General features: G+C 37.3%; 7 protein-coding genes across 11 annotated transcripts; 5 read left to right on the forward strand and 2 right to left on the reverse strand.

The window, feature by feature from the left end:
- The first annotated feature begins 701 nt into the window (after positions 1–701).
- On the forward strand, positions 702–7,343 carry oprk1 (opioid receptor, kappa 1). Its single transcript, XM_067362453.1, has 3 exons — positions 702–949; positions 1,638–1,990; positions 5,148–7,343. Exons 1-3 carry the CDS (start codon positions 705–707, stop codon positions 5,681–5,683), a joined length of 1,134 nt encoding a protein of 377 aa, XP_067218554.1. The 5' UTR covers positions 702–704; the 3' UTR covers positions 5,684–7,343.
- A 2,160-nt stretch (positions 7,344–9,503) lies between these two features.
- chmp5a (charged multivesicular body protein 5a) lies at positions 9,504–14,106 on the forward strand. Of its 2 annotated transcripts, XR_010891895.1 has the most exons (9): positions 9,504–9,636; positions 9,749–9,853; positions 11,124–11,170; positions 11,322–11,415; positions 11,693–11,764; positions 11,869–11,977; positions 12,051–12,166; positions 12,282–12,397; positions 13,882–14,106. XR_010891895.1 is itself a non-coding variant. In XM_067362405.1 (8 exons), the coding sequence occupies exons 1-8, from the start codon at positions 9,571–9,573 to the stop codon at positions 12,330–12,332; spliced, it is 660 nt and encodes a 219-aa protein (XP_067218506.1). In that variant the 5' UTR covers positions 9,504–9,570; the 3' UTR covers positions 12,333–14,106. The 2 variants fall into 2 exon arrangements, 1 of the variants encoding a protein (XP_067218506.1); XM_067362405.1 differs by having other exon boundaries at positions 12,282–14,106.
- Positions 14,107–14,386: 280 nt separating this feature from the next.
- bag1 (BCL2 associated athanogene 1) lies at positions 14,387–17,604 on the forward strand. Its single transcript, XM_067363213.1, has 7 exons — positions 14,387–14,493; positions 14,836–14,961; positions 15,165–15,247; positions 15,337–15,450; positions 15,779–15,886; positions 16,073–16,135; positions 16,949–17,604. Exons 1-7 carry the CDS (start codon positions 14,457–14,459, stop codon positions 17,036–17,038), a joined length of 621 nt encoding a protein of 206 aa, XP_067219314.1. The 5' UTR covers positions 14,387–14,456; the 3' UTR covers positions 17,039–17,604.
- Positions 17,605–18,340: 736 nt separating this feature from the next.
- myl12.2 (myosin, light chain 12, genome duplicate 2) lies at positions 18,341–22,596 on the reverse strand. Its single transcript, XM_067362043.1, has 4 exons — positions 22,524–22,596; positions 21,739–21,946; positions 19,353–19,514; positions 18,341–19,198 (listed from the first exon to the last, which is right to left on the reverse strand). The coding sequence occupies exons 2-4, from the start codon at positions 21,920–21,922 to the stop codon at positions 19,026–19,028; spliced, it is 519 nt and encodes a 172-aa protein (XP_067218144.1). The 5' UTR covers positions 21,923–21,946; positions 22,524–22,596; the 3' UTR covers positions 18,341–19,025.
- Positions 22,597–23,517: 921 nt separating this feature from the next.
- myom1a (myomesin 1a (skelemin)) lies at positions 23,518–53,341 on the forward strand. Its single transcript, XM_067362252.1, has 37 exons — positions 23,518–23,663; positions 24,936–25,123; positions 29,188–29,316; positions 29,720–29,897; positions 30,062–30,219; positions 30,335–30,427; positions 30,738–30,826; positions 31,388–31,420; positions 31,609–31,770; positions 31,937–32,098; positions 34,249–34,390; positions 34,463–34,662; positions 34,759–34,815; positions 35,815–35,939; positions 36,023–36,206; positions 36,628–36,802; positions 36,999–37,120; positions 40,438–40,634; positions 40,801–40,927; positions 42,351–42,526; positions 42,786–42,900; positions 43,008–43,164; positions 43,582–43,688; positions 43,991–44,035; positions 44,149–44,285; positions 44,401–44,545; positions 46,274–46,333; positions 46,419–46,486; positions 46,594–46,719; positions 48,069–48,156; positions 49,950–49,988; positions 50,126–50,231; positions 50,430–50,593; positions 50,855–50,891; positions 51,154–51,176; positions 52,632–52,687; positions 52,779–53,341. The coding sequence occupies exons 2-37, from the start codon at positions 24,990–24,992 to the stop codon at positions 53,034–53,036; spliced, it is 4,374 nt and encodes a 1,457-aa protein (XP_067218353.1). The 5' UTR covers positions 23,518–23,663; positions 24,936–24,989; the 3' UTR covers positions 53,037–53,341.
- A 2,032-nt stretch (positions 53,342–55,373) lies between these two features.
- lpin2 (lipin 2) lies at positions 55,374–78,486 on the forward strand. 3 transcript variants are annotated; one of them, XM_067364156.1, is made up of 20 exons: positions 55,374–55,652; positions 63,885–64,085; positions 66,919–67,014; positions 67,167–67,471; positions 67,556–67,663; positions 67,823–67,952; positions 68,305–68,650; positions 68,949–69,048; positions 69,174–69,361; positions 69,556–69,649; positions 69,742–69,811; positions 69,926–70,018; positions 70,580–70,665; positions 71,035–71,185; positions 71,845–71,993; positions 72,989–73,075; positions 73,212–73,364; positions 75,205–75,319; positions 75,677–75,780; positions 75,969–78,486. In XM_067364156.1, the coding sequence occupies exons 2-20, from the start codon at positions 63,894–63,896 to the stop codon at positions 76,114–76,116; spliced, it is 2,715 nt and encodes a 904-aa protein (XP_067220257.1). In that variant the 5' UTR covers positions 55,374–55,652; positions 63,885–63,893; the 3' UTR covers positions 76,117–78,486. The 3 variants fall into 3 exon arrangements, 2 of the variants coding, with proteins under 2 accessions (XP_067220257.1, XP_067220258.1); XM_067364157.1 differs by having other exon boundaries at positions 67,826–67,952; XR_010892039.1 differs by lacking the exons at positions 75,677–75,780; positions 75,969–78,486 and adding an exon at positions 74,037–74,207 and having other exon boundaries at positions 75,205–75,320.
- A 151-nt stretch (positions 78,487–78,637) lies between these two features.
- emilin2a (elastin microfibril interfacer 2a) lies at positions 78,638–97,070 on the reverse strand. Of its 2 annotated transcripts, none has more exons than XM_067364155.1 (9): positions 96,630–97,070; positions 96,064–96,189; positions 92,571–92,758; positions 89,519–91,420; positions 82,142–82,501; positions 81,998–82,051; positions 81,852–81,902; positions 80,606–80,743; positions 78,638–80,097 (listed from the first exon to the last, which is right to left on the reverse strand). In XM_067364155.1, the coding sequence occupies exons 1-9, from the start codon at positions 96,761–96,763 to the stop codon at positions 79,769–79,771; spliced, it is 3,282 nt and encodes a 1,093-aa protein (XP_067220256.1). In that variant the 5' UTR covers positions 96,764–97,070; the 3' UTR covers positions 78,638–79,768. The 2 variants fall into 2 exon arrangements, with proteins under 2 accessions (XP_067220256.1, XP_067220255.1); XM_067364154.1 differs by having other exon boundaries at positions 89,519–91,423.
- Positions 97,071–144,179: the final 47,109 nt, after the last annotated feature.

Here is a 144,179-nt window from a genome sequence, read left to right on the forward strand (position 1 = left end):
AGTGGCTTTACTGTTATCTATATTGAAACCGCAGTATTGCCTGTTGAGTTCTCACGCGACAGCGTGCGCGTGAAATGTCTCCAGACATGAAGTTTTGCGCGCGCCATCTCATGAAACACTAAAACTATTTCAAGCTTAAGCTTTCAGACTCGTAAGACATTTGGAAATTTTGAAGACAACTTTATTTCCGCCAGTATAGGCAAAGAGTTGCAGTCAGACACTAGGCTACAGCTGGTTAACGGACTGTAGATGGAGACCGTCACATGAGATCTGATGTCATACGGGACGCGCGGCAGAGGCAGCTGCTCTTGTAAGGTGGCAGTCAGTCATCAATTGAATAGGAGCGGGCCAAAGAAATCAACGTATTGCGCACAGACATCGTTTCTTTAAAACCTTGGGATTTTCAAATTAAATTAGCGGTTTGCAGTTTGTAACAAGGTAAGACTCTTATATTTGGTGTTTTGCCAACTGTGCAACAGACATTTTTAGGTGTAAAGTGCAATACAGTATCATTTATCAGCAGACTGTATACATTTTTTAACAAGGCTACTTAATAATTATGTTGTAAAAAGCTATCATTTATTAATCTCAGACGTTTATTTATTAATTACCCTTTTTTGTTGATATAATCTTTATTCTAAAGCAAATTAAGTTTTCCAACGACTCAATTAGACAGTTGATCTTATTTTGCAAATCAACAGACGATGGACAGCAACGTGGTGCAGATTTTCAAGGAGGACAAATGCCCCTTATCTCACCCCGAGAAGTGTTTACCCAACTTCACATGGCAGTCTGCCGTCTCGGACATTTATAACTATTCGCTGAATGAAAGCTGGACGAACGAACAGGAAACCATGTCCCCTATCATCCCGATAATCGCTGCCGTGTACTCTGTGGTGTTTGTTGTCGGACTAGTGGGAAACTGCCTTGTGATGTTTGTCATTATCAGGTAAGAAACAGCATTGTCCTAAGATGTAGCCTACTGCCCTGCATTGATTATCAAATGCGTGCCTTTAAATCTCATTTTGAGAATATACATCTTAATTTTTAATAGCTGTTGACGTACTTTATTTATAAACAGTCATTTGAAACGTTTCCAATGGGATGGTTTGGACGAAATATCTGTTTTATGGAAAACTATTAGTCAAGGGTTCAAGTCGAATTGGGCAGTTTGGCTCCCCCCGGTGGAGTAAAATATAAACGCCCAATGCAGTCAAAATTACCTTGACGTACAGTAAATATATGCTCCTGCTCCACATTCTGTATAAAGACGAATAAAAATAATGCTAAAACCGGGTAGTGATATATATGGCACTTCAGATGCAGCTTCTGTGCTGAGTAAAGACTCCTTGTGTCATTTTTAAATTAACATTTGAAATAAAGCACTACACAGTTCATGCTTGTTGAAAAATATATCACAGCACAAGCTGTTACACTGCAGATATAATCAAAAAAAAAAGACGGGCTTGACCTGTGAATGATATATAATGCCTTTACACAGCCGTCAAACCACTGAAAGACAAATGTTTAGTATCATTTGGGAATTTGCTGTCAGTTTGGCTAGTATACGACCTGTCAGCAATCTCATGCATGAATTTATCATACTGATGGGTTGCGTTTCATTTATGGCATGACAGATACACTAAAATGAAAACCGCCACCAACATCTACATCTTCAACCTGGCTGTTGCCGACGCTTTGGTAACCACCACCATGCCCTTCCAGAGCACAGATTACTTACTGAATTCCTGGCCGTTTGGTGAGGTTGTGTGTAAGGTTTTCATCTCCATCGACTACTACAACATGTTCACTAGCATCTTCACTTTGACCATGATGAGTGTGGACCGCTATGTGGCGGTCTGCCACCCCGTCAAGGCCCTGGACTTTCGGACACCGATGAAAGCTAAAATCATTAACATATTCATCTGGGTGTTGTCTTCGGCTGCTGGGATTCCTGCTATGGTCCTTGGGAGCACTCAGACAAACAATGGTAGGGATGAACAATATATATACACTATCTTTTAAAAGTTTTTTAAGACTCTTCAGTAAGTCTCTTATGCTCACCCAGGCTGCATTTATTTGATCATTGTTGTTGTTTTCTATTTTAAAATGTACTTTATTCCTGTGTTGGAAAAGCTGAATTTTCAGCATCATTACTCCAGTCTTCAGTGTCACATGATCCTTTAGAAATCATTCTAATATGCTTATTTGGAAACATTTCTTATTATTATCAATGTTAAAAACAGTTGTGCTGCTTAATGATTTTGTGTAAATCTTGATACATGTTTTTTTTTTCAGGATTCATTGATGAATAGAAAGTTCAGAAGAACAGCATTTATTTGAAATAGAATTTTTTATGTTTTACTGTCACTTTTGATCACTTTAATCCTTGCTGAATAAAATGATTAATTTCTTTCAAACAAAAAAATAAATACAAATCTTACAGACCCCAAACTTTTGAACAGTAGTGTAGGTACCATATCGGTTATTGGCCCACATTAGAAGTATTTTTTCATTAGAAATGGTCAGTATTGGATTTTTAGCGTTAGTTAGTCCCTCGTCATCTAACACTGACTTAAAGTTAATTTTTAAAAACACTGATATTTTAATAACATGTAATCTTTAGCAAATCTCAAAATTAATATTTCCATACTTTACATTGTATTGTTGTGATGCTTAAATTTACATATAATGTTTATTTAAATTTGTTTTAATTAATACAGTTTTTAAACATTCTAGTGTTTTATTTTGTATTTATTCAAACATATAACAAATATAATTTGAATATTGGCAATTATTGATTATTGGCCATAGCATGAAAACAATGATCAATTTCAATATCAGTGCATCCATAAAGAATGGCACAGTATACTTTTCCATTTTAAAGGGTTAGTTCACCCAAAAATGAAAATTCTGTCATTAATTACTCACCCTCATGTCGATACAGACCTTTGTTCATCTTTGGAACACAAATTAAGATATTTTTGATGAAATCCGAGAGGTGTATGACTCGTCCATAGACAGCAATATAATCAACACTTTCAAGGTCCAGAAAGATACTAAAGACATTGTTAAAACAGTCAACATGACTTCAACCTTAATTTTATGAAGTGACGAGAATACTTTTTACAATCTCTTCTCTTCTGTCATTATCCTTATGTGGGTGACGCATTAACAACATGTTCTCCAACCAATACGTCTATATAGGTCGTTTGTCACTTCCCTGAAATACGACCCATAAGAGCGTTTACTAATGTTATGCCCCTATCGACAACAGGACACTTTCATTTTAATCCATTGTTCCCTTTTATCTGTGTCATATTTCACATTCCGCGCAGCTCAGTTGGCAGAGCATTGAAATATACAACTATATGCAATCATGTGATCAAACGATCGTGGGTTCGATCCCAGGGAATGCATGTGCTGCTCATAAAGTGTATATGCACTATAAATCACTAAGGGTGCATATTAGGGGTGGGGTGGCTTTAGTCATTAATAAAAATGAATTTTGCTAAATGGAAATAGGACAAATGGTGTAAAAAGTCCACACATTGCATTTAAATGAACACATATTTTGATTGGTAACGACAGTCGTATGTCATTTCATGACGACAGACATAACACAACACTGTCATTATATTTACGCCAGCTAGAGGGCGCATGATTTAAAACGTAAATATAGGTCGTAATAAGGTGCTTGAGAACAACCTATATGCTCGTTTTTTTAAGGCCAATCTGCGCATTAAGCACTGTGAAGGATTCCGTGTTGATGTCCGAATGCCGGCTCAGTATTGGCCAAAGCTGCGTGTGATGCTGATGCAGGAGCCAGTTCTGACGTAGAACCTGGAAGCGCTGGACGTAAACAGCGTATGAGAATGACACAGAGGAGATTGTTGAATAAAGTTGTTATTTTTGTTTTGTTTTTGCACACAAAAAGTATTCTTATCGCTTCATAAAATTAAGTTAGAACAACTGCTGTCACATCGACTGTTTTAAAGGGATAGTTCACCCAAAAATGAAAATTTGATGTTTATCTGCTTACCCCCAGCGCATCCAAGATGTAGGTGACGTTTTTTCTTCAGTAGAACACAATGATTATTTTTAGCTGCAACCGCTGCCGTCTGTCAGTCAAATAATGGGAGTGGATGGGAACTTCTGCTATAAGAGTAAATTAAACTTGCTTAAACAAATCCAAATTAAACCCTGCGGCTCGTGACGACACATTAATGTCCTAAGAAACGAAACGATCGTTTTGTGCGAGAAACCGAACAGTATTTATATCATTTTTTTACCTCTAATACACCACTCTGTCCAACTCCGTTCAGCATCGGTCTGATCGCGCTCTGACAGCGGCAGTGATGTCTAGCACTCATTGAAGTATAAGCGCGAGACATCACTGCCGCTGTCAGAGCGCGATCAGACCTCACTAAACGAGTGCTGAACGCAATTGGACAGAGTGGTGTTTTAGAGGTAAAAAACGACAAATACTGTTCGGTTTCTCGCACAAACCGATCGTTTCGTGTCTTAGGACATCAATGTGTCGTCACGAGCCGCAGGGTTTAATTTGGATTTGTTTAAGCAAGTTTAATTTACTCTTATAGCAGAAGTTCCCATCCACTCCCATTATTTGACTGACAGACGGCAGCGGTTGCAGCTAAAAATCATAATTTGTGTTCTACTGAAGAAAAAAAGTCACCTACATCTTGGATGCGCTGGGAGTAAGCAGATAAACATCAAATTTTCATTTTTGGGTGAACTATCCCTTTAATGATTCTTTCTAGACCTTGAACGAATTGATTATATTGCTGTCTATGGACCAGTCATATACCTCTCAGATTTCATCAAAAATATCTTAATTTGTGTTTCAAAGATGAACAAAAGTTTTACAGGTTTGGAACGGCATGAGGATGAGTACTTAATGACAGAATTTTCATTTTTGGGTGAACTAACCCTTTAAGATGTCAGAAGTCAAGAATATAATATTTGTTGATGCGGGACCAAAAAATATCTTCTAGTAAATGATGGGACTATCAGTTCTCTTCTTTATCCTAATGTATTTGTTGTTCCTTCAGCATTATAGCACACATGATTAACCTGTCCTCACTTCTGGTTGATAATTAACTGCTGTTGTCATATCTCTTCTGCAGGCACTACAGAGTGTGCTCTGCAGTTTCCAGACCCATATATCTACTGGGACACATTGATGAAGATCTGCGTCTTCATCTTCGCCTTTGTGGCTCCTCTCCTCATCATCACCGTTTGCTACACACTCATGGTCCTGCGCCTTAAGAGCGTCCGCCTGCTGTCGGGCTCACGGGAAAAAGACCGCAACCTGAGACGCATCACCCGCCTGGTGCTGGTTGTGGTCGCTGTGTTTGTGGTGTGCTGGACGCCCATACACATCTTCATCTTGGTCAAAGCTCTCGCGCCCGGTGTGCCGGAGACCACGGCGGTCATGGCCGCCTACTTCTTCTGTGTGGCGCTTGGATACACCAACAGCAGTCTCAACCCCATCCTGTATGCCTTCCTTGATGAGAACTTCAAACGGTGCTTCAGGGACTTCTGCTGCCCAGGTCGGACCAAGGGGGACGGGCACGGCGTTAGTCGGGTCAGAAGCACTCTTCGCGAGCACACGTGCCCAGCAGAGGCCAAAGGGGACGGAGGCCACGGTCGACCTGTATGACTAGCCGTGGAACTGTCGTCCTTTCACGGTCGAGAAGACTCGAATGACCTGGGACTGACACAGATCACCACCTCCATCTGAGGAAGAGATTGTACCCTTTATGCTTCAACACAACTATTGCTAGAGCAAAAAGTGATCTTTTAGTGAAATAATGGTCTTGTTTAGTATGTCCATATTCAAATTTCTTCAGTATCATCCTGTTTAAATCGTTGTTTATCTTTTTTTTTTTTGAATGTCCATTGACCAAAGATGATGTATAATTAAAATCTGGTCGCTCACAATGAAATGTCATGCTTAAAGATCCTTTTGCGTAATGTTATAAGTCCTTTGGGATAGATAGTATATTACTAGCCACTAGTATATAGTATGCTTGGGTAGACATGATAAAACACAGTCTAGAAAAAAACAACAAACAAAATGTATGTTTGCATCCGTTTGTACTGTTAATTGTTTATTTGGGATTTTAAAACAGTCCTGTTTTATATTTAAAAAATATAAAAAAAATGTATAATAATAATCAGCAGTGTCACATAATTTTGACTCAGGAAACTATATATCTCAAATGATGGAAAAATAAAAAATAATGTAGTCTACAAGAGTTAGTGTAATCAGAACTGCTTACTGCTTTGTATTCTCTGGATTTGATTTAGATTGAAGGATTATGTATGAAAAGGATTATGAAGGATTATGTATCGTAAGTTGCCTTGGGAGTCTAAGGATTTTTGTGCTGGTTTTTTTTCTTCTTTTTGGGCATAGGGCTTTAAAACAACCAACTAAAGGACTGAATCTACTTAGTCAGGTTGTTCTTGCTTAATACAGAGTATTATAATTTCTATAAACCTAGAAAAACGATGTACATCTCTATTGCATGTTTGAAAATGAAAATGTGGAAATCTTTGAGTAACGTTTATGTAAATACAGCTTATGATTAAAAGAAAACAAAAAAGAATTTTTGTGATAATGTAGAATGGCAGTAAAATGTCTGAAGAAAACAGTTCAAAAGTACGTGTCAGGTACTTTACACAGTGTTTTGTATTGATATTGTTGATATAACAGTTGATTTTATGTAAGTATTTCTAATGCTGCCTTTAGGTGATGTCTATGGTTGTGTTTTATATATATATATATATATATATATATATATATATATATATATATATTATCACAGAGCAGAGAAATTGTGACATTCTGCCTAAGATGGCTTAAAAATGTAATATCTTAGCATATTTTTGACATATTACGACATCATCAGTGCTCTATTGCCATAACAGTATTAGGAATCAATTGCAAAATTCTTGTTATGAAAAATGTAATGCCCTTTGTGCCTTTGTTTTTTGTAAATCAATATATATTGCATTATTTTGTTCATCTTAGATGCTTTATGGTGTGATACTGTATATTGGACAATAAAGCACAGAGTGAGAGAAGCTTCTGTAAGTCACTGTGCTTTCAGTAATGTGTTTGTACTACTACTATATATCAGCAGATTTTGAATGTGTTAGCAAGTTTCCCTCTCGGCTCGTGTTTCTATATATGTGCAATTTTTAAAAGGAATTCATTTGAAATCATATGAAATGAGCTTTGCTTTGCCATCAGTTGTACTTTGCTTGTATAATATTACCTGTATTTGAAATTATATTGTCAATAAATTGAACTGTAAGACGAGTCATGTTTTGTTCAGATGTCAATGTTTGTATAAATACTTGAAATTATGGAGCTTTCATCCATCACAGTTGAATGATGCGTCAACAAAGCCAGATGAGAGAAGCGTAACCATGTAACAAAGGCAGTATCACCATGGCAACTTATTGTGCATCTTATAGCTTAATAACCAAACAGCAAGACACATTCTTTTTTCACTCCTTTGATGTTTGTCAGTAAATTGAGAACATCATAGATGAGGATGACATGATGATGAGGGTTTGAAATCAGTGGACACTGCATCTAACCTCAATAAAACTGAAAAATAAAACTGATTTGCTATCAGTAAGATGATCATTTTTGTTTTGAACTAATATAAACATCAATCGAAGATTATTTAAAGATATAATTCATTCAAAAAATAAAACAGATTTTAGTTTTCACACCGATTTCATTGACTTTCTTTCTTTCATGGAACACCAAATGAGATATTTAGCAAAATGTCCATATACAATATACAATGGGATTGACCATTCGGCTAAATTACTCTCTTTGGAATGAGAAATAATGGCAGAATTTACATTTTTAGTGAACTGTCCCTAAAAGAGTTAGTTCACCCAAAAATGAACTACATCTTCAGAACACAAATTAAGATATTTTTGTTGAAATCCGATGGCTCAGTGAACATAGGGAGCAATGACACTTCCTCTCTCAAGATCCATAAAGGTACTAAAAACTTATTTAAATCAGTTCATGTGAGTACAGTGGTTCAATATTAATATTATAAAGCGGCAAGAATATTTTGGTGCGCTAAAAAAAACAAAATAACGACTTATTTAGTGATGGCCGATTTCAAAAATGCTTCGGAGCATTATGAATCAGCGTGTCGAATCATGATTCGGATCACGTGTCAAATTGCCAACGGCTGAAATCACGTGACTCGACACTCTGATTCGTTATGCCCCGAATCTTCCTGAAGCAGTGTTTTGAAATCAGCCATCACTAAATAAGTCGTTATTTTATTTTTTTTAGCGCACCAAAATTATTCTCTACGCTTTATAATATTAATATTGAACCACTGTACTCATATAAACTTATTTAAATATGTTTTTAGTACCTTTATGGATCTTGAGAGAGGAAGTGTCATTGCTCCCTATGCTCACTGAGTCATCGGATTTCAACAAAAATATCTTAATTTGTGTTCTGAAGATTAACGAAGGTTTTACGGGTGTGGAACGGCATGATGGTGAGTAATAAATGACAGAATTTTCATTTTTGGGTGAACTAACCCTTTAAAGGTGCCTTAAATATTTTTCATACAGCTTTGTTCAAACCTTGAAATAATGGTAGGCTTTAGAGAATAGACCTTTTTTTTTTACAGACCTGTCAGTACCTTGTCAGATTATGTGCACATTAACACTTTTCAGAGACAGTTCGTTCAGTAGCTACTCTGTTAAATCTAGATCTTGGTCTGATGAAGTGTTGGCGTTGCCATGGTACACATTATAGGATAAACATAGCGCTTCAAGGCCACTCTGTGCAATTGTGAAACATCTGTTTTGTCAGAACAGCCCTAGAGAATGAACATGTAGGCTATTAATTTTCTTGGAACCTGTGAGATTACAAATATATTTTGAGAGTTTAGTGTGCTAATGAAAATGACCCTCCATCACTTTTTGAATTGAAGTACTGATCTTTCCTGACTGGAATGGGGTCATGTTTACATGATTAGATCATTCTGATTATATCAACATGTACTGTAAAACTATGCTGCTAAAAAAAAAAAAACAGGTTTTCGAATGAAACATTCTGAAATTATTTCACTCACATCCACCATGCAAGATGAATGAATTAATAAATAACTGAAAACACTTTCATATGTTTCTTTTAAAAGGTTAACTGTAATAGATACGATATAAACAAACGAAAATATTAAATAATTATTTAATTACTAAATAAATATGTCAATCATACTGATAATAGTAGCACTAATTAAAACATTTAGCATATTTAATTTACAATAATTGACCTATATTTCCTATATTGGTTCGTTAATAAAAAGGAGGAAGAGAAGTACACACAGCAATACATAGCATCGATTTTAGGGGAGTTACTAAAGCTTTCCCATCCTCCGCCGTGACTTTTATTATGGTGTTTGTTTTCTACTACTAACCGGAACAAGCCCTTTGTGATGGTCAGGATTTAAATACCTCTACTAAGCCAATAAGAGTAAATACCGTTCAAAAATGAACCGAATTTTCGGTCGGAGCAAACAGACGCCTTCTCCCAACCTTTCTGACTGCATAGGCAATGTAAGTAGGCATGGTTGTGTGGTCTCGCAGAACATCAGTGAAGCATCCTGATTGGTGTTTGCATGTCAGACATGGATGTACTGTTGGATGCTGTGTGGTGTTCCCGTTATAGGTGGATACGAGGATCGAGTCAATCGATAAGAAAATAGCGAGAATCGACGCAGAGCTAATGAAGTATAAGGACCAGATGAAAAAGATGAGGGATGGACCCTCAAAAGTGAGCATCAGAATCTCGAGTTGATATAATGTCATACAAACTATCATAACTATACAGGCTACTGCACAGTGGGATCCAAAAGTCTGAGACCACTCTGTTTTGCATTTTAATACATTTTTGCATTATACATAATATTAGAGGCATAACTTTTTATACATTGAAAAATTAATATTCCTTAGTATTTTCATCCTCCTTCTGACAGCAGCACCAGCATGTTAATACAGCATTATTAAGGTACTATTAAAGTTTTTAGTATTTTGAATTATATCTTTTTTATTTTAGTTAAGATTTTAGTCATTTTGTTGTTTTTAATATTTTTTCATGTTGACATTTTAGCACATCAATTTTATTTCAAGTGAATTTTTTAAAATTATTATTATTGTTTTAGATTTAGTTAACTAATAACCCTGATTCAAGCTTCATGAACTCAACAAGTTTGTGTAAAACCTAATGATCATGTTTTCCAGCATAATTTGAGAATGGTCCAAAGAGCATCTTGTACATGAAAACATCTGACCTTTAGGAGTTCACAAGATCGCAAATGTACACTGCCCTCCAAAAGTTTGGAAACACCCCTGGCAAAGTGTGTTTTTGGACGATATCAGCATAAATCCTTATTATTTTTTGGTGCAAATACATTAAAGTAACTTGACATTGTCATTGAAGACCAGCAATAATAATTTTCATTTTGATTACATAATAATGGCAATATATACATGTCAAAGTCAGACATGCCTCTTTGCCAGCCTGGTTACTGGTTTAAACTTGGCCCAGGTTTGTAAAAGATTTTTGGGTCAGCACACCTTAATAGCTTCAACAATTGATCACCAATTAAGTTTAGAATACAATGAACCAATCAGAACCCAGTTTAGGTCAGATAGCTGCTAATGGTGGATATTTTGAAGAATCGAAAATGTAAGTTTTTTCTATGAATAAACTGTTTATGTAATAAAATATGTTTTTGTAGTTTGTGTTGTCCCTTACCAGTGCAAAATTATCACAAATTATAAAGGATTAATGCCAATATTGTCCAAAACCCCACTTTTCTAGGGCGTTTTCAAACTTTTGTAGGGCAATGTACTTTATTTAAATTGATGACCTTTTTTTTTTTTTTTTTTAAACATAATATTTAAAAAATCTTAAAGTTGTGTTTATTTCCAAGTTTAACTTACACTTTGAATCCCAGATTTTCAGTGTGGTCGCAGATTTTTGGATCCCACTGTAAAACCAAAACATTTCTGTAAGCGTGAGATGAACAATCTCTTTACAGAATACAGTGAAACAGAAGGCGATGAGAGTGCTGAAACAAAAGAGAATGTGAGTTTTACCCTGACTAATAATCATTTACAATGTATGAAATGTATATATTTAAATATCTAGTATTCTGTTTTCATTTCACATTGATAAAGGATGTGATCAAATGTTTTTATTAATGATATTAAATACTTTTTTTCACTGTATTATGCAGGTATGAGGGTCAAAGAGATCAGCTTTCCCAGCAGTCCTTTAATATGGAACAAGCAAACTATACGATCCAGTCACTACGAGACACCAAAACAACAGTAAAGACTTATTAACTTATTTACTGCTGTCCATATTACCCCCAACTGAATACTGAATTTCATTTATTCATTTATAAAATCCAAGAAATTTGATTTGCACTTCTTCTTGCATATATTGTATTTTCCTTATAAAATAAATAATTTCATAATGAACACCCCCACCTTTTTTTTTTTTTTTACTTGTGTTAATTATTATGAGCACTTATGAATTTTTAATTTCAGTTATATTTATTTAGATTCCACAAACCTTTTATGATTTTTGTTAATACTCTTGTAGGTGGAGGCTATGAAGATTGGAGCAAAAGAAATGAAAAAAGCATATAAACAAGTGAAGATGGATCAGATTGAAGTATGCACACTTATTTGACTTTGCCTTTTTTTAAGTAATGTTTTTGATTCATGATCAGTGGTAAATAATATACACTTTTCATTACCAATGTTTATGACTGATAGGACCTGCAGGATCAACTGGAAGACATGATGGAAGAGGCCAACGAGGTGCAGGAAGCTCTCAGTCGCAGCTATGGCACACCAGAGATCGATGAGGATGAACTGGAAGCAGGTAGTTGTGTGTGTGTGTGTGTGTGTATATGTGTGTTTGGAGCTTAGAACTTCACTTTTTTTCTCTGTTACAGAGCTGGATGCTCTGGGAGATGAGTTACTGCTGGATGATGACAGCTCTTACTTAGATGAAGCCTCGTCTGCACCCTCTATTCCTGAAGGAATTCCCACTGACACTAAAACCAATAAGGTGCAGATTGCATTGATAAAATTGTCAATGACAAGATGTACATATTCATTATTTTTTGGTAATATTTGTCTGTGATTTGTTCAGTACATTCTTTTTGCATTTTTGTATCCCTCAGGATGGCGTTCTGGTTGATGAGTTTGGCCTGCCGCAGATCCCGGCCACATAAGAATCTGTTCTCTGATCAGTGTTTTATTTATATACGATGGAGGAAGTTGTTTGTGCTGGTAAATGGTATTGAACATGTTTTGTTGTACTCATTACCCAGTCTAGCACTTAGTATTGTAACTAACTGTCTTACATGTTTAACTTGATCACATGAAGCATATTTTTTACATTTTAATTAGAATTTGGTCATGTAAACATGTTAGCCTCATTGCCAATGGGCCACGTTCACACAGCAACAGAATACGGTTGTCAGTCCAGTCCTTAATATGGTTACGTTCACACACAGTACAGTTATTTATGGGAGTGACAACCGCATTCTATAACTGAACTCACACCGGTAAATTTTCAGGACTCAGAACCGCATTCTCAGAAAATTTGCGCTGTGTGAACGGAACCGGACTGGACAACTAGTCGCCTGTCACGTCATACAGTGCGTGAGAGCTGCTATGCTAAGGGCATTCACTTTCGGTAACTTACAGTGACAAAGATATGAGCTGTGTGGATGAACTTGCGGCTTAATTCACCCTTCGCAAAGACTCGCCCCCCCTTAGTTACTGTTGCTCTGTCCGACAAACAGTGGCGCTGTCACGCCACACAGAGTGAAAAATACATCGCGGAGCAAAGAGGACACTGACAACATGTCAACAGACAAAACAGAGCAGGTTACTTATGAAAATCCCAGCTTTCAAACTGTAATTTTTAAAGAAAGTCGAACAATAAAAATCGTTTTGTGGCTCTTTAATGTGTCGTGACAGATTGCTGTAGTTCCTCGGCTCATCTCTTCGTACTAGTTAATTTATAGCTTCAAATAAACATGAATGAACATGAGAAGGAATGTTGTTTCAAACACTGAAAGACGTCATTACACACCATTTTTCAAGTTCAAGTCCAACGAGGTTAATCTTCTAACTCCAGACTGCTTTGTCGGGCAAAACGGCGGATTCGGCGTTATGATTGGTTAGATCGCCTGTCAATCAAACTCCCGGTGAAAATCAATTGGACTCTGTCTTGTAAAAAGTGATAAGACTTTTCAGTTTTATGGACGTCACCTTCTTTGACATTACTTTGGTCACTGTTGCTATGGTTAGTAAGAGAATACGGGCTTGACTCTCGTTACACGTTCATACCATATTCGAGAAGTTGCAGTGTGAACAGGACACTTTGAGACTCGCACCAGTAAATAAATGTGGTTGTCAATCCCAGAAACTGACAGTGTGAACGTAGCCAATGAGATTCCAGTTTTTAGAAATTCAAATAAGATATCTTGCATATGCTTTAATCTGAATTTTAGGTCACCTACTATGAATTTCCATTGTTACCTGAACATACCTTTATATCAATGCATGTCCTAACAAAAGTAATTCTTCTGGATGATATGAGATCCTAACAGTTACAAAAGTCTACTCAAGCTAGCAAATTACAAAAATTAAAACATCCCACTCTTGTGTGTTGTTAATGACTATAAACCCATAATATTTCATAATATAGCAATTTCTAATTTTAATAATATTTTTACAGTTAATATTAATGTCAATGCCCTTGCTTCACAGTGCTCTGAAGCTTGCTGACATGTTGACAGAATTATCATTGACACTGATCAAGTATTTCAAGTCCATAGTTTTGGGTTGCATGAATGAAGTACCTGCCTGGAGAAGCAATGTAAAGAAAGCCATCAACTGCTCTGAATATTGCTTGCCTTAAATTATTGAAATGTTTTCTTGATAATAAAGTTCATTAACGGACATACATCTTGAGTCTCTAAGAGTTGCAATAAATGGTGGTATTTGAAAATTGTTGGGCTATTTATTTGGCAATAACACACATTTCAGAAGAAGGACAGGTTGTTTTCTATTAAATGCCACAAGAACAAGAAGTACATAATCTCATAAAAAAAATCAGTTACATAAATTTGATTCACAAATGCGTATGGTATTTTCCTAATAAAATAAATAATTGCATAATGTATTGTTTTTTTAACATTCCAAAATTTCATCCTGTAAATAAAAAACGAATGTCAAGCACACCCCTGATTTCCTAGGGGGCGTGACGCATACACACGCGTCACTTCCGGTTGCATAATGTACACACTCTAAAGTTGTGAAGCGTTAGCTAACAGTGTGCCGATATGGCGGAGAATACCTTGACAGTGACAGTTGCTTATGGTAAAGATAACTAACCACTTTCATATTTCAAAACATTAAGATATATCAAAAATAATTGTAGTCGCTATTTTTTTGAGGTTAGCTTTACACGGTTCGGCAGTGTTAAAGCTAGCTGCATGTAAATGATCTGAACATAACTCTAAACCTCAGACGTTTTTTCCACAATTAGTTACTTATCGAGACTATGCATTTATATTTGGAGTTTTCAAGTCAATTGTAATCTGTTAGTTGAGTGGTGAATGTCAATGCTTGATTTGAAAATACAGCACCAGTTAGCTCTGAATCATTTCGAGTGTTAAACCTGTCATCTTCTGCCTGCGATAATGACTGTTCTTGTCTCAGGCACGACCAAACACAACATCACTTTAACAGCACAAGATGGACATGAACCGCTGTTAAAGGATTTGTGTGATGCTCTGACAGAAGCCACAGGCGTACCTGCACCATCCCAGAAAGTCATATTTAAAGGTAAAACAGCATATAGCTACTCTGCTGTAGGCACGTGTGTTCCTCAGCTTCCTGTGTTATATTACTCAACTGTAAATGGTCTGTGTTTTGGGTATAAACTACAGTAATTGTAGATTAATGATAAAAGCATCATTAATCTGTGTCATTGCAACAGTAACAGTGTATTGCTGTTGCAAGAATACAATTGTAACCTCTGACTGCAGGGAAATCATTGAAGGAGATGGATGAGCCTCTGTCTGGCTTTGGAGTAAAGCAGGGTTGTAAAATGATGATGATTGGAAAGAGGGTAAGATGTGTAATGCCTTGTTCATTCATTCATAAAGATATATGTCTAATAATTATTTCTGAGTCTGACAAGCTGCTTTATTTTTACAGAACAGTCCTGAGGAGGAAGCTGAACTTAAAAAGCTCAAAGACATTGAAAAGTCAGTGGAACAAACTGCCAAGAAGCTTGAGAAGGTGGATGGTGAACTCACAGGACTGAAGAATGTATGTGTGACATGTTTTTTCTCTTCTTTTTTTATTTTATAAAATGTCTTTAGGTGCGTCCCAATTCACATACTTATGGCACTATTCTCTGCCGTTTTATAGTATAAATAGTACGAGTAGTAAATAGTATAGTACGCTTCACACTGAAAATTACAGATTCTGATGATGGATGACAAAATAACCTTATAAAATTCATACACTAGACAGTGCATAGTGTATAGTATGTCATTTGGGACACTTATTTTTCTTCTTGAACGCTGTACCTGTTATACGAGGCTAGGTAATATAGCCATTCTCATAATTTAATTCGTAATTTAATGATTTTCAGGGTTTTCTTGCAAAGGAGTTGCAAGCTGAGGCTCTTAATAAACTGGACCACAGAGTGAAAATTGCCTCTGAGCAGTTCATGAAGATCCTTGAGGAAATAGATGCACTGGTAATTGTTTTTTGTTTGTGGCATGAAAGGAAAATTCACCCTATGAATTTTGTAAATTCATGTTATTGATTTTATTGTTAACAATTCATGCATTTAATTTATTTTACTTCATAAATTTTAATCAAAATATCATAAGTCAATCTATTTGTGCAGTTTTGTATTGATAAACTCTAGCATTATTCACAGAGCTTGCCTGAGACTTTTAATGACTGCAGAATGAAAAAAAAGGGACTTGTGAAAACTGTTCAGGTAGGATTATGATTTATTTAAGGGTAGGTTCACCCAAAAATGAAATTTGTCATTAATTATTCACCCTCATGTCGTCCCAAACCCGTAAGACCTTAGTTCATCTTTGGAACACAAATTAAGATATTTTTGATGAAATCCGAGAGGCTTTTTATCCTCCAACGAAATTACCACATTCAATGTCCAGAAAAGTAATTGTTAATATAGTCAACGTGACCACAGTGGTTCAACCGTAATGTTATGAAGCGACGAGAAGGTTCTACGTCTGAACGGCGGCTCAGTATTGGCCTACGCCGTTCACGTGAGCAGCATGAGGCATGCGTGTGATGCTGGTGCAGGAGCCGGCCAATAATGAGCCAGCGTTCGGACCTAAACACTGAAAAACAGCACTGTGCCAACTGCTTAACAGACCGACAAACTGTTGAATAAAGTCGTTATTTTGTTTTGTTTTTGCACACAAAAAGTATTCTCATTGCTTCATAACATTAAGGTTGAACCACTGTAGTCACATGGACTATTGTAACGATGTCTTTACTACCTTTCTGGACCTTGAATGTATTGATTTCGTTGCTTTCAATGGAGGATAAAAATAAAAGATCTCTGAGTTCATCTAAATTTCTTAATTTGTGTTCTGAAGATGAATGAAGGTCTTACGGGTGTGGAACGTCATGAGGGTGAGTAATTAATGACAGAATTTTCATTTTTGGGTGAACTAACCTTTTAATATTGGGTTTTGATTAAGCACTTTAGACTTTAACAATCCCATGACCATTATTTGATTTCAGATCTTGTTCTCTTTATTTTCCTTGTGCTTAGGGGTTCCTAGCTCAGTGTGACAAAATTGAAGCTGGGATATCAGATCACTTGGCCAAGATTCAGACAAAAAACTTAGCCTTAGCAGAGTGATCGTGAATGAAGACTCCTGACATCAGTAGTTACTGGTGCTGCTCTGTGAGCAACTGAAGAACCTCACTGAGAGCTTTGGCACTGAAGGTGGTCCTGAAGTTCCTACACCCCATGACCTACACATGCACCTGTCATACGGAGAACGGGCGGCATTTGATTACTTATGAGTTTATATTTTTCATGATAAGTGTTGAATGGGACTGAAGAGTTTTGACCATCTGGACCGTTCCCTTTTAACTTTGTCACCTAGCCTAAGTTTGACAGATGTTGGATTCATAGTCTTTTTTTGGTCAAAGAGAAAAAAATAATGGTGCTGGAAAAATGTCCTTAGGACCCAATTAAATGATCTAATTCGTAAATTAAATCAACATTGTGCAGTAAAACGTTTGGATATAAAATGTGAAATTGTTCAAAGCAAAGGATTGTAGCTTGATAGTCCTCGTTGTGTTTTTTTTTTTTTCATAATTAAATCTCAGGGTGCTTCAAACCACTGGTGGTTGTCTCCATCGATTTATGTCTCCAATGTTGTTGTGAAGTTATTTAGAGAAATTAAACATTTGAAAACAGCCTTTGTCTTGTCCAAGTAACCTTCTTCGTTTGGCAGTTTGTTTTATTCTGAACAATCCTAAATTTACTAGATTTCAATAATATCCTCTGGAGAAACTGATTTTTTTTTTTTCAATGTCATTACATTTTTTTGGAGCATAAGAAACAAATGGAGATTTTAGATATTCCATGCTTTTTCCTCTGTAGAGGACACCAGGTCTTAATTATTAAGGAAATAAAATTGCTTAAGACATGTATAGGCAAAAACAATGTTTTTTTTTTCCTTTTCCATTTACTAATCAATTTTTAGTGTTCAGGCTATTTTTAGCCAAACGTTGCATAAAGATGATTCTCCACAATGCTATGAACGATATAACAGGATGATTTGATATACTATTATTAGTTATGCAAATATGTGGCCATAAATAAGTAGTCCCATTCTATACATTGTATCTAATTTGCATATTAATGTGTCCTTAGGGCAACATATAACGAAAAAAAAAGTGTAATGGAGTAATAACTTGGCAACATTTTCATAAGATCTCATACTTCATAGGAATATTGATATATCATTTATTTCCCTATTTACTTGTTGTGCCTCCCCAAAATGCCTGATAAACATGCTTTATGGTGTCCTCTACAGTGGACACGTATGAAATCGATGCCCTGTTTCATAACAGAAAGTCGTATTCTGATTTTAAACCCCATAAGGTTTTCATGAGATATTTACGACAAACAATTTGAAAATTAGTCAGATTTTAATGAGAATTACAAAATGTTATTTTCCATTTGAGTGCTAAATTTGATCATTCAGTCAATATCAGTCATTTTCAAAGACCAAACAGAGAGTCATGGTGAAACGTCCAAACATTTGGTATTTCTCTTTACAGGACATCCAGACTTTTTCAGAGAAATTTTATAAAATATGTCCTATGAAATAAAAATTTCTATGCCTGGCTTTCAAGGAGGATTATATAAATCCCAATACCTTGTTTTCAACAATTCAAAAACAGTTTTTGAATGTTGGGAGAAAATCCAAACTGACTTTGTTTATAAAACATTCCTCATTCTGTAATGAAAATTTTATGACTTACCTTACATCAAATTGTTTATTACAAAGTATAAATATCCAGCAACTCCAGGCGACATTGAATAATTCCAGAATTTATTTCTCAACATTTACATATCAGAACAGCGTTCATTCAGTTTGAGGTTCACCACAGATTACATGTCTTTATGTTTTTCATAGTTATATACAAGTCTACTTACTTAGACTGTTTACGAGAAGGTCCAGTACAGTCAAATGATCTCACCTCGCTGATGAATGTTTCCCTTTGCACTAGCCCATGTGGGGATGAATGTGGGGGAAAAGGAGACAATTAAACATGTGTGTAGTATTACAGTGTAGTTTTCATTAGTTTCAGTAGTGCTCGGCCTCATCTTAATCATCCTTGTCTTTAGCGCCGTGCTTCAGGATGCGTGTGAATTCCACATAATTGAAGTTTCCTTTCTTGTCGATAGGGGCCTCTCTAAACAGCTCGTCTACTTCTTCATCTGTGAACCTGTCTCCCATAGTGGTCAAGAGCTCCCTCAGATAGTCCTCCTGAATAAAACCTAGGACAAATGAGGCAAATAGGTTATCAATGCTATAAATAACTGAACAAATGTATATCAAATGCAGTATATATGTTCTACTTATTTTGGCGATTCTGACTAATTATACGGATGACCAATGTTAATTTTATTTAAGTGGTTTGATCATACTTACCCGTCCCTTCCTCATCAAAACAAGCAAAGGCGTTTTTGATGACATCCTCAGGGTCTGTTCCATTAAGTTTCTCTCCAAACATTGTGAGGAACATGGTGAAGTTAATGGGACCAGGGGCTTCATTCATCATCGCCTCGAGGTATTCATCTGTGGGGTTCTTACCTGCCAGTGAAATAACTTGTCAGTCAAAACCAGTTTGTATTCGATTAAATGTAGATTTTAAAGGGTTAGTTCACTCAAAAATGACATTTCTGTCATTCTCACCCTCATGTCGTTCCAAACCCGCAAGACCTTCGTTCATCTTCAGAACATAAATGAATATATTTTTTATGAAATCCAAGATGTTTTTATCTCCCATAGAAAGCAACGAAATTACCACATTCAAGGTCCAGAAAAGTCATTGTTAAAATAGTGTGACTACAGTTGTTCAACTTTAATGTTATAAAGCGACGAGAATAATTTTTGTGCACAAAAAAAAAAAAAAAAAAAAAAAGAATTTATTTAACAATATCTTGTTAGCTCTGCAATGTGTCTTCAATGCAAACTGCATAGTAGAATGACAGGGTAGAGAGGAAATCGTTGAATAATTATTTTTGTATAATTATTCAATTATTCTTGTTGCTTCATAACATTAAGGTTGAACCACTGTAGTCACATGGACTTTTTTAACAATGTCTTTACTACTTTTCTGGACCTTGAATGTGGTAATTTCATTGCTTTCTATGGGAGATAAAAAACATTGGATTTCATCAAAAATATCTTCATTTATGTTCTGAAGGTCTTTCGGGTTTGGAACGACAGGTTGAGTAATTAATGACAGAAATGTCATTTTTGGGTGAACTAACCCTTTAAGTTTTTTAGCATTTAAAAAGTATTTTAATTTTTTTTTATTTCAATCTTTTTTATGCAATTCTTATTATTTATGGAATATTGCAGTGTTTATTATTAATTATTTACCCATGAACCATGTGTTCACTGGCATGTTACATGACAACTTTAAGCAGCTGAAAAAAAAAAAAAAAGGAATGCCTTAAAACTCTCTAAATAACTTGCAATTATGTAATTGTTTTAATTGAAATTTTTAAAATATACATGTTTTTACCTCTTTCAATGCATTCTGCTTGGGTGTTTTGTTTAAAACTGACAATGTTGGTTTATTTAAAGGTGCCCAAGAACATGTTTTCAAAAGATGTAATATAAGTCTTAAGCGTCCCCTGAATGTGTCTGAGAAGTTTCAGCTCAAAATACCCCATAGTGTTTTTTTTTTTTTAATTAATTTTTTTAACTGCCTATTTTAGGGCATCATTATAAATGGGCCGATTCAGGCTGCGCGGCCCCTTTAAATCTCATGCTCCATGCCCCAAGAGCTTGCGCTTGCTTTAAACACCATAAACAAATTTCACACAGCTAATATTACCCTCAAAATGGATCTTTACAAAGTGTTCGTCATGCAGCATGTCTAATCGCGTAAGTATGGTATTTATTTGGATGTTTACATTTGATTCAGTTTGATGGTGCTCCGTGGCTAACGGGCTAATGCTACACTGTTGGAGAGATTTATAAAGAATGAAGTTGTGTTTAAAAAATGAAAATAACGACAGTCTTGTCTCCGTGAATACAGTAAGAAAAGATGGTAACTTCACTAAAATTATCATGATATCATGGATCATGTCAGTTATTATTGCTCCATCTGCCATTTTTCGCTGTTGTTCTTGCTTGCTTAGCTAGTCTGATGATTCAGCTGTGCACATCCAGACGTTTTGCCCTTGTGTAATGCATTGAACATGAGCTGGCATATGCAAATATTGGGGTCATACATATTAATGATCCCGACTGTTACGTAACAGTAGGTGTTATGTTGAGATTCGCCTGTTCTTCGGAGGTCTTTTAAACAAATGAGATTTATATAAGAAGGGAGTTTGACTCAATGTATGTCATTTCCATGTACTGAACTCTTGTTATTCAATTATGCCGAGGTAAATTCAATTTTTGAATCTAGGGCACTTTAAAGAGTTTTTTATTTTTTTTATTTTATTTTGACATTGTTGTTAACCCTTTCTGAACTCTATGAATACCATATGTAGAGATATATGACCAGAAAAATACAAAACTCGGTTTATGCTAATATTATTTTATAGTGTCTATTACAACAATAATTGATCTGGATAATAGCATCCAGAGAATTACAGATAATTATTACTGAAATCCCATATAGCAGTTCTGAAGCAGTATACAGTATATTTTTTTGTTGGCAAATTACATAAAAACATAAAAGTTAAAAGAGTGTGGGAAATTAATTTCCATGTTAGGAATGGAAACGGGGTCATTAAGAGTTAAGGGTAGAAGATTAAAACTTTTTCCTTTACGAACACTACTTTGTCCTTACCTAACGAGGCCAACATATCATGCAGATCCTCCTTATCAATGAAGCCATCACGGTTCTGATCGATCATGTTGAAAGCTTCCTTGAATTCCTGGATCTGTGACTGGTCGAACATGGCAAACACATTTGACGTGGCCCGCTGGGGGCGCTTTTTGGTGGTTTTTCCCTTTGCCCTTTTGCTAGACATTTTGACAGTTCTGTGATATTAAAACTGAAATATAAGACATTTTGCTGGTTAACGTTAGTCCTGCACGTTAGTCAAAAACACTTAAAAAAGTTCATAAGAGTAACGTTGAGCTATTCAAATGAACGATGTAAACCACAGCAATGACTTTTAACGTTACTTCATTTAAAACAACTTACTTTGAAGACGAATAGATTATTGTTTAGGCCTATAGAAGACTAGGTATGAGTTTGTTTAGCGAACTACGTTAATATTAGCTGACCATCCCACTGGCTAACTACTTGTCAACAACTTAGCACTTAAATTCTTTAAAGCTTACGTTATGTTTATTTTGATACATAATTTCAGTTCGTTCGTCCACATTTAAACATAGTAACTTTGTAAGAGCGTTAATAAGAAAGCTTGATATGTTGACGGGAAACAGCATAACACATAATTACTAATAAGCTAGCTAGCAACGGAGCTGGCTTTATTGTATCGTACTCAGTAGTCTGTGTCGAGTGTAATATAAGTTATAAAACTATAACGTCACATTTCACACATAAAAATATCTTCAACTAGTTTGGAGATACTGGTGCCGTAAATTTAGTCAAATTAGACGTACCTATTCCGGTAAAAAAGGCAGAACACCTAAACAACGGCTGCCACGCTGAAGCCTCACAACAGCACCCCTCTTTAGATAAGTGTAATGGGAGAGTCCCATCGACATATCATTACATCACCGACTGGAATAGCCCATGAGTTATTCTGCAGGGGTGGGTTCAAATTATCAAATAGGAAGAATGCCAAACTGACTTCCAAAATAATAGGTGAATTGTTACAGTAAGGTGTTTATGGTCTTTATGCTTTTTATATATTAGCTACATGTCATATTTAGTTTAATTAAATTAGTTTAGTTAAATTACAAAAAACAAAAAAAGAAGATTTAAGCTGGTAACTAAACGTTCTGATTATATATATATATATATATATATATATATATATATATATATATATATATATATATATATATATATATATATATAAATTTTTATACAAGCATTATGTTACATAGAGCTAATTTTAAAAACATTAAAATTATATATGAAAATAGCCTCTAGAAAAAAAAAAGCCTCTAAAATTGTTTTTATATTATATTTATTTTTATTTTATTTTAATATGACAGCAGTGTTCAGTACCTGAAAGGGACAGCATTCCAAATGGCGTATAAACGTATCTAAAATAATAATTACCACAATATCTTAGATATGATTTATACAACAGTTTAGATCCCCTAATGTGACTCATTTACGAGAAAACTAACCAAATGTGTTAAAAATGGTTCTTTAACGAAAATGAACCTATTGTTCATGTTTTTAAAAAGCAATATAACACTTAATCGCTTCTGTTCTACTGAATAGTGCTGATTATGTGCGGCGCGAGGCCTGCGGCATGAGTGTTTTTTTTATTAAAATATCGTTACGTTGCTTTTGTTGTGTTTATAAATTGAATTACGCGCGTTCTCAGAGTTCATGTTGAAACTGCCTGCCGCCTAGTCAGGGTCTAGGGTCTATATTTAAGACCCAGTGGCCATACAAGGTCGTGCCTGTACGCTGCAATCTGCAGAGTGGCAGCATTATTTTTGTTCAGTGGAGTCCCGTCCTGTCGGCTGCCCCATACCCGCCGCTGTGCCTGGATTTTCACTGGCTTCTCATTTTTTTTGGAGTTTGCCCCTTCTTCTTTTTGCAAAAGCAACTTTGACTTAGTAAGTGACTTTATATTTCTTATAGAGGCTAGCCAAGGGAAGTAATGTGTTACTTATACAGTTGTGTCTAATATGTCATTGTAAATATATGAATTAGGCTAGTTACCATCACAACATACAAACTAGTTGCTCATAATCTTTTGTGGTCTGATATTATACTTTAAATTCTAGGAGTTTTGTTGCACAATGTAGCCTATTTAAATTTTTTTGTCATGATATTAAATAATTGTTGATATTTTAATTATTTATGCCATTATAATTTGAACTGTAATGTTTCTGTTACTATTTTGAAATTGTAAACAAAGATACATTGTCAAAAGTATTGGATATGTGTGTTGGCCCATACAGTATTTCTGAAAAATAACTGAAAGCCAAATAGCCTAACTTAAAGGGTTAGTTCACCCAAAAATGAAAATTCTGTCATTTATTACTCACCCAAATTAAGACATTTTTGTTGAAATCCGATGACTCAGTGAGGCCTCCATAGCTAGCAATGACATTTCCTCTGTCAAGATCCATAAAGGTACTAAAAACATATTTAAATCAGTTCATGTGAGTACATGGTTCCATATTAATATTATAAAGCGTCGAGAATACTTTTGGTGTGCCAAAAAAAAACAAAATAACAACTTATTTAGTGATGGCCGATTTCAAAACACTGCTTCAGGAAGCTTCGGAGCATAATGAATCAGCGTGTCGAATCATGATTCGGATCGCGTGTCAAACCGCCAAACTGCTGAAATCACGTAATATTAATATTGAACCACTGTACTCACATGAACTGATTTAAATATGTTTTTAGTACTTGAGAGAAGAAATGTCATTGCTCCCTATGCAGGCCTCACGGAGCCATCAGATTTCAACAAAAATATCCTAATTTGTGTTCTGAAGATGAATGAAGGTCTTACAGGTGTGGAACGACATGAGTGTAAGTAATAAATGACATTATTTTCATTTTTTGGTAAACTAACCCTTTACACTCTCAGAAAAAAATGTGCAAAAAATTTACCTTTAGGGGTACAATAGCTTATCACTGTGGCAGTACCCTTAAAGGGACATCTTTGTACCTTATTTGCCACTAAAATGTTCATAGCAAGGGTACTGATCAGGTACAAAAAAGTCCTTTTAAGGTTACTGCCCCATTGACGAGTTGTTGTACGCATACATTTTTTTCTGACAGTGTACATTCATGATCAAATTTGTAAGTATTTGCAGTCAGGCGATGTTTTTTTTGTGCAATTGAATTAACATTCATTGGGAATTGTACTTGAGACTGCAAGCAGAGAGAGAAAGGGGTCCTTGGGACGATCTAAAAAGCACCTCAGGATGTCAGAATCCTTAAAACTACAAAAGGAACAGCAGCAACGGGACCTTGAGACGCGTTATGAGAGCAGCTATCACCAAAGCTCCCTGTCATCTGTTAGCCGCCAGTCTTACGCTGCTTATGTGAGCGGCCATGGGTAAGACGACATATAGGGGACAGTGTCCCTGTGCTCATGCTGCCCTGAAGAATGGCCCCTGTAGAGCAACCCCCTCACAAGCACTGCTTTTTAGATACCAGTGCTTTTATAACACATTCCACGCTGCTTATTTGAAAATCATATGAAGTAACAACACCATAACCCTTTCATTATAACCTTATGATTTTTGTTTGCTTTAAAACAGATCAGCAAAGTACCTGCAAAAAATTGTTTTGTTTTGTTTTTGTTGTTTTGTTTTGCTTTAAGGTTTTTATGATGTGAAAATTTTGATAATTTCATAATTCCTGTCACCGTTTTCAATATTATTTAAAAAAACTAATTCTAGCCTAAAAAAACTCTCAAGCTTACCGAAGACAAGTAAACCGTGATAAAGAAAGAGCAAAGAAAACAAATTACAGTAGTCAACATTTGAAGTGGATCAAAAAAGTTAATCAAAGTTGTCCTATGAAGAAGGTTTTAGGACAACTTTGATTAAAGGTTTTGATCCACTTCAAATGTTGGCTACTATACAATAGAGCAAAGACACATCTGAAATTGACCTTCCTGGAAAAATTCAGGCATTAAATACTACATCAAATGTATAAAGTAATTAAATGTCTAAAAAACAATGCATAGTCTTTACTGTGTAAATTAAATATACATTTATTCTTATTAGAGTTACAAAAGCAGTGAGAAATTTTCTCTTTTTGTTGTTGTTGTTGTTTGATTAGCATTAATAATGACAGCAGGTAAATTTGGATGCTGTCCCTTAAAGACCAACTGTACTGATCCATTATATTCATGCCTTGTCTTTCTCAATGGTACCTTCACTTCAGACATAAATTTACTTGCAAATACATGGTCACTTTGACTCACAATTATGTGTGTTTAACCGTTCAAGTACAATTAGTCGGCAAAAAGCACTCAGTTCAGTACTCACGAGCTCTATGAGCTGCAGTTTCATGTCGCGCGTCTCTCAGCGCTGAGAAACAGTCTCTCAAAGAGTGCGCACATACTGAAATGAGGCTAATTGTGCTTTAACAGTTTACAACCACTTGTTTTTAAACCGCAATGCTTACAAAGCGCATGCCGCGCAGCACATCGTAACCAAGATAGAGACGATAGCCCAAAATCTCTACCGGTATATCGTCTACTCCTAATCTGTTATCAGTTTCACTTTGTGATGACCACAAATTACATCAGTGCTTAGTGATTGCAATAACAAAACGATAACTATGACCAATCATGACATAGTCAGAAAGACTTTTTCTATGGCATTTGCAGAGATGTATGTTTTCATCTTTTTTAGTCGGTGAGTTAATGATCATTGGTGGTTTATATGGATGCTAACAGTTCCAGAAGCATAAAACTGTAATTTTCTCCATAGAGAAATAAATTTTTAATGATAAACATAGGCTACAAACCTTTCAAGCAATGTTAAGAGATGATATACATGCTTGTGTAGAAGCCTAAAGTCAGTGTCATTTCAGCTTTGTTTTGTGTTACCTGTTGAATAACTTCATCACTTCACCAATCAGTTGCAGTATGCCATGGAAAAGAATATTGCTAATAAAGTGCTCAGCAGCAACCGCACACTCCTGTGACACATTGCAGATTTTTCCTACACTCTCAAACTACTTGTATATTGTGTATATATCTGCAGTTAACCAGACAAACAGATGTGCTGCTTCAAGCTCACTTCATTGGTTGAGTCTGCTGACTGATTGTCACAGTGTTTACACTAATATTAGTTTGTAATGTGTTTCCTCTTTACTAGTTGTTCTGGTCAGCTTAAAACTCTTTATTGATGATAACTTTGAATAACCTATAAGAGCTTGGTGAATGTGCTGTCGCTGTTGTGCTCTATTACAGAATTGTTTTTTAAATCTATCTTAATGCCCATATTACTGATTCTCATTGGAACTACACTCAAAAAAATGATACGTTGGATTTACTTAATTTTTTATGTCAACAGGTTCCACATAATTTGGTTATGTTGAATTTAATTAACATTATTTATTTCAGTTAACTTAAATTTATTACATAAGGTTAACTCAATGCCATTTAGTTGAATCAGGTTAACATTCTTAATTTTGTCCAAAAAATATTAAGTTTAATTATTCTAAAATTAATATCATACAGAAATTTTAAAAAGTAATCCAGTTTAATGGATTAGTTTATTTAGTGGATGCATTCAAGAAAAATGTTCACAACTTTTACAAAATCTTTACTCTGTAAAGACTCTTATTGCTAAGTGTTAGCCAGAAGATGGGTTTAGTCCATCTATGGCATGCCTAAAATAGTTGTTTTTTTATTAAACAGCTATAATTATTGTTAGATAATTGTTAGATAACCCAAGCACATGTTCTACACTTCACCACAATGGTAACCCCAAAACTATTAACATAACAGAAACTTTTTAACAGTAAGTTAAGTCAAAAAGTAATCGTTTTAAGTCAGTTTAACATGAAGCAATTCAATTTGAATGGTTTTGAATCAAGTAAGTTGTTTAAATAAAGTGAACAGCATCAACAAATCATTTTTTTGAGTGTATGTTCATAAATATTTAGGTCAGAGGCTTTTGTTATAGAGGAACATATGTGCTTTTGAGGACTGCATGATGCCATGACTCTGTGGCAGGAAGAATTTGAGCCTCTGTGGGAATGAGCCAAAGTTATTAATGGTCTCTGAAGGATTATTTTTGGTCACTGGAAATTGAAATCACGGTAGTTTAGCTGGACTGTAACTGTACATAAACTGTACAACACTTTGCTGCTTTAAAGGGATAGTTTATCCAAATATTAAAATTTTCTCACACTCATGTCATTCTAAAACTTTCTTCTGAAGAACACAAAAAGATATTTTGAGAAAGTTTTTTGTCCATACAATGAAAGTCAGAAAGTCAAAATATCTTCTTTTTGTGTTTGGAACAATGTGAGAGTGAGTAAATGATTACAGAATTTCCATATTTAGGTGACCTTTAATGTCGAATACTGAGAAAATGATGCAGAGCACTATTGGTTGCTTTCAGAAATCTGATATTGTCATATTATTTACCAGTTATTACAATTTATTAGTGTTTCTGATTTGTACAGAAATGGCAACCTGAGCGTTTTGAGCATGACAAACACTCTTTACTCTGATATGCTTCAGTTCATTTTTTTATACTTTATACCAATTCTGAATTGTTGTGAATATATGTAAATATATTCATATTAACTCAACTTTTCCCACCATTACCATTGTATTGTTCAGCCTATAGCTGTTCAAGAGAACAATTTGCATAATATGTCAGCACTTTGCATTATTGTATTTCTTATGAAACAATATTCTGATGGACTGGAAGCTGCTATAATCCTAAAATATTTTATAATAGTGTTAGAGATAAAAGGATTAATCTCTCAGATCGTAGACAGAGCTCTATGGTTTATCTATGAATCAGTCCAAAGCCCATAATGCTGTGTGAGTGTCAGGATCATATGCGTGCGGTCTATCTCCTGCTGACAGGACATTTCAAGTATGTTGGTTTCCAACTGGTCATGATCTTTCTTTTACCAACAATCAACAAAAATGTGCATTTAAAAAGACAAATATATATAATATAATACTACTTTTTTGAGGACCATTGTAACATGGTTGATGTGCTGTACACAATAGCAATATTATGTATCACAAAATGTACTCTGCCACCATATTGCTTTTTCTAAAGTGCTGCTTATTTCTAATTTATGTTTTTAATGAATGCTTAATATAGTGGGTGTCTCTGCTAATATTTACTTTACACTAACACACTAAGATTGACTTTCAAGTGACTCTATTCCATTAACCCTGCTGAAATATTGAACATTTTGTTTTATTAGCGTTAGGAAACTTTGAGGAAAAATAAAAGTAACTGACATGTTTTGATGGAATAAAGTATTTTCAGCCATATGCAAAATCTTTCAGTAAAAAATCTCAATCAGCAGTGTCAGTAAACAAACAGTAGGATTATATGAAAAAATACATCAAAGCCATATAATCCTACTGTTTGTTTACTGACATTGCTGATGTTAACTGTTGTTTAGGCACAAGATCTCAGGGAAGAAGGAGAAGAAGAAACTGAGCGCACTCTCCAAAAAAGAAAAGCGCTCATACCTGGCGGTGGACAAAGAAGACGAGGTTATTGGATACGTCGTGCCAGTCTTCAGAAGCAGGTGATTGCATAGTTCAATTAGGAAGTCTGAAATAATTTGGTAATTACAGTTGATGTGGTATGTTTGCTTGCCAGGTCCCTTTTGCTGACTAATTAAAAACTGCACCTCTAGAACAGTTACATCTAACATGGAACTCATTTGAAAAAAGCGAAAGTGACATGTGAAGGCAAAGTATGATACACAGAGCAGTGGGAAGCCATTTTGCTGTGGAATCCGGAGAGTGATTGGGGGTTAGGTAACTTGCTCAAGGGCACCTCAGTCATTTCCTGCTAGTATCAAACCCACAACCTCCAGGTTACCAGTCTGACTCTCTAACCATTAGGCCATGACTTCCCCCAATGTCAAACAGTATTAGTGAAATTTTAGGCCAGACTGTGCTCATTAACCTAATCTTCTGGATTAGTCATTTGGCTACCCAGGATCTGATGGAGACTCAGGAGGAGGTGAAGGAAGAGGGTGTGGGGTATGTCGTCATGAGGAACCTGTTCTCCAGGGAGACCGACTTCAAGATGAGAACTGTGAAGAAGTCCAGAGAAACCAGTATGAGAGAGTCTGCTGAACGCCTGACTCTGAGCAAGAAGGTTTGACCTAAAATGCTTGTATAAAACATTGTGCCTTTAACTGTTCCAACTTTTTGTATGTCAGAACTGTATTTTGAGGATTAATGTAACAGAAGTTATTCACACTGATTTTTCTGATAGAACTATCCAAACAGTGTCAGTATTATTATTTTTTTTTTACTCAGATGCATGAGAAACAAGAATTCCAAAAGAAGATGAATCCAGATAGTTTGACTCACCCCCCAGAGTTCATTGTGAAACCACGTGGCCAGACCGTGTGGGAGGGGAAGAGTGTGACGCTGCACTGCACTGTGGCTGGATGGCCCAAACCTCGCGTGGCCTGGTCAGAAACACTCCTGGATAGATATAATCATTAGTCATTTAACACTGGTTTAATTAAGTTTTATTAATTGGTTTAATTAAGTTTGAATTTCCCTCCATCTAATTATGCTTTTCAGGTACAAAAACAATGTTTTAATCGATGCTAAGGCTCACCCTGAGAAGTACTTCACAGAGAGCCAATACAACATGCATTCTCTGGAAATTAAGAAGTAAAGAAAGTTTTTATTCATTTAATAAAGTTTGTTTGGGATTCTTTATTATATTATACTAAATGTGTGTGATGATAAACAATAATAGCACGGCTGTTGCAAACTGTATTATTTTTGATTTTGATAAAATGATATCATATATTATATAACCATTATTTTGTTTGGTTTTTATTTTTATTGTATTTATGCAACTTTTATATTTTTGTAACTCTGTTTTTGCTATGAAGATAGCCTCAGATGCTGACATGGTATTAAAAAGCTATACTACTACTGTCAAATACTATATTGAAATTATTCTCGTGGGTTGCAGCTGTAGTTTTAGTGACACTGCTGAATACCGCATCTCTGCACTCAACGTGAAGGGAGAAAGTTCTGCATTTGCCCCTGTCATTATTAAAAGTGAGTATTTTTTTAAATGCATTTCAAACCTCAAAACATTTATCACATTTTTAAATGCTGTTTTACATGTGCTTAAAGTCATACTGGTGTGAATTGACAACGAATATTGTCTTTAATTGACCTGAATTATTTAAGAAATACTGTAATGATGTATATTTTTAGTTAATAATCAAGGGGTCATTCTGCAGTGCAGTTGTTTTGTCTACATTATTATGCAGAATGAAGAAACTGTGCTATGTGTGTAAGTCACTCTGGTCTGGTTTACAGCTGCTGTCCTCTTGACATTCTATTTTAAGACCCTTACAGCACATCTCAGTATGCCTTGTGTTATTCTAGAGCGTCTTTTCAGTGCGTCTGCACAGGCTAATGCTATAAAATATCTTGACTGGATCTTTATTATTTAATACTGTTAGATGTAACATTCGTGTGCAAGGTCAATTTCAACATTTATAGGGAAAAATATGATACTGTTTGCAACACAACATGCAGTTATGTAGTTTAATTTTAAAAAATTAGTCATTCTGAAAGCACTAAAAATGTATTTGCATTTTAATTTTAAAGGATTCAAAGAAGGAGAAGTGGTTGAAAGGCCCCGTAAGTTTCCCAAACCATTTTATTCTCTTTTATGCTCGCATTTGGACTCATATAAAGCACAAAAGCCTATGTAATGTTATGGCCTTTACAATAAATTGTACAGTTAAATACAATTTATTATAATATCTTAATTTGAATATGTACAATAGAAATGACCTTTTAGCTGTTTCTGTTCATATTTTGCTCAGATGGTTACAGCCCTGAATATGGTGTGACCTTCAACACTACTATCATCGACAAGTTTGATGTTTCTTTTGGCCGTGAGGGAGAGACCATGAGTTTGGGCTGTACAGTCATTGTCTACCCCACTGTGAAGCGCTACCAGCCAGAGATAGTGTGGTACAGAAATGGTAAGTCTGTACATATTGCACTATGCATTTGAAAAAGCTACTTGCAAATTAACTGAAGCATAAATCACCACCTCCTTATCACTGTCGTCCTCTGTGTTTTTTTATATGCAGTACCCATTACTTAAAGTGCAATTTACAGTCTATAATGATCCCTTTTCTTTTTCAGGTGTCATCTTGTCACCTTCTAAGTGGGTGCACATGCACTGGAGTGGTGAGCGAGCCACTTTGACCCTTGTGCATCTGAATAAAGAGGATGAGGGTCTCTATACTCTGCGTGTCAACACCAAGTCAGGCTTTGACACTCACTCTGCCTATGTGTTTGTCAGAGGTGAGTCCAAGCTGCACTTTTGTGCTAAGAAATCTTAAGTTGTCTCATCTCACTATGAAAAGCAATGTTTTATTGTCGGTGCACTGTACCTTTAAGAAGCGAGCAGCCACAGTGTTAGGTTTCTCTCTGGGAATGTTGCTTCTATCTTTGGTTGACGGTACTAAGGGCAGCCAGTGTGAAGAACAAGTTACACTAGGGCTGCATGATATTAGGAAAAAACTGACATTGCAATATTTTGTTTTTCTGTGACATACACTATATTGCCAAAAGTATTGGGACACCCGTCCAAATCATATAATTCAGGTGTTCCAATCACTTCCATGGCCACAGGTGTATAAAATCAAGCACCTAGGCATGCAGACTGCCTCTACAAACATTTGTGAAAGAATGGGTCGCGCTCAGGAGCTCAGTGAATCAAGCGTGGTACCGTGATAGGTTGGCACCTGTGCAAATTTCATGAAATTTCCTCACTACTAAATATTTCACAGTCACCTGTGGTATCATAACACAGTGGAAGCAATTGGGAACAACAGCAACTCAGCCACGAAGTGGTAGGCCACGTAAAATCACAGAGCGAGGTCAGCGCATGCTGTGCACTGAAATCGGCAACTTTCTGCAGAGTCAATAGCTACAGACCTTCAAACTTTGTGTTGCCTTCAGATTAGCCCAAGAACAGTGCATAGAGAGCTTCATGGAATGGGTTTCCATGGCCGAGCAGCTGCATCCAAACCTTAAATCACCAAGTGCAATGCAAAGCGTCAGATGCAGTAGTGTAAAGCACGCCACCACTGGACTCTAGAGCAGTGGAAACATGTTCTCTGGAGTGACGAATCATGCTTCTCTGTCTGGCAATCTGATGGATGAGTCTGGGTTTGGTGGTTGTCAGGAGAACGGTATTTGCCTGATTGCATTGTGCCAAGTGTAAAGTTTGGTGGAGGAGGATTATGGTGTGGGGTTGTTATTCAGGGGTTGGGCTTGACCCTTAGTTCCAGTGAAAGGAACTCTTAATGCTTCAGCATACCAAGACATTTTGGACAATTTCATGCTCCTAACTTTGTGGGAACAGTTTTGGGATGGACCCTTTCTGTTCCAACATGACTGCGCACCAGTGCACAAAGCAAGGTCCATAAAGACATGGATGAGCGAGTTTGGTGTGGAGGAACTTAACTGGCCTGCAAAGAGTCCTGACCTCAACCCGATAGAACACCTTTGGGATGAATTAGAGCGGAGAGTGCGAGCCAGACCTTCTCGCCAACATCACTGCCTGACCTCACAAATGTGCTTCTAGAAGAATGGTCAAAAATTCCCATAAACACACTCCTAAACCTTGTGGAAAGCCTTCCCAGAAGAGTTTAAGCTGTTATAGCTGCAAAGGGTGGGCCATCTCCATACTAAACCCAATGGATTAAGAAAGGGATGTCATTACAGTTAATGTGCACTTAAAGGTAGGTGTCCCAAAACTTTTGGCAATATAGTGTATATTGTGATATGAGTTGAATAGTTTTATTATATTATTGATATATCAGCATATCAGAATGATTTCTGAAGGATCATGTAAAACTAAAGACTGGAGTAACAATGCTGAAAATTCAGTTTTCCCATCACAGGAATAAATTACATTTTAAATAAATTAAATTGGAAACCCATCATTTTAATTTGTAATAATATTTCACAATAACTTTGTTTTTACTGTATTTTTGATCAAATAAATGCCGCCTTTGTGAGCCTTAAGTCAAAGACTTATTTCAAAAACATCTTACTGAACCCAAAATTTGAACGGTAGTGTAAAATATCATAGTGTTTATCTGTTTTTTCTTTTAATTTTGTAAAATTAAATGCATTAAAACATAAATAAAATGTTAATACATCTAATTGTTTTATATATTTATTTATGAATATAAATCAAATATATCTACTTCAATTTTAGGCTTGTTGTTGGCTCAAAAATGGGATGTGTTTTTCCTGCAAGTAATGTTTTTAGGAAGTATCTTTTGGAGGCTTATATGATGAGGGTATTAAAATACTTACTAAGTTAAGAGAGCTGAAATTAGCTAGCTGTGTTCACAGAGCGGAGGCGCTGTCATGTATCTTACTTTGCCATAATTAGATATGACAGCAGGGCGCTAATCAAGCAGATTTGTGTGTATTAGATGCTGATGTGGAAGAGGAGGGGGTTCCTGTTGCTCCCCTTGATGTACGTTGTCATGACGCTAATAAAGACTATGTGGTTGTTACCTGGAAGCAGCCAGCAGTGGAGGGCAGCAGTTCCATCGTGGGCTACTTCATTGACAGGTGAGTTATATGCCACCAGCAGTGGGATCATAAAGCCTATGTCAGTGCTCCTTATTTAAATATTTTGCACAGGTTGGAGGTTGGCACTCATCATTGGACCCAGTGTAATGACACTCCAGTGAAATATGCCCGTTTTCCTGTCACTGGGCTTGTTGAGGGCCGCTCCTACACCTTTAGGGTGCGAGCACTCAACAGTGCTGGTGTGAGCCGTCCATCCCGGGCCTCTGACCCCGTAGTTGCCATGGACCCATCAGACCGGGCCCGTCTTAGAGGTGAAGGATATATTTGAAGAATAAAGACTGAAGAACAAAGCCAGTCAGTTCTGCTTATGATAATGTTTTTTTTTTTTTTTTTTTCTTTTTTTTCAGCTGGTCCCTCAGCTCCATGGACTGGAATGATCAAATTCACAGAGGAAGACCCCACAGGTGAAATATTACATTCAATTTTAATTTTGTCTAAGTATACTGCTGTTCAAAAGTTTGGGGTCACCAAGAAGTCTCTTATGCTTACCAAGGCTGCATTTATTTGATCAAAAATACTGTAAAAACAGTGATATTATTACAATTTAAAATAGCTGATTTTCTTTTTTTAAATATTTTCTAAAATGTAATTTATTCCTGTGATGGAAAAGCTGAAGTTTCAGCATCATTACTCCAGTCTTCAGTGTCACATGATCCTTTAGAAATCATTCTAATGTGCTGATTTGGGAATTAAGAACATTTCTCATTATTATCAATGTTGAAAACAGTTGGGCTGCTTAATATTTTTGTGGGAATCATGACACTTTTTTCAGGATTCTTTGATGAATAGAAAGTTCTAAAACACAATATTTTATTTTTTTTTTTTTTTACACATTTTTTTGTATTATAAATGTTCTGTCACTTTTGATCAATTTAATGTGTCCTTGCCGAATAAAAGTATTAACTTCTTTAAAAAAATCTAAACCCCAAGCTTTGAACGGTAGTGAAAAAAATGAAACGCTGAAAACTATTTTAAATGCTAGTAAATTTAAGCATCACAGAAAAATAATGTATTATATAAAAATGGATATGCAATTAGAGATTTCTTACATTACATTTAACAGTCATTAAATTATTAGTGTTTTTAAAGATTAACTTTAAGCGAGTGTTAGATGACACCAAAAAATTAATCTAAATATAAAATTAGAGGAACTGAGCATATACAATTTTAAACCAGTCTATATCCAGCATCTTCCAATACATATCTAATATCGCCCAATAACCAATATAGTGTGCATTCTTAATATTAAGTAATAAGTATGTTACAATATATTGTGCATCTCATTTACAATATTAAGAGAACACATTTGATTTAGTTTAAATTCATGTGTAAATGTACTAGAAAATGTGAAATAAGACACATGCTGTGATTGTGTGAAGCATTATTTGTCTTGTCTCTTTCAGTCGGTGTGGTTCCTGGTACACCTACCGACCTGGCTGTCACTGAGGCTACTAAGAGTTATGTGGTCCTGAGCTGGAAACCACCCGTCCAGAGAGGACACGAGGGTGTCATGTATTATGTGGAAAAGGTGAGACAGAATGTAAACAGTATAAAGAATTTGATTTTCCCTTCTGTGTTTAACACATTTGAGACTAACAAGTATTTTCCCAGTGTTTGGTGGGTACAGATACATGGCAGAGGGTAAACACTGGGATGCCAGTGAAGTCCCCCCGTTTTGCTCTGTTTGACCTTGCTGAGGGAAAGTCCTACAGCTTCCGTGTCCGCAGCTGCAACTCTGCTGGAGTTGGAGAGCCATCGGAGGAAACTGGGGCGACTACTGTGGGAGATAGATTGGGTGAGTATTAGCACTTGACACAAAAAAAGGAAATAGGTTAGTGACACATGTTCTAGTTGCATTATAGATAGCATGTTTCAGTACTTGTGTCTTAAAGGGGCTATATTGTATGCTTTCTAATCCTACATAAACAACCATTGGCAATGAATTGGGGATGGTACTATCAGTATCACAGGAATGCATTTTAATTTAAAATATATAAAATAGAAGTTATTTTGAATTATAATAATATTTCACAATATTGACTTAATGAGACTTCTTTCAAAAATAGAGATATTTCCGATCCCAAACTTTTGAATGGTAGACTGCGTTGGAATGTTTTATATCAAAAGAACAAAAAGGTTTTCCATGATAGACATGATCCTGTAAATATAAGTGTGAATATGACATGCCTTGTTTTTTTTGTTTGTTTGTATTTTAGACCTGCCCTCTGTCCCAGGGCCTGTTGTTCCCATCAGAAACAGTGACACTTCTGTGGTTGTGTGCTGGGGGGCATCTAAGGAGGTTAAGAATCTAGTGGGATATTACATTGAGGTCAGCGTCAATGGCAGCGGTGTGTGGGTTCCTTGCAACAACAAGCCTGTCAAAGGCACTAGGTATGCCAACCTGTGGCTGACTAGGTGCTCTGAGAATGAAAACTGCTATAAATGTGCATTGTTATTAAAACTAAAGATGTTTTATTGTAATTTAATTTAATTAGCAAAACCTCTAATGTAAATATTTATACCAAGCTACTGATCTGTAACTGGTCATAACTTGTCTTGAAATTTATCAATTGCTTCTGATGTGCAGGTTTGTGTGCCATGGGCTGAACACTGAGGACAAATGCGTGTTTAGGGTCAAGGCTGTGAACGCTGCAGGATACAGTGGAAGCACCGCGGAATCTGAGGCCTGTGTTGTGCAAGCGAGCATTTGTGAGTATTGCTGGTGCTGTTGTCAGGCCAGATAAACCTTGGTGGATATAGAGACTGAGCAGGGTATGAAGTTGTTCAGTATTGTTCCGAATATAAGATTTTCTTGGAAATACATCTGAAAAAATGGGGTTTGATTATATTCAGGTCTAGACTTTAACATGGCAATAATGCAATCGCAACAATATTATAAGCTTATAATCAGGGTTGTCTTTTATTCGGAACAATATGGTAATTTACAAATTTAATTTTTTTAGTTTCTTTGGTTTAAGTTAACCAAAAATACAATATTAATTGAATGCATTTTATTTAGTTATTGCTACTAAATAATAAGACATTTTTTCATGGATTAAAATGCATTCAGTATGTATTTCATGTAGTCTATTGTTGTAGCTCTGGGAAAGAGGCACTTAAAATAATTTCATTTCTGTGATTTGCATCAGTGCTTAGCACCATACTGTCCTTGACCCGTGCAAAAGCATCCTCCAGATTCACTCTACATATGCAATATCCTCTCAATGAGTCTTCAATGCCACCCTGAAGACAGCATTATATATAATGGCTGTGCTACTTAGACTTTGCATAGCACCAAGCTAAAAAACATAAAACAAAGCCTGCATGCTGCATGAAGATCTTATTAAAGCGAGTCCTGCCTCTGCATGCCCTGCCCTGCTATCAGTTCTCCTTTAATTCCCTCAGAAACACAGTCATTACCTGAGTGTATCCTGCGTGACACAAACATCCAGGTATTAAGATTAACAAAGCAGCCATGTGAAAGAGACAGCCAGACACACGTTGACTGAAAATCAGACAGTTTTCCTTGTGTGTTGTCATGCAGGTGTGTCTGTGCTGTGTCTGTTTCGTGAATAACTGCAGGGTGTGTGATGAAAACCCATGCATGAGCAAAGTGGGTGGTAGAACAAGTTGAGCAAAGGTCATCTTGCATCCTGAGCACAGTAAGTATAAAGCTGTTCAGACTCTGACAAATCTATGTGTATCACTATGTGTAATGGACAGGCAGGTAAATCTCACGAATATAACATAATTCTCCCCAAAATCAAAAAGAAAAAATGTGAAAACTGTATTTTTCAGTATTACAGTAATGATACACATTACAAAGTGGACACACAGTAATACAGTGGGTACTGAAAGTATTCAGACCCCCTTAAATTTTTCACTCTTTGTTATATTGCAGCCATTTGCTAAAATCATTTGTTCATTTTTTTTTCTCAATGTACACACAGCACCCCATATTGACAGAAAAACACAGAATTGTTGACATTTTTGCAGATTTATAAAAAAAAAAAAAAACTGAAATATCACATGGTCCTAAGTATTCAGACCCTTTGCTCAGTATTTAGTAGAAGCACCCTTTTGATCTAATACAGCCATGAGTCTTTTTGGGAAAGATGCAACAAGTTTTTCACACCTGGATTTGGGGATCCTCTGCCATTCCTCCTTGCAGATCCTCTCCGGTTCTGTCAGGTTGGATGGTAAACGTTAGTGGACAGCCATTTTTAGGTCTCTCCAGAGATGCTCAATTTGCTTTAAGTCAGGGCTCTGGCTGGGCCATTCAAGAACAGTCACAGAGTTGTTGTGAAGCCACTCCTTCATTATTTTAGCTGTGTGCTTAGGGTCATTGTCTTGTTGGAAGGTAAACCTTCGGCCCAGTCTGAGGTCCTGAGCACTCTGGAGAAGGTTTTCATCCAGGATATCCCTGTACTTGGCCGCATTCATCTTTCCCTCGTTTGCAACCAATCGTCCTGTCCCTGCAGCTGAAAAACACCCCCACAGCATGATGCTGCCCCCACCATGCTTCACTGTTGGGACTGTATTGGACAGGTGATGAGCAGTGCCTGGTTTTCTCCACACATACCGCTTAGAATTAAGGCCAAAAAGTTCTATCTTGGTCTCATCAGACCAGAGAATCTTATTTCTCACCATCTTGGCAAACTTCATGCAGGCTTTCATGTGTCTTGCACTGAGGAGAGGCTTATGTCGGGCCACTCTGCCATAAAGCCCGACTGGTGGAGGGCTGCAGTGATGGTTGACTTTCAACAACTTTTTCCCATCTCCCGACTGCATCTCTGGAGCTCAGCCACAGTGATCTTTGGGTTTTTCATTACCTCTCACCAAAGCTCTTCTCCCACGATAGCTCAGTTTGGCGGACGGCCAGCTCTAGGAAGGGTTCTGGTCGTCCCAAACGTCTTCCATTTAAGGATTATGGAGGCCACTGTGCTCTTAGAAACCTTAAGTGCAGCAGAAATTTCTTTGTAACCTTGGCCAGATCTGTGCCTTGTCACAATTCTGTCTCTGAGCTCTTCAGGCAGTTCCTTTGACCTCATGATTCTCATTTGCTCTGACATGCACTGTGAGCTGTAAGGTCTTATATAGACAGGTGTGTGGCTTTCCTAATCAAGTCCAATCAGAATAATCAAACATAGCTGGACTCAATTGAAGGTGTAAAACCATCTCAAGAATGATCAGAAGAAATGGACAGCACCTGAGTTAAATATATGAGTGTCACAGCAAAGGGTCTGAATACTTAGGATCATGTGATATTTCAGTTTTTCTTTTTTAATAAATCTGCAAAAATGTCAACAATTCTGTGTTTTTCTGTCAATATGGGGTGCTGTGTGTACATTAATGAGGAAAAAATTAACTTAAATGATTTTAGCAAATGGCTGCAATATGCAATATAATATAATATAAGAGTGAAAAATTTAAGGGGGTCTGAATACTTTCCGTACTCACTATATATCTATAAAATAAAATATTTTTGTATTACAGTTATGATAATAACATTTTGATTTCTGTAGGTTACTTTATTTATTAATTTTTACATTTCAATTAAGGATATGCATTTTTTTTAAATCACAGTTGATTAGCGAGAACTTGAAACAAGTCTTTTAAAACGTCTTAAAGAAATCTTATTAATAATAGGCTTCATTTTATTAATGCAATATGTAAACTCACATTTTTTTCATGCATGCTTGCGAACTAACTGATTTTGTGATGTTTGTCTGTAATAACTGAGTGTTGTGAATAAAAATGTTGTGAAGTCATTTTAACTGCATTGTTCAAGGAAAATAAAATGCAGAATGTGTGTATAAAGTAACATGATTTTGTATTAAGAGCACATAACAGCTAAACTTCAAAGGTCCTCAGACTTTGATATGCTGATGTCCTACAATGAAGATACACAACAGATCGTGTGCTCTTTCAAGAAGAGAATGTGCATTAATTCTTTGTTGGGTTAACAGATGTAAAACTGTCAATGACTGTGTTGTTGGGCTAAACTAAGTCTTATCCTTCTACAGCCGTCCCAAGCCCTCCCACCGGTGTGACCCTGCTGGAGAGGGTCCGTGACTACATGGTGCTGGGCTGGCAAGCTCCTGCTAATAATGGTGGAGCAGACATCAGAGGTTACTACCTGGACTACCGAACAGTGAAGGATGGAGTCACAAGCAAGTGGCATGAACTCAACCTCCAGGCAGTCACTAGCACATCTTATAAGGTAGGATTTATGGTGGGAAAAACACATTTGGCATTTTTCCTTGTAGAATTTGATTAAATAAACATTTAGGATGACAATGCTTATGATGCTGAAGATTGAAGACCAACACTAATGGTCTATGAATAACTGTTGTCCCCCTTTCTCTTCTACTGTCTCATTTACTTAGGTGACAGACCTGAAGGAAAACAAATTCTACCAGTTCCAGGTGCGTGCATTCAATCAGGCTGGTATTAGTGAAGCCTCCATACCCACTGCCCCCTTGGAGTGCAAGGAATGGACTGTTGCTGTTCCAGGTAAACCAGTCAGCATTTATATCATGCAATGACACTTTTATAGACAAAAATTCTCATTTAAATCAGAATATGGGAGAGATTATTATGGGGAGAAGACAGACCACTCTTAGAAAAAAGATTGGGAGAAGTGTAAATTGCCTTTTTGAGTTTGTTTACTCTAGTACAGTGGTTCTCCACCTTTTTGACTCCAAGGCACAACAATATTAAAGGCCCCATGACTTTTCCAGTTGTTCATAATTTACTGGATATCTATTATTCTTACTCTCAATTTCTACCCGATAAAATATTTTAGCTTTGCATAACTAGAAAAATGTGATTTTTACAGGTTTAGAAAATCACACTTTTTCCTCAAAGAAAAACAAATGGCGTTAATTAAAATAAGCCATATCTTGATTTTATTGTTTTGGCTTATTTTGGCTTATATTATTATATTTAATCCTTGTTTTTTCTTATTTTAAATCTTTTCAAGTCATCCTGAGGCCCTCATGGAAGTTTGCTTAGGTTGAGAACTACTGCTGTAGAATGCCTAAATGTAGACTGCAATATTTTTATTGATAATTTTAAATATATATATTTTAAATATATTATTTAAATGTAATCTTAAGAAATAACTGCAGATTTCATTCTTAGGATTGATACTTAAGATACTTAAGTATTTAAGATGGCAGACAAATGCACTTATGTACTTGCCATTGAAGAGACTTTGATTAAGGGTGTGTCTCAATCAGCTCCCTACTTCAGTAGACTGGGCACTGATCAGGGTGTCTGCATTATATTTAGGGCTGTCTCAATCACAAAATCCTTCCAGTCCACTGAAACGTTTGCTCCCTAAACAGTCCCACAATGCACTGTGATAACCAGGGAGCATCGATGCTCACTATATTCCCTTAACGGACGTTCTGAAGCGCGAAACATAAATCTTACATAAAACTTACTACACATAGTGACATGCGATGAATGTTTTTAAAATGCAAACCATTGTTTAATTGTATGTCAGCATAAACACATTGCTAGACAGTTAATTAACATAATCTAGCTAACATTTATATTTTATTTATGGCTAAAATATTGCATGTATATGTAACAAGGAAAGTATCATAATGTACTTAAAATAAAAATAAAAAGTAAGATAATAAAGATATTTTGCTGTTGTTCATAAATACCAGTAGTGATATTGTACAATGAGGACGTTGTCATGAAATAAGAGTCATCAGTGTCCCAATGTGTAGTGAGCCAGGGTCCTTACTGTCCAAATTCATGTACACAATATACTGGTCTGCGACTTAGGAAACTAGGAGTTGATTGAGACGCACACTAAATTTAGTAAACATTAATTACATAATCAGGTTTATTTGTCCATTTTACCTAAAGTTATGTATGACAGGTGTTTCTCTGTGTGCATTTTACTTTTCAACAAACCCAGGCCCTTCTCATGGCCTCCGTGTCCAAGAGGTGCGTAAAGACTCCATGGTGCTTCTGTGGGACCCACCCACATTCAATGGCCGCAGTCCTGTGACTGGATATTATGTGGACTATAAGGAAGAGAATGGCAAGTGGAGATGTGTCCAAGAGAGATCCACAAAACATACTTACATTAAGGTAATAAATTAGATTTGTCATACAACGACTGTGTTGGGTCTCTAGTTTTATGCAGCTCAAGCTTTTTTTTTTTTTTTTTGGAGACAAAGCTGTTCCCATGGCTTAATTGCTAACCAATTTCTTGGAACTGGCTTTTGTTTTTAATAATGTTTTTGTTATGTGTCTTTATTTTTTTGTGTTGACATTTAGTTATTCAAAAGAACAGAAAGACAAAATGTCAGGGCTTTTTACTAATATTAGTTTTCTCTGTTTGATCAAGGTATCTGGTCTCCAAGAGGGTGTTTCATACAGGCTGCGTGTCCATGCTAAGAATCTGGCAGGTGTTGGTGGACCATCAAAGGCAACTGATGCAATTTTGGCTGAGACCCGCCCTGGTGAGTTTTTATTCAAGGACATGGATACAGCTATGTCATAGAGGAAAACATCTGTCTCTCACCACCTGTACTTCTAATTACATTTATACATGTTTGGTTCTCCTCAGGAACCAATGAGATTGTGGTGGATGTGGATGACAATGGTGTGATCTCTCTGATCTTTGAGTGCTCCGATCTTAAAGAGGACTCTCAGTTTGTGTGGTCTAAAAACTACGAGGCCTTCACTGACACTTCTCGTCTTACCATTCAGACTTCTGGGGGCAAGTAAGTAAACTTTTGGACTGTCTAATATAGTCACGCAAAATTATTAAAACTCATGTTCTGTTGAGATTGACTGATTTTGGTTTTGGGTACCAAAATAATGTACAATTAAAAAAGAAAACTCATTCAAGTGTCTCTGACCTAATCAAAAGCCGACAGATAGATAATATTGAAGCTTTAACCTTATAATATAATATAATATAATATAATATAATATAATATAATATAATATAATATAATATAATATATAATATAATATAATATAATATAATATAATATAATATAATATAATATAATATAATATAATATAATATAATATAATATAATATAATATAATATAATATAATATAATAGGGTTAACTATATGTGCGTGCCATTTGTTATTGTTGTTGAAAGATCCATTAATCTTCCTTTATGTAGGTCCAGAGCCATCTTTAATGACCCATCGTTGGATGACTTGGGCATCTACTCCTGTGTGGTGACCAACACTGACGGTGTATCTGCCAGCTATGCGCTCACTGAGGAAGGTTAGTCACTTTCCTGTAATCCACGATTGCAGCTGCTGATATTCCATCCCATTACATTTCTTTGAGTGATGCTCATGCTTAAGAAGGGAACACGAGGAGATTACTGCTCCTTAGCAGCAACTGGAGTGTACAGCAGCTGCAGATTTCCTTTCCATAAACAATAAACAAATGATTCCACACAACAAATAATTCACTTTAGTGTTTTTCTCTTAGAGTCTAGTAAGAAAAGCACATGATATAAATCAAGAAAAGCACATGACATAAGGTTGTTGATTATATGAAATGTTGTTTACTTTTTGTAGGACTTAAGCGCTTGTTGGACATCAGCCGTGACCACCAGTTCCCCAGTAAGTGGTTGTAATAGACCAACTTCAGACTCGTATATTGTCAGTATGCATACTTAATATGCATTTACCACTCAGTAGGTTGTTATAGGTTAATTGTGATCAATTTTCTTCAGTAATTCCCTTCAAAAGTGAAATGGCCATTGAGCTGCAGGAGAAGGGCCGTGTGCGCTTCTGGGCCGAAGTTGGCAAGTTCACTTCTAACTGCCAAGTGGAATATGTCTTCAATGATAATATCATCCATGAAGGAAAGGTACGACATATGAGAACATTTGAGCTCAAATGGACTTTACAGACTTTATTTATTAAACAATCTTGTATAGCATACATGATCATGTTTTGTTTCTTTTGCTTGTCAAACTCTTCAGAAGTACACAATGAACTTTAACAAGACCACTGGCATCATTGAGATGTTCATGGACTCACTGGAGGTTACTGATGAAGGAACGTTCACATTCAACCTTGTTGATGGCAAAGGAACTGGTCGCACCAGCTTAGTGCTTATCGGAGAAGGTGAGGTCACGTTTTTTTAAATTGTTTTTTCTTTTTTTACCTACAGCATACAAAACAAAGTCAAACTAATATATAAATATATGTGTGTGTGTGTGTATATATATATATATATATATATATGTGTGTGTGTGTATATATATATATATATATATATATATATATATATATATATATATATATATATATATATATATATATATATATATATATAATATACAGGGGTTAAATTGGGATTTGTTATGTGGGGGGGCTCTGTGGTTTCAGGCTTACGAGGGTTGCATGTGTATGCAAAGACTACAAAATCATATCATTTGACAAACTGTAAAATATAACAAGTTGAGAGAGCCCTCTGCTATGAACAATAAAATGCTGATCAAAATCATTCTATAGATGCTGGTAGTGTGAAAGCTACATCTGATGACAATAAAACATATCTGTAGGCCTATGCTACCATTAAAGGACAGAATATAAATACAAAATACAGTGCTCGACATTAAGCCTGGTTTTGTGCTTGTCCTTTGGACAACTGAATTGGTCATTTACTTGTCAGAGTAAAAAAGTAGCTTGTCTGGAAAAAAAAAATTATTATTCAAATCTTTTATTTCATATTCTTACTCATTTTTTTACTCATATTCATTTGATAAATTAAAATAGTAAGACACTATAGGGCTGTTACCAAATTAAATAGCCTAATTTACACTGAAAAAGTACAACTGTGTTCAATAATGTTATGAGATTCTTTAAATATTTTTGAATAAATAAGAAATGCTGGTGGGAAATTTATATTTTTAAACATGAAATTAAACCGCCAGTAGATGGCGGCAATGACCGTCTTAATGAGTGAGCCACTGAGTCATTTATTCAAACGATTCACTCTGAATCAAGAATGAAGCAGTTGTTTATGAATGGGTGATTGAATCTTTACGCGTTTTGGTTGTTATTGACATTTTAATCAAGCTACTTATCTGGTCAGGCAAGTAAAATTCTCTCAGTTCAAAAAATCCACTTGTCCCGCAGTCCCGGACAAGCGTATGTCAAGCCCTCGTAAGCCTATGTGCCGGGGCTCAGCCCCGGACGGCCCCGGCCCAATTTAACGCCATTTAATATATATATATATATATATATATATATATATATATATATATATATATATATATATATATATATATATATATATATATATATAAAATCTGAGAGCACTAGTGGAAATGCTAAAATAAATATTTTATTATATTACAGTTTGAGTGAGAAATTTCTGACAATCATAAAACAGAATTTAACTATTTTTCATTCATTTCATATCATGACTTTTCTGTTTTTATTTTAAATTAAATTTGTAGATTTTTTTTTAGATTTTAGATTTTGAATCCCAAATTTTGGCCCCAACATATATTCTAGTCATTACCTGATTAAATATAATTTTCTGCAATCCTAGTAGCTTCAGTTAAACCCATTTTGCAAACCAATTCATCAATCTCACTAGTAGTACAACAACCTAATAGAGCTTTGAGTCATTGAGCTTTATTTATTTGTCCTTTAGAGGGCAGAAGAGTACCATTTATATCTCCAAATCCAAATTAACTGGACAGATGGGGTGACAGCAAATGTGTTGTTCTAGCTCTGGGAAATGCTTATTAATGACCTCTAAACAGTATTTAACACTCAAAATAAGCTGTATTCTGCATGCTATGATCATTTCTTTTTATAATGCTAAATGCTGTTTTACAGAGTTTGCTGAGCTTCAGAAGAAATCTGAGTTCGAGAGAGCAGAGTGGGTCAGAAGGCAAGGTATGCTGTCTTTACCCTGTCTTTTTTTGTGTTAAATCACATTTTAGTTGTTGAAGAGTTGTTGAAAATATTCTCCCACACACAGGTCCTCACTTCGTTGAGTACCTCAGTTTCGAGGTCACCCCAGAATGTGATGTGCATCTGAAATGCAAGGTAAGGCTCTGGGATTCAAAGGTAGGTACATGAAACTGCCTATCAGTGCCTCGGGTTGAAAAGATACTTGTTGAAATTCTCCTTTATCTATCTTTCTCATGCTACAGGTTGGAAACCTCAAACCTGCCACTGAGATTGCCTGGTTTAAGGATGGAATTGAGATTGAGGAGGATGATGAGGATGCTAAGAAGATCGGAAAATCTGATGAAGTGTTGACCTTTGACATTGGCAAGGTCAGACTTGGTTGGGCAATGATGGGGCTGTTTTTGAGCTGGGATTCCAGCATCCATACGATTTTTATAATGAATGCGTTTTTGCTAGATGCAGTATTATATGCTACAGGCTTTGCTACGCTAAAAACCATTCTCCTCTCTGACACACGGACTCATAAATGATGAGCTATTTGCATAGTACTGCAGAATATTTGTTCTTTTCCTAGATTTAAGGAGATTTGAGTTATTTTTATTAGATCTCGAAAGCCTTCATGAAAAGTAATAGCTAATGTTTAAAATCAGTGGTCCTGGTCTTATTGTGCATGATTCATCTATAGATGATTTTTCAATAAATTCGACACTGCAATCTTTTATCCAAATTTAATAACTTGGTTTGCCTGTAAAATGACTTTCATTTTCATCTGACCTAGGTCAGAAAAAATATCATAGCCAAGAGCTACTTAGGCATTGTTTTAGGCTACTTTTTTGCATATTATAACCATTCAAAAATCTTGATAACAGCAATGTAATGCTGGTTAATGTTAATGTATTAAAGGTTACAGCAATAATAGAAATAAATAAGATGGAAGTAAAATAGTCGTTCAAGTAAATATGAAATGGCATATGCACCTATGTTGGATTCTATATTCTTTTATAATGTTTATCCTGTACTTTGAACTGCAGGATGCATAACCTATTCAATTATTTATTATATTTATCATTTATGTCCATATATCATAAATATATGGTTCTTCCGTGTGTGAACCTTGGTTTAAAGGGAAGGCAGTTCCTGAAATCAATCAGATTCGGATGGCAGTTTTTAAAGTAATGCAAATTATCATATTATGTGCAAGTCTGACCTCCATTTTGCAATATTAATGTGTTATAAATATTGAAAGCCATCTTAGTTTGACTGAATTCAACAACCAATAAGGTGCCAGTCCAGACGGACTGAGAGAGGAGTGGATTAAGTGCATGCTGCAGAAGAGAGGCAACTCCCTTGCCACTCAAGTAGGGGACGCTGGCATTAACTGCAATGTCTGTTTAATTTGCAGCTTGTTATTAAGAGTGAAAAGGCACAACGGAAAAAGAAACCTGAAACCGAAGAAAGTCCAAGCAAGCCAAAAGTCTGGAGCTTTGATTTATAAGTTGCCATCAATGTCACTGTGTTGTTATTTGTGATGGTGCCGTCTTTTCCTCTCTTACTCTGTTGGCCTGCAGCATCTTCCGCAGGAGAAAAGCTTGGCTTTTCGGTCTTTTCCTGTTTTGTTTATTTAAATGTTGTTCAAAAAATGTTTAACCTTCTGATTCGTATTGATAAAACTAGTGTCCAGTATCTATGGCTGACTGTTTCCACAACTCCCTAACAGATTTCAAAGAAAGATGCAGGAGTATATGAGGTTAACCTGAGGGATGAAAGAGGAAAGGACAAAACTTTGCTGAACCTGACAGATGCAGGTAGGAGCTACTTTGTCACCAGGGTTGATCAAAATTCTGAATTTAAGGATTGGCTTCAGTCCATGAGATGGAATTTGCATTGAACTGGCTACATCATACAGGATGTTAAATTGGAATTTGAATTGGAATGACAGGAAGTGGAATTCACTCATTTGCAATTCAAAGAAATTCAGCACACACAACAGAATTTCATTAGTCTAGCTCAGCAACAAAATGGGCAAGAAAGAATCTGTTGTTTGCTTGATGTTTCACCTAATACGAAGATCTTATTATTATTATGACTTTTACTTATATATATATATATATATAAAATATAAAATATATATATGTATAAAATATATAATATATGTATGTATGAAGACTTCAGATGCAAAAGCCTCGAAGTGCCATCTGAAATTCCTCTAAAATGAGCATTTTTATCAAGTTTGTATGTTTATGTTCAGTTATTTCACTTTAATGGAAATGAAAATTACCTATTAATTGGCATCAAAGTGAAACTACTGAACCTAAACATATGAGCTTGATAAAAATGGTCATTTTAGAAGAGAATTTCAGACGGCACTTGGAGGCTTTTGCATATGAAGTCTTCATATATATATATATATATATATATAATATAATATATAAAAATTCTTTAATTTAGACTGACACATTTCCACAGTTATCAACATTGCAAATCTAGTAACGTTTTTCATATTTCTATTTTTTTTTTTTTAATGCACATTTTTAATGCTGTGTATTGTTATATTATTACCTTGTCAGTAAATGACAAAAAACAAATTAATGCTGCTGCGAGGGTGTTTCTAATACAACAGCTGAGGGAGTGACAGCAAATTTGACATTGTTCTCTCTTCTGACCAATGTATCAAATGGAAATATAAAAATTATTTGTTGTCATCTCCCGTTCACCACTATAGAAGTTTACCCAACTATGACAACTTCCAATTTATCATATTTCAATATCATATTTATAGGATTAGTTCACTTTCAAATAAAAATTACCCCAAGTTTTACTTACCCTCAAGCCATCCTAGGTGTATATGACTTTCTTCTTTCTGATGAACACAATAGGAGATATATTAATAAATATCCTGACGCATCTTTATAATGGCAGTGAACGAGGATCAAGTATGAGCTGAAGAAAGCGTCTCCATCCATCATAAACGTGTGCTCCACATGGCTCCGGGGGGTTAATAAAGGGAAGCAAAGCAATGCGTTTGTGTAAAAAAAATATCATATTTAACAAGTTATGAAGTAAAATATCGTGCTTCCGCCAGACCACCTTCCTTATTCAACTTACGGAAAAAGCTTAACTGACGCAATGCCAGTTTACACTTTCTTTGTAAGTTGAATATGGAAGACGGTCTAGTGGAAGCTAGATATTTTACTTCATAACTTGTTAAATATGGATATTTTTCTTACACAAGCATATCGCTTCACTTCAGAAGGCCTTTGTTAACCCCCCAGAGCCGTGTGGAGTACGTTTATGGTGGATGGATGCACTTTCTTCAGCTCATACTCGTGACCCCTGTTCACTGCCATTATAAAGCTTGGATGCATCAGGATATTTATTAAAATATCTCTGATTGTGTTCATCAGAAAGATGAAAGTCATATACAGCTAGTATGGCTTGAGGGTGAGTAAAACTTGGGCTAATTTTCATTTGAAAGTGAATTAATCCTTTAATATATCATTGTTTATTCTTTGGATCCTGTTTGTCAGTAAATGTATATTTAATTATTTTTTTTGGTCAATAGGCTATTTAATTGTGATTTGATTTTCTGTCTCAACAGGTTATCAAACAGTGCTGAACGAAGTGTTTAGAGTTATTGGTAAGTGTTCTGCCATCAATTCTTCACTACCAAGTGTTATTGAATGTACAGTAACATTACGAATGTGCTCTCAAGCACTTGAATTGGATCAATGAATGTCATGCAATTTTCATGCATTTGTTTCCCTGTTCTTGTAGCCAACTCTTCTACTGAGCTCAAGATTATGAGCACAGAACATGGAATCATTCTCTACTCATTTGTTGTGCACTATATTGAAGATCTCCGTGTTGGATGGCTTCACAAGTAGGCTTACTGCCCGCCTTCTCTATCTACTTGTGTGTGTGGGCTTTTTTAATTTGACTCCAGTGTAACATTAAACAAAAGAACACAATTTCTTCCAAAAACTAATCCATTGAAAAGTTGCTCACTGTACCATATCACCTCATGAAATCGTGGCCAATGACCTTGTTTGTTTTGCCCTTTGTTTCTAACTGGTACCAGAGAATCAAAGGTCTCCCACTCAGACAGAGTGCAGTGTGGAGTCACCGGAGAACAGCTGTGGCTCAAAATTAACGAGCCCACCGAGAAGGATAAGGGCAAATATGCCATTGATATCTTCGATGGCCAAGGCAACGTCAAGAGAGTTCTTGACCTATCAGGACAAGGTAAGAGCTCAGGTGTTCCAACACACAGGACCTTGCAGTCTTTCTGCATTCATTAGAGGATGTAGTGAACTTTTTAATATATATATATATATATATATATATATATATATATATATATATATATAATATTTATTTATTTATTTTCTTTATTTTTTATTTTTTTAATGGACATACCTGGTATTACATGTACACATTATATATATTTATATTATATTATTATAATTATTTTTCATTTTTTCCCCCTTTTATTCCACTGCATAGTATGGGAGGAAGCATTTGAAGAATTCAAGAGACTGAAGTAAGTTTAAACTAAAGAAAACCATCATATTCTATTAATGTTACAAGGATTTGTTAATTTTCTACTCTTCTATGATCAAGACCTTCTTGCATAAGCTGTCACGACAATACTAAAATAGACCACCCGTGAGTGCATTACAGTAGACTTGCAGTGAAGCATTTCCTGATATTGAAAAGTGTAAGATGCAAGAATTACCTTTGCAGTCACTGACACTGTTTAAAGACATAAATAACCACGTGTTTATCTGTCTTTCCTTCCTCAGGGCGGCGGCCATAGCAGAGAGAAGTAAGTGATTGTCTTTGCTGTTATTATTGTGCTCTGACACTGTGTAGAGATTCCAAAGCACGCTATACAAGCAATCCATTCTAGCATTTCACTTGCAGAATTATTATTCTGTGTTCAATAGGCATAATTAATATGCCTAAATAAATATTTCAGACAGCTTTCCTAGAATTGCAGTTAATTTCTTTAGAGAGAGCAGATATCAATTTACTTCATGAAAACAAAATGTATTAAATAGATGGTTCACCCAAAAATGAAAATTAACTCTTGATTTACTCACCCTCAAGTCATTCTAGGTGTATATGACTATCTTCTTTCAGACGAACACAATCGGAGATATATTTAAAAATATTGTGATGTGAATGGCAGCCCAAATTTTGAAGACAAAAAAAAAGAGAATCCATATGACTCCAGGAGGTTAAAAAAGGCCCTATGAAGCAAATCGATGTGTTTGTGTAAGACAGATATCCTTTTTTAAAACTTTATAAAGTAAAATAAGGAGCTTCTGGTACGACAACCATATGCATTCGACATGCGTCCAAAAAATGTTAACTTCCATGACGTAGTACACAATGACATGACATACTATGTGTTATAATGTAATACGTCATGTCATTGTGTAGAACGTCATGGCATTGTGTACTACGTCTTCAAAATTTGGGCTGCCATTCACAACCATTATAAACCTCGGAGGACTAAGGATATTTGTAAATATATCTCTGATTGTGTTTGTCTGAAAGAAGATATTCACCTAGGATGGCTTGAGGGTGAGTAAATCATTGCATAATTTAAAATTTTTGGGTGAACTATCCTTTTAAAGGGGGCATATCATGAAAATCGGACTTTATCCATGTTTAAGTGCTATAATTGGGTCCCTGGTGCATCTACCAACCCAAAAAATGTGAAAAAGGACAAACCAGTAACTTTGTTTTGGTAAGCCTTTGGCAAACAGATACGCTATGTATAGTGGGTTTTGCACAAAAGATTAACACGACGGTAAATGCTAGTCAATGAGTTAATTCAACTCCAGAGCAACTACATAAATTGATCCACTAACCATTCAGAAATGTCCAGATGCATTCTAAAAGTTGTAACTTCTTTCTGAGTCTCTCCATTAGTGTCTCTGGTTTGAACATTGTAAGGCTGAACACCATTACTGATAATCCTTATTTTGTCTGCGTGAGATTCTCCAGTTTTGTTGTTATTGAGCAACCGAAGTGCGAGCTGTTAAAGCTCCGCCCTCTTTTGGAAAAGCAGCAGCTCATTTGCATTTAAAGGGACACACACAAAAACAGTGTGTTTTTGCTCACAGCCAAATAGGGGCAAATTTGACAAGCTATAATAAATGATCTGTAGGGTATTTTTAGCTGAAAGTTCACACACACATTTTGGGGTATAATAGGTCCCCTTTAAAGCTTCTTAAATCTGCAGTGTATTAAATGGTTTGTCTATCTATAGACCGTGCCCGTGTGGTGGGAGGCCTGCCTGATGTTGTCACTATTCAAGAGGGCAAGGTAATACAATTAATCATATATGTGCATCACATATCTTAATGAATTTATTGATAATTTGGCCTAACATTTTATCCCTCCTCACCCTTTTCAGTCCCTCAACCTCACTGGCAACGTATGGGGTGATCCTGTTCCTGAAGTCAGCTGGGTGAAGAACGAAAAACCACTGGTGTGTGATGAGCACTACACACTGAAGTTTGAGCATGGCAAGTTTGCCAGCATCACCATCGCCGCTGTTTCCACGGCCGACTCTGGGAAATATGCCCTGCTGGTGAAGAATAAGTACGGCACAGAGGCAGCAGAGTTTACTGTCAGTGTCTACATCCCAGAGGAGGAAGCGGAGAAGAAGTAGTAAAGACGCACAGAGGGAGAGAGAGTTTTAACAAATGACCAGTATACCTTCCAAGGCATTTTAATTCAAAACATGCACACACACACAGTGCAATATTATATGGTTTTACCTTAAAGCAGGGGTGTCCAATCCTGCTCCTGGAGGGCCACTGTCTTGCAAAGTTTAGCTCCAACCCCAATTAAACACACCTGAACCAGCTAATCAAGGTCATAGGCATACTAGAATCTTCCAGACATGTGTGTTGAGCTAAGCTGGAGCTAAACTCTGCTGGACAGTGGCCCTTCAGGACCAAGTTTGGACACCCCTGGTTAAAAAGACTGAAGAAATTTGGCTAAATGATGTGGGCCAGTTATGCCTGGTTTTACTTCTGGGCTTCTATGCTTAACCCTGGGTTAACATTTTTTTTTTTTTAACCCAGAGTTAACTCTACTCTACTGGGTTAAGCAATGTTTCACATTTGCAATTTTGAAAGGAGGTTAGCAAGGATATGAAGCCCTGCTTCAGAAGTGTCAACCCCAAATTTGGTTCCAAAAGTGTACCATGTGAATTGCTAACCCAGGCTAATCTACGAACCATGTGAAAATTAACATATTGAGGTGTTAACATCAAATTGCAGTACCAAAGGTATGCAGTCTGAATTTCTAATGTATAAACCTTATAAAATTTGGTCATTTCTTAATCCTGGGTTAACGATTTTAAAGGGTTCACCAAAAAATGAAATTTCTGTCATATGTCCCTCTTGTCGTCGCAAACCTGTAAGACCTTCGTTTGTCTTCAGAACACAAATTAAGATATTTTTGATGAAATCTGAGGGTATCTGATCCACACATAGGCAGAAATGTCATTGTACCTTTTGAGGTCCAGAAAGGTAGTAAAGACATCGTTAAAACCGTCGACGTGACTACAGTGGTTCAACCTTAATGTTATGAAGCGTCGAGAATACTTTTTGTGTGCAAAAACAAAACACAAATAACGACTTTATTCAACAAATTCGTCTGTCCCCTGTCATACTGCTACGCTATTTTCGTTGCAGAGCTTCCATGTTTCCGTCTGAACCCGGACTCTGTATTGGCCGGCTCTGGTCTATGTGAGCAGCACGACGCATACAAGTGATCCTGATGCAGGCGTCGACCAATACTGAACCTGCGTTCAGACATAAACACTGAAGCCCTGCAACGAAAATAGCATAGCAATATGACGGGACAGATGAATTTGTTGAATAAAGTCGTTATTTTTGTTTTGTTAAAGTATTCTCAACGCTTCATAACATTAAGGTTGAACCACTGTAGTCACATCGACAGTTTTAACAATGTCTTTGCACCTTTTGAGGTCCAGAAAGGTAGTAATGTCGATGCTGCCTATATGTGGATCAGATACCCTCGGATTTCATCAAAAATATCTTAATTTGTGTTCTGAAGATGAACGAAGATCTTGGGACGACATGAGGGTGAATACTTAATGACAGAAATGTAATTTTTGGGTGAAGTAACCCTTTAAGTGAGCAAAGCCCATTTGACAACTGAAGATGCAATTGCAATGTACCTGCAGGTAATAAAGACATATTAACATCAACTAGACGTTTTGAATTAAAAAGCTTTGGGTGTTGCTTTATTTCGGAGCATAAACTGGAATGTAGTGCAAAATTAGTGTGTGTCTCAACTGTCATCTCATTTTAATTAAAATTGGTGTAGTTTTCAGTGTGAATCTACTCTTCTTGACACGGTGTATAATGTTTAAAAAATGACCTAAAATTCATATTCAAAAGTGGAGAGAATGTTGAAGTTGGCTAAATGTTGCTATACCAATAATGTGATTTTGGTAAATCCTTTCTCTCTTAAAAAAAAATCTGGAAAAATAATCTAATTTGTAGTTATGTGATTTATTGTTATGTCTGCTGAATCTTGCTTAATGGATATTGTGTCTTTATATGTAAACATAAACATAGTAAATTAAACTGACACTGTTGCAAGGTAGTTTAATCTGTGTAGGTCTTTCAGATAGCACAGGCACAGCTATTGTTAAGAAGCGCTTGTTGTTTTGTGCTCACTTGAGCTGACAGATCTTAATCATAAAACCAAGTCAGTGCTATGCAATAAAATTAACCAGTTGCAATGCAGAAAATGTGTTTGATTGCAAAGAACTGTCAGATGTGAATATGAGCACATCAGTCAGTATTAAAAAATTAAACCGGTTGTTTATTTAATAGTAACTGAACAAAATCACAAACAAACTTCTAAAGGAAGTGGTTGTGGTGGTTATCTCTGCGCTCGGGGGAATTCTGCTTGGCCAGGTCACGTGAGAGGCCTCTTTTTGAAGTGCCTGCGTCGTCGAGTCACGTCACGGCCACCCGCCGCCGCCGCTGCTGTGTGAGCCGCTGCCTGACCGGTTCGCGGTGGTCGTACTGTAGATGTGACCCTCTGAAAAACTGCCCACTGTTATGATACACGCGAAAAACAGTAGGGATCCGGTCGGCGCTGAGAGGTGTAAATATTCAGTCCAGTCAGCCCTGCGCGTTCAGAAATGAATGAATAACGTCGGCGAGAGAGAGAGAGAGAGCAGCGGACAAGCAGACAGCGACATAACGTCCAATTTCGAAACAACAACAGCAACTGAAAGGTAAACATTACACGAGACCCTTTCTGTGTTAGCCATTTTGGTCAAATATACCATATAAACGTATATAACATGTATTTTAATGACAGAAACATGTAATTTGACTGTATAGAAATGTAAATGTCAGTTTAGCCGGTTGGCTAACGTTAGTCGAGCTAACCAGAATGCTGATGCTGTCACTGCAACCGAATATAAAACCAAACAAGATATGTCTTTATTTTAATGTTATTTATTTAGAACTGGTTAATGCTACATTTTCACATAAAATGTCACTTATATGCTGAGTTGTATGCAAAAGACGGGAATTTCACTAAACAACAGCATCATATCATTGCATTGCACACTTTGCATTAGTGTGTAAATGAATGCGATTTTTAGACTTCTTAATGATTACAAAACTGGTCACATGTCTTGTGTCAAAAAAACTTTTGCTGTAATAACTGCTACAAACATTTAGGGCAGTTAAGTAATGACAGGCACATACTGAAGTATTAGTGAGCATTAGTGCTGCTGATAAAAACAGCTGTACTCAAACTTGTCTGAACTTGTTTACAACTGCGAGCAAAGCACTTTTGATTTTAAATAAGTATTAGTTGAGATATTAAATGCAAGTCATCATGTTAACTTTTCTCCGCATCCATATTAGGTTACCCTTAATGTAAAATAACAATATCTTAGTATGACATTGCTGTTATTATATATGCTTGATAAGCCTCTCCTGAATAACTAGTCATGTTGTTTACCAGTGAAATGTCAAAGAACTGAAAATGAAACCATAAACCTCGAGGGTGTGTAAAAATTTGAGGAACTGATTTGTGTTATAGTGCATATTTTGACATTTCAAATTTTATTGGCTTTATAACTATTTTACAGCAGAAATGAATGCTTAAGACAGTATATTTCCGCTCTCTTGATTGCCCTTTGTAACTGAACTTGAACCGAATCACCTTTTTATGTTATGTAAGTGAAACTTTTTTGTGTTATGCAATTAAACGACTCTAAGCTGGGCCCCACATCTCATGACACAGCAAAGTACTAAAAAAAAAAAAAAAAAAAAAAAAGTAAAGCAAGCAGGTGGTTGAACTTAAAAGTTAGGTGCCATTTAGTATTTGCTCCATCCAAAATTACTCCCATTACATAATTTGACCATCCCACTGGAGAAAAATGGGCTAAAGTGTGCTGGTCAAGGTCACAGGGGTGAAAGAAAATGATTGTGGTTTTGTTAAATTACTTTTTAACTGTATATACCTGGTCACGTCTAAACTTGCAACCTTTGTGTGAGCAGCAAAGCACATTATTAATCATTTTAATATCCCCACCCAATAGGCTTAAGTTCTTGGTTGTTTATTGTGGAGATCATTTTGCGTCATAATTACAGACAGTCTAGTTAAAGAATAACTGTTAGTTGTGTTTTTGTGTACAGCCAGATATGACAAGAGCACTGCATCCTTTAAGGTCAACAGCCTTTGCTATTTGGTCTGTCATGGCAAATATCAGACATTTCGTACTACACCTGATGTTTTCATTATGAACAGCAGGACTGATAACATGTACCTACAAATACACGTGCGCTCTGTAATTAGAGGCGTTCCTGGTGAGACGACAGGTAATACAGACCAATTTGCTTCCACTCTAGGTATTGTTTGTCAGTTAAACAGAGCAGGTGAACATACAAACCTTTGGATATCTTAGGTTAGAGTGCTTTGTTTTACTAAATTGTAAAGGGAAAGAGACTATTCAGGATGTAAGATATGCTTGAATCACATTGGCTATTGGTCGATATTGGATATTCAATTATGGAGTTTTGTTTTTGCTGTTTTTAGATTTTAATCACTTGCTTATACAGCTGAAATGATACTATAATATGTGTAATAAACTTTTTGTTATTAATTTTATTAGTAAAATGGCTCGTTTTCCATGTTTTTGCATTTCACACAAATGTGTAGAGTTCGCACCAAGAATGATAACGATAAAAATATAGTTCTAAAAATCGTTCTAAATATAAAAGAATACATTGTTCACAACAGAGCTATAACGATATAGAGAATATCATTAAGATCACTTTCAGAATGATTTTTTCCAGTTGTTGAATGAAAACACTGATAGCCAATCAGAATCCTTTCTAATTTAAGGGCTCACGCATTTAAAATTGCAGACGACATTGCGAAGAAGTTAATCGCCAAGGTCCAGAAAAAGCCACCGCTGTTTGACAAGTCAAACCCCCTTTTCAAGGATACTTTAAAGAAAATGGATATCTGGAAAACAATCAGTGATACCATCGGAATAAATAGTGAGAAATATTAACAATGAGATCATTATGCCAGGCTAGCAAACAGTGTAACATAAAATAACCTCAGGTATCCAGCGCTAGTTTCGACAACATTGTCTTGCTTCCTTTGAAGTTGCAGTGAAAAATATTAGGCGTTGTTTTTATTCCACTATATTAACTTTGTCAGCTAAATTCACTTTTAGATTAGATCGATTACACTAGCTATTCACTCGAAACATAGCATGCTGAGGACATCTGTTGGTTGAAGCCATGTAAATGCAAAAAAGAACAGCAAAAACATGTTTTATAAAACGGATAGTTGATTCTGATTGGTTGAGTCGCATTCGAAGCTGTTGTAAAATTGTTGTAAAAAAACATACAGCTGACTGCATTACATAACTATCGGTTTGCCACTGAATGTGTATGTTGCTAGAAACCACTCTTAGCAATGTAAATATGTTTGTTCTCTATTGATTTAGTTATCATGTAGAAGAGTATTGTGAGAGAGAGATCGAGTGACCAAGTGGATTACTTCTATTCAAATTTAGCATTTTTTATCAGGTCAGTCCTATGTTCATAATAAAAAATCAGTTTGAATGTCCGCTGCTACTTTTAACATTTAATGGGTTTCCCCATGCCCTGCTAACACTGACAGCGCTAGTCAAAGCATTTGTCATTTGTGTCTTGTTCCGTGTTCACAAATTTCAATATAAAAGTCTTTGCGCCTGAGTGACTCGCTCATAAATAAAGTATTTCCGCCATCTAATGGCGTAATTAATGTAAAATTAGACAATTGTTGGTATTTTAAGCATTATATGTGTAAATTCCATGTTTTGGGTTGATACATGACAACTTACTAGAGTAAAAAAATATAAGTCCACGCTCCTTTTCTCCGCTCCACTGCTGATGAGAGGCCGCCATCTTGTTTGAATTTTTTCTGAAATCTCAGAACCAGTCACGTGATCGGCTGCTAACACTCTGATTGGAGGATCTTAAAAAAATTGCCCACGACCAATCTAACGTATCCAGATATCCATTGCCCAGCAACATTGCTCAAAAAGTTCCCCCATGTTTGTCTGGCTATCAGCAGACCAAGTTCAATTTAAAATTAAACACTGGTCTGGGGGAACTGTATGTATTTTCTACTGCACAAGAGGCGTGATCAACGAGCATTATTCATGCAATTGGATAGTCCTTCAACCAATCAGATCAATGATCCGGGTGACGTACTTTGCAGAGCGACGCGAAAACTCCAGACAGGTTTAGTTTGTATTGGTTTGTAGCATTGATCAGCGGTTTGCAGAAGCAGCAATGCCATCGAGCAATTTTTGCAGGTTGTGCAAAAAAAAAACATGAAAGTGAGTGGTATTTACACCCACTCGAGCGATTTGTTTGCTAAACTAAAGAAGGCATTCAGCATCGTCGAGAGGTTTAAAGGAATTGGATTGACGGTCATGCTTGCTGTCGCTTCTCTATCGTCATCGTGTTATACCCTCCAATAGTGAGCAAGGTGGATAAGCCAGTCTGTGATTGGTTCCCGCAAAAGTGTAACAGAAGCAGTAGAAATGAATGTACGGGTTTCCAGACTGAGTTGCCGGGCGAAATCAAATGGCCGGCAGATCAGGCTGGGTTTACCCAGTCTAGCCCTGTGTATTATCACCTTAAGAACGTCCCTTAGCTGTTATAAATTCACTGTAAACCACGGCTTCACAGGGCTTATTGCTTTAGTACACACTTTAAAACCACAGCGTGTGAGCTTAGAATAAACAGATCGTTAGTTTTGTTTCACTTTTGTAAATGTTGTTTATTACACTCTGTGTTAATCTTAAGGCTACAAATAGTCCTATTATTTGCAACATAATCATTTATACCTAATACTGTTGTTTGTTTACCTAGCTCCATTTCAGACCACACTTGCAGAAACTTGCAGTTTGTTTTATACCTAACTATTCTCTAACTAGAGTTTTTTAATGACCAACTAGCACCCATATGTCTCTTCTCTTTTATGAGTTAATTTTTTTTTTTAGTAGATCTCAAAATTAAGTTTTTATAGTGTACATTGTAATGTTGTGACACATAAGTTTGCTTGCAGCAAATTAAACTAATGATTTTATTTTAATTTTGTTTTTGTTTTTTTTTGACAAATTTGATATTTATAATACTTTCCATTTAGTTAATTTTTTAGCCATAACATGAAAAAAGTATCAAGCTGAATTTTAATATCAGTGCAGTCCTAGTTTAGACTGAGAATTGGCATAAGAAATGTCACTGTTGTGTCTCTGTGAGCACCCATGGCGCTATAGAGTTGAATCATTAACTAAAATAAGCCGTATATTGGAGGACGTTCTCCTCATGTGATTGCACAGACGAGTGAAATACAACTACTGTTTTCCTCCAGCTCCCCTTTTCAAGGCCCTTATCAGTGGTCAACCCCACCGGCCCCCTCGCCGGAAGCAAGTCTTATCTGTCGCAGAACTGCTGACCCCCTACTCTTACCTCATTGGCTAGAGAGAGTAGGTTATTGTACCTAATTGGTTGATTTCTTATGCTTTCTTTAATATAACATGAATTGACGAAACTTAAATACAGCTTCTGTTTTTCAAGTGCATGCAGTGTTGGAAAGGTTACAGTAGTTTACATTTATGAGAAGATCCTAGAAGGTCAGTAAGTCAAACCTGGTAGGTGGGCCACCTGACATAGTATTTAGGATGACAGAGGTAAATGGATTATTTGTAAGGAAGGAAACTCTTGAGGTAAACAGGGATGAAAAGACTCCATCCTAGGGCAGAATCAGAACTCTCTGGCAGCTGCACTGAGGACAATAGTGAACAAGATGAGTCCTCATCCCTTAGGGCATCATGGTCCTTGGTGAGTGAGAAAAGCAAATGACAGATCATTGGTAACTGGGTGTGGAGTAAAGATTCCAGTTAAACTTAAATAATCTGATCTGCTATTATTAGCAATTAACACAAAAAATGACTGCACATTGAGCACATTTTCGTGCACAATCTTGCACTGATTATGGCTAATGACATGACGGTGTGTTAGGTCACGTAATTGCCTTAAAACCTGTTCTATTATCAGGTAAAGCTTGTAAACTTTTTATGCAAAGGATAAAAAGATAATTTCTAATCTTGGAGTTTTGAGTTACAGTACAACTAATTAATTCATCTAAGATTTATGTTTGTTTATAGTGTAATGCTATATGCCAGTGACTGAAGATGCCAGTGCATCCGAATGGATTTTACAAATAAGGACACTAGAATAGTTCTTGACAATAAAATGATTGAATGAATTGCTTGTGTAGGCTTTCAGCTTTTTATTTGCTTAATTGCTAAAAAATTCATAGCCTTAAACTTATGGGCATACATTAGGGGCTTATGTTAAGAATATGAAATTATTCAAAAAGATTGGTATTACATTCTGATCTTTTAAAAGTTGTTTAAACTATGTCCAGTTCAGTGCCACATTGGGTGCTGGAGCAATCACAAGTTTTAAGTGACAGAAGTTTTGCTAGTTAAAGGGTTAGTTCACCCAAAAATGAAAATCCTGTCATTTATTACTCACCCTCATGTTGTTCCACATCCGTAAGAGCTGGCATTGTTGCATGAACACGTTGTGGATAATATTATTTTGTAAATTATTATTCTTTTTTTGCACAAACAAAGCACTCACGTTGCTTCATAAAAAGGAGTTTAAGCCACTGGAGTACTTTAATGATGTCTTTTTCCTACCTTTCTGGATCTTGGAGTGGTCGTTGCATTGGATCTCATTAGAGAGACAGAAATCTCTCAGACTTCATCAAAAAGATCTTAATTTGTGTCATTTTTTTTCTTTCAATTTTTTTTTCCTGACCACTCAACCCCATCCCCCATCACCCTGTGATGAAACGGGCCGTCCAATTAAATTTCAGCTTTAGATCATGTGCTCTAAGTCGCTGCTGTTGCACAAAAGGGCGAGATTGTTGGTGCTGTTTTAAAAACCACTGTAAACACAAGTATTCAGGAAGAGAGAAGAGAATGATGTTGAGTTCTTGTTATCAGTTATATTCTCACAGGCAATCAATCATTTTGCTTTTGGTGTGAAAGTACTGTTTTACTACAGTTTTCTTTACTTTATCGTGTTGTGCTCAGTGTGAAAGGGCCTTAAGTCTTAAAAGCTCAACTTTGATTGTGGATGTCATATGTTTGTTGTTCTGCTCTGTTCAGCTGGTTAAGGCTGTTTTCTGAGAATCAAATATTTAGATATGTGGAGATTGCTGATATGAGTGTCACAGCGATGACCCATGCTCACAGTGTCCTCTATAAATTACCCTGCAAATATGTTGTTTTGCACAATCACCATTTTTTTACAACACCATTATTTATAATATAAATATTAAATTAGGCTATAACCAAAATTAAAATGTCCCTTTGCAACAGATATTTAGTCTTCACATACACTACCATTCAAAAGTTTTTGGTCAATAAGATTTTTAAATATATATATATATATTATTAAGCAGCACAACTGTTTTCATTAATAATAAGAAATATTTCTTGAGCAACAAATCAGCATTTTTCTGTGGCACTGAAGACTGGAGTAATGGCTACTAAAATTCAGCTTTTCTATCACAGAAATAAATTAAATTTGAAAATTAATTAAAATAGAATTTTAAATTGTAATAATATTTTACAATATTACTATTTTTATTGTATTTTTGATCAAATGTTATTATTATTTTTGGTCTAAATTATAGAAAGCATAAGAGACATAAAAACATAAACATGAACAGTAGTATATTTCATGAGGTTAAATTAATTAAATGTCTAGCACAACTTATTTTCTCCCCCGTATGGCCAATTTTACCTCTAGTCCCCTACACAACACACAAGGTACTGTTTTGAATATACTCCAAAATGTTAGAGTCTGCCATTTGAAAGTGTACCCTGTATACTGCCATTTTTTACAGTTACGTGCAACATGTTCTAAATTATATTTTAAGTGCACTTCCTGTTAGGCCAAGTGTTATTTATTCTTATGCTGTGCTCAGCTGTTTGCACATCCCTTTCTCTCCTTAAAGGCAACTGCATGTGTGCAGAAACCTGCTTTATATGGTTCATGTTCATGTCAGAGAAAAAGTAGGTTAGCCATGGGTGTAAAGTCTGTTAAGACTTTTCTGGCTGCCCCTATGGTTAGAGAGAATGCTCTACTTTAGTTATTTGCCCTTTCCCATCTCCCAGGCACTTATACAAGCTGTGATAGTATTTAATCTTGTGGTTTCCTTGATCTGATGTTAAAAAAAAGTGCCTATTTTCACATCGTTAGACCTCATAACAACTAAAATGAGCCATGTTGTTAAATCAGAATTACTCATTGTCATTAGCATAATAATACATTCCAGAAATAGCATTTCTGTGAACTTCACTAACACAATCTACTGGGGATTAATTTAGCGTGTCGCCTCATACCCTAGGAATTTACCTTAAATTAGACCTGATGTTTTTGAATAATTTGCTATCATAAATAAACATGCCAGTCAGTTTCTTTACAGTTGCGACCAGATCCTGCTGTGGTCTTTTATACTCGTTAAGCAAGTACTGGAAGAATGCCAGAAATTCATCAGAAATGTACATTGATCTTTACATTCAAAGTATGTCAGAAAAACACATTTTTGTTAGCTCATCCTATAATCTTATGACACAGTTGTTTGTTGCTCAACATTTTGACTGTGGTGTTAGAGCACATACAGACCACCACTCATGAAACAGCATTACGCCGTCTGCAGGTCTGCTGATAACACTTTTAAAAAGGCAGGTGGCCAAAGAACTTTCACTTTGAACATGAGTAAAGGAGTGATTATGCCACATTTGCATGTACAAATACAGTATTGGAAAAGACTTACAAAAAGAAAGAGTAGTTCTTGTTTGCAGCGTTTGTTTATGTCTTGTGGTTAAATTTATTTTGCTTTCTGTTCCTCAATTTAGACAAGCACCATGAATTACGTGGGACAGTTGGCAGGTCAGGTGCTGGTGACCATGAAGGAGCTGTATAAGGGCATTAACCAGGCCACGCTCTCAGGCTGCATCGATGTAGTTGTGGTCCGCCAGAAGGACGGCACCTACCAGTGCTCTCCTTTCCATGTGCGCTTCGGCAAACTGGGTGTGCTCCGCTCCAAAGAGAAAGTGGTGAGTGCTGCAGTGCAAAAAACATAAAAAAAAACCCCCAAAAAAACATCAGATTAAATTGTGGGGTCATCAAACCAAAGCATTTATTTATTTATTTTTTGTCTTCAGCAACTGAGTTTCTGAAAACTTTTCAAAACATAGAAAAAAGAAAAATCCACAGACAGGTCGCTGTCAATATAATTGATCTGAGCCTTGGACAATATTTGCTTTTCTGCTTTCCAGCCTGGAATTGATCTTAGTATTAATCTCCATTGTTTTGCACTAAAATGGCTGGATGATAGCGTAAACACAAGTACAATCAAAGAAGCTCAGCTTTAATCCACCAACGTCTTAATGATTCGGCTATCTTCAAAAATGCCTTCATCTGTGCATGTCTGTGATGGTTCATTTGAAAATATTTTGTCTTTGTACCAGCTCTATAAACATGTTTCTGCGCTATGGAAACTTGTTTCCGCCACTAAATAAAAAACAAAAAAGGTATTTGTGACTTTTTATCTCACAATTCTGACATTTTTTCTAACAAGTGCAAGTTTACATCTTGCAATTATAACTTCTTTTCTCAGAATTGCAAGATAGAAACTCCAAATTGCAGGTTATAGCGTCAAAATCTGGAGATATAAACTCTCATTTGCAAGAAATAAAGTCAGAATTGCAGGTTATGTCAGAATTGCAAGATATAAACAATTCTGTAATTCTGGATTTTTTTTCCTTGTAATTGCGAGATATAAACTTGCAATTGTGACGTGTTTTTCCAGAATTGTGAAAAATAAACTCGCAATGGCGAGTTATAAAGTCCAGTTCTAAAGAAAAAAGACTAACTTTTTTTCTCAGATTGCGAGTTTATATCTCGCAATTCTGACGTTATAACTCGCAATTGCAAGTTTATATCACACAATTCTGACTTTATAACTTGCAATTGCGAATTTATTTCACACAATTCTGACTTTATAACTTGAAATTTTGAGTTTAAATCTTGCAATTCTGACTTTGTAACTCACAATTGTGAGCTTTTATCACACAATTCTGACTTTTTAACTGGCAGTTGAGTTTGTCACGCAATTCTGTCTTTATAACTCGAAATTGCAAGTTTGTATCACACAATTCTGAGGAAAAAAAAGTCAGAATTGTGAGATAAAAATCAATTATATCTTTTTTATTTTTTATTCAGTGGTGGAAAAAAGCTTCTATACTGTGCTGGCATGTTCATAACAGAAGATTCCTGCAGAAGGTAGTGCATATAAACAGACATTAATTTTCCACGTGTTATAGGCTCTGTGAGCTAAATAAATGCTTGATTAGACAGGAAAATCGTGATTTATTTATTGTCTTGTGAGAGCGGAAGGAGTTTGTACAATTGTTCTTGTTTAAACAGTGAAATGTTGCAGTTGTTGAGGAAATGAGTTGTAGACTTAATCAGTGAGATCAGTTCTATTCTAAGTGTTTATCTCCACCAGTAAATAACAAGATTATAGGCAATAAATAACATATTTGAATGCATTCTGGTCATTCTGATGTTTTCAATCATCTATAGTACACAGACAGAATGTGTTAGAGTGTTTAGCATAAAACATTTACCAGTGTGCATGAGCAACAGCAGTAGATGGGGGATGGAACCGTTCTCACTATCTACAGGATGTGTGAAAAGGTTTAGAAAGAAGTGGTTGCTATGGCAACAGGTTTCTCTGACTAAAAAGAGATAAGAAATTGAAGCAGAGGAGTGAGAGTTTTGTCAAAGTTGCCTCTGTGATTGAAGACATTTGCTTTCTTTCAAAAGTATTTTAAGATCAGTTTTGCTTTTTTTTTTTTTTTTTTTTTTTTTTTTTTTTTTTTTAATCCCAGCTTCGCATTGGAGTTTCTGTCAGAGACTGTGGTGTAACGCGTTCGCCCACAGTGCAGATAAAAGATAGCTGACCTCACTCTCTTACCGCCATTATGAAATAGATCTGGGTTGTTCAACTAAATAAATTAGATTGCTGATACAAAACTGTCATTAAGAGTCACAACAGCATCCGGCCCTCTCTTCTCACTATGCCGTGAAATGAACTTGTTGTCCATAAGCACACAAGTAAGAGAGCTCTTTTTGAGATTTACTCAGGATCATGATTAACCCAACATTAGTATTATGCCCCTTTACTCTACACACATAAATCACCCAGCTACCCTAAAACTGAGGCTCAGGCAAAACAAGTTGGTATGAAAGTAGCCCGAAGAAACAATTTTGAGAAAACTGAAAAACACAGAACACAGGGGAATAAATCAGTATTTCCTTGGAGGTCTGTCTGAAGGATAATGTTTCTGTGGATGTCATCTGAGACTGAAACAGCTCGATGTCTGGCTGCCGTTGTGCCGGGTCATGGTATCAGGTGTGTGATGTGATCATCTTTGCAGGTCAGCTGGCTCAGAGCGGCACAAATCCACTAATTGTGTTTGGTGGCTAGATCCTCCACCACAGGTATTGTGTCTCCTGTGAGAAAACAATTAAAACTGTATGTGTGGACAGGAGAGTGTACCTGCTGTTTGTCCAAGTTTGGATGTGCACTGGTGGTAGAGTGAAAAGTCATGAGTTCAGAAGGGAATCACAGGGTAAATGTCAACTGATATTGGCTTTTTAAGGTCATCTAAAACACATGCCATACATAGATATTTTTTTTAATAAAAAATAGAGATGAACATTGCAAAGGTCAGACATTTGATTTAGAATCAAGGTGTCAGATAATTTCAAAAGCACAGGTCTGTCTTAAGTTATAAGTTGGAGTGTAATATTGAAAGTTTGAGGCTACATCTTCCATACTTTTTTTTTTTTTTTTTTTTAAATCCTCTGCACCTCCTTCAGATTGACATAGAGATCAACGGGGAGCCTGTGGATCTCCACATGAAGCTGGGAGATAATGGAGAAGCCTTCTTTGTGCAGGAAACTGAGGAGCAGAATGTAAGTGTCCTCTATTTCAGAGGTGCTGTCACCCATATTAATCACTGCACTGCACTACATCTTCATATTTCAGTATGAAAATGGCATTTTTGAAAAACATTCGCAAAGACTGTTGATCTGCCATGCTTTAATGGTGTCTTTCTTTTTTGTAGGAGATTGTACCAGCTCATCTGGCTACCTCCCCCATCCCCACTGAGAGTCACCTGTTTTGGATCGGAAGTGATCACAGGTCAAGTCAGAACCTGGATGACGATCCACTAGACCCCGAGGACCCTCCTGATCCCCCTGTTGCCAGCACAGGGGCAGCCAAGAAGAAGAAGAAACGGAGGAAGAAGCATAAAGGCGACCCACGGCGAGAGGAACTGACCCCTCCTGCCGTCATCAGCTCTACCCCTTCAACAGATGACATATTTGAAATGGACCTTAGTTCTGATGAGGACGCTGCTTCCAACACCAGGTAGCCAAACCAACAGATACATGCACAGTACTTGCATACTGATATCTGATGGAGTAGGTGATTAAAGGAAAACCTTTCTTTCAGATCATCTTCAATCAGTACAGTTCGAGAAATTGAACCCAGGTTACCAACAGTTCGCCATTCTTTAGACAACTACCCTTACTCTGACGGAGACTGGTCTCCATCAAATAGGTTTGTTATCTCGCACACACCTCAAAATATGTTTTTGATCCTTACAACACTGGAGGACTTCCAAAAATATCTGTTTTTAGACTTGAAGGCTCTTTGTACTTTCACTTTCACTTTTTTTTATCAGTTCATGTGAGTTGCTGTTTGTTATTATATTTTTAGCAGTCATGCCATGTCAGAGGCCTTTTCTCCCAAGAGTGACTCTGAACTGGTCGTTCGGCCCTCAGAGAGCCTGCTCAAAATGGAGTCACACATGCAGTGGACATGGGGAGAGTTTCCAGAATCTACTAGGGTAAATTACATGTCTCAAACGTTTTTCTTTGAAATTCATGTTATATAAATTTATATCATTCACATAAAAGAAGTACTGCAGATTTCCATAGAATCTGAATGTCCATTCTTCAGAATGTTCTAGATGCGTTTGTTTTAGAAATAACACATTTTATCACATTTAAATCCATTCTGCAGTTTCCCCCTCAAAATGAGCACAGAAAATCATTTTAAAAAATCTGTAGATTCTGTCTAGGCCAAGTAATAAGTGAATATAGAATGCAAAAATATTTCCTGTTTCATGCAATGATTTTGAGTTAACGGGTCATGATCAAATCTCGGCTCACTGCCACTCTCAAAAATGTAATTCCCAGGTTTCAAAGAAGGAGAAGATGGAGCTGCCGAAGACCGTGACCATAATGCCTTCAGAGAACACTCACTTCAGAGTCATCCTCAGCTCAGAGGCCATGGAGACGGATGAAAGAGAACGAGCCATAGGGACTCCCGGCTGTACCATAGTCAAGCCTGAACCCCGCACCCCTGTGACCCCCAAAACTCCCAGTGAGTCGGAGTTGGAGATGGTACCTAGTGGAGTGTTGACATCCACTCCTTCATCCAGCCTCCCTGCTGCTCACACTGCTCCAGCTGCCTCGGCTACTCATATAGGTGGAGACATGGGAGATGTTGGCCCCAAGACTGACTCGCCCTCCAAGAAGAAAGGTGGGCTTGTTAAGCACCACTCCCTTTCTTACCTTCCTGTCTTTCTACTCAATTCTGCCCATTGTTAGTTTGACTGATTGTCTTACCGGTGACTGTTCTTTATTTCTTTCTAATCTTTATTTGATAGTGGGAGTGTGGGAGTAGATAAAGTTGAAATAAAGTTGTAGCTTATGCATGTTTAGCAAGCCTAAATCAAAGTGTTCTAGAAATGAAAATTGTCTAATAATCTATCAATCTACTGATTTGACAAATCAGTTTACTGATTTAAACCTAAAATGCTGACTGCAAATCTGTTCAGGCGTCCCAAAAAGAAGTCAGCACCAGGGCCCAGAGGACATCTACCTGGATGACCTGAATGTTCTGGAGCCTGATGTTGCTGCTCGCTACTTTCCTAAGAGGTAGAAAAAGAACACTTCTGACCTACAGTATATTGCTTTTAAGATTAGATTGCGGTACTTTGAAAGGAGTTCATAACAAGTTTATCAGATGTCATATGACCTTGATGTGTTATGTGTATTCGCAGTGAATCAGACTCCAGCTCCAAGCACTGGATGGATTCTGGGATGCGCTCAGGCTCTCAGTCCCCACAGTCTGTGGGCAGTGCTGCGGCTGACAGTGGCACCGAGTGTCTGTCTGACTCTGCCAGTGATCTGCCTGACGTCACTCTGTCTCTGTGTGGAGGGCTCAGTGAGAATGGAGAGATTTCCAAAGGTATCTGAATCTTTCTGGTGTGTTCATTTATTATGGTGTGGTTGAATCACAGCTGTAGTTGTGAAAACAGTGGTTAGGATGTGGTTAATTCTGTTTATCATAATACATTAATGGATTTAGCACATGCTTTTTTCAGAGATTTGCAAATGGAAAAATACAAGTGATTTTAAATTTCTCTTTCTGCTTGTTTCCAGAAAAATTCATGGAGCATATCATCACGTATCATGAATTTGCAGAGAATCCAGCTATCATAGACAATCCGAATTTAGTTGTTAAAATAGGAAACAGGTGGGTTTGAATTTTAAATATAAGAAAAATATATTATAAATATGACTGTATAATGCTCACATTAGTAAGTAAATTGTTCTTTGTTATATTAGGTATTACAATTGGACATTGGCTGCCCCTTTGATCTTAAGTTTGCAAGCATTTCAGAAGAATTTACCCAAGGTATTTTGTTCCCCCAATAGTATATTTTTACTTTAGAAGTCCTATAAAGGTTTATTTTTCAGTGCTATGGCATACTGTGGTAGGTCAAATAGCTGTTGTCAATGATCTGTACAGGCTACAGAGGAAGCTTGGGTGAAAGAGAGGATGCCAAAGAAATCAGGCCGCTGGTGGTTCTGGAGAAAGAGAGCAGACAGCACTATTAAACAGGTAAGACCACATTGTGACCTTAAGATATGTATACCATTTAATCATAAAGGTCTTTATTGAGTAATCAGGGAGTAGGAACAAAACCTTTAAGTAGTTATTGGTCTTTTAATCCCACTGCATTCCAGCACTTGTCTTTAGACTTCTGTTGGCAGATCTGATTACACAAGCATCAACATTTCCGTAATTGCCTTAACAAAAGGACAAGGGCACGTATTTGTTATAAAGAAGGTGAAATGTGCTGCCTCTGAAATTCTTCTCTCTAGAGCTTCTGCCGTCATTCAGGCATCATACATCAGGCTGCCCTCATCTGGCGCTTCTGTAATTAGCACTACTTTGCGGTGTGGAATTTTACAGCCTAGAATTAGGCCAGGCAGGTCATTAATAACCTTTTTCAATAATAACCGGCTGGAGTCATGTGAGGAATGAGAGGGTCACTGACTAGTCACAACATGTTTGAGAGCAACAAAAGCAAATGATGACGTTTACACATTTCTTATTACAGTTTTTAAATATGTAGCAGTGTGATCTGATGTACTAATGCTTTTTTGTTTTGTTATATAGTCAGAAAGCACTGGAAAGCTGGAAGTAAAACAGTCCCAAATGGAGGATGGCAGCTCATCTTTGTCAATGGAAAGTCATGCCCGCAAGTGAGTCAGAACTGCTGATGGACAGGCAGAGACAGCATCATTTCCTGCATGTCACTTTTGGAGTTTACGTGGAATATATACCGATAATAATGAAACTGGTTGATATCCTTAGGTTATAGATTAGCTATTTTAACTGGCTTGGTTGTACACAAACAAGTAAAAGATAAAAGTATCAGTTTTATCCTTGACCCTTCCTCTGATTGATTGCTGACTACAGCAATCCCCCCCCCCCCCATAATGCAGAAGTAAATCAGGACGATCCAGCCTACTTTCTGTTTTGTCTCATTCTCTGTGGTGCTCTTGTAGTCTAAATTAGGAATGGATGTAGTTGCAAATTTAGTTCACTGATTCCCTGTTTGCTGAGTGCAGAGTGGACACCAGGGACTCGTCCAGCGATGAGGAGGGGAAGGAGGTGAGTGCTGCCGCATCGTCCATGGAACGCAAGGTCCAGTCTGAACCCCACGGCCACACATCCACTCACTCCTACCGCAAGTCCCTGCGCCTCTCCTCCGATCAAATTGTGAGTCTACGTTTTTGTTAGATGGAAATATTTAGTTCTGTAAAAATACTCTATGCTAAACCACACAGTAATTATTATTTACACTACATAAGCATTTCAACACTTGCTCAGTGGTTTTGACTGAAAGATGCAGAGTTCTGTTGCCTGTAGTGCAACTGCTCTGTAAGTCAGCCGATTAAAGCTGTCCCTTAAGCTTCCTCCAGGAATTTATGTAAAAGCTCTGTGACTCATTCTGAAAGGGCTGTGTCTTGGCGTTGATTTGCACTAGACCGCCCCCTGTCGGCAGCTTCGGGAGCAGTTATGCAATAGAAAATCTTCTTTGATTAAATAAAGCTTATGTCTTTTCATAAATTTATGAAGACCTTGTGGTGTAGATGATTGCATTGTAAAAATTAAGTCTCAGGACTTAATTAATTTTAATCTTCAATCTTATTTTTGTTATTCAATTATTAAAGCACAGGTTTATTTATTTTGCAGCATTCAGCAGTCAAGTGTGTGGTGCAGAGGACTACAAATCAATTAGTTTATTAATATAAGTTAACCACACAGATATTGTCTCAATTCAAAACCCATAATTCGTTGTAATTGTGGTAATACAGATAGCAAAGATGTTATGTGGTGGTAAAGAGATGCATTGATCAGGTGGTATTAACTTCCAGGCTAGTTTGAAACTGAAGGAAGGACCCAACGATGTGACGTTCAGCATCACAACACAGTACCAGGGCACATGCCGCTGTGAAGGCACCATCTACCTTTGGAACTGGGATGACAAAGTTATTATCTCAGATATTGATGGAACCATCACCAAGTATGTATTCCACAGACATGCATCACTTGTTTCCTTTAATGAAAAACATTTGCTGGGTTGTTTGTTCAGAATGCACTTTTGATCTTCCTTTTTATAGTTTACTGTAGGCATGAAGGGGGGGGAAAGGCTTAGGTGTGCAGAAACATTTCCGTTAGTTACTGCAGAAGGACTCATTCACTGTTTTTTTTTTTTTTTTTTTTTTTTTTTACTGTCAGAACCAAAAGAGGTTTATAGATCAAGGCAGAGCTTGCTTCATCAAAACAAGTACTCTGGATATGTGGCAAATGATGAACCGTTAATAGTGATCTTGCATCGCAACCCACTCAACTAACGCTTACAGTGACGAAGACAATGTGCCATTTAACGGACAATGTCTCCCTGAGTTTTACTGGCTGTTTGATGGAGTTCACAGCTCCAGCGTTAGTGCGATACCGGTCCGCCGTCTTTGGTTTTTAATTACTGCAAAGCCGTACTGCAAATCAACGCATCTATGCAAACGAATACTCTCCGCCTCCAGACTCGTGCCCTCAGTGGCTGGTGGGTGGCAAACATCAAACGGGCAGATTGACTGCCGCTTATTATTTCTCTGACCTGCTTGCCTGACACATCTCTCTGAGGCTGTGAAGCAGGGCGGCTGACTGTGGGGTGCGCCCAGACCAGGGCTGGACTAGGAGGAGGATGTCACCATAATGAGCCAATTTAAATCCTGCTCTCTCATAATGCCACTCAGAAAGACTCGGAGATAAAACGCTAAAGCGGGGAGAGGTTCCTCATTAGTAGACGACACAGAGTTTTGCCCAAGCTGAGAAAAAAATCTCGCTTCTTCACAAGTCTGTTAATTCTAAGAATAAAACGAATGTCAGAAGCTATATTTAGGAACCCAGTTGAATGAGACTTGGACTTCCTTCTAAGTAGAACAAATATGTGCTAGAGGATTTTGCTCCTTTCATTTGCCAGGACATGCCAAGTTCACCCGTATGTTTATGTGCTTTCAGATCAGATGTGTTTGGGCAGATTTTGCCTCAGTTTGGGAAGGATTGGACGCACCAGGGCATTGCTAAACTCTACCACTCCGTGGCTGAGTGAGTTTGCATTCTTAATGCTCAAACCCATAAAAATGTACTCCTCGAAGACGTTTTCTTCACTAAACGGACGCAAGCAAGCTCAGTTAAGAGTCTTGAAACACTGTTTTGATAAAAGGGTACTTGTGTTTTCCAGGAATGGATATAAATTCCTGTACTGCTCAGCAAGGGCAATTGGTATGGCAGACATGACGCGAGGGTATCTGCAGTGGGTAAACGACGGAGGCATTATCCTGCCCCGTGGACCCCTCATGCTCTCTCCTAGTAGCCTCTTCTCGGCATTTCACAGGTATTGTACAAACTTCATAGTTTTTTAGGAATAGGTCAACCACATGTCGTTCAAAACCTTTATGACTTTCTTCTGTGGAACAGAAAAGATATTTCTTAGAAATGCCTCAGTGTTTTTTGCCTATTCATTGGAAATCATTGGTTTGGTTACCAACATTCTTCAAAATATCCTTTAATAGATAACAAGTAGGGGTGGAACAGTTCGAACCGAAAGCGAACTATTCGGTTCTCCACTTCGGTTCTTCTGTCACAGCGTGCAAATACTCTCATGCAAATTCTCTTTCAAGTATTGCACCTAAACGGACAAATCCATACAAAAATGATGTCAACAAACATAGTAGGTTATATCTTAAGAGAAAAATGAGACAGACAACGCATGTTTATTAGTATCCGTGTACTGGATCTTTGAATTATGTCTTAAAGGGACAGTAGTCTAATATTCCTGCTCTCTGTGTTTTTAATGTTAATCAAACGACAAAAGAAGAAGAAATCACTCTTGACTGAATAATTTTTGTAACTTCAATAATTTTTCATCTATATTTAAAGGTGATTCAAAAATTGAATTAACCTCAGCATAGTTGAATAACAAGAGTTCAGTACATAGAAATGACATACAGTGAGTCTCAAACTCCATTGTTTCCTTCTTCTTATATAAATCTCATTTGTTTAAAAGACCTCCGAAGAACAGGCGAATCTCAACATAACACCGACTGTTACGTAACAGTCGGGGTGTACGCCCCCAATATTTGCATATGCCAGCCCATGTTCCCAACATTATGAAAGGCATTAGACAAGGGCAGCCAGTATAAACATCTGGATGTGCACAGCCGAATCATCAGACTAGGTAAGCAAGCACATCATTTACCATCGTTTATTACTGTATTCATGGAGACAAGACTGTCGTTATTTTCATTTTTTAAACACTTGCAGTCTGTATAATTCATAAACACAACTTCATTCTTTATAAATCTCTCCAACAGTGTAGCATTAGCCGTTAGCCACGGAGCACAATCAAACTCATGCAGAATCAAAAGTAAACATCCAAATAAATACCATACTTACAGGATTAGACATGCTGCATGACAAACACTTTCTAAAGATCCATTTTGAGGGTTATATTAGCTGTGTGAACTTTGTTTATAGCTGTTTAAGGCAAGCACGAGCTCCGTGGGTGGAGAGCACGAGATTTAAAGGGGCTACGCTGTATAAATCGTCGCGTTTATAATGATGCCCCAAAATAGGCAGCTAAAAAAAAATTTATAAAAAAAAAATCTATGGGGTATTTTGAGCTGCAACTTCACAGACACATTCAGGGGACACCTTAGACTTATATTACATCTTTTGAAAACATGTTGTTGGGCACCTTTAACTATTCAAAAAAGTTTAAATGCAGTGTTATTTTATATTTGATTACTTTATTCAATTTCTGTACCTGAAAACTACTGTCAGATACCTATAAAAACCTGTAAAGCATTGTTTATTTTATTTGTATCTTAGCTCTCATGTATGTATTTGTGCTGTTTCTAGTAGTTAGATTGTTTTTATTTTCTTTCTTTGACAATAGTCCTATTTTTTTTTTACTGAACATATCACATACCGAACTGTACCGAAACTGCGACCGTAAAACCAACTTAAAATCCGAACTGTGAGAAATCTGAATCGTTCCACCCCTAATAACATGATATCTATCTATTTGTGTTCCGGAGAAAAAGGATAATCATTTTTATGAGAATTACCCTTTTATTAGCAGAATTAATTCATAAACCCCCAAAAAAGCAGTATTCATATACAAGTACCAAGTAGTTGATTTAATTTATTCCAAATGCTTTTTTGTCTCAAAGGGAGGTGATTGAGAAGAAGCCAGAAATCTTCAAAATCGAATGCCTTACTGACATCAAGAACCTTTTCCTGCTCAACAAACATCCCTTTTATGCTGCATTTGGAAACCGAACGAACGTAGGTTGGACTGCAGTTAACTTTCTTTTCATTGCATGCTGACCTCAGCAGCAGAGTCAAAGGTCAGCATAAAGATTCATGTGAGGTTTAGAACGTAGAAGCTCTGTCCCCTCAGGCTACACGCTCATGACCAGCTGCTACAGACCGGCCTGCTGATCTTTTCCAGCTGAATAAATTCGAATGTTTGGGTGGAGTAAGACATTGGATGTTTATTCAGGCACAAATGCATCCGTTTCATCATAAAACCAACGTCAGGAACTAGCATAGAGGGATATTTTTTGTTTGTGGACTTGGTGGAAAGAACAGCAGAAATTGTCCTATGTTGATGCCTAGAGTCTGATCTTCTGTCTATTTTAGGACGTCTTTGCCTATAAGGAGGTTGGAGTGCCACTCTGCAGAATCTTTACTGTTAACCCCAAAGGAGAGCTCATACAGGAGCAAACCAAGGGCAACAAGTCCTCGTAAGTGCACATATTGATCTGTAGAGTTACATAAAAGTAACTCCGAAGTCCGCTTCAGCTGTCAGAGATTATGCTGATGTGAAGGTGGCGAGCTGATTCTTGAACTTTGTTCAAGGTCTTCTTGAGAGTTGAAGGGCGCCTTTGTTTCGATTAGCTGTCTTACACTCTTTCTCTTTCTGTTTGTGCAGGTACAGTAGATTGAGTGAGCTGGTGGATCACGTCTTTCCCTTGCTGAGTAAAGAACAAAGTTCGGCTTTCAATTTCCCAGAATTCAGCACCTTCTGTTTCTGGCGTCAGCCTATCCCTGAGATCCGTCCGGAGGACCTGAATTTATAGACCATGCCTGAAGGCCCATCTATTACATGGTCATGGTCATCCCTGCCATTGGAACCATTAAATGGTACCCTGCAACATTTCACATCTCTAGTTGAAGACAAATAAAGCGGGCACCCTATTCCACCCGGGAAACAGGAACTGCACAAAAAAAAACACCCCAGCGTCATATTAATGGGGATGTAGGTAGAACTTCCACAAACTAAAACACCTGGTGCTGCTCCGTAACGATACTTCTAATCTGTATGATTTTGATTAGCTGCTATGAGTTAGGCTGCTTCAGATCTGAAGGAATTTATCGCTAATGTTTACAGTATTAGTAAGACGATCAGTGGCCTCTTGGCCAGTGGAATGAGTGTGCAGCTGTTCGTTTGGGTATGTGTAAGGTTAAAGGTGGCATAAAAATATGCTTATAATCTAAAGTAATTAAAAAAGATATTCCTTACATTTTTAGAGCGTAGATTATTTATATACAAAGGCTTTAGTTAGAACTAACTAATTAACATGCACTGCCTCTAAGATGTGGTGACGGTATGACAGTTTGAATATGCATTGCCAGATGGTGCGAAATGAGCTCTGAATCTCATAGATACTGGAAAGTATGCACAGAATGAGCCGTGCCACGTGAGGACACAGCTCATCATTTACAGTTCAGCAGATTTAGCGCGTTCAGTCTCGAATGGATTCAGTTGAAAAGTACACAAAGGGGTTCAGTTGTAATTGGGCTTTCTTGTTATTTCCCAACTGTTGACATTTTCATCGTCTGGTTGCTGCAGAACGCCTTACCGATCGCACTTTTTCAGCTGCAACCAAGAGAGGAAAAATATCAGATCGTCTTGCACTTAACTCACGACGGAAATGCAATAACGTTCAAAGCTTTTCAGCAGCCTTTTGTGCACAAAGCGAGGATTTTGTGTGAACCTCAGCAAGTGATCTGTATTAAGTTATGAAGAGTGTAGTATATATTTGCTTTCAAAATGAAGGTATGTTATACCTTGAAATAGGCTGCTGCACGTCAGAGAGTAGTGGGATCAAATGGTCTTTAACATTTTTTTTTTTTCTTTTCAACTAACCAGGCCTTTGCATGCTTCATTTGGAATATAAATAGGACCGTTTGTTTTACAAATGCATTGCTTTCTGTTAGGGTAGGCGGTCCGAAGGGTCGTCACGTTTTCACTATTGGACGATTTTGAGCAGCAGAAACTAAGTTTTATTATTAGAAAATATTGAAGCTGATGTGCAAGTGAAGGATAAAAGTGCTCAGATCTTTCCACTTGATCACCGTTGATTAACGTTCCCTTTTTTCCACTAGCTGGTCACGAAGGTCTTGGCCCCTTACCTTTGGGCTTTGGTCAAGTTGCTTTAGAATCTCATAAGGGTAAGTTTTAGAGCACTGTGTGCTGGATGTTAAAATAGATGTACAGAATTAGAGCACAGTAAAATCGTTTCTTTATGTGTTTATTTAAGTCAAATCATTGTTTAGGGAAAAATCGGGGCATTTCATGGTTCAGTTGGATTGTGATTTAATATATGTGTGTATGTTGCGCTTCTTGTCTGCAGTTATGATGTTTGGAAGTGAAATCTGTTAATTGTTAACAAAGGAATCCCATTCTTTCTATGAAAGTAATACCTCTTGTGTGAGATGAACACACTCATCTTGTATGAAACTAACATTAATGGTAAAAAGAGAGGAGAAAAAAAATGTTAACAAAAAAGCCTCTATTCTTTTCTTGTTGAAAATGCTGTTATAAGTGCTGAATGTGTTTTGTCATTCCTCTTGATCTTTGATGCCTTTTGTTTTACTTGCTTTTATTTCTAGCTGTGAACTCGAGTGGGATGGTGAGATTCGTGGTTTAACTCTATAGGTTCACATTGCGTTTGACCAGCATAAATTCCTTTAAATGGATAATTGTACTATTAATTTACAAAAACTATGGTTTGGACAATGTTTATGAATCTATTAAAGATGTATTTAATACAGCTGTGTGGACTATTTATAGTGCTAAGAAATCATGATGATATAATTTGTCACAATGAATGGATATTTAATGTGAAAAAAATGTCTTCTGGGTGTTTTTTTAACCTTTTTAATGTTTTTTATTAGAATAGTGTAGATGAAAGAGAAAGCAAATAGAAAGGAGAGAGAGGGGAACAAAACGGGCAAATGACCTCGAGCCGGGACTCAAACTCGGGTCGCCTGAAGCACAGCTGTGCCATATGTCTGAGCACTGCCCACAAGGGCGTTTTTTGTGTAAATTTTATACATGGCACAATAGCCCAGTTTGTGGGGAAAATTAGTTTTACAAATTATTTAGCAAGAAGCCTATATTATTTTATATCTAAAGACGACAGACCAGTTTAATTTTCCACACCCAAATGTGTATTTTGCAGTATAATTTTTTAATTGGCTCACCCAAAGTGCATTTAAAATGTTGCATTGGATTGCAGCTATGCATATTTTTTGAGAAAAAAATAAATAATAAATTATCCCATACCCTGAAAATAACATGCACAAGCCCTTAAATCATGGTAGTTTATTTATTTTTTTAAATACATAAAAATATTGGCTGTAAAAGAAGTGATATTCAAACTGAATAAAGTATGCATTTGTTAATTTAATGTTGAAAAAAAAATATATAAACCTGCTTTTATATTTATAGATATTTTTTAAGATCACAATTTTAAAAGAAACTATATAGATTGTTGCAAATATAATGATTACTACTAAGAGCAAATGGTATGCCCTGTTTAATTTGGCAACAAATTTGGTGCATTGCTGATTGATATTTTAACACCTCAAAATGCATTCCACCTTTAAAATTCTAACACAACTCAATCTTGAGCATCTGATAAATAACCAAAGCCAAACTCTATTGCGTAGTCTTAAAGGGTTAGTTCACCCAAAAAATGAAATTCTGTCATTAATTACTCACCCTCATGTCGTTCCAAACCCGAAAGACCTTCACTCATCTTCAAAACATAAATTAAGATATTTTTGATGAAATTTGAGAGGTTTTTTTATCCTCCATTGAAAACAAAGTCATTCAAGGTCCAGAAAAGTAGTAAAAACATTGTTAGCCAATAATGAGCCAGTGTTTGGATGTGTTAACAGAAGCTCTGCAATGAAAATAGCGAATGTGAATGAAAGTTAAGAGACAAATTTGTTGAATAAAGTCATTATTTTTGTTTTTGCCGACAAAAAGTATTCTCTTCGCTTCATAATATTAAGGTTGAACCACTGTAGTCATGTTGGCTATTTTAACGATGTACTTTTCTGGAATTTGAATGAAGGTAATGTCATTGCTTTCAATGGAGGATAAAAAAAAACCTATTGGATTTCATCAAAAATATCTTAATTTGTGTTCTGAAGATGAACAAAGGTCTTACAGGTGTGGAACGACATGATGGTGAGTAATAAATGACAGAATTTGAATTTTTGGGTGAACTAACCCTTTAAGGCGCAGTCACATTTAACATTGTTCAGCAAATTTTCACAGGCAATCCAGTCATTTCAATAGGAATCCATGTGAATGGGAATTTTGCGTGATGGAAAATTTTGCAGAAATAATGTGAGCACACCTTTACACATGAGGCAGCATCGTGAATGGTTAAATTTGTGTTAATAGTCATATTAGTAACCCTCTCAGTGACGGGGTTATCTCTTGGCTTGAGGGGAGTAGAGGAATATAGCGCTGAAGGTGGAGAGGATCTCTCTAGATTCAGAAATCGCTAGCTTCCCGGCAGTGCGGACCAAGGCCACGGTGTCACTTTGCCGGAGAGGGAGGATAAGGCTGAAGGACGCAGACCCCCCACAAACGCACTGATCTCGGGGCAGCCGCGGGTGGCCACTCCAGTAACCTGCTGTGTCCAACTTCTGCACACTTCGATTGGACACCGAGAGCACGGCTTCTGCACGCTCGCCCCGCAGAGCTGTTAGAACCGCAGTCACCAAATAACGTCCGTCAGCGGGAACCGTGAAGATCCCTACAGAGGGGGAGGAGAAACATCAGCAGCCAAATAGGATATAGGTTGTGCACTGAAAGCCCATACGGGAAACCTTTAAAAATGATCAAATATGTAGAGCTGCACAATGATTAATAGTGATTAATCGTTTGCAAAATAAAAGTCTGTGTTACGTAATATATGTGTGTGTTCTGTGTATAATAATGTATATATAAATACATGCACATGTATAAATTTAAAAAAATATATACATGTATAAATAAATATACATATTTATATATATTTTAGATTACATGTATATATTTAAGAAAAAAAAATTATATTTATATATAAAATATTTATATGTATGTGCATGTATTTATATATATACATAATTATTATACACAGAACACACACATATATTACGTGACACAGACTTTTATTTTTGCGATTAATTGTTGTGGAGCCCTACAAATGTTTTCTTGACGTAAAACCAGTCGGGAACCACTCAGCCTTTATCTGAACATGTTTATCTCGGGTTTCTGTTTACCTGTCTGAGGGTTATAGTGTCCTCCATCATTGACTAGCACCCTGTCAAAGCGAATGATACCAAAGTCCCCTGAGAAAGTTTCCCGTGTAAGGCCCGCAGAGAAAGAAAATGGGTCCGTCAAGGAGTTCTGCTGTGACACTGTTTGGGAGGAAGAGACGTGCTTGAACATCACATGTTTGAGAGACATTCTGATCTTGACAAGTACGTTTTGATCATTACAAGCAGGGTCCAAAATTAACTTTGCCACACCTGCCAATCAATTGAGAATATTTTTCACTGGCCATGAAACTGTAATTTGCAGAATTTTATTAAAAGATAAAAAAACAAACAAGCAGTATTTGAATCTAATTTACTTTTATTTATATATTATTTATTAGTAAAATGTATTTGTTTACTTTTTTTTAAATAAAATTTAACATTTTATTTATTAATATTTTGAATTTGCTTTTATTTTTTATATTGTGAGTTTTCATTTTTTGTTTTATTATATTAATAAATAGCTATATTTTTATTTCAGTTTATTTTTTATTTTCAGTTTTAGTCAATTTAGTACTTCGGCTTAAACTTATGTTATTTCAGTTTGTTTTGTTTATATTTTATTTCAGCTATATTTTAACTAACTATTGTTTTTAGATTTAGTTAACAATAACAATGCCTTTGACAATTCTTAATTGATAAACTAAGCATAAATAAATGTATTAAGGTTTATGCTTAAAACTGTGAAAAACGATTTGCCAATGGATAAGAAAAATAAACATTTTTTTTTCTCAGAAAGCACAAATAGTCAAAAAATAAATAAAATCTTTTTTTTTTCACATGACGACAATGTGATTTTGTTTCTCATTCTGTCATTTTGGAGTCCCCACTCAGGCGCTCTGGGGGCAAAAACAGCATCCTTGAACTTAAAGTAAAGTCGCTAGAAGGCACCCATATTGAGACAGTTTTCTTGATGGTAAAGTATGTCTTTGATTTGAATCATGCACTTCCATCACTGAAAGTCAGACTATCATTTTTACATTTCCACTTTCCCATGTGTTATGTCGCAGTTCCTAATAAAGTTACCAGGCACTGACAAGGAACTTGCCAAAGCCAATTTTTGCCTGCAACTTGAACTTGGCAAGTGTTAATTTGGACCCTGTTCACAAGATACAAAACTGCAAATAACTGGAACATTTAAACAACCTTTTTTTACATTTTCTGGTAAAATTTAATCTATGAACTATTTTACTGCATAACAACTTGTTACCTGGAGTAGCAATGGGTCTTTGATGTGCAGGACTCCATGGGACATGAGCAACTGTAATGAGAATACTCATAATTCTGTAAATTATAGCAATTTTTTCACCAAAAATATGATATAACGCAAACACTGAAATGAAAGAAAAAATATACCCAATGAATGAGGTTGTTTGGAATCATATGAGACAGGTTTGACAGGAAGATAACCTATGAGAAGAGAGGAAAAATATGATCCAATACTTTTAATGCTTCAAGCATGAGCTTCTAAACATTTCTATTAATATTTCTACTTCTTACCTGGAGCACCTGCAAATCCTTGCACAGGTGTTCTTGAGTCCTCTGAGCTCTGATCCCGTCTGACCGTTACCCTGCGCACATACCCAGGTGGGCCGGCTTGCCCCGTGACCACCACTGGCTGGTGTACGGCAGGTTGATGGGGTTGTACGGGATGGATGGGATGCCTGGGGCTGCTGGGAGGCTGTGGCAAGTAGGGCTGGTGTGGGACGTATGGCTGGTGCACATGGGGACGGCCAGTGGGGACTGTTCTATGGGGTATGATTAAAGGTATGTGGATATGAGGAACATAAGGCCTCATGGGTTGTGTTGGAGCTCTAGTGTCAGGGAGTGGGACAGGTCTCGCTTGCTGAACAGGCAGTCCTGTGAGAAAAAATAAAATAGAGGTTTAGGACAATAGACCCAAATGGCCATTAAATAAACAGGTCAGTGATATACACTACCCATTTAGGGTCTGTAAAATTTTGGAATATTGTTACCATTTAAAATATCTTTTGTATTTAAATATCTTTTTAAAAAAAAAATAAAATAAAAAAAAAACCTTTCGAATGGTAGTGTACGTGTCAACAATAAAGGAAAAGAAACTTTAAAAAAATTTAAGATAAGTGCAAAAACATAAGAAATATGCTATTTGTATTCATGTTGGTTTCATATGGTTTTGAAAAATTTAATGACTCATTTGGTGTAATCAAGCAACAAATAACATTTTCATTACCCTTTGAATACACATCTTAATCATTATTTCCAAAAAAAAGTCTCAGTGTGTGTTTTTTAACTACTTTCATTATTTTAATGAGGCTTTTTTCTTCGTCATTATCGACACTGAACAGATGTATGACTCAGACATTTTCTACTTTATACCCCCTAAAATATCAAAACAATTTTTCACTGAGTAATTTAAAACATTCTCATCATTATGAAAGAAGTGTAAGTCATTGTACTTTACATGTGAATTGCATTATTAAAGGGTTAGTTCACCCAAAAGTGAAAATTCTGTCATTTATTACTCACCCTCATGTCATTCCACACACATGAGACGAAACACAAATGAAGATATTTTTTTATGAAATCTGAGAGGTATATGACTCGTCCATAGACAGCAATATTATCAAAACTTTCAAGGTCCAGAAAGGTACTAAAACATCATTCAAACAGTCGACATGACTACAGTAATTCAACATTAATTTTATGGAGCGACAAGAATACTTTTTGTGCGCAAATACAAAAAAAAAAAAAAAAGACTTTATTCAACAATCTCTTCTCTTCTGTCATTATCCATGCACAGGTGACGCAGTAAGCACAGTGAAGGCTTCCAAATGCCGGCTCAGTATTGGCCAAAGCTGATCACGTGAGCAGCACGACACATGCGTGTGATGCTGACGCAGGAGCCAGACAATAATGAGTCGGCGTTCTGACGTAGAACCTGGAGGTGCTGGATGCAAACAACATATGAGAATTACACAGAAGATAAAATATTGTTAAATAAAGTTGTTATTTTTGTTTTGTTTTTGTGCACAAAAAGTATTCTCGTCGCTTCATAACATTAAAGGATTAGTCCACTTTTAAATAAACTTTTCCTGATAATTTACTCACCCCCATGTCATCCAAGATGTACATGTCTTTCTTTCTTCAGTTGAAAAGAAATTAAAGTTTTTGATGAAAACATTTCAGGATTATTCTCTTTATAGTGGACTTCAATGAGCACCAAACTGTTGAAGGTCAAAATTAGTTTCACTGCAACTTCAAATTGTTCTACACGATCCCAGATGAGAAATAAGGGTCTTATCTAGTGAAACCATCACTCATTTTCTGAAAAAATTGAAAAGTTTTAACCAGAAATGCTCATCTTGAACTAGCTTTCTTCTTCTTCTCCTCTATTTGAATTCCAGCAGTGTAGAAACTGTAAAAGTTTAAAAGTAAAAAGTATATTACTGCCCTCCACAGGCCAAAGTTTGAACTAATTGTTATATACTTGCACTAGCATATTGCATATAAAAATTAGTTCAAAACTTTGGCCTGTGGAGAGCAGTAATACACTTAGCAGCATCTACACTGCTGGAATTCAAATAGAGAAGAAAAAGAGGAGAGCTAGTTCAAGATGAGCATTTCTGGTTAAAACTTTTCAATTTTTTCAGAAAATGAGTGATGGTTTCACTAGATAAGACCCTTATTTCTCATCTGGGATCGTGTAGAACAATTTGAAGCTGCAGTGAAACTAATTTTGACCTTCAACTGTTTGGTGCCCATTGAAGTCTACTATATGGAGAAAAATCCTGGAATATTTCCATCAAAAACTTTAATTTCTTTTCGACTGAAGAAAGAAAGACATGGACATCTTGGATGACATGGGGGTGAGTAAATTATCAGGAAAAGTTTATTTAAAAGTGGACTAATCCTTGCAGTGCAGTCACGTCGACTGTTTTAACGGTGTCTTTTCAAGGTACCTTTCTGGACCTTGAAAAGCAGACATAATATCATAAAATAAGAGTGGTGATTTTGTGCATGGATACGTGAGCACAAACACACAAAATTAAATAACTAGAGCTGCACCCTGCTGTAATGACCAAACCTCTTGGCCAGTCTGAGAACTTCCACATTGGTTCCTCTAGACCCAAAGGATCTTTAACCTTGATGCAAATGGGAACACCTTCATAAAAGTCTTTTGTGTTCCACAGAAGAAATTCATATAGTTTTGAATTGACATGAGGGTGAATAAATGATGACAATTTTCATTTCTGAGTGAACTACAGACCCAAACATAAAAATATAAGTTTATAGGAATATTAGCTTGCCGGCACTCTTTTCAAAAGCATTTTAATGGCGTTTAACATATTGTAAAACCAGACAAACTTTAAAAGTACTTCGGCCAAAGCTTGTAAATAAAACACCACAGAGAGCTTTAATGTTCAATTCAAGTGTTTCTGAACACCACAGTGCACCTTATATACAAAGGCTTTTGGCGTTTATGCAGTGCTGTCAGCTTGAAGTCTAATGAGAGAGAAAATCATTTGTTACCAGCTCACACTTCCAGCCCTAAAGATCTCTCACTCTTTTCTAAAACCTTGCATTTTCTTTTTAATCCCCTTTTGCTGTCAGTGTGTTATAAGCTTTTCTATAGCGATGCGAAAAAACAACTTTCCTGTCCTACCAGATGCTGCTGTCTAAATCGAGAAGTGTAATGCGTCATTCCTGACATTAGGGTCTATTTGGACTCCAGATTCTTTTGGCTATAGTAGGAAGTGATTGAAAAGAGGGGCGGAGCTTGAGTCCCATGGGTTTACTTCAGAGTTAATCAACTCGTATTGGCAAAATGGACACAGCTAAAATCCTGCGTCAGTGCTGTTTGTCTGCATTTAAGATGCTGCCCAAATATCGGATTTCACACAAACATATTCCCACCCACATACATTAAATTTCCCAAAGGATAAAAAGGCATCTATCTGTGTGTTTCCCAGAAGCCTGTTTGGCAGTCTGAGCAAATAACAGACTCATCACACACATAATGTCTCACGGCAGCAAGACAAACACATGTTTCAGAGTAAATCATGCTGATTTTAAATACTGGATGCAGGGCGACACAAAGCTGTGGGTTTAATGAGTCAAAAGCACTCAACTGGAATTAAGCATTCACCACACTGTGATGTGGAGAGCCATATTTAAAACATATTTAGTTGATGAATAGAAGATTTAATCTGAATGGTCTTTTTGTTGACAGTCTCGGGTTTGGAAGGCAAAAAACTCTGCGGGGTGTGGTGATTTTGTGCATGGATACATGAACACAAACACACATAATGAAATAACTAAAGCTGCACCCTACTGTAATGACCAGACCTCTTGGCCTGATCCAGTCTGAGAACTTCCACATTGGTTCCTCTAGACCCAGAGGATCTTTAACCTTGACGCAAATGGGAACACCTTCATAAAAGTCTGTTTATGTCTTCACACAATGTTACATGAAGTAAAACAAGAGTATAAACACATTCAGTGAGAGCAGGAAAGAGCTTCCCTGACATCCTCTTGACAGAGAGATATTAATCAGCAGGAAGAGAGAGAAAGGAACGAGGACACGGCTGATAAGAGCGTAGGGAGGAAGAGAACCCTATTCAAAGTTCATATCCATTTTTGGGGGTATCAGGAGAACGCAAAACAACATCATTGCCTTCCAAATGTTTCCACAGAATGTGGAAATGGTTCAAGATGTATTCAAGAACTGAAATTAAGTCATTGTCTCCAAAGCAAACAGTGAGGAGTTTTCTGAACACGCCTGATTCGCGGCCAGAAAAATGAATCAACATTAGTTGAGGGTGTTTTCTATGCAGGCCTCAAACGCTCCCAGGCTTAATTGATGCCCTGAACCATGAAGAAATAACTAATGAAAAATCAATGAAGAACCATTAGAGTAAATTACCAGAAACTGAGCTTGGTCACTTTGTCACAGAGATGCAGCTGGATGGGCCATTCCAGTATTGTGCAATGTGCCTCTGCCATGATCAGCGGCCAAAGAGTTTGAGTAATGCTGAAGCTATTCAGGGATAAGGGCTATTGTGTTTCTGACTTGAAAGTTTTAACTGTATCATGTCCCACAACTTGGGAAGAAAAATTAGATGGATTCCTTTTAAAAATTCCAGTTCCATTACAGATTCTTTTTACTTGTTTACTTGTACTTGTTGTAAGGAACAGATATTTGGAAATAATGAAATGTAATTTATTTGCCTCATTACGAGACTTTTAAAGGGTTAGTTCACCCAAAAATGAAAATTATATCATTAATGACTCACCCTCATGTCGTTCCAAACCCGTAAGACCTCCGTTCATCTTCGGAACACAGTTTAAGATATTTTAGATTTAGTCCGAGAGCTTTCTGTCCCTCCATTGAAAATGTTTGTACGGTAGACTGTCCATGTCCAGAAAGGTAATAAAAACATCATCAAAGTAGTCCATGTGACATCAGTGGGTTAGTTCGAAGTTTTTGAAGCATCGAAAATACATTTTGGTCCAAAAATAACAAACTACGACTTTATTCAGCATTGTCTTCTCTTCCGGAATCCTTTACATTGAATTGATTCCATTGAATTGTTTCCATTGAACTGATTCCATTGAATCCTTTCATCTGTCGGCATTGGTAATGCACTTTTACGTCGTTGTTTTTGGTGATTAGGACATCCGCGACATGCACACTTACACACCATATTAAAAAAATATAGCAATACCAAAATACAAACAATGTAGAATAGCTTGAATACAGCGTGCGTCTCCCTCAGACTGTAAACGAAGCTCGGGCGCACCGGATAACACGTCAGCAGCGTCACTACGGAGTCGTGAACGCGGATTGACAACAGACCCAGAAGAGAAGACAATGCTGAATAAACTTGTAGTTTTTGTTATTTTTGGAACAAAATGTATTTTCGATGCTTCAAAAACTTCTAACTAACCCACTGATGTCACATGGACTACTTTGATGATGTTTTTATTGCCTTTCTGGACATGGACAGTATACTGCACAAACACTTTCAATGGAGGGACAGAAAGCTCTCGGACTAAATCTAAAATATCTTAAACTGTGTTCCGAAGATGAACGGAGGTCTTACGGGTTTGGAACGACATGAGGGTCAGTCATTAATTACATAATTTTCCTTTTTGGGTGAACTAACCCTTTATTGACTTTTCAATTTCAGAGTAAGAGTCAGCATGAATGCACTGCAGCCCAATAATTAGCCTAAATATTATGCTATATATTAAACCATAGTACCAAACAAGGCTACATGTGATGTGAGGCTACATATTTCATAGATTTTTTTTCCCCCACTAACAAAATGTACTGACAAAACTAAAGTGCCTAGAGTAACTAGAGATTTATGACTTACAGTTCAGCCGTATGTGTCTGATTCATTAAAAAGAACCGGCTCATAAGAGTTTATGGGTTGCACTTTATTTTGACGGTCCCTTTAGACATTCTGACTATAAGTAACGTTGCACCTACATGTCAACAAACTCGCATTGAAGTATTAGTTGAGCATTAGTAGACTGTTAGGGGTAGAGGCAGTATTAGTAGAATAAGCGGTTAGGGTTAGTAGAATAAGTTGACATGTACTTGCAAAGTTACATATAGTTAGTAGAATGTCTGTTGGGGGACCATCACAATAAAGTGTTAGCAGATTTTAAGATGACAGTCTACTAATATTCTATTGACAGTTAGTTGGCATGTAGGTGCAACATTACTGATTGTCTAAAGTGGACCTTTGAAATAAAGTATTACCGTTATATGTTTGGGAATCGGGCCACACAGGTTGGTCTTTTTCACGCTAGATAGCAGTATCCCTGACCGCATCGGATTTAGCTTTTTAATTGGCTACAAGCCTGCAACACTTTTTTTTAGGTTAAAGAACAATTTTATTGTGTATTAACACTGCATAATTGTTAAAGTTCCCTCAGATCTTAGACAATGGGCCCATCAACACAGTTGGGAAAACGGCTTTAGTTTCTGTATGAGACGGACCTCCACCCTTATCAGGAATGATGACATCACCCTTTAAAGGGAGTTTAAGAGAATGTATTTTCTCTAGTGACATCACAGTCGTCTCATAGCTGAACATCTGCAGAGGGGTGTGGGAATTCATCACCTCTTGAGGCCCGTACGTTGACTTGAAACTTAATGAGTAACAGATCTGCCTGCAACTGAACTCGCTCGCCAGTTCTAAATGTTATAGGTGGAGAAAGCTGGGCAAGACAAAAAGATATTTAAAGACCACACAGCTTCTCCACTCATAAAGACCACTGAACACTAAAGACCAATGTTTCTGTGAGGCTAAATATAAACTTATACTGTGCTCTATGTATATTTACTGTGTTGTACATATTTTTTATATGCATAGGTTAAAGTGTACTGATCAGGACCAATCTAGAATCATTCATGCTTTCAAAAGGCATGTAATGTTGTTAAAAAAATGAAAACTATGATTGATGAAGTTACATATAGATCGCGTACTAAGGATTTTGTGAGAAAAAAAGCAAAAGGATCCATTCCAAAGGGCCTAACTGTTGTTTTGACACATTACAGGCACATACAAAGGGCACAGGAAACCTTTGCTGGCCCCCTGCCTCTGAACAGCTTGGGGGAAAACAGGCTATTGTATATGTATCCCCTTATTGGTTCAGTATGGAGAAAGGTTCCACTGCAAAACATTACATGCCATAGACTCCAAACTGTTAATGGAAATCTCAAATCCCAAAAGATGACACTACAAAAAATTGCTTGTTTCATGTTGGAAGGTAAATACAAAGACTGACTTTGTTTCCATTTTCCAACACTAACCAGTTAAAAACATAAAAACAGGTCTCTCTGGCTTCCTCATTTTGCCTTTAACATCTGAGAAAGCTTACCTTGTGATTTACTTGTATGGTCCTTAAGGATCTGCTTAGCCATTCCTGCTAGTTGGCTCTGAAAATTCAGAAGGGAGCTCTGAAGGGCTGTGATTTCTCCTGAATGAGTGCCCAGAGTGCGAATCATCTGTGCCACCTTCCTCTCCAATTCCCCTGAAAGGTCCTGCTTATTGTTTGTCCCACCATCAAGCCTTCCACAGATCTTCTCCAGAGCCTTCACCCTGTCATCCACCACCGACATACCCTCAGCTACTCCAGCTGCGTTGTACTTACACAAGCTCAACTCCGTGGTCACGTGAGCGTTCAGTGCATCCACTTTGTCTTTTAACTCCTCGATCTGGTTTTGAGTTGGTTTGACAGTTTCTTCCCGGAGAAAAGGACCGCTTACCTGTCCTGTCTGGCAACATGTAGAGTTCAAAGTGTGAAGATCTTGGCTAAATTTGCTAACTGTGTCTCCCAATCCTGTTATAGCTCCAGTCAATCCATTAACGTTGTCAGTCAACACATTTAGTCTTTTGCGGGTGTCCTGCATATGCGCATTGATGAATTGTTTCTCAGGTGACATCCTAATAGTATCCTCTAATGCATGAAGCTTTGCTACGTTGTTCACAAAATCAGAACGTAAAACATTCAGATCATTTCTCAAGACCTCTACAAGACTATTCAAACCTTCAGGCTTTTGGGAATCGGTTGGTAGGTTGGTTTTGCAGTCAGTTGAGCATATCTGCCCAATTGCATTAAACTTGTCCTCCAACCCCTGTATAAGGTGCCTGTTAGTGTTAACCTGAGTTTGCAGAGCATCAACAGAATCGCTAGGCATCCTCAGGAAAGAGTTGTTGCTCATCTCGATCAACATTGTAGTGAACTGATCCTGCATAGCATCAAGTTTCTGGTCCAGGAGTTGACGTAGAATAGCCACTTGATCCATAATTTCCTTGGTAAGTTTTTCATCCACATAGAAGCAATAAGTCTCCGCATTCCTCTCAGTGACGTTCATCCTGTCCTCCAGGTCTTCAATGCGTGAACCAAGCAGGTCTTCCATCTTCAAGGTGGACAGATGCTCTAGCTCATTGTCCACTCTGGCGTTCAGGACACGATGGGCATCTGCCACTCGAACAATTTCCTTCCTCAAGTCGTTGTAGTCACTATCATCTTTTTCACCGGCTGTTTGGCGGTTCGCACGCATTAGACCATCTGACATGGACAAATCCAATCTGAGCTCACGGATCTCCTTTCTAAGCTCAGCTTCCTTGTTGTGCACTAGATCGGTGAGGCTCAAATAGCTGCTTTCCTTTCCTTCTCCACATGCTTTTTGAAGAGACTGAATCTTTTCATCACACACATTTTTCATCTTAGCCACCTCGTCTTCAATGTTTACAACAAGCTCCTTCTTGAGCTTCTCAAATTTCCCATCAATATAAGTCTGAAGGATGTCTATATCTTGAGCAGCAGAACCTGTGACTGGTAGGCCTTGAGAGCTACTATCCATAAGCATTCGGATCTGCCCGTCATGCCCTGTCACTGTTCCCCTCAGTTCCTCAAGAGCTTCGTCTTTGCTTTTGAGAGCATCTGTCACATCGTTGAGCCTGGCCAACACCGTCTCGATTTCTCTTTCTCCATGGGTGTGGCCTCTCATGGCCTGGTGGCCATCCAGAAGCACCACACTCTCCTCTGTGCCTCCCGTTCTTGCGCTGTCGGGTGAAGTCCTGTCATTGAGGAGGGTAATGAGCATCTTGCTGGTGTCCTCCTGTAAATCTGTCCGCAGGTTCTCAGCCATACCTGTCATGGCTGCTTGAAGATCCAGCACAGTCTGTGAGAGACGCTGCACTTCTTCTTCCAACATGCGTGTTTTGTCAGCTCCTCGTCTGAAATCATATTGAACGGTTTCTCGACGTTCTGGCCCTGCTATAACAAATTAAAGGCATTAACAGCCAATAATCAATATATATATATATATATATATACACACACACACACGCACAGTCAAACCAAAATTTATTCAATTTATTATTATTTTTTCTTCACCTTGAACATTTTATTCATTAATACAGTTTATTCACTTTAGTTTAAAAAATGGTAATAAAATATGACAAGATCTCAGAGTTAAAAAATTTAATCTTAATTATGTCAGATAATACTTAAGCAAAACATGGTCAGGTCAAAGTGTCTGAATAATTTCTGGTCCCAAATTTTTATCAGTTTTACTGGTAGTCCACTGTATGAAGAATTTTTGGGTACAATATGTCACAGTTTACTTTTTTTTGCTATCCTCACTTACATAAATGAACTATAGTGTCCTGCACCCACTAGTAAAAATATATAAAAAATATAAAAAATGTCTGAATAATTTTTGGTTTGACTGCATATATATATATATATATATATATATATATATGAAAACACTGCTTGTAGGACTGGGTATTGACACAAATTTCATGATTCTATTTCGATTCACAAGCTTGCGATTCAATTCAATTCAATTTTCATTCAATTTAATTCAATTTGTATCAGGTACAGTACATGGTAAATTTTCTCAAGGAAAAAAAACTACTAGTAAACTAGTAGTAAAGCGAAAGAAATAATCTGTTCATGTGCACTCCATGCTGCCGCTTCGCTACAGTGATCTGTCACGGCACATTAAAAAGCACCAAAACTGTATTTGTTGTTTGAATTTCATGATGAAATGGAAAGAATTTGAAAGCTAAGACTTTGTTTTATATCAAAAGTAACAAAGCTTATTGCAATTTATTGGATGGGAGGCACACTACAAAGTTTTGTTTAATTATTAACTGAAAACAGCATAGACTAGAAGATTCTTGAGATTTAAGAACTGATATTGGTTCATAAAAATGAGAATAGATTAAAATCGAGAAATTTATACTTTTAACCTAGCCCTATCTACTTGTATGATACAATTATTTTTTAGAAATTCTTAATTTTATATATTAGAAAACTGAATGGGGCAATAGTCTGGAAACACAAATATTTTTCCATACTCTTATTTCTTGTTTCCATACTCTAATCAAATTCCATACTTTTACAAACTACGTACTTTGTGAAGGTCGAGTTTGTCCATGCTGTGGCCGTTGTGGGTATGATTGTGGATATACTGTCTGTCTGTTTAGAGAGTCTTTGACTTCTCTGCAGTCTTGTCCCTGGTATCCTGGGCAGCACCTCCATTCTAACTCAGTGACAGTCTTGTACGCTATCTTATAAGTCGGCCGAAACCGAGTACGGTATCTGAAAGAAAAAAACAAAACATGGTTAGGATGACATGAAAAAAACACACAAATAAAAAACTTTGATTTGATCAAACCATCTTTTACAAGCCCTAAGCCACTTATTGCTATTACTTTGAACCGTGAGTAATGGACCATAAAGCATTACCCCTATTACAGGATGAAAGCAAAGGTAAAGGCAAGCATTAACTTGTGCAGACGGAGGGATTAATAAGAAGAGTCTTCTGGCCTAGTCTGTTCAGCTTCACTTAATGATGTTGATCTTGTTACTTCTGATGGATAATGCTGCAATTAGAAGTGCAATCATTCTAGTTCTTATGCCACAGTAAGTTGAGCCAAACAATTAAAATCACAGTAGCTTCAGATGACAGCAGAAGAGCTCGGTGAAATGCTTCTAGTGCAAAAGTGAGTATTCAGAGTCAGAGAAAGCCACATATGACAGCCTTTAATTCCTTACATGACCTTAAATGTGAGTTTATAAATAAACAAGATTGAAATCAACATTCATCACTGAAGTATAATCTGTATTAATTGGCTATTCAAAAGCTGCCTTAAAATATAGCTTTGATTGTTTGTATATGTCAAAATTCCATTGTAATTATTTCGATTTCATGCATATACTCTAAGACCTCCCAGTCTCCACATACTCAATTCATCAAATACTTGTCTGACCCAAAGGGTTTTTAAAGCAAACAACAGCTTGCATAATTTCTTGTGGCTGTAGAGGTTCAGCAGGAGATAGTGAAGCATCACAACTCTGTCATAACAATTATTACTAGGGCTTTCAATTGAATAAGTGAATGTCTTCAATGTCCCCTAATCTAAATGTTTACTACACATTAAGCAAATCTGACAACTTGTCAGTGATATCTGAAACAAAAAGCCAGTGATCTGTGAACAGCTTGAGTGCATCTAGGACCTCACTCTTGGTATATACACAGAATCAATTTGCAAAATCTAAAACACTAAAAAAAGTTCATTTCAAAAGACACCAGTTTGATCCAAGAGTGCTGGTATTTTGTATTGAGCACTGATACATTTTACTGATTGTATCACTCATTTTGTTTACGTCTTTCCAGACGTGAGCAGTGTGGAAAAGCGTCTTCCCAAAATTGGAAAACAAGTTTTATGAAATCCTGTGTTCTGGAAAACCCAGAGTGATGATTACAGAACGCAAAGAGCGGAGCGGGAAATCTCTGTCACGCCATTCCACTCACATACACTGTTCCAGAACGCTTTTTAGTGTACGTGTTGCAAGTATTTTGCCAAACTGGCTAACTGTAAGTTACTGACTAACAGAGGTGTAAAGAGTACCTAAAAACCATACAAGTACAAGTACCTTACATTGAAAATGACTCCACTACAAGTTAGAAGTCACCAATTCCAATACGATTTGAGTAAAAGTCTTAAAGTATCTGATTTTTACAGTACTTAAAGGTGCCCTAGAACTTTTTTTAAAAAAAGATGTAATATAAGTCTAAGGTGTCCCCTGAATGTGTCTGTGAAGTTTCAGCTCAAAATACCCCATAGATTTTGTTTTATTCATTTTTTTAATTGCCTATTTTGGGGCATCATTAGAAATGAGCCGATTCAGGGTGTGTGGCCCTTTAAATCTGGTGCTCCACGCCCAAGAGCTCACGCTTGCCTTAAACAACATAAACAAAGTTCACACAGCTAATATAACCCTCAAAATGGATCTTTGCAAAGTGTTCGTCATGCAGCATGTCTAATCGCGTAAGTACAGTGTTTATTTTGATGTTTACATTTGATTCTGAATGAGTTTGAGGCTGTGCTCTGTGGCTAACGGCTAATGCTACACTGTTGGAGAGATTTATAAAGAATGAAGTTGTGTTCATGCATTATACAGACTGCAAGTGTTTAAAAAATGAAAATAGCGACGGCTCTTGTCTCTGTAAATACATTAAGAAATGATGGTAACTTTAACCACATTTAACAGTACATTAGCAACATGCTAACAAAACATTTAGAAAGACAATTTACAAATACCACTAAAAATATCATGATATCATGAATCATGTCAGTTATTATTTATCCATCTGCCATTTTTTGCTATTGTCCTTGCTTGCTTACCTAGTCTGATGATTCAGCTCTGCACAGATCCAGACGTTACTGCCTGTCCTTGTCTAATGCCTTTCATAATGTTGGAATCATGGGCTGGCATATGCAAATATTGGGGCGTACACCCCGACTGATACGTAACAGTCGGTGTTATGTTGAGATTCACCTGTTCTTTGGAGGTCTTTTAAACAAATGAGATTTATATAAGAAGCAATGGAGTTTGAGACTCACTGTATGTCATTTCCATGTACTGAACTCTTGTTATTCAACTACGCCAAGATAAATTCAATTTTTGAATCTAGGGCACCTTTAAGTATTTAACTCAAGCTGAATGTAGGCTCAGAGATGCACTAGTAAATAAAATAAGAAACAATTGATTTGTAAGATGAGAAATCAAGTTTATTTTCTAAAATCAAAATAAAACACCTCAATGTTGCAATAAATCAAGGTCAACAACCTTTTAAACGTCTACAAACTCTCAAGTCTCAGTTAAGCTCAAGTGCACAAAAAGGCCATAAGTAAACTAATATCCTTCAAAACAGTCTTGTCAATATAGAGAATAAATAAAACAATGTTAAGTAAAATTAAATAGTCAAAGTCTACTGTATGTGCTGGTTTGAGCCTCATCACCAGCTGCAGTCGTTTCCTCGTCTAACAAATCAAACACCTGCGATCAGAAACTACCTGCTAATGCACTCACATTCACGTAAAGTATTCTTGTTGACAAGTCTTGGGTGAGTAAAGGCAAAATGCACAAGATATAGTACATTCAATGCCCTTAGATGGCAATGTCACTTCTTTATATCAGAAACAAACTGCTGCAGAAAAAGTTAGCTGCCTTGAAAAATGTAATTTGTAATTGCATTACTCATCACAAATGTACTGGAGTAAAATTTGCTCAAAAATGTAGTCAAGTAGAGAGTAAAAGTTGCCAATATCTTTGATACTCAGTACATCTACAAAGTAGCAAAAAGATAGTTAAGTACAGTAACTAATTACATTTACTCAAGTGCTTTACACCTCTGCTGAATAATAACATCTTGTTTAGGCTATATTTCTTGTCGTAAAAGCAAAATTACACTCACAATTAGAAAATCCTGTGTATATGTAACTGGAGTTAGCATGAGTCATGGATTTGTAGTGTCTTTGAGTCCATAAGGAGCGTGAGATGAGAACTACCGAACATCAATACTTCCACATGCCCCTCCCGGTCTCTCGAGTACTTACATCATTTGTGGCTCACAGTCAGGCTGATGCTCGGGACAGCGCGCGCGTTCAGGTTCAACGTGACTTTCCACGCTGCCTTGAACTGCGCAGCTTACGTTCTTTTGGACAATAAAAGCGCACCAGTTTCTGTACAAATACAAAAATACAAAAAAAGACCAGAATAGGCAGAGTTTGAGTTGGTTATTTTTGTTGTCGCAGAGCAAAAACAAACTGTCGTGTATTTTTTTTTTTCAGGACCATATTTGAAAAATATGGTGTTAAAGTGAAAATTATATTAAAATGGTCTTCTTTCAAAATGAAAGCAAATGTTTTAAACACAATGAAAAGAACTATTGAACACTGAGGAAAAGAGGAATGTTCAATAAATCGATTGACCTCTTGTTACTTAGTCTAATTGTTGTCTTAGCGATTAAACACAATCCAAATAAATAGCAAGCATTCAAGCGTCCCTCAGGAGATTTATGAGTTAAATAATTTGTATATAATGAGATACAGAGAACATCATATAAACACATTCTCATTGACTATCCGCTGTAAACATCAGTATCATTTCTTGAGCAACTTACTTGTTTCTGTGCCTTTGAACGGTTCCTGAATATGCGTTGCCCTGGAACAGACTTGACGGATATCCATGAGTGAGAGAAAAGCTTATGATAAATAAAATGGATAACTGTACAGGGAAAGGCGGCTGGCAATTCATTGTCTAAAAACAGTCAAAAAGTGTCAGCGCGAGAAACGTTGAGCAGCGTTTCAGCCTCTGGAGAGCAGAGAATCAAGAGAGCGCCTTCAACTTACTGCTAAAGTTTGACAAAGTTCGAGGAAGTCCGAAACACTGAAGCTGGACTCTAGTCTGCAGGGGTTCAGTCTGCCGCCTATCTGAAAGAAGGGGGTAGATGGGGGTAGGGGAAGTCATCCAAAAAACAATAGCGCCCCAGCACACCCCACCAAGCGTGTATTATATGAACTCGGGTTGAGAGCTCAATTGAAAACATCTGCCTTTATCTCTGTTACAGGAAACTATCACTTGGTGATCATGTAAACGTAGTGCTCGCCAAAAACAGTGAGTAAAATAAGAGAAATGCTTCGATTTGTTTACACAGAGTTGCAAAAACATTTGACACTTTTAACCCCATTACTATTTGCGCTTATCAGATCATATTCTTTGCCTGTATTGGGTAATAGGTGTGAAGAAATAACGTCTTGGCTTCAAAACGCTGATCATTTTAAAAGCCATTTTAAAGCAATATAGATGAATGAGAAGATGGATGGACTGATGCACGGACAGACAGACTTATTGATTTATTGATTGATAAAAAAAGTGATGGACAAAGTTCTGAGCAGTAAAACTAAGTAGAGAAAACACATACCCATAGAAACACAGATTATGGCTTTGGATGGAGGATGAGGTTATGCCTATTTTAATTTCTTTATGATATAAAATAACACTAAATAAATGGAACTTTTGGTGACCTCATTGAGCAGTGTGAGGGTGTGTACTTTTACCATTTCGAAGTACATGGTGTGAGACATGATTAAACATGATGTAACTTCAAAGGTATTAGGGTTAGGGGCGTTTCTACAGTTTGATCATCACTGGGGCACAGTTCCCCCAAAATTGTTACCATAGTAGGCCTGCTTAATTTCTATGGGGGTCCGGGCTGGGCCTGAAAAATCCAGGTGGGTTTTATTTTTTCAGGCTTTGAAAAAATAAAAATAAAAAAAATCTTCAAAAAGCACTAAAGATGACTAAATTAAGCCACAAATGATGCCAAATTAGAAGAGAAAAGCAAGCATTATTTTAGCAGTTATCAAGTTAAAGGATTAGTCCATTTTTAATTAAAATTTTCCTTGATAATTTACTCACCCCCATGTCATCCAAGATGTTCATGTCTTTCTTTCTTCAGTCGAAAAGAAATTAAGGTTTTTGATGAAAACATTCCAGGATTATTCTTTATATAGTGGACTTCAATGGCCTCCAGACGGCTGAAGGTCAAAATTACAGTTTCAGTGCAGCTTCAAAGGGCTTTAAACGATACCAGGCGAGGAATAAGGGTCTTATCTAGTGAAACGATCGGCCATTTTCTAAAAAAATACAACTGTATATGTCACGGTTGCAAACACGGAGACAAGAGACAGATCCAAGTGCAGGTCAATTTAATGGGTAATCCAAAATCATGAGTCCAAAAACAAGCAAGCACATTACCCCCCCTCAAAGGAGCGGCTACCAGACGCTCCACCAGTCAAAAAAAAACAAAAACACAAAAACTCAGGAGGGAGGTGGACAGGAGGAGGATCAGGGGGAGGGATGGCGGGCCAGATCCAGGGTCCCCAACTGATAGCCAGGGTGTTGCTGGAGGAACTGACCAGGCTGGTTCCAGCGGTTCTAGAGTCCTGGCTGGGTGCCAGGGTGGTGCTGGAGGAACTGACCAGGCTGGTGCCAGCGCCTCTGGAATCCTGGCTGAGTGCCAGGGCGGTGCTGGTGGAACAGACCAGGCTGGTTCCAGCGGGTCTGGAGTTCTGGCTGATTGCCAGGGTGGTGCCGGAGGAACTGACCAGGCTGGTTCCAACGGTTCAGACGGCCTGGGCAGTGGCGACAGGGCAGAAAGCCTGGGTGGCGGCGGCAGGGCAGAAGGCTTGGATGACAGCGGCAGGACAGAAGATCTGGGCGGTGGCGGCAGGGCAGAAGGTTTGGATGACGGCGGCAGGACAGAAGATCTGGGCGGTGGCGACAGGGCAGTAGGCTTGGACGGCGGCGACAGGGCTGGCCAAGGGTGCTTTGTGGCCATATCAGGGAGAACGAGCAGCTCGGTGACGGCCTCCGTGGCCGTATCAGGGAGAGCGGCCAGCTCGGTGACGGCCTCCGTGGCCGTATCAGGGAGAACGAGCAGCTCTGGGACGGCAGCATGCTCAGGCTGGGGCTGCTCTGGGACGGCAGCGTGCTCAGGCTGGGGCTGCTCTGGGACGGCAGCGTGCTCAGGCTGGGGCTGCTCTGGGACGGCAGCGTGCTCAGGCTGGGGCTGCTCTGGGACGGCAGCGTGCTCAGGAGCAGGCTCACTGGTGAGAGCGTGCTCACTGGCTGGAGCGGGCTCTGGAGCGGGCTCACTGGCTGGAACGGGCTCTGGAGCGGACTCACTGGCTGGAGCGGGCTCTGGAGCGGACTCACTGGCTGGAGCGGGCTCTGGAGCGGACTCACTGGCTGGAGCGGGCTCTGGAGCGGACTCACTGGCTGGAGCGGGCTCTGGAGCGGACTCACTGGCTGGAGCGGGCTCTGGAGCGGACTCACTGGCTGGAGCCGGCTCTGGAGCTGACTCACTGGCTGGAGCGGGTTCTGTAGCGGACTCACTGGCTGGAGCGGGCTCTGGAGTGGACTCACTGGCTGGAGCGGGCTCACTGACTGGAGCGGGCTCTGGAGCGGACACACTGACTGGAGCGGGCTCTGGAGCGGACTCACTGGCTGGAGCGGGCTCTGGAGCGGACTCACTGGCTGGAGCGGGTTCTGTAGCGGACTCACTGGCTGGAGCGGGCTCTGTAGCGGACTCACTGGCTGGAGCGGGCTCTGGAGTGGACTCACTGGCTGGAGCGGGCTCACTGACTGGAGCGGGCTCTGGAGCGGACACACTGACTGGAGCGGGCTCACAGGCTGGAGACTTCTTCCTTCTCCTCCTCCTCCTCCCTTTACCGGGGTGAAGCAGAGGTTCAGTGCCTATCTCCTCTGTGGCGACTGGAAAGTCTCTACGGTAGGGTACAGGGTGACCAGGTATAGCCCACTGGCTTCTAAAACCAAGATATTTGATGAAGCTCCAGAAATCCAGGATCTGAAGACCCTCCACCTCCCACTGAGGCAGAGGGTCATCCAGGCATATATTAAAAATTTCCTTCAGAGCGACATCACTATATCCCTACCACCAGGGTCCAAAACAATTGTGCCAAACCACCCACCTCTCTGCCCTGTTGTCTCAGGGTGGTTAAGTTCTCCAGGCGAGCCATCCGTTCCTCTGCAGTGGTTGGAGGAGTGATAAAGATTCCCATCCTGCTGGATCCTTAGGTGATGGAGTTTTCTGTCACGGTTGCAAACACGGAGACAAGAGACAGATCCAAGTGCAGGTCAATTTAATGGGTAATCCAAAATCATGAGTCCAAAAACAAGCAAGGGTCATAAGCCAGTTAATCAGTCCATCCAAAAACAGGTACAAAAACAGGGAACAAGAAAACAACACGGACCGGGAAATGTGAACTGAAAACTCCATGACTAGAACAGTAACCAACAGGGTATAAATAGACAGACACTGATAACATAATACAAGAAGCTGTGAATAATGAACATGGATAATGAGTCAGGTGAGTGTGTATGGGAATTGTAGTCCATGTAACGGGTGGAAATGAGAGTCCGGGATGGTGTGCCCTCTAGTGGCTGATAGGGCACTCTCACTGGTGATCGTGACAGTATATGCTTTATAAACACAAATGATTACCTTGCACGTGCTTCCGCTTTCCGTATTCTTCAAAAAGCTTACACTGTATGTCCTATACACCTTCCCTATTCAACTTACGGAAAAAAATGGAACTGGCACCACGTTCGTTCCTTAAGTTGAATAGGGAAGGTGTGGTACATACAGCTTAAGCTTTCTGAAGAATAGAAGAATGAAGAATTTAAGAATTCTGAAGAAACTGTACACTTCAGTGGTAAGAAATGAATGTAGCCTACTGATATCCTACTTTAAGTCAAATATTTGTTTATTCATTTTTTTTAATGTCTGTGAATAAATTTCATATTTTAAAAAGATTGTCTTGATGTCATTGTTATTTATGCATAAATAATCTTATATATCAAGGTTGATGTGCTCAGATCATTTTTTATTAATTACATAATACATAAAAACAAGATATGGGTTTATAATACTGACTACAGGTGTCCATACAGATCCATTTTCCATGCTGCATAAGCATATACTGGGTCGCGGGTGTGCTGGATGATTACTGACGTATAGTGGGGTAATGATATCGGAGTAAAGAGGTTAGGGAAACATTATAACGTTATGGGAACGTTAAAATAACATTAGAATAACATTATACAAACCAAAGACTAACATTCTATTTCCATTAAGAAAACTTTCCTGGCTAACCAAAAAAAGAAAATTACTTTCTGGGAACCAAAAACTAACGTTTGAAAAACATTATGATAACATTACGAGAAAGTTAGAATAAAGTTATACAAACCAAAAACTAACGTTCTGAGAATGTTAGATTAACCTTAGAATAATGTTCTGGGAATGTTAAGAAATCTTTCCTGGCTAACCAAAAACAAACCATAAAAAAATAACGATCTGGGAACCAAAAACGAACGTTCTGGAAACATCATAATAACGCTATGATAACGTAAGAATAACGTTTTACAAACCAAAAACTAACCTTCTGGGAACGTTAGATTAACATTATGAGAATATTAGAATAACGTTATACAAACCAAAAACTAACGTTCTGGAAACATTATAATAACATTATAAGAATGTTAGAATAACATTATACAAACAAAAAACTAACATTCTAGGAACAATAAGAAAGCTTTCCTGGCTAACCAAAAACAAACCTTAACAAAATAACTTTCTGGGAACCAAAAACTAATGTTCTGGAAACATTCTAATAATGGTATAAGAACGTTAAAATAATGTTATAAAAAACTAAAAAATAAACGTTCTGAGAACGTTAGATTAATGTTAGAATAACGTTCTGGGAACAAAAAAGTAACGTTCTGGAAACATTATAAGAATGTTAAGAGAATGTTAGAATGATGTTATGAGAACATTAGAATAACGTTACACAAACCAAAAACTAACGTTCTGGAAACATTATAATAACATTATGAGAACGTTAAAATAATGTTATACAAACCAAAAACGAACGTTCTGAGGACGTTAGATTAACGTTAGAATAACATTCTGGGAACCAAAAAGTAACATTCTGGAAACATTATAATAACATTAAGAGAATGTTAGAATAACGGGAACATTAGAATAACGTTATACAAACCAAAAACTGATTTCTGAAAATGTTAGATTAACGTTAGAATAACATTCTGGGAACCAAAAACTAACATTCTGAGAACGTTAGCTTAACGTTAGAATTATGTTCTGGGAACCAAAAAGTAATGTTCTGGAAACATTATAATAATGTTAAGAGAAGTTAAGAGAATGTTAGAATAACGTTATACAAACCAAAAACTAACGTTCTGGGAACGTTAAGAAAACTTTCCTGGCTAATTAAAAATAAATCATAAAAAAATATCGTTCTGGGAACCAAAAACTAACATTCTGGAAACATTATGAGAACATAAAAATATAACGTTTTACAAACCAAAAACTAACGTCCTGGGAACGTTAGACTAACATTATCAGAACATTAGAATACCGTTACACAAATTAAAAACTAATGTTCTGGAAACGTTCTAATAACATTATGAGAATATTAAAATAATGTTATACAAACCAAAAACTAATGTTCTGGAAATGTTATAATACCGTTATGAGAACATTGGAATAACATTACACAAACCAAAACTAACGTTCCGGGAGCGTGAAATTAATGTTATGAGAACGTTAGAATAACATTATGAAAACATTAGAATAACGTTATGAGAACATTAGAATAACATTATACAAACCAAAAACGAATGTTCTGAGAACGTTAGATCAACGTTAGAATGACGTTCTGGGAACCAAAAACTAATGTTCTGGAAATGTTATAATAACATTATCAGAATGTTAGAATAAAGTTAAACAAACCAAAAACTAACGTTCTGGGAATGTTAAGAAAAGTTTTTTTTACTTTTGTTTTGTGTTTGTTTATTTTATATAATTAAAGTTACGTTGAACGTTCGCTGGTTCCCGCCTCCTTCTTCCCTTATCAACACTGTGTTACAATATGCTTCAAAAATATGAAGAAATAGCATGATGATCCTACATGCCATCTTCTGCACCACTGTTAAAAGGTGTGTTTGACATCAGCTGTGGCTGGATGTAGCCGATTGGCGAGAGTTTCCGCTGGCAGGCGGGGAGGACCTGCTTCCCATAGTGATGCTCGTGCTGTGTTTGCCTACTTTATCACAGCTGAACTGAAATAAATGCAATATTTGTCAAATACACAGATGTTTCAGAGACATTTTCATTTAATACTTTACATTGCTTAATACAGCATCTGTTTGTACAAGAATAAAGTTCAACATAAGCCATACTACTCAAATACCAATGAAGTGGGGTCTATTTTTTATCAGTTTTATTTTGATAAACATGACACAATGTAACATCGCGACTACATGAAAAAAGCTTTTATTGTTATAAAAATACAGATTTGTGAGCATTAGTTGAACTGAAGGTGCTGGAATAAACACGAAACAGATAAGGAGTCAAATGCTCTTGTTGTACTTTTAAGTCAGAGCCGATGCATCTCAAACAAGCCCATTTTCTAACCGGCATGCACTGCTTCAAGTCAGCCACCGATCAGTCTGCACAGTGCTGCATGAAGTCGAACAAGCCTATAGAGACCTGAATGATGTCATTTCTGGAAAATGACGTCACATGTGGGTGGAGTCTAAATTATTATGGGAGTAGAATGGTTGGTATGTTTTTAGAAAAACATGTTTCATAAGAAAATAACAAATAAATACTTATGCACTATGCTCATTTCGTGTAAATATGACCTAATTGCAGGAAATACCTTATATGTGCTTTTAAAGGATTAATTCACTTTCAAATGAAAATTGTAAGGTGTATATGACTTTCTTCTTTCTGATGAACACAATTGGAGATATATTAACAAATATCCTGATGCATCCAAGCTTTATAATGGCAGTGAGCGGGATCAATAAGTATGAGCTAAATAAAGTGTTTCCATCCATCATAAACATAATTCACATGGCTCCGGGGCTGAAGCGAAGCAATGTGTTTGTGTAAAAAAAAATCCATATTTAACAAGTTATGAAGTAAAATTTCTAGCTTCCGCCAGACCGCCTTCCGTATTCAAATTACGGAAAAAAACAGAACTGCCATCACATCACATTAAGCTTTTTAAGCTGAATAGGGAAGGTGTAGGATGTAGCTTAAGCTTTTTGAACTGCGAGAGTTTTACAATTCTTCGTAAGTAGAATATGGACGGCGGTCTGGCGCAAGCTTAATTATTTTACTTTAAAACTGAAAAAAATGTGCACGTTTATGATGGATGGATGTGGATGGAGGTACTTTCTTCAGCTCAAACTCACTCACTGCCATATAAAGCTTGGATGCGTTAGGATATTTATTAATATTTCTCAGAATGTGTTCATCGGAAAGAAGAAAGTCATCTAGGATGGCTTGAGGGTGAGTAAAAAAAAATCATTTGAAAGTGAACTAATCCTTTAAAGGAGAAGGGCTTGCTTTACCCTAGAGTTGTTTCACAATCCACCTATGGAGACAAGTTAATTAGATCTGGAAAACGGGATGTCTATTATTCAACTAAATAATACAAATTCACATGTAATCATCACAGAGATAAGCGTTATAGCCTCTTCTCAGCTAAATAGTCGTCTGACTGACTGCGAGTCGAGGATTCCACACGAGAGGGCGGGGACGATGAAGTGGATGCAGGATTTTTTCGCTGCCATTACAATCAGTCTTCAAGTTTTAAATAACTCAAATGTAAATGACAACGTTCAATTAATAGGAAAGCCTGATTACGGTAACCTACCTCAGCAGAGAGGGATTTGTCAGGAAAATTTTACTGGGGCAGCAGCACAGACACAACAAATCTTTACTGTGACTCGTGTCCCAGTAAAAAGGGCGCCCCTGGTTATAAGACTTAGCAATAGCGAAATAAATACAGTTATAACAATAAAGAAACTAGTTGGAAGACCATTTAAAATGTCAGAGAAAATACGGACTCATTCTCTAAACCTAACTTCAGAGCCTCAAACAGTAAAGCAGCCTACTCATTAACAGACTGCCTGGCATTGTTTATGACTGACGCATCTCAAAAAATGCATGAAAAATGCATGCCTATAGGCTTACATAGCACATGATAAACTCAACTAACATACGTGATTAAATCACCGCAGATGCAATTAATTAGTCTATTCTTTCTGAGTGAATGTTAATGAGGTAATTACCACAAAATGGGATTAAACAAAAACAACAAATCAGTTATTCAACGTGATGCCAAGTGGCCTCTTGCATTCGTGTTGATTCTGGCTGTGCCCGTGTGGTCATGCTCCAGCAGAGGGCAGTGTACACCCATGAAACATTTAACGCATAACGTCATAAAACTCTCAGCGTGAGCGTCTAGTCTTACGAAATCATGCTGTTGCATGTCATATATTGCGTAGCTAAAAACAACTCAAGATGCATGTTCGATCATCATACAGATCTTCTACGAGACAAGAAGTTTTTCTGATAAAAATGTGCATATTATAAACTTGACATCACGCAATTGAACAGAAATATAGCCACAAACACATCTAAAAATACTTTAGACTGTGTTTTTCATCAAAATATTTAGTTTGAGCTGAATTGCCAGTAAATGTTTGATATATATATATATATATATATATATATATATATATATATATATATATATATATATATATGTGTGTGTGTGTGTGTGTGTGTGTGTGTGTGTGTGTGTGTGTGTGATTAAAATAATTATATATATATTAGTATTAGGTCTATAAAAATATATAAATGAAAACAAAGATATAAAAGGACCACACACAGTACATTTTATTACAACTGTGAATGCTTGATTTTGCATTTTTAGAATGAAGAATTTGTGATGTTTTTTTCCCTTTTTGGTCTAGAGAACTCAGTTGGGCCCACAGGGAGCTAAATTTGCCAGAGGCTCTAACATTGTTTTCCCGTCCACCTGTTAAGGGGTAAATAAATATAGATGCTTTAAAAACAACTGGCATACAAGTAGACATCCTTAGGTGGAGCATTTGACAACTTACTAGCTAGTGGCTGTGTCAGGTGTTAATTCATGCTGCCATTCTGGGTGTTTACTCTGAAATGCACCTCTCTCTTTTTTCTTCTTCTTCATAATTTAGTTATAAAATAAAAAAAGTAGAAGACATATCACACTTATGATGGATTATAAAGGGCTTCCGTGAGTGACCTGTGTTCTGTACTTTTTGAGGCTCACTAGTCCAATTTGTGTCAGATCAGGCCGTATAGATGATGGGTAAAGCAGTAGTAAAGCACCTCTGGCCCGCGTGCCGCTGGCAGCGTGTGTCACGATGAAGAAAGTGAGCTGAGTTCGGTGTAATTGGCGGGTGTGATCACCGCTCCACGCTCACCGCAGCATAATGCCGCTGTCCTGACAGAGAAGGTGAGTCACCGTGCGAGCGAGGCTGCTCCTTCCCTGCCAGGACTCGGCGCCACAGATTGGCCCACAGACCGACCGAGCTTGCACACTCCTGCAGCACCAGCCTGTGCCCACACCGTCACCTCGACGTGTTTTTTTGTTCCGCGCCGCTTTGTCTTTAGTCTCTGTTGTTTGTGTGAAAATCCTCCTCTCAGCACTACGCCCCCTCTCAGGCAGGCGGGTGTCAACGGGAGCCGCTGAGACGGAGACTCTGACGCTGTTTATGGCTAGGTAATGGATAGCATCTCGCTCCATGCGAACAAAGGGCAGAAAGCAGCCTCGTGTTCTTTGGGGTTTTGCTCTGTCTTTGCGGAGCGTGAGAGATTCATCTCGCTGCTTTAATTAGGATAAAATTAGCGTTTTTAGCAGAAAATCTGCCTAGATGTGTTAGTTGAATCTAATTAGCACTACACTCCAGGTAACCTTTCTAGTGCTACTTGAGGAAGTACTGTAACGCTTCAGAAGACCGTCCCAAATATAATGTGTTTGGAATTAGCTTGCTGTTTATGCACCCACTGCGTTTGAGAACTAACAAAGCAAGAGTTTCTCATTCTCTCCCTCACACACCAAACAGACATACAGAGGATTGTAATTTATTGGCTCTAAAATGTTAATATGGCCATAAGCCTTACTCATGAATTCTTGATAAGGGCCATGGCAGTCTTGTCACCTAAAATGTTAATGAGGTGAGATTACATTGGGGCGGGAAGGTCCCTGTCAGCAACTGAACAAATAGCACAGATGAGCTACATTTATAAGACTTTCTGACTAGAACAAGACAAGCAAAGGGCACTGGCATCTATTCAGGTTGAGCCAAAATGATGGAGAACGGAGATAATGAATTGCACCAAGTGCATTTGCACAAGGATAATGAATCATTTGTTTAATGTAATGTTGTTATTTTTCAAGTCTTTTGCTCTACCTACATGCCTGAAATGGGTCACGACATACATTTAATTAATCTTCTCCTGTCGGATGTAGTCTGAGCATGTCATCCTACTCCTGATATCTACGTCATCAGCAACGTATAAAACATTAATCTGTTCTTATCTATAGCCTACCTCTAAAACTTGAGGGTTAGTTGTTGGGGAATGACATGCAGGGAACGTTTTTGTTGATTATTCAAATCATTATATTCCTAATGGATCCAGTTCAATGAACTCAACAAATCCATCATCGATTCATCTCCATTGTTTTAAAGCTCCCACGCGTCTTCACAGCACTCACAGTTGTCACTCCTCCGTGTCTTTAGCACTTATTTTTCTGAAGGCATTCATTACCTTATATGCATCCTGTTGAATTAAATAGCTTTATCTTCCACGCTTTGATTTCATTAACTATAATTCAGCTATATTACTTGCACGCACCGAGTTGACCTGTTAGAACATTTGTCATCTTTTAAAATTATATGACTCAGGTGTCAATAAATAAAACTTTTCTGCACTGCTTTCAGATGTTGGATAAAGGGATAACCTTGAGCGCCAGCATGACGTGACTTTGCTCTTCTCTTTTGCTGCAATTAAGTGAAAGTCTTTGAAAGAAGCTGCAATCCTTCATACTCAAATACCACCCTACCATCTGTCTATTTAATCAAATATCTAAGCAAATGTGTGCAGATGAATCAAGCTTTGAGTGAGAAGCATTTGCAAGGCCTTGGAGGACTGGGATGCATTCTGGTCAGGCAAGAAAAGAGGTGTCGGGTAAGCTCAGGTGCAACATTACACTTTAAGGTGAAAAGAATGTGTACTGAATTGATTTTGGTGATAGTAAGGGCCCTTAGGGTGACAAGCGACTTTTTTTTACCCGAGGCAATAACCTGTCGAGGGGACCCAGAAAGTGGAAGCCCTGATCGTACTAACCGGATCTCACGAGAGAATGCAACTATACTGGGAGTTGCAGATTTCATAATAATTCGTATGATTTGGTAGATACAAAAACATTATTTTGAGGAAAAAATAAGCATAAGGTCCACCCATAAACCAGACCTTTAGTGGGGCATAGATTGTATGAAAATGTACGAATCAGATCGTATCAATTCAAATGAATTCACCAACCAATTTGCCAAAACGTAAAATAGTTACATCATAAAGGTGAAAATGTATGTTTGGACCATAGTCTGCACCAAGGTTTGAAGCATACATGAATAATGATCACTGTTTCACCAGATTTGGTGTGCTTTTATTAAGAAAATGTTGTCATGAGGTCTAATATCAGGGAAAGTTCACCCAGTTCTGTCATTTACTCACCCTCATGTCCTTCCAAATCTGTATTACAACCCGAATTCCGGAAATGTTGGGACGTTTTTTTTTTTTTATTTGAATAAAATGAAAACTAAAAGACTTTCAAATCACATGAGCCAATATTGTATTCATAATAGAACATAGATAACATAAATGTTTAAACTGAGAAATTTTACAATTTTATGCACAAAATGAGCTCTTTTCAAATTTGATGCCTGCTACAGGTCTCAAAATAGTTGGGACGGGGGCATGTTTACCATGGTGTAGCATCTCCTTTTCAAAACTGTGTGAAGACGTCTGGGCATCGAGGTTATGAGTTTCTGAAGTTTTGGTGTTGAAATTTGGTCCCATTCTTGCCTGATACAGGCTTCCAGCTGCTGAAGACTTTGTGGTTGTCTTTGACGTATTTTTCTCTATAGGTGAAAGATCTGGACTCCAGGCAGGCCAATTCAGCACCTGAACTCTTCTAAGATGAAGCCATGCTGTTGTAATAGCTGCAGTATGTGGTTTTGCATTGTCCTGCTGAAATATACAAGGCCTTCCCTGAAATAGACTTCATCTGGAGGGGGGAGCATATGTTGCTCTAAAACCTTTATATACCTTTCAGCATTCATAGTGCCTTCCAAAACATGCAAGCTGCCCATACTGTATGCACTTATGCACCCCCATACCATCAGAGATGCTGGCTTTTGAACTGAACGCTAAAATTACACTGGAAGGTCTCCCTCCTCTTTAGTCCAGAGGACACGGCATTCGTGATTTCCAACAAGAATGTCAAATTCGGTCTCGTCTGACCATAGAACACTTTTCCATTTTGAAACAGTCCATTTTAAATGAGCCTTGGCCCACAGGACACGACGGCGCTTCTGGAACATGTTCACATGGCTTCCTTTTTGCATGCTTCAGTTGGCATCTGCAGATGGCACGGCGGATTGTGTTTACCGACAGTGGATTCTGGAAATATTCCTGGGCCCATTTAGTAATGTCATTGACACTATCATGCCGATAAGTGAGGCAGTGTTGTCTGAGGGCCCAAAGACCACGGGCATCCAGTAAAAGTCTTCGGCCTTGTCCCTTTCTCCAGTTTCTCTGAATCTTTTGATGATGTTATGCACTGTAAATAATGAGATTTGCAAAGCCTTTGAAATTTGACGTTGAGGAACAGTTTTTAAAGTATTCCACAACCTTGTTGCGCACTCTTTCACAGCTCTGCCCTTCTTTACTTCTGAGAGACTCTGCCTTTCTAAGACATCCCTTTTATAGCTAATCGTGTTACAGACCTGATATCAATTAACTTAATTAGTTGCTAGATGTTCTCTCAGCTGAATCTTTTCAAAATGTCTTGCCTTTTCAGCCATTTGTTGCCCCCATGCCAACTTTTTTGAGACCTGTAGCAGGCATCAAATTTGAAATGAGCTCATTTAGTGGATTGACGTGTAAAAGTTCTCCGTTTAAACATTTGTTATGCTATCTATGTTCTATTCTAAATAAAATATTGGCTCGTGTGATTTGAAAGTCTTTTAGTTTTCATTGTATTCAAATTTAAAAAACGTTCCAACATTTCCGGATTTCAGGTTATACTTTCTTTCTTCAGTTGAACACAACAGAAGATATTTTGAAAAAGGCTGAAACCCTCTTCATATTTTCTTTTGATATCTTTTTTGTTTGTTTGTTTTACACAAGTCATAAAGGTTTGGAACTTACATTAACATGATGATTAACAAATGATGACTTTTCAGTTTTGGGTGAACTGTCCCTTTAAATCTTTGGCGAAGTGAATCTGGCTAGCATGAGAGAAGTATTGTTTATTAGCATCAATATATCTCATTTACAGTGACTTAATGATATTATCCCTTTTATTAAGAAATGTATTAAAAAACAGTTGTTAGACCAAAAATGCTTTTCAAATGGAAGTACATATGATTATAAACGTTTTCATCTATAGGTTTTTCTCATATTGCAAGTATGAATATAAACTTCATCTGTACTAGGTTCTTCAATGAAATCTGAATATGTTTATGTTTTCTGCCATTGTGTATTTCACAGCTAAGGTAATATCTGAAATATTTTCTAAGCACTTTGTCTGCCCACATTACTATGTGGTTTCTGACAGTGGAGACAGTTATTAGGAAAGTCAGATCAATAATACATGCTAAAGACCAACTAATGTCCATGGAGACAGACACCATTTGTTCATCCTGTGGCTAACATCCAATCTTACACACACTGAATGAAAGAAGGATGATGGAAAAGGCAGTGAGGTTGGCAGGCGCACTTGATTTGGTCCTCCAACAAGCAACAGGTTACAGCCCATGAACGACATGGAGCAGAGATTCGATGCGTTATGGAAATGAGATCATTCTTTATTTGATTAACGTTCCAAAGAGGAAGCCACGTCCCGGGCAATATTTTCAAGAATTTCATAGAATTAATTTTATCGACTAGTGGCAAACACACACGGCAAAAACAACAGAGCCAGAAGAAGTGAGAAGAGGTAGCAAACAAGCTTATTGCAGCCTTCCCTCAGAGAAACGCTTTCATCCTCATATTGCTGTAATGCTTCAAAAATCAATACCGGGCTGCCAAACAGGTCAAAATGCAATAAGTGTGCAATCTGTCCGGGAAATAACATTGGCAGAAGCCAGCGCCACTGTCCCGCGGGACTGCTCTTCTCCCTCGGCCAGAGAGCGCAGGGTTAATGCATTTCCCACATCGCTGATCTCAGAGCAGCGCAGAGCTACGTCAGGCCACGCCATTTGAAATGCCAGATAACACAAAAAAAGACAATAGTTTGATTATGTCATTATGTGCTGATTGGCCCAACTGTCTGTTTCCTCTTCTCTGGCCGTTTTCCTGTCTCATTTCCAGGACTGGACATCTCTATGTCATGTTCTTTTTAGACCATTAGTCCACAATTAGAGCAAACGCACAGCGTGCTGCAGAGTATGTGACTGTGCAGCGGTGTGTTCACAGCTGAGTGTATGTCAGCAGGTCAGAGTTGGTCTCATGCCTCAAGAGTCACATAAAAAAAAAAAAAAAGCGGCATTGTACAACTAGTTATCATCTCATTTTCTTTAAGGACCTTTTTTGTATTTCCATTTGCTCTGATAGTAAAAGAAAAAATCTGTGACAGCATTTCCACAACTTTCCAAAACATAAAAAAATATAGAGAGAATGTTGTCAAATTTGTCGTCACTCCTTCAGCCATTGTATTAGAAACACCCTTGCAGCAGTGTTAAAGGATTAGTATTTGGTAGAATCCATGATACCATGTATCTGAACAAGATGTGCAGGACCTCCAGCTGAAAAATAGGCCCACAACATTGAAAGATCCAGCAGTATATTTAACCGTGGGCATGGGGTACTTTTTATCCATGTTATGTTTGTGTGGCCGGCAGACGTCCGCGAGGGTCTGCCGGCATTACTTTCGTTTTGTTCTTTGTTTATTTTTGAATTAAAGTTACGTTGAATGTTCGCCGGTTCCCGCCTCCTTCTTCCCATATCTACTAACCGTGTTACATTGGTGCCGAAACCCGGGAGGGAGGAAGGAGGGGCATGCTGTCGGAGAGCCCTCGCTGCTGAGGGGGATCGCGGTGCTGCGGAGTTCGGGCAGCGCGGGAGTGAAGACCGCGAGAGGCTGCCCGAAGCGGTGGTACTGGAGCCTAGTGAAAGGTGGGACGGAGAGCTCGAGGCCGTGCCCCTGGGACGAGGTGGGGTGGCTGCCGTCCAAGAGGGAGCGGAGGAGTCGCCGCCGTTCGCCGTGGGCCGGAGCCTGCTGCCGTCCGCCATAAAGGGGAGGAGCAGGGAACGGGGGACTCGCTGCCGGCTGCCCTCAGTCGGAGGAGCCATCGCCGACCGCCAGGAGGCGGTCGAGGATCGGGCTGTCCACCGAGCGTCCGGTGCCACCGCATGGCACCGCAAAGAAGAGCCTCTCGGCAGGTTGAGGACCAAGCGGCAGTGTGTCGGGGAACCGGACCAAGAATTTTTTTTTTTCTTTTTCCTCTCTCCCCTCTCTCGTCCTGTCGCTCCCCTTGCTTCCGTCTCCTTTCTCTCGTCTTGTCTGTCCTTACCCCCAGGTGCTGCGGCCGCCGAGACAGGCCCCGGGGGGGAGTAGAGCGCAGTCTCGGGAGTACCCCCCGGCCTGCGAGGGGCGATGGGGGTATGTGGCGACCAGGGCGGGCGAGAGCCGTGAGGGAACGGCGCGAGGCCGGTGGCGCGAGTGTTAATGAGCTTCACCTGGGAGGCGCACCGGCCTTGAGTCCCTCACGGAGGAGCTCCGGGAGCATAAAAGGAGGAGCGACTACCGTGGAGGACGAGAGAGGACCAGGCCTGGACTTTATTTTATGTTTTGTTATGTTTGTGTGGCCGGCAGACGTCCGCGAGGGTCTGCCGGCATTACTTTCGTTTTGTTCTTTGTTTATTTTTGAATTAAAGTTACGTTGACTGTTCGCCGGTTCCCGCCTCCTTCTTCCCATATCTACTAACCGTGTTACACTATGCTTAAAAGTTATCTATGTAAAATCTTATAGGCTTAAATATTATTTCATGCTGTAACTGCTATATATGTATGTCCTCTGAACTGCATATGTGAATATTAATTAGACTTACTGTTTACATCAAATTCCTGCTTTAATAGTAGACTAATCCTTGCAGGTGTCATCAGTCCAGTCTGTGAAACGTCTCCGTTTAGCTTCAAAGGACGTTTTCAAAGATGGTTTTCTTTAAAAATGAAGACTAAATTTATTTGCATTCCGATTCCAACATCCAGAGGCACAACAAAACAATCTCTTATTCTGTGGATTTTGCACATTTTCCTCCAATTGGTACCGCTATTTTTCTGCAACCACTATGCGCGCGCAGCTGCAAGTGACGTAATTGTGACGTCTGCTCCAAAGGGGTCTATACGTTCACAGCACTGATAGATTCCGGACTGATAGATTGAGTTAATCCTTGAGCGATTTGTTCAAAATGCTGATTTATTCAGGAGTGAAACAAGTGACGGCCTTTTTGATTTAGTCATTGAATCAGTTACCCAAATGATTTGTTCAAAATGCTGATTTCATTGATTACCGTCTTTATTAGTGAACCCGGAATGGAGCTGGAATGTGTGAAACGATTGGAATGTGATTACAAACCACTTTTGATTGTAATTTTGCCACACACAAAGCTTGATGCTTTTATTTCTTTTAGAGCTATTTTGGCAGTGATGATTTGATGATTTAAATCATACATTTTCCTGTCTAATCCCACGTTAGAACAAGTACTGTACATTAATAAAAAAAAAAAAAAAAAAAGGATTGTGTGATTCTTTGCCTCATCACACCCTTGATGTGAGGTTCTGCGTAATCCAGACCTGTTTCCAGTGTTTTAACGAGACAGGAGATGCGGGCTTGTTCTGGGAAGAAGATTGTGCTGCCATGCAACAAAAGCAATCAGGGACTCACTGCTTAGGCAGAACGAACCATTGTACAGGTTGATTAAGTCTAAAAAAGTGTTCCCAGGGAAACGCAGGTAAAACTATTGAAATGGCTCAACTTGCGACCTTGGGTTTTTCTCATCTGTAAGTCAGGTGGCAAAGAATCACTCTAGCATTTTTCTCCCGTGCTGTTGCCTAGATAAAAACAGCATAAATCATGTGCATGGGTGGCATATTTCTCTGCTCTCACTGACTTAACTTTCAAGGTAAATGGAATAAAGACTATGACAAGTATTTTTTTAAATAAAAAAAAAAATAATAAAATACAGTGAAGCGAAACAATCATTCTTTCTGACATGGTCAGTCATTGCAAACTCTTAAGCAAGTGAGTGAGATCTGAATTTCAATTTGGACTGTTTACACAACCATCCCCCCAAAATGCAAATCTTATTGCTTATTAACATGCAGCATACAATAAAGCAGCATTACAAAACACTGGCAGGGTCTGTTATCCTTGTTATCATTGTGGAGACTGAGGTTAACCTATGAGGGGATATTTCACCATCTTATAGTGGGCTCTGAGCCATCAGCAAACTGCCTGGCTTCGACTGGGATGGCATTTTCATTCGACCTTAGGGTGACATCCTCATAATGGAAAGGCATCAAAAAGCTATCTGTTAAATGGAATGGATTTCAATCTCCGATGCCTGCATTGATATGCAAAATCTGTTCATCAACTGGATATAAATCTCTGTTAGATGAATGTTGCCATTTCCACTGAATAGCCCTATTTTTTGGTCACTAAAGGATGAGACAAATATTTATACTATTTTGAATGATAGATTTTAGTTCATTCTAAACAGAAAAGGATGCCTTTAATCGTGACGCTCATGCCTCAAATTCTCATTTTCACAGGTAATTGAAAATACAGCATCTTATCATTCATCATTTCGCAATATGATTTTTCATATTCATAAATATGAAAATATGACATTTAGATGCATATGCATAGGATCAAGACAAGGAATGGGGTTTGTAAAGAATTGAAAGAAAGAAAGAAAGAAAGAAAGAAAGAAAGAAAGAAAGAAAGAAAGAAAGAAAGAAAGAAAGAAAGAAAGAAAGAAAGAAAGAAAGAAAAGGAAAGAAAGAAAAAGAAAGAAAGAAAGAAATGTGATCAGATTATTTTAATTAAACCAATTAAAAAATAAACTTGCAACAAATGTCCTATCCAGCATGTCAAACCCAGCAAACATGAAAAGGAAATGGACAGTAAAACCAAATAAAAACGAAATTGGCAAATCACTTCTTGAGAGCCATCAGTCATACTATTATTCTCTTAACCCCACACATCTCCTCCCCTGCTGCAATTTTCCCTGATGTTTCTCCAAGGATGAGACAACATGAGCCGTCTCAGTAAGAGCAATTACAGAGAGGCGTGTCACTAAGAGTTTTTTATTTTCCCTCATGCCTCAGATAAAATTACTTTTATTGCTGTTTTCCTTCTCCCTCTGAAACCCATAATCAAAGAATATTTCCTAAGGGTGGAAACACTAGGCTAGGTTTTACATTTGTAAACTTCATTAAACAAATAAAATGTCTGTCTTTTATTGCCTCATTTTGCGGGATATTCAAGGAACAATTAAAGGGCAGTGAATGACAGTCATTTTTTGCAAAGTAATGAAATGTTTATCAAAGCTAATTTTTCTTATAGCAGGAGATGGCTTAGTATTTTAGCAAAAAAGTCAGTTTTTTTTTATTTTATGAAATGCTCTAATAACATTCACACTGATCTTTATGAGATTCTGGGGGAGGATCACATGAATCCAGTTGTGGCAGAATGATTTATTTGAGTTTTATGTTTTCAGATTATTGCATGTTCACGTGGGAGGCAACTTCTGCGCTCCATGTTATGCATTTCTCTTTTCAGTTTCAAATGAGGCAGAGGAAATGAATGAATATTTCCCTGACCATGAGATGTGATGAAGCACCTTTCCTTTTAAAGGGTAAATCACCTAAAGCAAATAATTTGCTCTAGTAAAAGATCATTTCCGATGATCACCTAAAAACAATCATCATCATGGCTGAATTTCACATAATTGTAACAGAAAAATGGCAGTACTTTCTCCCAAAGACATTTAAAGTTGTTTTTAATACATAATTGAGTGAATATGAATATGAACTAATGGATAAATATTACATCAATATCCAACAGTGACTTATTATTAAAGACTCCAAGGCTCCCCATCTGTCTTTTCGGTCCACCTGGAGATTTAATTATAGTTTACAACAACACACTGTGATCAATATTAGCCAGTTCTCTGTGAATATTGCTAATATTTCACTGCATTATTATTTTTCTGTGTTTGAAGATGAAGATCCTCTCTGTGGAACAGTAATTGATGTACTTCTTCATGCCACACCTGCTCATGACTTTCCCTCTCTCATCCGTCTATTCTTCTGAGGCGTTACTATGGAAACCATTTCAGCCTGCATCATATTCAAACCTCATCTCAAAAAGTAGTATTTTTGGTTTACCGAGTAAACAAGTCATCAAGATTAATAATTGTATTTCATTTACATAAAGGACAGAAGGCGCTGCAGTATAGGTGGAATATAGTTCTTTACCTCAATCGTGGGGTCATCTCATTGGTTAGAAGCAGCTTCGTGCCTTCATAATAAATAACTGAAAACCATCTGCAATAGGATGCCAAATATGATGTATATTATGACATTAAATCATTTCTTGGCTCTTCTAGTTTACCATTGATCCATTGTTTCATCTCAGGCTATTTAGCAGCACTGTAACTGTGTGCAAGTGTGTGTGTTTGTATTTAATTGTCTGCAAGATTTATGGCATCAGGAAATTACAGAAATAGAGCCAACATGAAGCATATACTTTGAGCTAATGTAATTGTTTCTTAATGTGTATTCCAGTGTATTTGAATGCTTAGTTGTTATTCAAAGTAACATGCTATTTAGGCATCACAAGCAAATCATTCTCATTATTTGAACTCAAATCGCTTCTCTGCTCTAATGTCAAGAGTAACTCCAGCCTTGTCACATTTCACTTTGCCAGTTTATTATTAGAGGAGACTTTGATAGCCTATAATTTCTCTCCATTTGTACAAATTATAAATCATTTTGAAAATAACACCCATAAACTGTGTAAATTAATGTCAAAGAGTGCTGTTGCTACAAATTACAACCCCAGGATGAGGGAGCAGTAGGTGTAGTGGGAGAATACGGACAATAGTTTAATTGTATTTATATATTATGTTATTATATCATTTTTTATTTAATTTTTTTTTTTTTTAACCGAACCTCATTAACAGATTTCATTCAGCAAATAACTATAAAACAGAAAATAAATTAAAAATTAAAAAAATGGACTAACAATTTAAAGTATTACGTAAAAAAAGATATAAGTCGTTATTTTGTTTTTTTGGCGCACCAAAAATGTTCCCGTCGCTTTATAATATTAATATTGGACCACTGTACTCACATGAACTGATTTAAATCTATTTTGAGAACCTTTCTGGATCTTAAGAAGTTCAGTGGCATTGCTGTCTATAGAGGCCTCACGGAGCCATCGGATTTCTTTAAAAATAACTTAATTTGTGTTCCGGAGATGAACGAAGGACTTACGGTTGTGGAATGGCACAACCGTAAGTAATAAATTACATTATTTTCATTTTTTGGTGAAATAACCCTTTAAGCTGGACAATGACATAATTTTCTTTAAGACCTGCTGTGCAGCCAAAATTATATACCAGTTATCACTGTAAAGCTGCTTTGACACAATCTGCATTGTAAAAAGCAAAGCACTATATAAAGCAATTAAGGGGCCAAGCACACAAAAAGGCATGAGGATTTATGAAAGCTTGGTTGGGAGCATCAGACCAACTGCAACAATGAGTAATTAAAGACATTTTAGATGACTTTATACAAAGTGCCTGAAAATTTTTTTAGTGAAATAATCACTAGTAATACGATTTGATTGCTTATCACTTTCGACCAATAGGTGGCGCTGTGAGAAAATTGATGTCGTGTGGTCAGTGTGGGGTGACAATGACACACAAAGTTTGGTGTCAATATGCCAAAGCCTTAAGGCCGTTAAAAGATTTGTTGATGCGTTAAACTTTAATGGTTTGGTATAACTTTTTTGACTCGAATTTGGTGAAAATCAGACCAACGGTCTAGGAGAAGTTAAAAAAAAGTAGGTTTTCATGGAAATTGAAATTGGCGGGCAACAAGTTCGACCAACTATGGTATTATTGGTATCATTGCTTTCTGTATGTCTCAGAATCTATCAAGACTAGTTTTAAAAATATATAGGCAATATAAATCAAAACCTAGCATTTTTTAAAATTTCATTATATTTTTTGACCACAACCAAAACTTTTTGAGGCATCATGTCGAAGTTTCGCAACGATATGTCAATGCGTTCGTAAACTATAGCATTTTCGACAAAATACTAAATGGCCGATGCCTAAAATGGCTGACACGGGAAAATTAGATGTTGGCTGTGTCCAAAAGCTGACTTCAGAGGATGCATTCCAAGGTAATAATAATAATTATAATAATAATAATTTGTTACATTTATATAGTGCTTTTCTCTGCTCTCAAAGCGCTTTATATATGGAAGGGAATCTCCTCAACCACCACCAATGTCCAGAATCCACCTGGATAATGTGACGGCAAACATTTTGCTCCAGGACACCCACCACACACTAGCTTATTGGTGGAGAAGAGACAGAGTGATGAAGCCAGTCAGTATATGAGAATGATTATTAGGCCATGATGGACAGAGGCCAATAGGCAAATTTGGCCAGGATGCCAGGGTTAAACCCCTACTATTTTCTGAAGGACATCCTTGGTTTTTTTAATTACCACAGAAAGTCAGGACCTTAACATCTCATCCGAAGGACAGTGTTTTTTGGACAGTATTTCCCCATCACCCCCTACTGGCCTCACTAACACCAGCAGCTCTTCCAGCAGCAACCTAGTTTTTCCCAGGATCCATATCTTTTTGTTGGCATGGTATAAAGATGATCTGATTAGATTTTCGTGAAAATCGAAGCATTGGTCAATGAAGAGTTCAATGAAGTTTTCATAAAATTGAGCCAAGGAATTAGAAGAAAAAAGTTTTGTTTCCAGCCCTTACAATTCAAAAGTTATTAGCATAAACATAAGCTCACATTTGGGCAGTTGGTGGCGCTAGAGGGTTTGAGTTAGAGTCTTCAAACTTGTTATGGTAACAGTTCAGACTGTCCTCTATCTGTGTGCCAAATTTCATAACTTCCCCACAAGTAGTTCTATGGGCTGCCATAGACTTACATTGTGGAAGAAGAGGAAGAAGAAGAAGAAGAAAATGACTAACAGATACAATAGGTGCCTACACACCTTCAGTGCTTGGCCCTTAAATATTGATAAATGTTTGTAAGCGTTTGTTTATACAATATAGATATTTTAACCTCAAAATAGTTTTTGTCCTGTAAATCTTAAGTTTCTTCATTTTGAAGAATCAGCCAGATTTTGTTCAGTGTCTAGATGCATAATAAAAAATAAGATTTAATTCATTAGTTGGGATGCAAATAATAGACAAAAGATGATGCGTAAGATGAAGAAAAGTACATAGTAAAAAGAAATATTAACTGGACATTAAGACAATTGTGTTGGACAGATTGTGTCAAACTTGGTCTCTCTCATCCGTAGGGTTTTGCCATCGTCAGTCAAGTGGCTTTATTAACAAAATAAGCCTGACTGCAGATGTGACCCCTACTGTCACATGCAGCACTGAGGTAGAGATCTGCGACAAAGGGAACGCTGTGACTGGCAGGCAGCGTTTGGGCGAGACACGCGCCTCGGCAGCGCTGTGTGAAGAGTCATATGGGACGAGTGGATGGGGCTGTTCATCATGTCATCAGACAGGATGACGAATTGGCTGACACCGCTCTGAGAGGTGCTGTCATATTCGTCATCTTTATTGAGCCAGACTTTAAGCAGCTCTTGCTCCCCGTCCAAAATAGTACAACCACAAATACTCTACAATGACGTCAGGTCATCGGTTTTTAACTGATGAGAAAAAAGTATTCTATTTATCAAAGATTTCACGTCTGAAAACATTTTTAGAGATTACCAACATTAATTACCTCTACGAGCAGTCCATGGACAGTTCAGTGATCGACCAACCCCAAGCAGACAGTCAAACTGATGTATTTGAAGAAAAGGAAATGATTACGTTGGCTCCCACTGCCCACCCTAAAAACAGAATGCCTAAAATTAGCATCCGGGGTAATGCTGATGTCCAAACCTGAAGGGTGAACATCCCTGAGGATCATAGCCTTTCAGGCTGACTGCTCCATATAATCACCTGGAGGAGAAAATCTCATTATTCCAGGGCCTGATCTCTGTGTGAAGGGCAGAATAGCAACTATGGCTCAGGCTGAATTAAAACATTGACCCGTGCCTTAATCAAGCACATCTGAGCTGGGGTCAATGGTGCTGTAGACCCCACTGGGACCTCTTGAAAAGGCCTGACAAATCCCAAACCAGCGCTAGAGCCAGTTAAGAGCAGGGACCAGATCAGCATCCTGCAGGTCAAGAAGCTGATTAACCATCTGCACTGCAGACCATGTCGAAACACCCCGGCTCTGAGCATGATCCGCTTCGTGAGTATGCATCTATGTCTGCAAGTGACACTATTTGTGAAGTTTCACTTAACTTTTTTTAAACCAGAAGTGGTTGTCAAAATTTTCATACCAGAAGATATGCTTTGTCACTCAGAGGTCAGTCCATTTAATTGAAATACAGAATTGCATTTTGAGCTTGACAAAACTGTGGTAAAGTTTAAAGGTACTTTAAAAAGACAGACAGAATAGATAAAACAATAGATAGATAGACAGAGAGACAGAGATAGACAGAATAGATAGATTGATATAACATACACAGAGAGACAGTCAGACAGACAGAACGATAGAGATAGACAGATAAATAGAATGATATAAAGCATGGTAGATAGACAGACAGACTGACAGACTAGTCTGTCTGTCTATCTATATTGTTCTGTCTAGCTGTCTGTCTATATCTATCAATTCAATTCAAAGTTGCTTTATTGGCATGACTGTAAATAATACAATATTGCTGTAAAAAAGAAAATATTATCAAATATCATAACACTATCAAATATTATAATATTTGATAGTGTTATAATATTTGATAATATTTTCTTCTATTATATTGATGTTTTTATTATTGTTTTATGTATATATGTGTTCCAAGCTTTGGCAATATTGTATTATTTACAGTCATGCCAATAAAGCAATTTTGAATTGAATTGATAGATATAAACAGACAGGCAGACAGCTAGATAGACAGAATATAGATAGACCGACAGACAGAAACAGACAGACAGATAGATAGATAGACAGACAGATAGACAGGCTGGCAGACAGACAGACAGATAGATAGAAAATTCAATATTGCCTTTACGCTTTGCTCTTTGTTTTTATGGGAAATGTTTCATACAACTGGGAAATACAAATCAAACTAAGTGCATAACATGAATTTTTCAAATGTGTTGTTGAATAGGTGGTGAGTGATTTCAGTCAGAGGCAGCATGATCCAAAACAACACCCACTGCATTAAACATGTATTAATGTTACCTCACAGGAATGCTATCGATTTTAGATTAAATATTTCAGAGTAGAAAAAAAACCACATGAACATTTTAAAATCAGATTTCTTGAGGGTAATCTCTTTTAATGCCGTCATCCCAGTGGACAAGGAAATGGCAGTCTTGGCATTGTGATCAATCAAATAAATCAGATAAATATGTTGTACTCATTAACTGTGTTCTCTCTAATGTCTGTTTATAGGGAATGGGAAAAGAGAACTAAAGGAGGATGACACACAAAAAACACCGACTTAAGTTTTGATGCACTTAATACATTTTGGTGTGAAAATATGTAAATCAATCAGTGCAGCATTACACTGCAGCAAATTGAAAAGGAAATAAAAGTTGCATGTGTCAATTCACCAATTAATTGATTAGTGTCACTTTTCTTGTAAAGTTTTTGAGTTTTGTAGAAATGTTGTCAAAGACAGATTAGATTGATTCAGTTCTTCTCCGGTGGAATCAGAAGATCATGATGACAAATTGTGATGGCTAGAAGACAGAGCTCTGTCGACAGAGATGTCAGAGCATCTCCAAAACTGCAGCTCGTGTGGGGTGTTCCCGGTCTGCAGTGGTCAGTATCTAGGAAGGAACAGTGGTGAACTGGTGACAGGGTCATGGGCGGCCAAGGCTCATTGATGCACGTGGGGAGTGAAGACTGGCCCGTGTCGTCAGATCCAACAGACGAGCTACTGTAGCTCAAATTGCTCAAGAAGTTAATGCTGGTTCTGATAGAAAGGTGTCAGAATACACATTGCATCACAGTTTGTTGCGTATGGGGCTGCATAGCTGCAGACCAGTCAGGGTGCCCATGCTGACCCCGGTCCACCACCGAAAGAGCCAACAGCGAGCATCAGAACTGGAACACGGAGCAATGGTAAAAGGTGGCCTGGTCTGATGAATCATGTTTTCTTTTACATCATGTGGATGGCCACGTCGCTTACCTGGGGAACACATGGCACCAGGATGCACTATGGGAAGAAGGCAAGCCGGCGAAGGCAGTGTGATGCTTTGGGCAATGTTCTGCTGGGAAACCTGGGATGCTGCTATCCATGTGGATGTTACTTTGACACGTACCACCTACCTAAGCATTGTTGCAGACCATGTACACTCTTTCATGGAAACGGTATTCCCTGGTGGCTGTGGCCTCTTTCAGCAGCATATTTCCCCCTGCCACAAAGCAAAAATGGTTCAGGAATGGTTTGAGGAGCACAACAATGAGTTTGAGGTGTTGACTTGGCCTCCAAATTCCCCAGATCTCAATCCAATCGAGCATCTGTGGGATGTGCTGAACAAACAAGTCCGATCCATGGAGGCCCACCTCACAACTTACAGGACTCAAAGGATCTGCTGCTAACATCTTGGTGCCAGATACCACCGCACACCTTCAGGGGTCTAGAGGAGTCTATGCCTCGACGGGTCAGGGCTGTTTTAGCAGCAAAAGGGGGACCAACACAATATTAGGAAGATGGTCATAATGTTTACACTATATATATATATATATAACTTTTCAGGAACAAGAACATTTGTTTTAATAACTATTTGTGCCTTTAAAGAAAGTCATGGGCCACCAAAGTGTACTGCATTCGTGGCATGTGCTTCAAATGAAAGCGAATCAACAGGACGTGCTGACTCCAAACAGAATCAGGATGTACCCAGGTCTTGGCATAGTGTTTTCTCAATCTGATCTGCAAACAGGAAGAGAAAAACAATAATGGATCATCACAGGTTCTTTTCCAAAAGCTTAGTCATTATACAAGCTGTTGAAATCCACTATGCCAGAACTCCATTAGGTTGCTGCAGCATGGGTAGAAAAATAATCACTTTCTAACCAATAGGAGTCATGCTGATTTACTTTGTTTTTCAATTAATATACAATGGCAGACATATGTGGTTTTGAAGTGATCATCTTCAGGAATACATTAGCCGGGAACAGGCCGCTCTCTCCTTTTCCTGCCTCAAAACCCACAGCAAATCTTCCGGGGTCAGAATCCTATTTCAATGACTTCGACTAGGAGTCACGAAATAAATGACAAGGCATTTCCCACTCGTGCCGCTCTCAACAGAGGATAATAAGAGAGCTGTACCTGCATGCTCACCCTGGAGAACAGCAGGCTTTGATGGTCAGTGGTTTTATAAGATTCGGTGCAGTCACATTCAAAGATAATCACATTTCCTAGAGATGTGTGAATATATCTCCCAGACATATTCACACATTTCTGGGAGATGTGTGAAGATCTCAAGTAGTTGAGAGAATATCTGCTCTCCTGCCACCCTTTGCTGACCCATTGCAAACTTGAGAATCCTCAAAAACCCGAATGAAACAGACAAACACGGTTTGTTTTTTTTGTCTAACTGATATCTCCTTCCCTGTAGCCATCTGTGGTTCTCTCTCTCTTTAATGTCATTAAGGGTATTCCTAAAAAGGAGCTGGTGACATTTTAACAGTCATCACAAAGAGGAATGGCTTTCATTAGATCTGATCTTCTCCTTTGAGAGGATTTCATCTGAGCTGCTACACGGAGCAGAAAACAGCCAGAAATTTACATTGAGGTGAAGCTAGAAGGAAGGCCTCTGGCTTCAGCAGGTCATCAAACGCTCACTTCTGTTCAAGAGCAGGGGAATCCCGTCATCTATCATAATTGCATTGTTTCTCTTCCCGCCCAGCTCAATCCAGGCCCCGGAGACACGGGTGCTCGCTTATCCCCCGCCTGATATAATGATGCAAAGTCTCTGATCCTGATTCTCTACACACAACATCGCACTTCAAAGCCTCATTTATGAAAACCAATGCAATCTGCAAAGTCTTTCTATCACAATGAAAAACACAACAAAAGTGATGCTAGCTCAATCCTTTTGTTCAGCTCATCAGTACATACTTGCTTTTCCAATGCAAAACTAGGGAAACATTAGAATTATGTGGCAATAACGGATTTGGGAAGTGTTAACTCACAATTTACAAACAGCACGGAGCTGGTTTGTTTTGAATTAATTCGCCCAATTCATTTCCAGCTATAATCAGTCTTATCATTATGATAGCTTTAGTACTACTATTAGGATTAGAAATTTACAAGCAGTAGCCTACAAAACAGGATTTTCATACTTCAGTCAACTAATTATATCTAATCATTTCCATATTTGCTCTGTCAAGTATTAGATATTTATTTAAAGGACATTATTTATTCTGTAAAACAGATAAAATGTGTCAAAATTGCATTTAATACATTTATTTCCTTTTTTTTATTAGATGCCTCGCTGAATTCTCAAAGGTGCTTCCCTTTAAAGGTCAAGTTGTGTTTCTTCTCTAAGAAATAATTTAGCATGCTGTCATTTATCACAGAAACACAGATTATTATAATTACTGCCAAAAAGAATCATTAATCGCACCCCTCCCGCTCACAAAAATACCAAAAGGTTTTTAAAATGCTTCAGGTGGAAGATCACATGCCATTTAATGTCACCTGCATTATCACAAAAGAACAATTAAATGAAGTGCTCTCTCCTTTAAAACAGCCCGAGCTGAACCTTATTATCTTTCCTAAAAGGTCTAATTGAACCAACATCAATCTACTGTAGTTTTTCAGCTGATCAATCTTGCTTTTTGCCCGTGTTGGGTAACTGGCAAAAAGTCAGTCCTCTCTCTTCCTGAGAAGGGTACAATGAGTAAGAACAAGCTGTTAGTCAGTCCCAACAGGTGTCTGCATGAGCTAACTGTTCATTTTTAAACTGCCATGTGGTTGTAAATGGTTGATTCATTTCAATTACCAGATGAGACTATAGTGGCCCATAATTCTTATTCAATACTCAGTCACTGCACCCATGCAGGTATTGAAGCACTTGTGTATTCCTACTGCGAAACGGCAGTATGATCCTTTAGAAAGTGAAATTGATAGCTCGCCATTTTATTCTTGTTTTCAACCAAATGTGTTTGTCCATTTGTGAAGCAATGGCAACAATCATTATATTTGTCTAAATGCATCATTGGTTGCTGGTGAAGGAGACGAGTAGGATGCTGTTGACACCATCATGCTTGTCTGGCTGCCTAGAAAACACTGCACAAATACATTCACTTTAATTAGAGCGATCATTAGGCTGGCAGTCAGTGATACTATGAGGCATGCGGATCAACAGCTTTAACTACAGCTCGTGACAGAAGAGACACAGCCTGTAGATTAACGACGCATAACATTTGATTATATTAATATTCATCATCTTAGCTTTTTTATTTCTTGTAATATTTGAATATTCCTCTCCATTACTTTTACAGGAAATATGACAAACTATAAAAGTAACTCATTTTAAGATAAAGCATGAATGACGATCATCAAAAATAAGTTTATAGGTGCCGTAGAATGGAAAATTGAATTTATCTTGGCATAGTTCAATAACAAGAGTTCAGTACATGGAAATGACATACAGTGAGTTTCAAACTCCATTGTTTCCTCCTTCTTATATAAATCTCATTTGTTTAAAAGACCTCCGAAGAACAGGCGAATCTCAACATAACACTGACTGTTACGTAACTGTCGGGATCATTAATATGTACGCCCCCAATATTTGCATTGCCAGTCCATGTTCAAGGCATTAGACAAGGGCAGCCCGTATTAACGTCTGGATCTGTGCACAACTGAATCATCTGACTAGGTAAGCAAGCAAGAACAACAGCGAAAAATGGCAGATGAAGCAATAATAACTGACATGATCCATGATAACATGATATTTTTAGTGATATTTGTAAATTGTCTTTCTAAATGTTTCGTTAACATGTTGCTAATGTACTGTTAAATGTGGTTAAAGTTACCATTGTTTCTTACTGTATTCACGGAGACAAGACTGTCGTTATTTTTATTATTAAACACTTGCAGTCTGTATAATTTATAAACACAACTTCATTCTTTATAAATCTCTCCAACAGTGTGTAATGTTAGCTTTAGCCACGGAGCACAGCCTCAAACTCATTCAGAATCAAATGTAAACATTCAAATAAATACCATACTTACATGATCTGATAGGCTGCATGACGAACACTTTGTAAAGATCAATTTTGATGGTTATATTAGCTGTGTGAACTTTGTTTATGCTGTTTAAGGCAGTTGCAAGCTTGGGGGCAGGGAGCACAAGAATTTAAAGGGGCCGCAGCCTGAATCGGTGCATTTCTAATTATAGGCAGTTAAAAAAATGAATAAAAAAAATCTATCGGGTATTTTGAGCTGAAATTTCACAGACACATTCAGAGGACACCTTAAACTTATATTACATCTTGTGAAAAGGGGTTCTAGGGCACATTTAATTGTTTAAATGGACAATTTAACCCGAAAATCATTTACTGACCCTTATATCATTACATATCTTTTCTTCTGTGGAAAACAAGAGTTGTATGGACTACTTTTACAATATTTTGTATAGTGCTTTGGTGTGCTTTTGAAGGTTGTGAGCAGTACTTTACCAGAATTTACCAAATGTTGAATAATATGTTGATTTTCCACTCAGGCGATAATTAGTTGAAGCAGTAAAGTAGAAGTTACAGACACTTGACGGCATGATCATTAACAGAATTTACTTACAGCGAGAATCACACTGATCTTCTCCTCTCAGCATCACACTCTGTTATTTAAAATGGAGACTGCATTTGCATTCATATCATATTTAAACGTAGAGCGTCCTGAATCAATCAGTGATATAAAAAGGAAAAGGAACGTGTTACTAGGTAACAAACTTCCTATAAAATGGTAAAAGATTAAAAGCTACGTTCCAGTATTCATGGAGTCTGAGTGTTTTGCTGTCTTTTTTTGTTTATAGCTCTGTTTGGATGGGACTAGTTTTCAGCTGAATTTGTGTTTCACAAATATACTTTGTGATTTTATTGCTTCTGCACATTTATTCACCTGCGTCTGTAACTAAAACAACAGTTGGTGGTTCAAGCACATCCTCCATATAGTATCAATACCTGTAGTAGTAACCTTAATTAATTACTTTTCTGCATACACATTATTTGAGTTACTATTTACACATCTTATTTCAATGGGTTTCATTATAATTCTTATTTAGAGTAGAGAACCAGTCCCCTCCAAATTAGAACATGACATTACAAACATCCAGTGTTAATAATTGTAACTTAAATTATGTTTAATAATCTAATTCTGTGCGGATAGCACATTTGACTTTTTGTTTGCTTGCGTATGTGTCTATGTAGTTACATGTGGGTGTATAAATTGGTGTGTCTTACAGAGGCGGTGAGGAAAACAGGCTGTGGTTGTAATGGTCATCCATCAATCACACAGACAGCAGTGGGGTTCAGTCTTTGAACTAGCATCTCTCTCACACACTCTTACATGCTGTGCTGGCCATTACCTGCTTTATAGCGGACACAGCACTGTTTAATAGTTCCCTCACACAGCATTAAACAGTACAGAGAAATACCCATATTCGCAGCCTGATCAGAAAACACACACTTAAGATGAGCTTAGATTTTGTTTAATAATCGTGTCAGCTCCCTCCCACTCCCATCAATTTAGTAGTGAATGACTCTTTCTTAATGTGTCAGTGTTATTACTGAATTTGGTCAATTCACCGAAAAATGGAAAAACATCAAATCCGACTCTAATCTTCTCATCTTGTCTATATCAATGAAAGTCACTTTCTATGGAAGCCTGTTTCCACCTCAGAGTAAAAAAAAAAAAATCGTGAGATAAAATTTAAAATAAGAAATAAAGTCTCACTGTGATATGGTTGCAAATATGAGAAACAGTCGTAATATGAGACATAAAGTCACATTGCGAAAAATAAAGACGCAATTATGAGAAGCAAAGTAGCAGTATGATCACTATAAAGTCACATTTTGAGATATAAAGTCGCAATTGCAAGAAATAAAATTGCAACTGTGAGATATAGTCACATTGTAAGATATAAATTCATGAATTAACATTTGTGACTTATAAAGTCTCGCTTGTGGAAATAAAGCCACAATTTGATATAAAGTCACAATATACAATTGCATAAAGTAAACTGTCAATTGCCAAACAAATGCAATTTTGAAATATAAAGACGGAATTATGAGGAACAAAGATGCAATTGCGAGATATAAAGTCACATTCTGACAAATAAAGTCGCAATTACAAGAAACAAAGTCACAGTTTTTATTTTTAAGCTGATATAGAAAAACAAAATGATATTGCAGGATCAGATTTACAAAGCAGGCTGATATACTGTACATATATCACATTCTTTGTAATCAACTCACACTACGTAGGGGGTGTTGGCAGTATACTTTATGTGGACTCTGTGCCTCTTGTCACTTGTTATTGTGAATGTGAGAGCCACTTTCTTCTCCTCTTTCTTAGGGAGCTGCTGAGGTGAGTAAGGAGTGGGACTTCAGAGCATACTGTGAGATTTTATGGGTTCTCCGCAGAGGGGTCCCTTGTTGTGTTTCATCAGAAGCCTGAGCTGGCATCTTCCTCTTTATCCTCCTCCTCTCTGCTTTATGATCACCAAAGGAACCTCTCAGCGTCTCAGTCTGTCACTAAACAGGTAGAGATCTCCCTGAGCAAACGTCCCCAGAAATAGCTCCAGCTTTTTATAAATCGCAGAACTTTGATCACAGAACTTGGTAACACATGCATTGCCTCCTTCGCGTTTTTGAGTATTTTGTATTTCTACGCATATTTCTTTGGGCAATATGCTTAGACGTGATACCGATTTGTGCATTTACAGTGGGATCCAAACATCTTAAGCATATTCAATTTAATTTATGCAAACTAACCAGAATATGCAAAAACAATCTGCAGATAAAGCAGCGTTTTCATCCTATGTGTTGAAGAAAACAAAAACATCACTTTTGGGGAAATGACAAACAGCCAGAAATAATACAATTCTTATGATAAATAAATTACTTTTTTTTTTTTTTTTTTTTTAAAGCACACAGATGATATGAAAATGAACTAACAAGCTTAACCATGTCTCATTTCGAAGGCTAATGATGTCTAATTTCAGAAAAGAAACCTTTTTAAAACTGACCGTTATTCCTTGTGTAGCATGAATAGTTGCAATTTCTGTGTGACTTTGGAAAGTAATGGCTACTTTACTGAAATGAGGCAACCTCAATGACATAAGCGGCCACAAAATGCGACTTACGGAAGATAAAGCCTTCGAAATGAGACACAGGCTGCGTCCGTAAAAAAACAGTGGAGAAAAACAGTATGTGACCAAATTAGTATGCCCAAATTCACAGTACTCAAAAAAGAGTAGGTAAAAAGTACCTACTTCTTCTGGTGGGATTCTTAAGTGTGGATAGACACTTTACTATCCCATGAGGCCATGGGAAAGGATTTGTAAATGGCATGAAGCAACGCAACTAACTGGTAGGTCACATGATAATGACAACATGGCGGATGTAGTACATACAGAATACATTCATACTATATAGAACATATTTTTTTTAGCACTCTCGAAGTAATTACTTATTTAAAATAAGTACCTTCTCAAGAAAGTATGCCATTTCAGATGCAGCTATAGCTTTTTTGTGTGAAAGTAGCCAGCCATCTAAGCAAATTATTCAGTCATGTTATTTAAAGGGATAGTTCATCCAAAAATGAATGATTTACTCACCCTCAAACCACTGTGTATATTACTATCTTCTTTCAGACGAACACAATCAGAGATGTATTAAAAAAATTCTTAGTCCTCCAAGGTTTATAATGGTTGTGAAGGGGGGGCCACATTTTGAAGCCAAAAATAATGCATCCATCCATAAAAAAAGTAATCCATATGACTCCAAGGGGTTAAAAAAAGACTTTGAAAGTAAAGCGATGCGTTTTTTAAAGAAAAATATTCATATTCAAAACTTTATGAATTAAAATAACTAGCTTCTGGCGGACGACCGTACACAGAATGCACAAGTCGACTTGTGCCAAATGAGTAGTCCTCTGACGCGATGTATTTATTATGCAGGATGTAGGAGTATTGTAACACCTCTCGCTGTTCAAACAAATAGGGCTGTGCAACAAATTTAAGCTCCTCTTTTCTCATATCGAAATCCTCGGACATTCCTCTTTAAAAATGATCATTTTAGACTTATAATCTGTGATCAGTGATTTGTTTTGCTCTATCCTCTGTGCCTCCACGTTCGTCATTATGTTGTGTGTCAGGTCAAAGGATACTCTTTCGCCACAAATCGACTTGCACATATTGCGTACGGTCGTCAACCGGAAGCTAGTTATTTGAATTTATAAATTTTTTTAAATAAATATTTTTCTTACAAAAACACATTGCTTCGCTTCAGAAAGCCTTTATTAACCCCCTGGAGTCATATGGATTACTTTTTTTATGGGTGGATGCATTATTTTTAATTTTTTTTCACAACCATTATAAACCTTGGAGGACTAAGAATATTTTTAAATATATCTCTATTGTATTCGTCTGAAAGAAGATAGTCATATACACCTAGGATGACTTGAGGGTGAGTAAATCATGGAATAATTTTCATTTTTGGGTAAACTATCCCTTTAAGGCAAAGTCACATGGCTTTTTTGATACACAATTAGGAACTTATTCTGTAAATATTATTATTTCTAGTTTATGAACGTGTCTTCTTACTGAAAAAAGCATCCACTTCAAGTTTTTTTATACTCATTTTTAATATTTGCATCTAGGTGTTTCCATCAATCATTTTTGGATGCAATATTCCAAAGTTTGCATAAAAGTGCGTGGATTGAATCTAAATAATATAATGTGGAATATAATCTAAATTAAACACATCAAATAAAGGTTTAGGAGTCTGAAAAATACAAAACAAAAGCATTTTTTCATTGTTTTCCGACTTTTGGATCCCATACTTGAGTGTGCGAGTGAGGTTTCACATTATGTAAACCTAATATGTGCCTGTGTTTGTGAGAGAGAAAGTGTGTGGGTTTGTATACACAAGTGTCTTGGTCTTTTACTAGAATGACTAAGAATCAACAGTGACCTTAAAATCTGATGGATGGCTTGCGCGGCGGCAGAATACAAAGGCAGACATGACTCCCCTTTGGCTTAGCTTAAGGTCGCCACCAGTGGCTCTAGTCTGGGTGTAAAAGACAATTCATTTCCAGTAATTTCAGGAGCCCAAGTATCCCTCGTCTCCAACTCTTCATTGCTAAAGACGTCAAGAGGAATTAGAGGGACTGTGAGTTTAATTAATTTCTAGGAAGGGCAGAGAGTGACATTAGGGGAGGTGATAGCGCTCTGCTAGATTGACAAAGCCAGATCTTTATTTGGGTCTCTGCCGTATAACCTCATCCAGCTGCATTCTGCTATTTGGGAAAAATGTCACAAGATTGTTTTCGACCATCATTGTGTGACAACAGTGAACGACATTTCAAAAATAGATACAGGGAATGAGGCGGTGTAATCTAATGAACCTATAAAATGGGATTTTGTATTGGAAAGAATCGTCTTATTGTAAGCAGTGCATCATGCACTGAAGAGAGTACTGAAAGCTCACAACCTGTTTTGTCTTTCTGCCAGACTTGCCTAAGGCCATTTTGATGTGCCACATTTGGAAACTCCTTAAAATAAATGTGAGGATTCAGCAGAATTTAGCTTTCATGACAGGAAATAATCAGACCATTTTAAAGCAAGCATGTACAAAAGCAGCTGAAGCGTAAGACTCGTTACCAAGATTCGTATGCCTTGACTATAAATATGCAATACTTCACACACAGGGTCTCTAACACTTTCTGAGAAAACATATGTGAAGAGGGCTCAGTACAAACTTAACAATGACTTTTACATCTATTATGAGCCTTTTCAGAACAGGTGTTTGAACTCTTTCACACTCATTGTATGAGCTGTCTAAATAATTCAAAGTACCTTTAAAGTCAGCATGAAATCAAAAATGACCCTAATTACTTTGCTAGCACACATTACTAGTCTTGTGGTGAACAATTAATCTGTGCAAATACACAGAATAAATGTATTTGTCTTTGTAATCTTTAGTCAACGTCTGAAAATTTGCTACCAAAAAACCCCTGCCCTCTATTTTTTCCTCATTAAATAATCTTTTTCTCTCTGACATACATCACAATTCTGAAGTCGGTCAACTTCCGGTTCACATAGACTTTAAATGATCATCTGCTGTGTGGAGCTTTTCTTGAGGGTCTTCATCAGGTTGTGTTTGTTTCTGCACATTGTAATTTGCATGTTACAATCTTAAAGGTACAATATGTAAAATTTTTGCAGTAAAATATCCAAAAACCACTAGGCTAGTGTTATATATTTTGTCCAGCTGATTACAAACAATATCTCTAATGTTTTCAACTACTTGTAAATCATGAGAAAATTCCCATTCTAAACAGTGACACGGGGCAGTGCAGTCGCCTGTCAATGACGTCAGTTACCTTTGTTACCGCCTTTACTGACGTAGAAACAACATGACAACAGTGCCGTGGACAAATGCGGAAGTAGTGTCTAGCGTCCAGCAAACCACTAGCTCGCTTCAAGCAGTTCCTTATTTACTTCTTGCACGTTTTATGGTGGATTGTGTTACTTATTTATGGAACATAATTACGGTTTACCATCTGCCGCTGGTTCTGTCGACAAGGACAGCTCCTGTAAACTCATGACCGGAAAAGCGGAAGCGGCGCCGGCGACTGTGTCATAATAAAAGTCCCGCTGCTCGTGAGGCGTGTGTTGATCAATCGCTCCAGCTCCTCGTTCAGCTCCCGCAACACTCGGTCCTGCTCTGCTTCATACTACAGTAACGTTAATAATCACATCCACGAACATGAGTTATTCCAGACTCAAATCCATATTCTTTTGCACCGTCCGTTGAAATGGAGACCACATGTCCCAAGTTTCCGCTCTAAAACTTGGCGTCATCAAACTACGCCTTTGTTTTGAATAGGCTTCTAGCGACCTCTAGCGGAAAAAAATATCACAAATTGTACCTTTAAAGGCTCTTAAAAGGATTAATTCACTTCTGAATAAAAATTTCCTGATAATTTACTCACCCCCATGTCATTCAAGATGTTCATTTGAAAAGAAATCAAGGCTTTTGAGGAAAACGTTCCAGGATTTTTCTCCATATAGTGGACTTCACTGGGGTACAACAGGTTGAAGGTCCAAAATGCAGTTTAAAAACGCTCTACATGATCCCAAACGAGGGAAACAACGATATTGGATGATTTTGAAGTTGGAGGAGAAAATGAGATTTTCACCCTACAGTGGTATTTCCACCTACATCACACGTGACCTTACTAATGTGATGCGTAGCAGATCACAGAGCAGTGCAATTTGTGGTTAAAAAGTATATATATATATAAAAATGTTTTTGTTTTAGAAAATGAATGATTGGTTCACTAGACAAGACCCTTATTCCTTAGCTGGGATTGTGTAGAGAGCCTTGAAGCTGCAGTGAAACTGCAATTTGGACCTTCAACCCCGGTGAAGTCCACTATATGGAGAAAAATCCTGGAATATTTTCCTCAAAACCTTAATTTCTTTTCGACTGAAGAAAGAAAAACATGAACATCTTGGATGAAATTATCAGGAAATTTTAATTCTAAAGTGAACTAATCCTTTAAAGGGACAGTTCACCAAAAAATTTAAATTCTGTCATCATTGACTGACCTTCATATCATTCCAAACCTGTATGTCTTTAATCTGAAAAACTTAAAGAATCTTGAAGAACGTTTTTGTCCATACAATAAAAGTCAACAAGTTCCAAAACTTTCAATCTCCAAAAAAACAAAATGGTAGACGTTGATAAATGTACACACATACAAAGTCATCAATTATGGCAACACAAATCTCAAATATGATCTAAAGATGAACTTTATTGGTTCCTACATGTCACGTAACGTTTGAGGTTCGTGTCACCATATTTAATGTAGTCTAGGTATGTGTGCATGCAAAGTGATTGTCTCCCTTCATAAGACATGGAATATACCAGTTGTATGGATTAATTTCACGCTACCTTTATGTCCTTTTTGAAGCTTGAATGGACAAGTACATCTGAAACGTTCTTCAAATATCTTCTGCAGAAGAAAAAAAGTCATTCAGGTTTGGGTCAACACTATGAGTAACCGATGACAGAAATTGCATTTTTGGGAGAACTATCCCTTTAATGACATACTGTCTAAGAGAGCATTTAAAGGATCTATTTCTGTCTCTTACTAATACAAACACTTACATACATCAAACAACCTCATTTGCATCTTACATTTGCCTAATTCATGCATGGATTTTAAGGATTTGTAAGCATCATCACTTCCTTGAAAAGCACTTACTATTTTTACCATCCCTTTTCTTTTCTTACCAGAACAGACATCATTAGCACTCCCGTGGGAATCAACTGCTCCATGAATATTCTGAATGAATGGATCGTCCACCGTACTTATTTACAAATCATCCGGTCTGGATTGGAGCTAAGCAATCATTAGTGTGGATAAGAGTGGGAGGCAGTGCAGGAGAACTAGCCTGCAGCTCTAAAGCTCAGGAGGCTGATGAGGCCAGTGTCAATGCACAAGATCAATAAATGACAGGGATGTATTTAATATCGTTTCTCAGCCCGTCAGCCGTCTTTTCCCCATAGACTGGATCTCTCTGGCAGGAACATTCCTTTGACTCAATCTCTCATTTCGGCCGCTTTACCCCGTGAGAATGAAGGGGGCGGTAGATTTCAAAGCTAATCCTTTCCTAGAGCTTCAAACCTGCGTGTGTGTGGGAGTATGTCCACTTACATGGATGGGAAGGTTACTTTTAAAATAGAGGCTACTACATATTAAAGAATATATCGTAAAACATGTCATTTGTAATGTATTCCATTTGATAACTCAAGGTCAACAATGTAATTAAAATAAACACGGGCACAGTTTTTTTTTTTCACAATTTTGAGTATAAAAATGAAAAATAGGTTAAAAATCTGCCAGTACAGCACAGCAAAAATACATTAAAAGATACATTCTCTGAAAACAAGCGTAAACATCTTAAGCAGTGTTGCTTTTGAAGCAAATCTTGTGTAAAGGCAATTCTTGCTAGACTTAAAATATAATTGTACCTGCATTTAAAAAAAAAATGCTTTCTTAATTTTTCTTGTTTGACTTGTTTTCCTGTGAAATGTGTAAATATACTTAAAACAAGATCAATTTGCTTAAGAAACTGCAATGCCAAGATATTCAAACAAAATAGCACTGATTTTAAACTTATTTTAACTTGGTTATGCTTACAGTAAAACAATCGGCCAGTGCAATACACTGTAAACCCGAACGCTCAAAATACTTAATTGGTTTGAGTAGGACTCAACTAAAATTGAACAAATTAGTTCAGTTAAATTAACTGCTATGAGTATTTGGAACTTTCTTTTGCTTTTGAACTGATATATTTTAAGTAAACTGAACTTTCATTGTTTTGAGTTGTATGAACTCATTTCTTTTCATTTAAACTAACTTAAGTTTAACTGAAATTGGGCTGGGATTTCTATTTCCCAGCATGCTTTGCCCATGGCACTCGAAAGAAAGAGTAAATGCTAAAATTAAGTGTTTTATAATGTTTTTTTTGTTTTTTTTGTGCAAGATTAATGGTGAGGGAGATTGATTAATGTTTTGTTATGTTGATTTAGAAGAGTTAATGTGGGTTTTTGGAGAGCTACAATCACGGTGATAAGTAGCGTATGCGGCTTGGTTTGAGAGCAGGTAAGTTACATGTTTTAAGTTGTTGTACTTATTCAGTAAATGCTATACCATGCTATTGTTAACATGTTAGCAAATTAACAAATTGACACTTTTTGTATTTTCCTTGGGTTTACAGTGAAGTAAATAACTCATTTGATTTGCAAGAACTCAATATAAAAAAGTTAATTAACTAAATATTTTATGTTAATTGCTATCAAAATGTATGAGTTAGGAGCAATTAACATGCATGAGTACTACAAACTCAAAACTTGATAGTTCTGCTTACTTAAAATTGGGAACATCATAACTAAAAAAACTGATTGCCTCAAATTTTTTGAATTAGCCTAACTTATTCTGGTTTACAGTGTAAGACACTAACACAGTACACTTTATGAATCTTATGAAGTGTTGATTCACAAGCATGTTTATCTTGTTTCAATATTTTTTTAGATCTTTTAATCGGAAAATTAGACAAAAATATTTGTAGGAACATGATTTCTGCAGTGTTGTTACAGGTGTATGTAAGGACTACAAATAACATTTTAGCTTAACATAAAGCTCAGTGTTGACATGACAGTTATTACTATTTCTTTTCTACAACTTCTACTGCTCGAAACCCCACAAGTGATTAAAACAACCTTTTTTTCGCTGATTTATTATTTATCAGAAAATATACTGTATTATGTGTAGCTTTCTATACAATTAAAGGCTAAATCATTTGATGTTTGATTATTAATTTAATCATAACTAATGAAATTAATTTACTCATATTTTATGTTTTAAATTTATTTTCATTATTCCTGAACCCTGTCTACATGCGATTGAAAAAGAACCCTAAAAACCAAACCATACTCTTTATAACTGCATGTGAAAATGACAGGAGAGAAAGAATCCAACCGTGCGAGAGCGAATCCGTCATGGTCCATGCACACTCCCTGTGATGACTCATCTGCTTGTCCTGCCTGTTATATATGATAGTGAGAAACTTAGTTATGACTGCAGTGAGCCACAGATAGATGCTAGAAAGTGTTTTGAAACACTTCCGTAATGGGTTTGATGCTTTCCTGATTGACATTATTACCAACTGCTGTTCAACAATTGAGCTAACAGAAAAGATGAGATAAGCCTTCTAAATATGTTAAGTCATCTAATTTGTTCCTTTATTGCCTGTCAAAGATAATTACTTAGTCAACATTAAACTTAATCGATGTAAATTGTCTTGCCAATAAAGCGGTAATTGTTTAAAAACACCTTAAAATAACTTCTTCTGCTAAAGTACCCCATTTTAAAGCACTTTGCACTCACAGCCAGAGGACAGCAAGTTACCACTCTCTTTATCAGGAGGTCTCCATTAATGAGGAGGAAGTGATAACATGTCTCACCCATTTCACACTAACAGTAATTTGCTGGTAAGTCAAATGAGACCACTGTGACTCTCCCTTTCAGAAGGGTTTGAGGGTCAAAGTGTGTTTTTTCTGGACTCTTCAATAACTGACAGGGGTGGGGCTGACCCATAAGCAACCAGTGACTGAATGACTGACTGATGGGAAATGAATTGATGACAGGTAACGACTCCTCCAGTGACTTCCGAGCCACAGTCAGAACCACTTTGGGATTACGACAGTTCTCACCTCTGTCCCCTGAGGCTGCACTTCTCTGCATGCCGGAGGCAAGAAAATATCAGGGCCGAAGGGTTTGACATTGAGACAGCGCCGGTCTTGGGCCGAGAGGAAAACAACACATCAAAACTTCAGGATCTCCAGACCCTCTCATTAATAATGTTTTCCTATGAGGTATTGAAGGAGAGGACTGCATAGCACCCCCAAAATTGAGTGAGGTCCAACAAAGTGTAACAATGGTTCTGTTTTTGCCTTTTATTACAGATATAAATTATATAATCATTAGAATTTGAGTGAAAAACTGAATTGAAATTTACACATGAACTTTTTTGGTATAGCATCCACTTGAGCTGACATGAACACCTCAGAATTCAGACAGATTAATAATAGATAGATAGTAGGGGTGTAACGGTACTCTCATTTCACGATTCGATACATATCATGATACTGAACTCACGATACGATACAATATTATTGCGATTCTCCAAGACATATGGTAAAAGGATAACAAAAAATGTACTGTTGATTAAAATGCTATGGGACTGGAACTGAATAGGCTTGGACTTGCATGGTGCTGGTAACCCAATGCACAGGACAATGTTGACACCAGAATAAAAATATTCATAATTCTAATGCTGATTTATTTTAGATGAATATGTTTGCACTCTGTCACTGACTAGATATATTTAAAATAATGTAGGCCATGTTTTACTGGTAACATAAGACATCTGGCATTATCAGGACCCACAAATATTCCCCCATTGCAATATTATACATTATATTCAACATTATATATAGTAGTATTAAAGCGGAACTCAGTAAGATTTGCGAAGCTCCCCCTACAGGTTCCTTCAGTGAATCACACTGTCGTAAATACTCCAAGCGCAGCTCTGGACTACAACGACTACAACGCTCACCAGCGCAGTAGTTTTGCAAATACAGTACAACAAATCTCAATGAAGGTGGGTAATTTTCGAAATTGTCTTATAAAGTCATAATATATACATTGTTTTTGAATTACCGTAAAGCATTTTGTCACTCTCGTGTGAACGTGAACATGAGGCGAGATTGTGTCGGTTCGGCGCAGCTCAACTTGCAAGTGCTGTATTCTGGCGTAGACGTGCCAGAGGGGGTTAGTGCTCGCCTCAAACACACCATTACAAGTCAAGTAATCATCGTAAGGACTTAGAAAACTATTTATGAAGGTAAAAAAAGTTACTTAGTTCTGCTTTAACACTAAAACTTTGTAAACTTGAATTTTTTCTCAGATTTGCAGACAAACAAACTTTGTGTCAGCAGTGTAAGCCTTTATATAACCATTTTTTCTTTTTTTGTCTGTGAACAATTGGCTGACATCAGAAGAGTATACAAAGAAAAATACAGTACATTAGGATGATGGAAACACTGTTCACATAAAAAGTGCTTATGACATCACACTCCTACATCAAGAAGAGCAATGGTTTCGACAGACTGGAGCATGATGTCAGCTGTTCATTTATTATTTATTCTCAATCCCATCATCTCTTTCCATCCACTTTAAAAAAAAAAATGCCTTTTGGCTTTTTCTCTCTTTATTAATCACAAATGAGAGACATGTAGATACATGTGAATCATATAGTAAAGACTTTTTTCAAAGAAGGTATGCTTGAAACTAAGTTACCTGCAGTGCTCCAAACAGTTCTCAAGAAGGATTTGGAGGTTTAGGAAAATCTTAGGGCAAATCCCCAGGGGATAAGTGTGTTCTGAGCTACCCTCAAGGGCTCAGTTTCTCTTGAGCTTTGATTTGAGTGCAAGTGACTCAGATAAGTTTACATAAAGGCCTTCATAAATAATGTGATTCTCTTCCGTTGTGCATCAGCAGTGGCTGTGAACAACGGACAGTTCATGACATGCAATCGGCACAAAGGGTTCAGTAACATTAGGTTTGAGCCACATTATTTGTGCAATCTATTGTCAAGCTGCTTAATTATTGCTTTTAATATTTAGCTTTGGAATTAATTATTTTGCGACTACACCTTGGTGAAGGGATTTGAGGAAAGCTTTTGTGCTTGTTGTACTTGCACAAAAGACATTTGCGTGTAATTAATTCAGATAAAGAAGGAAAAAAAAAAAACGTATCAGACCAAGCGAGTTAAATGTGTTTTTTTAAAGTCGTATCTTATTCATAATTGTTCTTGGTGACATTCTGTAAAGAATGGTTGATAGACGATTCAACAAGCATTTAATAGCCCTTATATTCCCTCGTCAGACGGATCATTTGACAGTGCAGTCAGCTACCCACCACCCCCCGCCAGCCTCTGCCATTTCTAGGTGTTTCTCTCTACTGGCGGTCTATAGAGAATAATGACTTTACTAGGGGGAGGTTGGATACACTAGCAGCAATATGATGACAACTTCTCCAAGAAAATAATCCTAAGAGGTTTGCATGTCTATGATTACACAGGCACATATATATGAGGGATTTATTCGGACCCAATTAATATAAATGAATTTAGACAGATATCATCCTGTGCTAGTCAGATGAGAGCAGTCAGTACACGCTATGGAAGATCAAACCTCTAATTAGCCCAATGTTAGCTGGTAATCACTTTCAGATTCTGAAAAATATAAAAAATGATGACCTCCTTCTTGCGTCACATTTTTAGTGTTATTAATGGAACAGAAGTGGTTATTTTTAAAACCAAATCCTTGAATGAATTCATTGTGATGTAATATTAATACAGGTAGATGGCAAATCGAGATCCGGATCTGGCGAAGACATTTTCTCATTTTTAGCTAGCAAAAAAATATTAACATGTTATAAAATCTTTTTGGTGGCTCAACATACGTGTTCACATATAAATGTTGCTGACTGTTGTTGATGAAACTCCAAAGGCTCAGAGATGTTTAGGATGCAGTCTCACAATGATTTCTCAATATAATAACCTATTACTTTACTTGCTGCTCATACGGCATGATCCCTCTCTCGCCCTATTCCTCGTGGCTTCGTAAATGAATTTCGCTCATTAGCAACCCCTTCCCCCTTCACTGAAACTTGCCTTATGAAGAAATGATACATGATAGTCCCAGTGTCTCTGTTTCAGTATTATTCGGTGCTCCATCATGTTACTATAGTGATGCAGAAATAGTGTAGTACCTGTGTGTGATGTTACGGATATTCTAATTATAGCATTAGACACATCTAACCATTATGGCATTCGAGAAATAATGTTGATTCTTTTAAAGCAGCGTGGGCATATTTTGAATGAGCCCCCTAACTGTGTTCGAAAGCAAGAATGAAAGCTTGGAGTCGAAATTCCCATGTTAGGTCTCACATGAAAAACATCAAGCAGATTCAGAGCTGATGTTTCATGGTAATACCACTAGAGTTCACTCTAAATCAAAAGTAAAATGAGGCAGGATACTCATCCAGGAATATAGAAACATAAAGAGGCATAAATCTGTCTTTCTCATACTTTACCAACGCTCTCTGGGAGAAGAATGTTTTGTTTCTAAGAACTGTCTGTTTCCCTGCAGTAATTGGAGCTTCCCCTCAACACTCAAGCGGTAGAACGCCAATTAGACATGCTATTTTGTAGCCCATCAGAACTTTACTGACAACAACATTATTCCTTTCTGGCAGACTGTCGCTAGTTTTCAGGAAAAGACAGATTAGGAGCCAATGTCTGATTTTAACAATTTCGGCGTGATGAAAAATTCTATGAAAACCATACCAGATTAGACCCGTATAGCCGTATTCCTTTTGAGAATCACGTTGGTTCAGTGAAGCGCCAAGTAAGAGTTCATATGTTGCCTGAGGTCCATTCCAAATGTGACAAATATTCATTATAAGGCATTAATAATTGAATACCCACTCCCACACATGCAGGAACCAACTCCTCACACACAATCTGCAGTGGCACCAGTGCTCTCATTTTATTTGAATCTGAGAAATATTAACTAGAACTGACTTGATCTTTTAGGCTGAAGCTCCAATTATCACCTTGCATGGCACTGAGACGTTTTCATGTCTGCCAATTAAACTTAAGCAACATTTAATTGGATAGAAGAAGAAAGCTTGAAGCCACATTTTACCACAGTGTGAACATTTATTTGCAGCCTCACACCTGTTTGATAAAAAGATCCAAATTCTAAATCATTGCAGAAAAATTAGTTAATGAAATGAAATCACTTTTAAGATATCTAAACAACATATTTTTGATCCAATTCATCAAGGCATCCGTATACTCCAACGGTGACCAACGGTCACCTCTGACCAGATCTTAAAACAGCTCTTTATATTCTACTCGTTCAAACACTTCTATTTCGTTTTAACAGAGAGCTGTGGTTGTTTTAGACAGCGCGGTAAGGGGAGAGTGTCACCTCTGGGCTCCGAAGAGACACTCAATCAGAGACCTGGTGTAGGATGTTTTCAGTCCAATCAACAAAGGACGAAAAGAAGCCCAAAACTCCTGCCTGTTAAGAGGAACTGACAGGCCCAGAGGAGCAAGGGGGAGATCACTGAGCAAGAAAACCGAGAGGCTTATGAGTCAACTTATGACCGAGTCAATTAAGTCCGTGCCCTGACCAACACTGCTGACTTTAATAAACTGCCGAGCGTACGAAATCCAATAACTCATGGGATGAAATGGACATAATTTTGACAGAAAGGTGAGCCTGGGGATGAATAGATTCCACTGGTGTTGCTCCACACAGCTGAAGGTGGGCTGAGATTGCAAACAAATGGTATGAAATAGTTTACTCACTTTAGTCATTATAATAAGACAGGCTCAGGTGGAAAGCTCGATGTTGGAGCGCATGCTCTCGTTAAGTTGAGGGAAATCCTGTTTCATGAGTCTCTTTTTCCACTTCAAGCAGGCATTGATCTGCAACAGAAGAAAAATACACAAGGTGTAAGCGATTTATTGAAATTGTTCTTAAGAGAATGACATTCACGCAATATTACGTTTGCTCTGGTGGGTTTTTTTCCCGCTATTTATTCAAGAACGCTTGAAATATCATAGGATTGCTTTGATTCTCATAAATCACTGCAAAATATTAATTCAAGTAGCACAATGCCAATATTGCAGTATTTTCCTCCTTGGTTATTCATGTTAATCAAAGGAAAAGGAGAAGCAGCATAATTTCCCTTGTTGACAAAGCCCTCATCTAACTCTTTCTCAAAATCATAAGCCACATGACTCATCTCCAAGTAAACAGCCCTTGAGGTGTTGCATTCAGTGGAGGAGAAATAACATCAGGCATTTATCAAAGTAAAAACAATTTCGGATTCGATATGTCATTGCAAGAGATGCGGGTGCCTGGCGATGACCCACTCTGGTTCTTCCTCAGTGGCCTTTATAATGACTTGATTCTTGACCTAATGCCACAAGGCCAGATCCATACGGATTGGCTGTCATGGCTTCTGGCTTCCTCCATGACTATTTTATCACCCATTCCTAAATTACTCATGAAGAGTCTTGACTTTTCCACCCAATATTGGTTTACCTTGAATGTTCAAAGAACACATCTCATTTAAATTGCAGGTTCAAAACAAAACAGAAATGTATTAGAATGCATGGTTCAGTCAAGTGAATGACATACAGGCATAGGATATATCAGCATGATTTAGAGGGCAACTCTGGGTATCCAAATCTATCATGGATCACATTTTTTAATAGTACTGTTGCCAGGTTTGTTTTGGCAGCTATAGATAATTAATGAGACCCTACGGCTAGACTTACCAGGCAAAGCCAACTCTTACAGCAATTCTTTTGATTATTTTGAGTAGACAGTTTTTGATGTGTGGGCCAAAAATGAACTTTGAGATCTTTAGCAATACAAGACGTGTGTAAAAGCTTACATGAGACAGCTCCCTCACTTCAAGCTAAATGAACTGTATTGCATTCATATAGTAAACATAAAGGCCTGGTTTCACAGACAGGGCTTAGACTAAGCTAGGATTAGGCCTTAGTTCAATTAGGCATTTAAGTATCTTTTATAAACGGTTAATGACGTGACGGGTCTTTTTTTTTTTCAAAAAAGATATGATGTCTAAAGTATGTAAGGTAGTACAACTAGATCTCTTTTATTGAATCCAAAAGGTTGTAATTATATTTTGCTACATATAAAAGGTATTTTAAAGATTTTTAAGTGTTA

The sequence above is a fragment of the Chanodichthys erythropterus genome, chromosome 16 (assembly GCF_024489055.1).
Source record: "Chanodichthys erythropterus isolate Z2021 chromosome 16, ASM2448905v1, whole genome shotgun sequence".
NCBI lineage: Eukaryota > Metazoa > Chordata > Actinopteri > Cypriniformes > Xenocyprididae > Chanodichthys > Chanodichthys erythropterus.

Coding starts and splice junctions, on each gene's coding strand:
- oprk1 (XM_067362453.1), top strand. CDS start 705: ATGGACAGCAACGTGGTGCAGATTTTCAAGGAGGACAAATGCCCCTTA. Junction 950..1,637: donor GTGATGTTTGTCATTATCAG/GTAAGAAACAGC, acceptor ATGGCATGACAG/ATACACTAAAATGAAAACCG. Junction 1,991..5,147: donor GAGCACTCAGACAAACAATG/GTAGGGATGAAC, acceptor TCTCTTCTGCAG/GCACTACAGAGTGTGCTCTG.
- chmp5a (XM_067362405.1), top strand. CDS start 9,571: ATGAACCGAATTTTCGGTCGGAGCAAACAGACGCCTTCTCCCAACCTT. Junction 11,416..11,692: donor TACGAGACACCAAAACAACA/GTAAAGACTTAT, acceptor ATACTCTTGTAG/GTGGAGGCTATGAAGATTGG. Junction 11,978..12,050: donor TGAGGATGAACTGGAAGCAG/GTAGTTGTGTGT, acceptor TCTCTGTTACAG/AGCTGGATGCTCTGGGAGAT.
- bag1 (XM_067363213.1), top strand. CDS start 14,457: ATGGCGGAGAATACCTTGACAGTGACAGTTGCTTATG. Junction 14,494..14,835: donor GACAGTGACAGTTGCTTATG/GTAAAGATAACT, acceptor TTCTTGTCTCAG/GCACGACCAAACACAACATC. Junction 15,248..15,336: donor TGATGATGATTGGAAAGAGG/GTAAGATGTGTA, acceptor TTATTTTTACAG/AACAGTCCTGAGGAGGAAGC.
- myl12.2 (XM_067362043.1), bottom strand. CDS start 21,922: ATGTCTAGCAAAAGGGCAAAGGGAAAAACCACCAAAAAGCGCCCCCAG. Junction 19,515..21,738: donor TGATATGTTGGCCTCGTTAG/GTAAGGACAAAG, acceptor TTTCACTGGCAG/GTAAGAACCCCACAGATGAA. Junction 19,199..19,352: donor TTTTGATGAGGAAGGGACGG/GTAAGTATGATC, acceptor CATTTGTCCTAG/GTTTTATTCAGGAGGACTAT.
- myom1a (XM_067362252.1), top strand. CDS start 24,990: ATGTCAGAATCCTTAAAACTACAAAAGGAACAGCAGCAACGGGACCTT. Junction 37,121..40,437: donor TGTTGTGCAAGCGAGCATTT/GTGAGTATTGCT, acceptor ATCCTTCTACAG/CCGTCCCAAGCCCTCCCACC. Junction 40,928..42,350: donor ATGGACTGTTGCTGTTCCAG/GTAAACCAGTCA, acceptor CAACAAACCCAG/GCCCTTCTCATGGCCTCCGT.
- lpin2 (XM_067364156.1), top strand. CDS start 63,894: ATGAATTACGTGGGACAGTTGGCAGGTCAGGTGCTGGTGACCATGAAG. Junction 67,953..68,304: donor AGTTTCCAGAATCTACTAGG/GTAAATTACATG, acceptor TGTAATTCCCAG/GTTTCAAAGAAGGAGAAGAT. Junction 69,362..69,555: donor GAATGGAGAGATTTCCAAAG/GTATCTGAATCT, acceptor GCTTGTTTCCAG/AAAAATTCATGGAGCATATC.
- emilin2a (XM_067364154.1), bottom strand. CDS start 96,763: ATGAATTGCCAGCCGCCTTTCCCTGTACAGTTATCCATTTTATTTATC. Junction 96,190..96,629: donor GTTCAAAGGCACAGAAACAA/GTAAGTTGCTCA, acceptor GTATTTGTACAG/AAACTGGTGCGCTTTTATTG. Junction 80,744..81,851: donor AAGACCCATTGCTACTCCAG/GTAACAAGTTGT, acceptor CCTCCCAAACAG/TGTCACAGCAGAACTCCTTG.